Source organism: Manis pentadactyla, chromosome 14 (genome assembly GCF_030020395.1).
Source record: "Manis pentadactyla isolate mManPen7 chromosome 14, mManPen7.hap1, whole genome shotgun sequence".
Lineage (NCBI taxonomy): Eukaryota > Metazoa > Chordata > Mammalia > Pholidota > Manidae > Manis > Manis pentadactyla.
The window spans coordinates 72,328,061-72,472,239 of NC_080032.1; the positions used below are offsets into that span (position 1 = coordinate 72,328,061).

Consider the following 144,179-nt stretch of genomic DNA (forward strand, 5'->3'; position numbering starts at 1 on the left):
GACTTAACAGTGTGATTAATACCTTTGGCATTAAGTCTTTGCTGCATTAAAAAAATTTCCTTAAAATAGTTTTCTGGAAATTGACTGTTGAGTGGAAACACTTGAAGGTATAAAGTGACAGATACAGAAATGGTTCCAGGTACGCATAGCAGCAAACTCACAGGCAGGCTGTTTTCTAAGTTGAGACAATAACTGGGGAAAAATGAATTTCCTCTGGAAAGATAACTGAATGCAGAGATGATTTTCCACATAGGTCTTATGTTAATATGTGAGTATAGAGTCCTTTATATGTGAAAACAAAAATAAAGCAGAAGTCTGCAAGCCTGGATTTTAAATTATAAATGACATCATGGGTCCCTGAATGTAGTATTTTACAGAGAAAAGATATCTCAGAATGGGAGACAGAAGAAATTTACAGCTTGTCCAGGTGGGCAGGAGCTGTGAATTATAAGTAAAAAGTGACTAAGTTGCGGGGGTCAGGGCAAGCTACCTGTTGTTAAGTTGCTAACGGAAAGTTCATTAAGCAGTGTGTACAGAGGATCTGGGTCAAAAATCATAAAAAGGAAGAGCTAATGATGAAGCACCAGACAAATTCACAAAAAAGATCACATTTTTCCAGAGGTGAAATAGTTGGCATTGAGAGGTGGGATGGCCTGAACAACCCAGGAATGGCAGTTTCTTTGGTGAGAACAGAGGGTCACAGGAAGAACCTTGGGAAGAATTCTCTGGAGTGCTTTTATAGGGAGCTGAGCCTGGCTGCTGAGTGATAGGAAACCACTTCAAATCTGATAGGAAGATCTCTTCCCGGGTCAGGGAATACCAGAGTGCCCAACCCACCCACAAGTTGTGGAGAGTCAAGAGTCCTTCCCCACCGTCTGGGAACAGCCAAAACCAGAGGGAAACACCAGGGCAGGCCATGTTCCTTAGCCAGAAAGGGTCCCCTCTGGCTAAGAGCAGCAGAGAGAAGCATCTTGGTCAGCACACTAGGCGTTCACCTGAGCTCCGTTTCGTCTGCTTCCACGTTTTAGAAACAGAAGCAAAAAATACCCAGTGCTAGATCTCCATTCTCCTGGAACTAGAACGGGTCTCTTAGGGAAACCACTGTATGCTGCCTAGTGGAGCTGATCTTTCCTCCAGCCAGAAGGGCTGGCAGCAGACATGGCCTTGAGCAATTAGAATACTCAACCTACTGACCATAGTGAATGGTTTAAGGATGTGTCCAATACTCACATGAAGACAATCAAGGTCTGTGGGTTTTTTCCTAGCAGAAGACGTCACCAAAAACTCTCTCTGTTCCCTGGGATGGCTGTTAGCTTTTTTTTTTCTTTCTGTTTTTTGGAATGAGAATGGAGAGAGATAGAATCCAATTGTACTTCAATTCCCTGGATCCATTCATGCCTGACGCTTTATCCCTGATCTTTCCAGTCATGCTTAAACCAGACTGTACTGCTTCTATCAGCAATGACTGAAACGTATTGACTAATACAGATCATGTATTTCTTATGTGCCACAGAAGTGAGTTTGTTAAAAAGGCAGTATTTACAGGGAAGACTCTGTAGTGAAGGGTGGGAATAGCATATATTGTATTCTCTCTTGACCCATTAATCTCAAGTTTCTGAGAATCCCCATGAGAGAAAAACTTGCCCTAGAAAAGTTCAGCAACCTTGTGTAATGAAAACAAGATGAGATGGTCAAATACACTTATAGGTATTTATTAAGTTCACAAAATCAAAAAAATTTGACACTGAGTAAACAATGTTATTGATTTTTAAAGCAAGCTTTGTTATAATGGCTACCTTAATTTCTATATATTATTCTTTGCTTACTGGACATTTTTAGGTTTATTGCTCCTCTGCACTTCCAACAAGGTGGTTATAAATTTGGTTTGCTTTATTGCGTACTAAGAAGTATTAAGTCTAAGTCTCCTTCCAAATTGTCAACACTTTCTAGATTTTATGACTTTGAGTCATTGGTGCCTAAGTCTATGATCCCTCCAATGATGCAGAATAATCTGGATGTTTGAGATGGAAAAAGCTTCAGAAAACCTTCACACCTATTTCCGCATGTCTTCACCAACATCTGGGTTAAATAATTTTCCCTCTTCCCTTGAAACTTTAGCACAAATCACCACCCCCTCTAGGTAGGATTCAGCCTTGACATCTCCTCACAAGCTCTGAAAGGCCTGCTTCTTTTTTCTCTCCACAGGGTCAATCACAGAAGTTCCTATCCTTGCTCTAACAACACAGAAGTTGTTTAACACTTTAACTAGGCTATTGGGAGGAGCCGACTTCTTGGGAAGTTGCCTTAGAAGCTTCAAAAATTAATATATGTATTTCCTTCCCTCCATTCCTTAGATGGATTTATGCTCAATATAAGTGAGGACTTGCCCATTAAAGGAACCTCATAAATTGATGCAAGGCTATTTCAAGACAATATCTGTTCTGGATACAAAATAGCATGATTATGGAGACTTTGGTATTCATGTGCATGATGTTGGCCTGAGTTCTCTTTACCATTTTAGTTAATGTATTATTATAAAGTTAGAGGTGACAGGCTTCATTAGAAACTCAGTTTCATCCCATCTCCAGAAACTGTACAAATTACCCAAGTGCTCTTATAACTTCAAGACATAGGAGAAACCCAGCCCCTGCACAGTACTGTGATTCTCATGTCCCCTCATAGGGAAGCAGAAAATGGTAATAATTAAGATACTTCCCCACTCTATAAGATCCTTAAAAAAATTAATAGTTGGTAATATTTGGTATGTTTCTTGTGCTGTCTCTTTGGCCCTGCAGAAGAGGTTGTCATGCTTTGATGTCCACAATCATCATTTAGGGGGCTTGTTAAAATGCAGATTTCTGGGCTCTACTCTCATACATTCCAACTCAGTAGGTCTGGAGTGAATCCAGAATATAAACTTTAAACAAGCTTCCCAGGTGACTCTATTAAAAGTGTTCCATGGGCCATATTTTGAGACACGTTGCCATAGGGAATAGAATGCTCAGTCGTGTCAGGATAGCCCAGGGACTCCTACAGTTCCCCCAAGCTATGTAGAGATGGGCTATGATGCTCCCCTGTTAGTATGCCCTAATAGGTTTTGACCAAGATGGTCCCAGGAGAAAAGGCTATCTACTTATGGGTTCAGATTTTTACCCCATGATTTACCTTTAACTCATTAGCTTGGACATGATTTGCAGCACTGAAGTAGCATCTGGCTGGTTGGCAGTCCAGAGTGCAACATAGTCTTAGGCTAAACAGAATTCAGATACAGCACTATGGTTTGTGGGGTAGTGTAACTGGTGAGGAGACTTCCAATCTGCTCTAATTGCTCATGATGTCTTATGGTCCTGATCAGATCACTTATCAGCATCCTGCATTTGTCCAGCATAATTTCTGTTTGCCACGCTGAGTTATGATTTTTGACATATTGTTTCTAGACAAGCTGGTAGCTGGAGACAGGATGTTGACTCACTGTTAATTAATTTTAACTGGGAAGATAATCATAGCAGCATATGTCTTGTTTGGTTTATTTTTGTCATTGTCCCTAAGAAATCTGGATGCATAGCGCTTGCCTTCTTGTTGTCACCTGTCCTTTGATTGCACTTCTTTTCTCCCATAAAAGCTTTCTTTTAGTGCTCTGGTTGATTTTGGTGCATAATATTTACTATTAACTAGGAATTAAAGTAATAAAGCTAAGTTAGCAAACTAGAGACCTGCTTTATGCAGAGTCATTATGGATGTGAAATATCCCAATTTCCCACAGAAAAAGTTTGGTAAAGGTTGTGTAGATAATTAAATTTCAGTTTGCCTATGAAACATCTTAATTTTTCATATTGTGGTTTTTCCCCCCAAGGTGCAATAGAATGAGTTGACTAGAAAAATTAGCAGAGTAAATTTTAAAATTCAAGTTGCAAATAGTATCATTTGGCTTAGGGACAAAGGCTGAGCAGATAAATGGAAGCTGGATGCCCCTTCTCCTGAGAGAAATGGATAAAGACGAGCATATTACTAATTTGGCTATGGAAGCTGATTTTTTTAAATGTGTTTGCGCTGCTGACATAAGTATTTCATACAATGAAAGTATAGCAACATATAAGACTTGCTGTTTAATCTAAAAAATATACCCTGTTTTTAGCTTGGCACCAAAAATGAGCAGGTGACATTGCTTTATGCAGTAGATAAAGTCTGGAAAATGTGTTTGCAGATTGAATTTCTATTTAGGATATCATGTACTACATTTTCTGGAGGTGGACAATTTTTAAGGGGAATTCTATAGTGATTATTTTTAAGATAAAGCTAGCCATTCTTTTTGTAAATTCAATCCTAATGTTTCCATTTAGAAGAGTATAGTGTATCAGGGTCCAGGAGAACATAACCTAGCTATTAAAATACCTGTTTTTGAATCCCATTGCTATTTCAATACTTTGCTATACAATTGAGAGGATTGTATTAGGTGATTTCTAAGAACTCATTCACATCTAAAATCTCAGGATTCTAATTTCAATTTTTTAGTAACTGAATTTGTTCAAAATAATGGAGGATTAAGACTCACAGTTGTTAAAATACCCCAAAGCTACACCATCCAATGTAGTAATCACAAGCCACATGTGCTTACTGAGCTCTTAAAAGGTGGTTGGTCCAAACTGAGATGCACTGTTAAGTGAAAAGTATGTGTTGGATTTCAAAGGCTTTGTACAAAAATTGTGAAATATCACAAGAATTAATAATTTTTATATTGATTATATGTTGCAATGACATCTTAGGTATAGTGGGTTAAATAAAACACATTGACATTAATTCCATGTTTCTCTTTTTACTTTAAATGCAAATCATTTTAATTTAAATAATTTAAATTTAGGCCACTTATGATAATCTAATTTAAAATAGGAAATTTCAGCTTCAATATATGGCTTATATTATATTTTTGGGACAGCACTACTCTGAAGGAACAACACATTCTACACAGGAACCCTCCCCAAGATCAGAATCTTCATGCCTGATGGAACCTTGATGATGTAGGAGAGATTTTTTGAAGTTAATATGAAAACATTATTTCTTAAAAGTATATTTCACAGAACGCTAGACCTATGAGATACATCTCCATAGCTGAGTGAATTTAAGCAACACTGTGCTACTAATCTTCTCTCCCTGATTCACCATCTTCATTCGCATAGTGGAAGCTCAAAGAAGTCATGAATAAGGAAACTTGCTTTTCTTATGCTAATCTACAAATTCATTTCAAATAGAATCTTTTTCTTAAATGACAACTAGTAGTCTATAGGCTCAAGAAAGTTACTTTGTGAAATGCTAGTGGAGTAGGTAATTTCCAGGTCCGTTTTGTCTGTCCTGTGTTTATAGACAGTTTATGGGAGTTCATCTCATATAAGTTGTGCTTGCTTCTGTGTATGCATGCTTCTTTTCTAAAAAATATTTCATCTAATCTAAATTAATTTTTCACTTTTCTAGCCTATTTGAAATAATCATCAGTTAGATGTGTTTGTGTTGTCAGACTCCTTAAAAAATTCCTAATTTACCCCACTCCCCAAAGAAGATATATAATCAAGGGTTCAAGGGATGAGGGGGCACCAGGATGTGTGGGAGAGATACAGAAGAGAGGTGAGAGGACTCTGAAAAATATTTGTCCTTTTTGGTGTTCTGTGTAATGTATTCCTCACCAAGAAAAGTGCTATGTGGGTTATGGGTTAAACAGGCTCTTGTGGACTAGCTGGGGACACTAAATATGATTTATGACTTTGTTTTCCAAAGAAATTGCATTCATCATTCCAAAAAAGGTGATTTACAACCAAATGTTAGAAACATGAATTTTAAATAGGATACAACCAGGATATAGATTGACTCAGCAGCTCAGGGAATAGAAGCAATCAATATCCTGTGTTTGTTTCAATGTCCTACCTTGCTTTTTGCATTAAGTCCTTTGTTTCCTCAGTGAGAAGATGGAGAGAATGATTGAACAAAGGCTTTTATGACAATGTTACAAGATCTCATTAATCATAAAGGAACATCAAGAAGGCATCATCAAGCACTCTGCTAGGTTCCTAAACAGCGAGGTGAGGGTTTATTCTTGAAAGTACTCCTTCATAGCATAAACCAAATTATTTCTTCTCTCATACAGCACTTAAGGAGTAGACACACACACACATACACAACATGCTTTCCAAACTTGAAAAGCTCAAACTTTCATTCATGGTTCCTGAGGAAAAATAACATGGTCTTTGGATTCACAAGAGAACAGTATGAAAGTTTACTTGCAATGGTTTTCTATTGACCTGTTCTTCAGCTAGAGAGCCTATAGGAGAATGGAAAATTTCAATGAAACTATCATTTAGAAATAAAATATTGATACTACATTCAGAGTGCAAAAGACACAAATGAAAAATCTATTCTGAGATTGAGGCTCGGGGAGAAGTATGTTCCCGGACACAGGACGAATCTCTATGAAACTGATGAAACCAAAATAAGTCAAGGGAAAGGACAGATTGGAAGAAACCGTTTTTGTTTGCTCACAACTTGCTCGAATTCCCTAGCTAGGCCCAGCCTGTCCATCCCCTTCAGCCCGCAGCTCATTATCTGCCCTCCCTGCATGCTCTCTTACTTCCCATCCGACCCTTCCCAGAGGAGCTCCATTGGAGGGTCCTTGGTGACTGGCAGACGCCAGACCAATTACGTACTGGGAACGTAAGGGAGGAGAGAATGGCTGTTATCTCTCCACCCCTTGTCCTGGAGGCTGTGGGAAGCTGCAGTGGGTAAACACCCATTGATATGTAAATGACCTAAGGCCAGGTTGGAGATTCTGGAAATTCTGTAAGTTTACTCCAGAGAGATGTTAAATCTTTGTTTTAGATAGATTACAGGGAGGCTTTCTTTGACTTGCGCTCTTTGCTGAATTCCCAAAAATATGTCTCTTTTTCTTATCAGCATTTTGAGATATAATTTACTGCAATAGGTTAACCAATTTTAAATTTACAAATTGATGAGTTTTAGGAAATGTATACAGTCATATAACTACCACTGCATTTATAACACAGGTATTTCCATCACCTTAGAAAGAACATCTTGAGCTCTTCTGTGTTCTATTCCCATTTCTTACTTTCAGACTCTGGTGGCCATAGATCTATTTTTACTATTGTTTTATTTTTCTAGAATTTTATATAATTGAAATCTTGTCATATGTTGTCTTGTGTCTGGCTTCTTTTACTTATCATAATGTTTTGAGATTCCTGCAGTAGTCTTGTTTTATTTTTTAGTAGTATTTCATGGCATAGATACACAATAATTTATTTATTCATTCACCCATTGATTGAAAGTTGAATTGTAGCCAGTTTTTTAGTTATTATGAGTAAATCTACTATGTTAGCAGACAGGTCTTTATGTGAACATAGATTTTCATTTGTCTTCGAACATACTTAGGAATAGGACTGCTGAGTTGTATGTTAAGTGTATGTTTACCTTTAGAATTAATTGCCAGAGTGTTTTCCAAAATGACTGTATCATTTTGCATTCCTACTGGTAATGTGTGAAACTTCTAGGTTGCAGACATCCTTACCAACATGTGTGTTGTGTTCTTTGGTTTTAGCAATTTTACTGGGTGTGTACTTGTAATACATTATAGTTTATTTTACATTTTCTTAATGTCTAATGAGGTTGAGGATATTTTCATGTAATTATTTGCCATTTGTATATCTTCTTTGGTGAATTTTCCGTTCAAAACTTTTGCCCAATATATTTTAAGAAGGCTTTTTGGGTCTTATTATTGAGTTCTAAGAGTTCTTTATATATTCATTCTTGGTAAGACATGTTTTCTACTTGTTTTTCTCCCAGTTTGGCTTGCTATTGCATTTTCTTAAGGTCTTTTAAAATAATAAATTTTAGGTTCAGTTTTATTTGTGCTTTTTGTATTCTGTCTCAGAGATCCTTGCCAAAGGTCACAATAATTTTCTCCAATGTTTTCCTGTGGAAATTTCATAATTTTAGCTCTTATATTTAGGTCAATGATCCATTTAGAATTTGACTTTTAAATGTAATGTAATAGTTTTACAGATGCATATGCAATTGCTCCACCATCATTTGTTGAAAAGAATATTCTTTTCCAATTGAATTATCTTGGTATCTTTGTCAAAAATCAATCAACCATGTAATGTGGTTCTACATCTGGTCTTTTTATTCTGTTCCAGAATCTGTATGTCTATCCTTACACTAATAACATGCTATCTTGATTAGTGTAACTTAATATTTGCATTTAATATTAGGTAATATAAGTTCTTTAATACCTTTCAAAAAGTATTTTGACTATTTTGGGTTCTTTGCATTTCAATATCAGTTTTAGAATTAGCTTGTCGTCTTTACAGAATAGGCTGCTAGAATGTTTTGATTGGGATTTTCTTGAATCTGTAAATCAAATGAAGAGAACTAATATCTTAACAATATTGAGTCTCCCAAATCCTGGACATGACACGTTTCTCCATTTATTTACATCTTTAATTTCTTCAGTAATATTTTATAGTTTTTGGTTTACAAGTCTTATACATATTTTGTGACATTTATTTCTAAATACTTCATTTATTGATACCATTGTAAATGGATTTTAAAATAATTTTCCAGTTTTGTTTTGCTAGTGTATAGAAATGCAATTGATTTTTGGATACTCTTTGATATGCTCTAATCTTGCTAAACTCAGTGTTTTGGTTCTAATAGTTTGTTTTTATTTTGTAGATTTCTTAGGATTTTCTACACAAATGATCATGTCATCTGTAAATAAAAACGATTTACTTCTCCATTCCCTTACCTTATTATACCATCTAGAACATTCAATGTAATGTTGAATATTCATGATGAGTGCATACTTGCCTTATTCCCTCACTTGGGGGAAAGCTTTCAGTATTTCAAATTAAGTATGATATTGGCTTTACAAATTTTGAAAATAAGATTTTTCAGAATGAGAATGTTTCCATCTATTTTTAATTTGCTTAGAGATATTTTTGGTTTTTGGCTTTTTAAATCATGAAATGGTATTTTATAAAATTATTTTTTTAATTCATTTAGATTATTATAAGGTTGTTATATATCTTAATATGTTAAAGTTGTGAATTACATTAATTGATTTTTGAATGTTAAAGCAACCTTGCAATTATTGAATATAAATCTCTTTTGGCCCTGTTATATGTGTATATATTTATAGTTTTGATTCATTAAAATTTGGTAAGGACTGTTGTTTCTATATTCATGAGGGCTACTGGTCTGTAGTTTTTCTTGTAATGTCATTTTTCTTGTTTTTTTAATCAGAATAATACTAGCATCAGAATAATATGGACTTTTTCTTCTCTAATGTAAGTTATCACAATCAATTTTTCTTTAAGCATTGCTTTAGCTGTATCCCACAAATTTTGTTGTGTTTCCGTTTTTATTTTGCTCTAAATATTTTCTAACTTGTCATTTCATTTCTTCTTTGAACTATGGATTAGTTAGAAATGTGTTGTTTAATTTTCAAATATTTGAGTATTTCCCAATTATCTTTCTGTCAACAATTTTTACTTTACTTCTGTTACAGTCAGAGAACATTCTGTATAATGTAAATCCTTTTGTAAATTTACTAACACTTATATCGTGGCCCAACATACTCTAGTTTGACGAATGTTCTGTGTACACCTGACAAGAATGTGTGCTGTGCTTCTGTTCAGGGGAGTGTTCTTAAATATCAATGAAGTCAAGCAGATTGATAGTGTTGTTCACATCTGCATTCTTACTGGTTTTGTTTATTCATTCTATCAGTTACTGAGAGAGAAGATTGAGATATCCAATTATAATTACATATTTATCTATTTCTATTCATTTCTATCATTTTTTTCTGTATATATTTTGAAGCTGTATTATTACGTACATACACATTTAGAAGGGGTATGTACTCTTGAATTGACCCTTTTATCTTTATGAAAGGACTCTCTATTCCTGTTAATTCCCTTGCTCCAAAACCTACCGTATGTTAATCTTAGAATCTTAGAACTTAGATATTAATACACCTATTCACTCTTTTTTTTTGTTACTGTTTGCATGTTATGTATTTCAGATTGTTTTACTTTTAACCTATCTGTCTCTTTATTTTTAATGTGGGTTTCTTGTAGACAGCATGTAGGGGGCACTTGCTTTATCCAATCAGCAAAAATTTGTTTTTTAATTGTAATATGTAGACCATTTACATTTAACATAGTTACAGATATGATTAAGTTTAAATTTATCATCTTGCTTTTTGTTTTCTATTTATCACATTTTTTGGGTTCCTTTAATTCCATTCTTCTTTTCTTTTGGTTTGAGAATTTCTTATGATTTCATTTTATATAAACTAATGATTTATTAGCTCACTCTGTCTTAGTTTTTAGTGGTTGTTCTAAGATTTACAATATACTCATTCAATTTATCACTGCATAGCTTCAAGTAATATAATTAAAATTTATCATTCTTATCTTTGTGTTCCACTATACACGTGTTTCCATGCCCCCCACGTCTACCCTTGGATGATTTACAAATTTCCTCTGTATATCAATGCTTTTCAGAAATTTGATTTTGATTTTCCTTTTGTCTCCTTTGCTCTTTATTCCTTGAGGCTATTGAGTTTCTTGGCTCTGTGGGCTTATAATTTGGGAAAATTTCACCTATTTGTTCACATAGTTTTTTTCTGTCCCACGATCCCTCTCCTTTGTTTCTGGGAATGTAGTTATATGTGTTAGATTGTTTTTTGTCTCAGAGGTAGTTGATCCCATCTTCATTATTGTGTTTTTAATCTTTTTTCCTCTCTTTGATTCATTGTGGATTATTCCTAGCACTATGTCATCAAGTTCATTGGTCATTTCTTTAGCGTCTAATCTGATGTTAATCCTACTCAGTGACGTACTTTTTCAGTTATTATATTTCCCATCTACAGAAGTTACATTTGCGCCTTGTTTATATCTTCCATTTCTGACCTCATATGTTCATGTCTTTCTCTACCTTCTTGAGTATATTAAACATATTTATAATAGCTATTTTAGTTCCTTGTTTGTTAATGCTGTCATCAGTCATTTCTTTTTTGTTTCTATTGATTTTTTTTCTTCTATTTGTGGATCATATTTTCCTGTATTTTAGCATGCATGGTAATTTGCACCTAGATGCCTGACATTGTAATTTTTATCTTTTTTGGGTGCAGGATTTTGTTGTATTCCTCTGTATAGTGTGTTGGATATTCTTCTAGCACAAAATCAAGTTACCTGAACTCAAGTTAAAAATTTCAGACTTGCTTTTAAGCTTTGTTAAGGTAGATATTTAGCAGTCTGGTCTAGGACTAGTTTAGACTCACAACTAACAATATCCTTTTGATGTCCTGTGTATTGCCTGATGCCCTATATATTTCATACTGGCCAGTTGGAATGCAAACTATTCCAAGCCCTATGTATGCTTCCCCAAATTTTTGTCCTATTGCTTTTCAGTGTTTTGTCTCTAACTTTGAGTAATTTTTTTTTTCACCATGCAAAGATCCATATTCAGCCAAAGACTAAAGAGAATCCTTCTGAAGATCTCTAGAGCTTTTACTCTGTGAGGCTCACTTCCTTCTGGGCATTCTATCACATAGATTCTTATCAACTTGGCATCCCTAAACTCTGATTTATGTCTCCTCAATTCAGTAAGACTGCCAGGCTCTCTTTGGTTATGTACTGCTCCCTACAGCCTGTCCTTTGTCAGTGCACTGGCACAATTACAATTAGCTCATTTCTTTCCCTTCTTTCAGGGATCACAATACTGTGTTGCTTGTTGTCCAATGTCTGAAAACCATTGTTTCATATATTTTGTCTGGTTATTTCTAGTTGTTTAATATGCAAGGGTAAATCTTGTACCTGTTACTCCATCATGGCCAGATGAATGCTATGTTTTTAATACTGAAAATAAAACTCTATCCCTACTGAAGCCAAGTGAATCTTGCTTCATTGACATTCATGAAAATGAAACTCCGTTTCCAAACAACTAGTACTATTAACTTGTTAGGGAGTGGTGTCAGCAAGATGGCTGAGTAAGACCTCTTTGCATGAACCCTCCCCTTAACAGCAATAATAAATTTGGCATTATCCATGGACAAAAGTGCTTTTTCAAGAGCTCTGGGATCCAAGGAGGAGACTGTGAAACCACAGCACAGTCCAAAGCTCAGAAGGGAGGCTTATAACCAGCTAAAATAAAACTCCATTTGGTTTTGAGTCTGTCACCAGCACCATATGCCAAGGGATCCAGAAGGAGTCGTGTCCACCTGTGTATTGGGTAATAGACATAGAGATCTCAGTGCCAGCTGTGACCTGGAAGTGGCCTGTGACCTGGAAGTGGCTCCAGCCCTTCTTGGTGAGGTCTGAGAACCCCTGGAGGTAAGCACTCCAAACCTGGTCAGACTGTAGACTCTTAAAGGGCCCCATGACTGGGCTGTATCCCATTCTAGTCATGGACAGTCTTACTGGTACAGAGACCCTCCCATCTGCACCCCCAGAGATCCTGAGAGAGTCTTATACTAGCTATCAATTTTCTCCAGTTGTGTCGTAGTGAGCTGGCCTGCTGGCAAGGGACCAGGCAGGATCAATTCCAGTGTGTGCCACCAGGGATCCTGAAAGGGCCCTATAAGCAGCAATCTTTTCAATAAATATTGGAAAAAACTGGATGAAATTGGACCCCTATCTTACACCACTTACAAAAATTAACTTGAAATGGATTAAAAACTTAATTGTAAGACCTGAAACCACTCAACTCAGAAGAAAACAGGGAAATCTTCTTGACATTGATCTTGGCAATGAATCTTTGGATATGATACCCAAAGCACAAACAACAAAAGCAAAAATAAACAAGTGGGACTGTAGCAAACTAAAAAGCGCTCCATAGTAAGAGAAACAATTAACAGAATGAAGAGGCAACTTATGGAATAGTTTCACAGAAAGTATTTGCAAACCTTATATAAGATAAGGGGTTAATGTCTAAAACATATAAAGATTTCATACAACTCAACATTAAAACAAAACAAATAATTCAATTAAAAATAGGTTAAGGACTTGAATAGACATTTTCCCAAAGATGTACAGATGGCCAACATGTCCATGAAAAGATGCTCAACATCATATAATCATCAAGGAAATGCAGATGAAAGCCACAATGAGATCTCATCTTACACCTGGTAGAATGGCTATTACCAAAAATACAAGAGATAACCAGTGTTGGTGACAGTGTGGCAAAAAGAAACCCTAGGGCACTGCTGGTGCAGCCACTATGCAGGACACTATGGAGCTTCCTCAATAAATTGAAATAGAGTTACCATATGATCTGGCAATCCCTCTTCTGGGTGCATATCTGAAGGAAATGAAATCACTGTCTTGAAGAGGTACTGCACCCCCATGTTCGCTGCAGCATTATTTACAATAGCCAAGACAGGGAAATAACTGAAGTTCCCTTCGATAGATAAATGGATAAAGAAAATGTGCGATAGATACTCACACACAGAATTGAATACTATTTAGCCAAAAAAAGAGAAGAAATAGTGCCGTTTGTGACCACATGGATGGACCCTAGGGGGAAGGCATTAAGCTAACTGAAATAAGTCAGAGAGAGAAGAAAAATACTATATGATTTCACTCATACATGGAATCTTAATAAAGCCAAACTCATAGAGACAGATTGTTGAATGGGAATTACCAGGGACTGGGGGGTAGGGGAAATGGGCAGATGTTGGTCAGAGTGTCCAAACTTCCAGTTGTAAGATGAATAAGTTCTGGGGATTTAATATTCAGCATGGTGACTACAGCTAACAATACTGTATTATGTATTTGAAAGTTGCTAAGAGAGTAAATCTTAAATATTCTCACCACAAAAAAGAAAAGGTAATTATAGGATATATAAGGTGATGAATATGTCATGAAACTCACTGTGGTAATAACTTCACAACACATAAAGACATCAAAACATTGTGTTGTACACCTTAAGCTTACACAATGTTATATGTCAAATATATCTCAATAAAATTGGAAAAAAAACATGGGCACTGGGTTCCAAGCACAAACAGCAAATCTTCCTTCAAATTCCATTTTTAGACCAAACAATCATATGGTACCAGAGTATTGTTTTACCCAAACTGAAAATATGTACTCTGAATTTTGCTTACCCCAGTGAATGTCACTGTTTCAATCACAAAGAAGCCAGTTTACCCACTGTTACTATGTTACTATGGTAAGACAGCAAGGCCATAAACATAATCTACCTGAAAATAAGAGCAAGTATTCTCTGGAAAAAAAAAAAGGAAACCATGTTATAATAAAAGCTATGATAACATATTATCAGGCTCAGTTTTTAAAATACCAAGGTTCTAGAGCATGAATAGACAAACAGACCAATGAAACAGAACAGACACTCCAGAAAAAAATAAATATATATATGGAAATACAGAAATATATATATATGGAAATATAGAATTTGCTAAGTGTAGCATTTTAAATCTATGGAGAAAAGGCCTGTATGTCCCTTTTATTCCCTCAGAATCTCCCAATCAGTTATTAGCTCAGAACAATTGAATTCAACTTTCCTTTGATTAAATTTGGCCCAATGAACTGGCTATTTTCTTCTTATCCTTCAAGTGGTCATTGGCAGTTTTAAAAAGAAAGCTTGGCTGGTACTCCACTTAGAACCCAAAACGTTGTGTTTAGCTATGTGTATGTATTACATATGTTATTTGAAAGGAGGGTTCTGAATTAGGGGTTCCTTCCCTCCGTGCTGCGGCTTATGAGTGCAAACATAGTATTTTGAAATAAGCTCCTCTTATGAAAAACAACCACAAACAGCAAATGTGGGTAGTGAAGTGTGATGATAAAAACCCATCATTATTACTCAAGAACACACAGGTTTCCATCATTAAAATACTGTTTAAAAAAACAACTGCTTATAACCATCTGTGAAGAAGCCTGGGGCACGAGAGGAGTGACTAATTTATATCTGTGCCATCTCCTGTTCATCTGTAATTACCAGTTGGGACTTATGCCAGTGGTTCTATGAAGGTTTGAACAGGTCTGGATTTGTATGCATACGTCTAGGGAAGTTTCTGGTTGTGAATTTCACTTCCTTAGTGTTTGACCCAACTTGGCTCCCAGGTATTTTCCTGAGGAGCTTTCTCTTGATAGGAACTGGGTGAGTTTCACCCCCAAGTATATGAATGAGAGAATGAAAGTATCCAAACTTCCAGTTGTAAGATATAAGATTTTAGAAGAAGCCAACATTTAAAAATAATTCTACTCTGCTTTCATTTTCCATACCACATCTAAATAAATGGACATTACTGAAAATGAATCACAACCAAGAAGCGTACTTAGGCCTTCAATATGCAGTTAGCTAAATTTGCAGCTTTATGAGCTTTTGACATTTTTCCTTACTTTCAAACCCTTTATTCTTTTTCTGTCTTTCAATTCCTTCCCTCTGCTATCCATTCCCTCTTTGTCTTGAAGAATAATGTATGCAGTTCTCTACACTGCTTTTGATCACTATTCTCATCATCACCTTTGACAACTCCGTATTTTGGTTCCATGCTGTTCCTTTTCCCAGAATCCTTTTAGCATCTTCCTTTCCTAGAAACCTGGTGTATATAAGTCAAGGCTCAGCTCAGACACCATCAACTGGACAATATGTTCAACTTAGATATAAATATTTGTTAGTGAATGAACAAAAAGCATGAATGAAGCAAGTCTTCCCTAAATATTCTCCTTCCTGTGTCTTTATCCCCACAGATCAAGAACCAGAGCCTTATCTCAGTCTACTATTATATACTATAGTGGATAATAGTATGGGCTCTGGGGTGTGACTGTGTTTCTGGGTTCAAATCCTGGCTCTACCTATTAAATAGCTGTGTAAATTTGTTTTTCCTTGTGGCTCAATAGTTTCATCTTTACGATATGATCATAGTTCCATCTCTTACATAGGGTTATTTGAGGTTTGAGATAATACATACAGTACTGAAAATAGCACCTAAGAACTCTAACAATAGTAGCTATTATATGAAGAGTTTTTTTTAATATCAAATTCAGTGATTACGTTAACTCTGCAACTTGGTTGTCACCTCAAGTCTCTCCTAAAATTACAGACCTTCCATAGTACCACAAGAAAGACTGCCTGAATGTGACAGAGTGTGAAAAGTAATGCTTTTTATTATATTCACATAAAATAGTCAATTACACCAAGTTGTCCAAATGCATTGGTGAATTAAAGCCTTCAACTCTTACAAATTTTTATACATATATCTATGCATTTATAAATACACACATATGTAAAAGATATATATTTTCTTCTAAAATAAAGTGCCCAAATCTTGATATATGGGGGCATACTAGGAAAAAAGAATCATAAGTTTTACCAGTTATAGACTGTACTTTCACAATGTAAGAATCTATTTTATACAAATTTATTCAGGTACAGTGAACTCTAATCACCCATTCTTTTCCGAATTCTCCTAAGTGAATTAATTTTTCCAAAGTATTAGAAGTCATGTAGCCATCTAATGAATCAGAGGCTAATTTTTCTTACTGTGCCCAACACAGAGTCTTGGTTCTCTAACAGAAGCATCGTTCAGCTTCATCCTTTATTTTCCTGTTTTTTCGGACTATTGTTTTTCTACTAAGATGATTAGCAGAGCGAGAAATGAACCAGACATCTCTGATTCTAAATCTTCAAATATCATTTAATAAAGCCAGGTTTGGTGAAAGGATTCCTAATGTCTTTACATCATCCTGGGCTTGGTGAGAAGTGGCCCAGAGGGATCTGAGGGGTCCTGCTACCTCTGTTACAATGAAACCTTGTTGGAATCAGAGAAAAAGACAGGATACAATTGCCAGTAGGTCATTGAAAGAACCCACTCAAATCAAAATGGAACTGTACTCTAATGGAAAACTTTGTGCAAACGTGTGAATTTAAGAACAAAAAAAGGGATAAAGAAAAACTAGATGTTTTATGATAATTCAGAAAATCCTTGCTTCAAATGGTTTCTAGGGCTCCATTCCCTGCTCCCATATCTCTGCCACTCTCTCTGTGTTACTGTATTTTCTATTATCTTAGACTTTTAAGGTGATCATTTGTAGTCTTTAACAAGAAATGGAATTTTAAAATGCCTCTGAGGAGATCTCAACCTATTGAAGCAAGATGAAGATGCCTAAAATAGCTTACTGTGAACCCAGTCATTTCAGAATTGGTGATTACAATTTCAAACTGCAAGAGTGTATCTGATTCAAGCAGGAAAGGGAGAAATTGTCAGCACTGAAATTTCATAAAACACTGTATAACTTCTCAACATATGAGAGACAGGGAACAATGGGAAGCCCAGACATTTCCCAAAGTCAGAACACGGAACAGAGTATTTTATTTTGGGGAAAGAAAGGAGGAAAAGGACAAGAAATTGTTTCCAACTACCCGACCCATCTTTGCAGCACCTTGAAAAGAACAGAGCTGCCTAACTACTGATTTTGGTGAGCATCTTGTTAATGGCTTGCTTGACATGTGTGGTGGAGCTGCGTCGCCTCGTCTTGCCCTGGACCATCCTCCGGCGACGCACCTCTCGACACAGCTCGTAGAATATCTCGGTGATGTTCCCTTCTCCAGTGCAGGCAGAACACTCATAAAAAGCGCATGCCAATTCTGTGGCCAGCTTCTCCCCTTCTTCTGTACTAACCTGTCTGGAGTGGTCCAAGTCAGCTTTGTTTCCAACCAAGATGAGAGTCACATTCTTGGGCTTTTTTACCTCATCCAGGATGTTCTTAAGTGGCAGCACTTCCTCAAAACTTCCCCGGTCAGTAATGTCATAGACCAGCACAAAGCCTTCCCCCCATCGCATGTGTCCTTCCCTCTGAATGGTGTCTTCCTGTTGGCAAGGAAAACATGGCAGTCATGAGACCTGGAAGTAATTGTACTGTACTGATGCTGCTGATGCTAATGGTCATCCCTTAATTACTATTCCTTACATTTGATGTCATTATAATTTCAATTGTACCTTCTCAATCAGTTTGAAGAAGTATTACTGACTTATGGCAAGATACTTCATGAAACTATCATTTTTCTAACTGCACAGACCTTAACTTTCAGCTTATAATTTTTTCTTGCCCTATCACTAAATCTGTAATCACAAGAACTATAAAGAAATGATCATTTTAGTTAGCACATTGCCTCTGAGACTTTTCATCATGATTGAAGAACTGGCAAAGAGGTAATTGAAAAGTAGACCTTACTCTTTAGAGATGAGACATAGAGACACAACTTAGTGAAATGGTTTTGATTTTTTGTTCATTTTTAACTCTTCTGTCTTGAGATTTTAGACAATTAGCCATCAGGGGCAGAAAAAAAATTGTATATAGAGTCAAATTCAAAGCCAGGGGCTTTTTACCTTTTTTTTCTATTTCAACAACTCCCCAAAATTATGTAATCTGAGTAAAGATAGAAACTCATTTAAGTGATTTTCAAAGGGGAGGATCACTTGTTCTTAGGAAGGCAGCATGTGTGATCTGAAAATGCACTGCCTTCACAGGCTCAGGCATGTCCTTCCCTGCTTCCTCTCTCTAGAGTCAGCTCTGGGTGGAATGCAGAAAGGTGGTAGCGATGAGGAAGAAAAGTGTATAATTAGCACAAGATCATTTCTTGCACTAAAAGCTTTAATTCATAACACATCAGCATGTTAAAAATTCTCCAGCAAAGATACCTGTTTTAACTTTACTGGGGCATTTCAAAGCACTTTTCATCATGAAAACCTATTAATATTTTGCCATCACCAAAAATCATAGATGGGAAAGTCCATTCTAGATGAAAGCATGTGACTATTATGGCATTTTTGAACTCCCTTGAAGTGCTGGGTAGTTTATATGAGGATGCATATACAGGCTGTTAATATATAAATAAATAGGTGATTAAAGAAAAAAGTGTGTAGGCATCATTAGTTAATTGCAGGGAAGTATCTTAATTTTGCTCGTATTATGCACATCTCATTTTTATTTGATCCAGAAAACATTCGAGCTGAACTCCTTATTCACCTGACCAGCAGTATCTAGTATCTCCATGGTGACAACTTCATCATCAATGGTTGCTTGGTGTCGGTAGGTTGATTCTGAGGAAATAAGCAAAAAAAAGAAGGTAAAAACATAAAAGGTAAACAAGTGCATGACTTAATTTGATCCTTAAAATTACAAGTTAGCCACAGGAGAATGTCTGTGTTTATAGCAGAAGGGAATGTGCATCCTAGGAAGGGGAGGAAGGATGTGCAAGAATGTGCCATCTCTGTATTCTGAGAGCTCCTGGAAGCAACAGGTTCTAACAGGGAGCCACAGACTTTCAGGGTTTAGCATGGGAGAGGAGAGTCTCTGTGCCTGCTTGCTCATTTTATTCTCCCATGAGGCCAGTTTCCTGATGCTCTCTTCTAAAAGAGGCTTCTGCATCCTAAAATGAAAAAGTGATCCCCACAAAATGCGTCCAACTCTGATACTCCTAAAAATCCAGTTTCTAGATATTGCTGTTAAGATGGCATATAAGCAGGGGCTGCTCGTTCCTTTCCTGACCTCAACCCTGGAAATGTAATAGATATTCAGGGGAGGTGGACAGCAGCCCATGAAAAAAATGACCAGATAAAGCCATGAGAAACCCTGGGGACAGTAGAAGGTGGTTGGATCCTAGTTTTGGGGGGGTCATGAGGAAAATAGAGGGGGGCTGGGCAGCATGGAGGGGAGATGGAACACAGCCATCAAGATAGAAAAATGACAGCAGCTCAGTACCAGATGTAGGCTGATAGGTTAATACTAGGGTGGTCCTCTGGCTCTACTGGGGTGAGAAATTAACAGATGCAAGAGCTTTGGGTGGCTCTGATCATGCCCCTCACCACATGAAATGGAAACCAGAGGTTAAGTAAATACCAGTTGGTGCTGCTTTGTATAAAAACTAGAACAATTGAAATCAAGAACTCAACAAATGATTGACTGAGCTGATGAAGGTCAGGTTGAGGAATTCTCCCAGAAACTATCAGTAAATGATAAAAAGAAGGAGATTATGAAAGTAAAATATGAGAGGTATGGATAATAGAAATAGTCATATTATTATCTCTTATAAAATGAGTCTCAAAGAGAGGATAAAATGAAAATATTTGAGGTTGTAGCAGAATTTCTCAGGATGAGAGGCATTGAAAAACTTCAGATCAGAAGGAGCAGGACTCACAAGGGAAGAGACCCATATACAAACCTATTACAGTAAAATGTAAGGATAGGATGGAGAGAGAACATTTTAAAAGATATAGGAAAAAAAAGCTCATCACCTTCAAAAGGACACGACTCAGATTGACATTGGACTTCCCACCAGCAAAACTGAATTCAAGGTCCCAATGCAGGAAAACAAAGCAATGAAACCACACCAAAGCCACTGAGAATTACAGTTTTAGATGATACCAATATATCAGGGTGGAGGTGGGGAAGGGACCAGAGGCTGATGTACTTGAGTGTAAACATAGTATAAATAACATAAAGGCTTCATCCACGTGACATGGTGCATGGATGGAGCAGTAGGATTAACTTAATTATTTACATTTATACTACCCAAATTACTAGCCAGCCAGCCAACCAATTAAACCTAGAAGTTTCTCTCCCATAAGAAAAGATGTGTTTTCTTGTTCCCTATTATTTCTTTCATTTCTTCATCTCCTCAACTATTTCACAGTTCTATTTTGGCCACAGTTTTATGTTCCTTTGCTGTAAAATATAATCTTCTATACCCAAAACACAAGCTGCAGGAAAGAAACTTAACTCAGCAGCCTAACTAGCCTTCTCCCTGCTGTAAGCCCTGTGATATGATCATTGGCACACAGGTGTGGCACACTGCTGATGTATTTTCTGAAAAATGAAATTTAATAATGAGATTATGTTTGATGTATTTTAATATGTGTGTTTTATATTACTGTCATTCTCCTAGAATATGTAATACATATGTGGTGTGAATGATTCTCAATTCTAGAACATTCTATCCCCCTACTCTTTTATGTTAAATGGGAGGCTATAGTTTTGTATAATTTAATGCTCTAAAATACCATTTACAGCAACTACAAGTTTACTCATCTACAAATGTAGTCTCCATTATCTCTTTTTTCATCTTCAGTGGTCCAGCTTGAGGTGAAGCCCAGACAAGAGTGCACACATCCTATCCATGCCCTCTGTCCCTTGACCATTCTTAATGGCCTTTGTGCTCCCTGCCCTTTTAAAAGGACTGGCATCCACCCCAGAGCCTGGAAAACTCTCTTTGCTCCAAAAGTTGTTTGACAGACACAGACATTTTTCTCTGTTGCTTCCATGATGAATAGGATACGTATTTCAACCGCAGAAGGACACAGTAGGGGGGCAATAGAATACAATGAAAACTGTAGAAGTTGTGTGATTCTTTGGCTGTTAACTGAAACAAAAATGATGAAATGCAGGAAATGAGGGAATGTCTGCTACAGAGACAGCAGCAGGTAGCGACTGCGATTTCATCTAAGCTGAATACTGGTTTCATGCCATTTTGAGCATTTATTTTTTCTTTAAGCCTCTTCTCTCTCTCATTAGGAACCCAGGTCTATATGTAAAACAGTGGAAGGATTGCCTACAGAAATGTTTTACATCCACGTGCTAGCTTTTCCAAAGCTAATTCTAAACAGCTCTACTATTCATTCTAATACTTGAGACAAAATGTCTATGTGTTTGGAGAGTGAGCACATTTTCATTTTGTTCGTAGTAACAGAAAATGATAATTTGGAGTCTTTTTTTTGAAGGGTAGGGGGAAGATTGTTTAAGAGTCACTTCTGAATGAACTGAAATGTTGTAACTTTAAAATAAATATAGTTTCAAGATGGAATTAAACATATGAAAATTTATATCTGAATCTCACTGCATAGGAGAGATACATGATTTAAACATTTTCATAAACAGAAAGGAAACTGCATTCAGTATCATTTTCATAAACAGAAGCATATTTTGTATACTCTAAGAGAAAGTGATGCACAAAGAGATGTATATGGTTAATCCTTTCGTTAATTTAGTGTTTTTGCAAATTTCAACATATTAATATGGACATTTGGCCAGTACAGTAACAACAGCAGTCAGTATGTTGATTTATGTAGAGTGGAAATTGTACCGACTTGAGTTTTATTGCTGGTCTAAATTAGCCACATAATCAATTATCCCAATTAGCCACATAATCTCAGATAAATTTACTTCATTTGACTTGTTTCCTTATTTGTCAAACAATGATCTCAAAGTTCCTTGGTGTGAGAATATCAAATAGCTCTGTGAGTTGGTGAAGCGCCTCTGCTTTGTGTCCAGTTGAGAGAATTTGTTCCAGGTGTGTCTCTCTCTTTGTATGAGGCTTTCCAAGCAGAGGGAACTGTAACGCAGGCAGGAAGAACCAGTCACAAAATCAAAGTGCCTCTGGGTCCAGTATGTCTCCCCGTTCCTACCCTCACTTCTGTTCGAGCCTCGACTAACCAGATAAAGACACTGTAATCCCTTCAAACAGAGTAGGGTGTCTCCTCATAGTAGTGGCATGTGCTGAAATGCCATCTCTCTTCCTCTCCAAATGCTCCCAACACAAGTACACACACACACAGACACAGGTGCATGCACACGCATACGGACACACAACTGTATAGGATCTAAGCCTCTGTCTGGGTTCTCTGCGATAATCAGCATTCTCAGAGGGTAAGTAATATGACTCTCAGAGGTAGGAATTCAGTTCTTTTTTGGCATCTAATCAGAACATGGACCCTATTCTGCTAAAGCCAGAACATTAATGCTACAACCATAAGGGGGTTTTCCTAGTTAGATAGTTCAAGACTAAATCTTCAGCCTTCAGTGGTGGTTTTCAGATGCTATTCACAGACCAGCTCTGGCCACTGACAGATTTCACTGATCTGCAGTGAACTGAAAAAAATTTAAGGAATACTAAATCTATTCAATGTAAAGGATTGGGCTTTTTTTCTTAGATTATATCCTTCAAACCATGTGGATGTGAAAAATATTCCCTTCACTTAGGAGACACAAGTGCAAGTAGAATGTTAAGTTCTTCACTACCCCCTGCTCCTTGCTTGCATCCCAAACTGTAATTCCCATGATAGACCCTCTTCTGAAAAAAGCAACAACAAAAAACCCCCAAATCACTGAAATCTAAAAGTTTGGGAATCACTTGCTATGATAGTAGCAAACATTTTCTTCATAGAATTATTTCAGAGCAATAAATATTCCAATTTTGTTTTTAGATTGAATGGTGTTCATAGTCATGAACATCTCATGGAGCAATAATTCTGTTACAGGCTGAAAAAACTGCCCCATATTTCTGAGGAAGGCTCGGAATTTGGAATTTAAGACTTGATTTTCGCAAACAAGCCGCTTTGCTTTTGAATGTAGCTTTTACTTTTGGTAGTGGCTTTGAAAGACTGATGGTATGAAGTTAAACCCAGGAAATGGTGGTTCATCTTGAATCAAATGGATTGGGAAAGTCTCCAGGCTAGAACGTTATTGACTTCTAGAGTGTGTGTGCACACACACACACACCAATCCAGTCTCCAGCGTGAGCCAACAAAACCTTCATCTGGGAGTGAGTCATGTATCTGACACTTCTGAAGTCTGATCAGCGCTCTTGTTGCTTAGCAGCTGTAATCCTTTGTGAGCAGTACAGCACAAGGTCACTCAATAAAGTTTCATTATTCTTAGTGAAGGAAGGCTGCATTACAAATAACTAATGTAGGCAGACTTCTATTAATAGCTGTTTTTTAGAAGAAATAAAACAAAAGGAAAACGGTTCACCTAAAACTAATTAAAAATAGTAACATTAGTTACTGGAACATACTCAGAGAGAATTCAAAAATTTTAAGATACCTTTTTTACAAGCTTCACCTTTTGTTGAGATGTACTGGGATAGCTAAATAAAATTAGTGTTTTTCTACTGAACTCCCATAAATCATTAAGATTCTTAGGGACTATAGTCTTTGTAAAGCTTATATAAGTAATAAAAATAATAGGAGGATGAAGTATGTAGTTCCTTAGGTGGGACAAACAGATAATGAATGTTTTTTTTTTAAAAAAACAAGTGTATTTTTAGATGCAAATATATCATTTTAAGATTAGATTGTGGCTATATGAGAAGTAAAGATTAATAAATGTAGAGACATGCCATGCTCTTAGATTAAAAGATTGACTATAATAAAGATGTAAATCTTCTCAAAGTAATTTATGGTTTTAATGCAATTCCAATCAAAATCATGTTATGTTAGATTTTTTAAAAATTGACCTGAAAAAATGAACTGGAGACCGTAGCCAAGTTAATTTTGTAAACAAAGCAAGGAAGACTTTCTCTATGCGTATCAAAATGTCCTAAAGAGCATACTATTGTTGAAACAAGTATGGGTGTTGGATGTGAAAGACAAATGTAGAACTGATCCAATATATTAAAAAAGGTAACATTGGAAGTGGTGGGGAGATGATTTAATAAATAATGGGGAGGAAATTGGTCAACTATTTGGAAAAAATGTTGGGTCTTCACCAGTACTTCTCACTAAAATAAGTTCTAGATAGATGAAAAAGTTAAAAATTAAATGTCTTTAAAATCACTATCCCCTTCCTTGTGCTGTTTTCCTTCACAGTACTTATCACTCTCTGTCATACACTTTTTTGTGTATGTAAACATTTTCTTGACTTTAAAAAAAAATCCAGAAGGAGTCACATTTGTCAGACAATCAAAATGGAGTCGGGTGGGCATTGTTGAGACAGGGTCAGACACGTCCTCATTCCAAGGTGAACTTGAACTTTAAACTGTGCTAAACCACAATGTTTTAAGGACAACTGTAACCGAATTCCACTGTGACTGCAACCTTGTAGTTTTTCAAAATAGCAGCTGTAAACTGTAACCTTCTAGTTCTGAGATTTCCCCTTACCAATCTTCACTTAATAAGTACCCTCACCTCTTGCCAGTATAAATCATGACTTTTGACAAACAACCTATGTAATTTTTCTTAATCTTGTGTTTGCCTTTATAAGCCTCCTCCATTTGTAGTCTGGTGGAGCAGAATTCAAGTGCATCTTGAATCTGTGTCTCCTGGGCTGCAGTACTGTTTAACCTGACCAGGATCTGTGCTTCATTTCTGGGCTGACATTTATTACCTCCTCTCTTCAATAGACTGAGAGGAGGCTTCTCTTTTGATTTACCCCCAACACCTAAAATAAGCTGACACTTAGGAGACATTTAATACATATTTGTTGAATGAATAAGTAAAAACAATGAAAGGAGGCACAGAGGTAGAGAAAGCTCCCTTTTAAACTGAATGTACGTAACCTTGGACTAATAATCAAAGAACAAAACAAAACCCCCAGGAATAATCTTTGCCCATTTTACTATTCTTAGTAATCCCAGCTGAGCCTGCAGACCAAGCCTAGTAATGAAAGGACGGATATATTTTCCTCTTCCTCTGGAATTCAAAGTTGTGGTACTTCACAGCACCAACTGGGATACTGAAGCATAACAAACAAAAACTCGAAAGTCTAAAGTCAGAGTAAAATCTGAAGCTTAAATTAGAACCCATGGATTGTCAGTCAGTGTTGTTTTGAAGATGATAACTAAAAAGATTTCTAATAAGCTATCTGTTTGGGACTATTCAAAAGACACATGATAGATGCTTCATACATCAACATTATGGCTACTTCCAAGATCCACAGACATCAGTTTTTGCTCCTTCTTTTTTCTTTTTAACAAAGTTCACGTTCATTGGAGAGAAGAGGGCGAGATGCATAGTGTATTTTTATGTTTCCCCAAAATCAGTGTTGAGAAGTTTTATTTTACTGTTACACTCTTCTTAGTATGCCATTCTCTCCCACACCAAATCAGCCATGTCCACTGTATCCTCTTTCTCCCATAAGATGTTGTACCCCCTTCCTTCTTGACTCTGGTTTGACCTGATTTCTTCCATCTATGCATTAAAATCCTGTGTGGTTCTAAGAGACTGCATGAAACACATGTCTAGTTTCTTGAGGGCTTCTTGGCATGATTTGATAAAGCAGTTCCAAAATAGCTGCAAGGTGCTTAAAAAAATACTGCAACAGAAAATGTCATTCTCTCTTTGGGGTCATAAACTTCGGAGAAAAGAACAAAATTTGACCTACCAAGGGTGGGATCATATTCCCAGATGAACCGTTTGGTCAGAAATCTCACTACAAGAGCTGTGGAAACAAAGAGCAACATTTCAAACAAACTTGTTAATTTTCTTATATTTCTTATCCTTGTAAGGAAAGAGAAATGGCCCAGACAATTACATGTGGTTTACATTTCTTGGCATATAAACCCAATACATGTACTTATATATATTTTTAAATACTAGAAATATCATACTGGGACCTAAAAGCTGGTATAAACTTTCAGTGGTTTATTGTGCATTTATTAACAGTTTAGATTTGTTCCTTTAGTCACAGGGTTAAAAAGAAACCAAAACAGAAAACTACAATGTGCAAAAGCTAACATATACAATTTTTAGCAAAACAACGAATTTGGATATAAAGTGTCACAATACAGGCGCCTAAAGTTTGAATATTGATAATGATTGACAAAAGCAAGAGCAAAATATGATGATTTTTTACTGTAATGAAAAGATCAGTAGCTGGTGATTTGTATTATAGAAAACATTTAAAATTAAGGATTTTAATTAGTGATTGCTGATGCTAAAAAGGAACACTGATGAATAGTACAGTCGGAGGTGGGGTCTGGAACTGTGCTGAGCATTTTGCCTGCATGATCTTCTCAACCCTTACTTTACCCCTGTGAGGCAGGCACTGTGAGTTTTCTCATAGTTCAGATAAGGAAACTGAAGTCCTCAGAAGTTCATTTAACTGAGCACACCTGGCTAGTTGGCAGCCGAGTTGGGATTTGAATCCTGGAAGTCTGCTGCCAAAGCCTTTAATTTCTCCATTGTTCTAAAAAGAATTTAAAACCTAGACCCATCGGGATAATAATGGACTGGGAGATGAGTATGAGAAAGAGAAGTGCTGAAATAGTGGCTCTTCATCTTTAAAAAAAAAAGTTTTTTGGAAGTGGGTGTCACAGACACTGCACAAATGAAATGAAAGCTTTGGATCTTTTGGAAAGATGTAAAGATGCACAGCTTGAATATACTTTCAGAAGGCTCACAAGCCCTCTGAAGACCTTCAGTGGGCCTCCTGGGATCCCAGTGACCCAGCTGAAGAATCCATGTCTCACAGCCTACAGTTTAAGAATAACTATAATTAGTGTATTTTAATTTTTACTGAAATGCCCAGTATGTAGTAGCCTAAAGACACTCCTTGAAGAAATAAACTAGTCAGTTGAAAATTAGTCAGTCTGTCCTTTGTCTGTTGCCACTGTTAGAATCAGCAGAGGTCTACACCCTGTGCCACAGTGTCTTATATGACAGATGGCAGAGCAAACTGCAATGAGAACCTCGTAGAGCAGACCACAGACTTATGTGGCTTGGCTAGAGAACTGAAAGTAGCAATGTTCTTTCTAATCACAGAGTGTGAGACAAGATTTGAGCCAAAATATTTGCAGTGCCTAAAGTAGCAAGGCCACTGACCCTATAATACTTCCCACAGTGAGTATACTTGTGGTTTTTATGGCAATTTTCAGTCTGTCACTGTTCATTCTCTTGAGACTAAGTTTGTTTTTTGCATGTAAAAAGTAGTAAGGAATAGACAGATATTTTTCTGTTTTTAAATTAGCAGTGTTAGTAAACATAACTGACTGCAATATTCAAAGAGTTTCATCTTTTATTGGAATATGTAGTTAGAACTCCAAAGGCTATAACCTGAAAAATTCTCTTCTTTGGGCATTTTCGAGCAATGACCTATTGAAATTCACACAATTTTCATATAACTGAAGTCTTGTGTTCCTCAATCCCAAGACCATTTAAACTTTAATCATTTATCAAGTAAATCTTTCTAAAAAGTATTAGGCACTCCTTTCAAAACCAAGTATGCTGACATCATTGAATCATTTTTTAAATGTCCGGATCTTTCAAGAACCTTATAGTATGTACTATGTACTCTAAGGATATTATGTACCTGCTTATATGCATGTACAAGATCACTAATGCACGATTATACATAATATGTCCTATGTACTATAATAATATAATGTACCTGCTTATATGCATGTGCTATAACATTAATGCAGGATTATACATAGTATGTCCTATGTACTATAATAATATAATGTACTTGCTTATATGCATGGAATATGCATGGAATCAGTGCCATGTGCAATTACACAGTAACACTTTCATGAGCTGTAGGATGGTTGAAGCAAAACGTTCTAGAGTGCTTGGGCTTTTAGGTATTTTTAGTTTTTGAATATATATATCTGTACACACACATGTATAATTTTTTTTCCTCTTTCAAATACTATGGCTTTCTCTTTTTACTGCCATCCCTGACACTACCTCTAATAACACAGCTGAATGTCTACTTTGAGACTTTTATTATTCCAAAGACTGATAATCCATATTAACAAGCTTGTTATAATTTTGTCTAGTATTAGAGTAAATTATAGCTGGGACTAAGGTCTAAGGAAGCTGTTCTATGTCATGTAAACATGATTCTGATGCACCTTTGAGATACCGTGTTTGTTGCGGAGAAGTTGTCCCCGATTCCTGCTGGGTCATTGGCTCTGTTTCAGAGAGCCGCCTCCCAAAAGTGCAGTGTTGCTGGGCTGGATCAATGAGATTAATCTAAACATTTCTGATCCTCTTTTTCAAGAGACACACCTTATTTGGTGGTTATTTTTAACAACAGAATCATACATGTTTTAAAAAGTTCAGTCTATTTCAGAAGCAGTCAATAAATGTTAAAAGCCACTTTGAAATATTGACATTGTCATCTTTTCATTCTTTGATGATGTATTTTCATCTCTCTCTCACAGATTATTCATGGAAAAGGCAAATGCATTTTCTATATTTTTAAGGTTTGGATAATAGTCTAAAGAATGAATGTAATTTTACATCTGTGGAAGTGATAGCTGGTAAAGGCTCTAAAATTGTTATTTAAATTGTGTCTGAGGTACTTAGGTGACATTCACCATTTACTAATGTAATTACAAAGTGTCACCAGCATTACTCAGCCCCAAATCTTACCATAATTTTAATATAATTTTTGTATGTGATGTATTTTACCATGTCTCACCTCCCCCCACAGCCACACTCATCACCTGGTTTCACCCATTTATGATACAACAATCACCTTCTCAGTGGTGCCTCTACTCCAACTGGGCCCCCTGAACTCCCTTAAACTACTATCCTCCCAGCAGCCAATGATGTGTGAAAAATAAACCAGTTTGGGTCACATCTCTTCCCCCAATTCTCCCTGACCTCATCTCATTGAATAAGTATTTATTGAGTGCCTAGTCTGTGCCAGGTTCTGTTTTAGGTGTTTGGAATAATGCAGTAAAAAATTCAGACAAAGATCTTTGACTTTGCAGAACTAAAGTCTATTAGAAGGGAACAAATAAAAGATAAAAGTAACAACTAAATTATATCGTATGTTAGAGGTGGTAAGTGCTACAGGATAAAAGAAGGAGAGCAAGGTAGGGGGGACTCAGCATTGGGGGATGTGGTGTGAGAGTTGTTACTTAAGATAGGGCAACCAGGGCGATCCTCACTGAGAGGGCGGCATACAAAAGAGATGAGGGAAGATGTCTGGGTTCCAAGAAGAGGGAACAAGCAGTACAAAGGCCCCAAGGCAGCGATGTGTGCTTGATACGCTGAAGGAAGCATAAGGCAGCCAGCGTTCCTAAAGCAGGATGAGCAACAGTGCGTGTAGTAGGAGGTGAGGTCATTTCCGGCCACTCCCCTAGTCACGTGTTTCATAGATCCGAGGCCACTACTGCCACGGCTACTATTATTAGTATTACTGCTACCACCACTATTAATAATAAGAGTCATAATAAAAACAACTGAAATGATTATTTTATTATTATTACTACTATTAGTATTGTTTTACTTGATTCCTTCTCTAGAATGTATATTCCATGAGGATATGCAGTATTTTTTTTATTCCTCATAGTATTCTGTCTGGAACAGTGTTTGCAACACAGTAGACTAAAAAATGGAAGAGATGAATAGATGAAAAAGATATCAATCCATGTCCCAGTTCACTCTTCTTAACAGTTAAATAATAACCAGGCACTGAGAGAATTTGTAGAAAAATTAACCCAAGAAAATTCACAACAGAACCATGGCATTTTTCTATAACTTTCCCTTAAAAAGGTTGTATAAATAAATAATAGCCTCATGATGGCTATTTCATGATCCTTATACAAGTCATACTTCCATAGTTTATTAAAATGGTTACTATAATATTGATCTAGTTTTCTTTTGAATAGCCTGCCTCTCCATCCCAAGTATCCTGAGAGAAGGTTTTCTCTTGAGGTAAAATGTTGGTATTGATGATCTTTACCTCCACTAGGATTCCAATGTAAGGTCTTGTTTTTCCATAAGTGTTAGGATTTGACATACCTGATTGGCTTGCAGTTAAGTCTTCACATTCTGAAATATCTTATTTTCTTATTGCCTTGAAACCCATATCTTTCCACTAAATAAACCAAACATGTCTAATGGTTAATCTAAAGAAGAACGTTTTCCTCATTTTGCCTAATTTATAAACTGTTCAGATAATTCTTCATCATATGTGGTTTCTTACTGAACTTTGGCACTGAATTTCATGATTATCAATGAAAGTTGGTTTCTAACAAAATAGAAAATAAGGTAAGTAGAATTTAATCTTAGGAAACATTACTTAAAGTGACATCAGTGTAATAGTTCAATGGGATAATATTCCATTTATAAGCAAGAGCGAAAAGGCAAAATTTCTACATTAAAATCATTATGCTATTTCTAAAGATTAACAAGTCTAGGCTTGTTATTCAAAATAATTCCTGATGTCATTATTAAGAGGAAGCAGACATCAGAAATACCAGCTTTAATGACCAGAATAATATTTTTACATGAAAATTATCTGGATATGATCTGTACAATCCAGTTTTAGAAAGAAATGAACTTTTCAAGATAAATAAAAATTAACACACATCATATACTTGTACTCTAAAAGAATTTAAGAGATATACTCAAGAGAAATTCAGACAGAATTTTCAAATATTACTTTTAGGCTCATATTCTTTAAAAATCCTGTTATATCATTATTTTTCACTTACATAATTTATGAAATAACTTGATTAACAATACATATACTATAATTGTTTTGTAGATAATTAAGCATATATGACCTACTAAACATCGATGATGATTGTTGTTCCTTAGAGGTCTCTTAAACAAGTACCCCTAATATAAAAATCTAGTCTTTTCATCTGAAAGAACTTTCATCTTTTCTCTGATGTGTACTGAAGCTTTACTGAAGGCAGTTTCCAGTAACCTGTACTCTCTAATCTTCGGCATTTTCATCTACAATGTATGGATAGAAAGACCACCCTGTGGCTCAGAGTTGATCCCCTTGCTTCCCCTGGCTCTTCACATACCTTTGCAACCCAAATTTCAATCACTTCCAATTGCACGCCTCATAGCTTACATCAGTTCACTAAACTGATTATATTAGTTAATAATATCATGTACATTAATCTCTTAATGCCTCTAATCATGTTATCACTGCTGCCTTGAAAATCCCTGTCCAACTAATAAGATTCTAATCATTTGTCAAAATTTAGTTTAAGGATAACCTCCTTTGTAAAACCTTCCCTTTCTTTCTGTATCAGTTAGCTATTGCTGGGTAGCAAGTATATCCCAACACTCAATAGCATGCAAAAATAAGCATTTATTATAGGAAATTTATCATGTGCTTATGAAACTATATCTAATTTATTATTTTAGAAAAATCCAGCTGAAAGCATTTAAAATGGCCAGGTCACATTTTTTTTAGGATAGGAAAAGAATTTTTGCTTCAGTTAAGAGTACTTAAGAGCACATTATTCTTCACCTGCACATTATGAATAGCTTTTGAATTTTGCCTATAATCCTGGTAACACACCCAGTGAAAACCCTTGATTTCATAGATGCTCTAAGATGGTGCTTATTATTTCCTACTTCCATATCATGATGAAAACTTACTATGAATACATATTGATCAATATATATGGTTTTCATTATATAACCGGGAGGACCTTCATAAAAATATAGTTACTTCTAAATTGTAAGACCAGGTAACTTTGAAGTACTTTTTGATGGCCTTCCCCAAGAGTCTACTAAGAGCAGAACAATTATGTCACAAAGACTTTTAATTATCTGTGAAGACAAATATAACTTTTTTATAACAAAAGAAGGCCAATATGGCTAATATTAGCATAGTCGTGATATTTTTATAGACCACTATGAGTTACAAGTACATTTACCATTTGTTATTTGAATTATTATTCCCATTTTTACAACCAAATTTTTCAGTGTTTAATAGAAATGTAAAAGCTTAAAAAATAGGAAGACATTATAATAAACTTACACAGTATCCCAAATGTGAAACTTTCAAAATTATGACGCAGCTAGGAAATAAAAAAATCTCTTTCCCTCTCTTCTGTCCCTTTCTGCTTCATTACAGTACTTACAGTGTAATTACTTGGCCACCAAAAAAAAAAGAAAAGGAGACAATGTTGTATATTCCCAAGTGTATATGAGTGGCAAAATCAACACTGAAGTATTTCCAGTTTGAATTTTATCACTCTCAGTTAAAATGTCACAATAAATGAAGTATTTGAAACATAATGAAAGAAGAATGAGAGAGCTTAATGCTGCTTGGGAATCATTTTCTCACTTCACTAAGTGTAACATCAATTTAAACAGTATCATAATAAGGTATAATGGAAAAACGTTTAAAAATAATGCAGTCTTGCAGCATTGCTATCCACCTTCATTTATTGAGTGTGCACTATTAGGTCAGGTGCTATGCTATATCTTTACACCTGATCTTTACTCTTCATTGCCCTATAGCATGGAATATATATACATATACACATATATATACATATGCATATGTATAGTACATATGTGTGAACATATGCCTATGTATGTGTATGTTTGTACATCAGTGAAGAGTTGAAACTCAGACTATTTACCTTTCTTGCTGAAATTTGTGCCCACTGCTGTCTGACCCAAGGAACCACATTCTTGCAGTACATCAGCCTTACTTCTTTAGTGGAATCCCTTCTTTTCACAGAGGAAGAATTTGCCACCCAAGCACTTTAGAGTCTTGTTGGTGTACCCCTCTGTTACTAAGCTCTTCATTCCAAAAATTTGGTGAAGAAATTTTTTGTACTTTACACTTAGGATCCATTTTGAAGAAAACATGTTGTCTACTCACCCAACACTACTTGCATTACAGAATCAAAACCCTGGTGAAAATGAGGCTGTGAATGTCTCTAGACAAAAGTGACTTTCTGTTTTAAGCTTTCAAATGCCCATGGGCTTCTTTTAATACGTCAGTGGAGAGCACAGGCACTGATCCTTTCATTCTGTGATCCACACTGTACTAACACACACACACAGATGGGGTAACTGTCTTTGAGACAGAACTTTACTTTATCATCTTAAAGGAGTTACTTGTATGTTTCTTCAAGTTTCTTTCAGGGTCTGTCCTGATTATTTTAAGTATAATGCAGATCATTATTATTAGAAGTATTATTATTTTAAGTATAATAATCATTACTTATTTGGGGAATCTCTGTAAATGCTTCTAGGCTGATTTCTTTTTAAACTTTGCACCTTTGACAGTCACAAGCAGACAAGCCAGAATGGAACCAGATCAAAGAAAGGGGAAAAGAAAGATGTATTTACAACAGACGCAGATATGTTACTATTCACTCAACAGCATTTCTACCTGTGGTAATCAGTGAAGTGCCACCTGCTCTTTAAAGCCTTCCAGGGCCTCCCCAAGACATTGATCACTCCCTATGTGACATGACTGTCACTTGATTCTTCTCTCTTATAGAACACCTACAACTGCTGTATAAATATTCATTTATATTCCCATATGTCTTACCAACTGTGGATGATCTTAGGTTGGAGATGAAGACTTGCTCATTATCACCTCCAGCGGTTGGCATACAGCCTGAGACACCGTATTTGAGAAATGAATGAGGGAACAATTACATTTTCATAAATTATTTGGCTCCCATAAAATTATTGTATTCAGGTCTGCACTCAGGTGTGATTTTATTATTTGAAAAACATGTCCTTTAGAGTGGCACTTCCAAGGCATGTACATCACCCCTTCTCAGGTTCAATGCCCAGTTCAGATGGCTCTGCAAACCCGATGGTCAACCCACATTGCAAATCTCATTGACTGAAAAGGGCAGGACTCACCACACCTTGTCTTTTAGCCCAGAGGGAACCACTGGCCCTGACCTCATGTCACTTTTAGGCCCAAGTTTAACTCCAGTCTTTCAGTGGTCAAAAAGCTTCAGAAAAGTAAAAATGAGCATACTCACAAAAATAGAGGGAATTCCACCTAGATTTGTGGAGATAGTTTATTGCTTAATAAATTAATTTCATGGATCTAAGTATCCACTTACTAACCATATTGGCTGTTGGATTAAAGTGTATATACTCTTAGAAAATACCAGTAGGCAGGTTTTAGTTATGTTTTAAATAAAAACACTAATAGGACTTTTGGAATGCTAAATATCAAAAGAGGAGTTTGTACTGAATGCTGGCTACAAGCTTATTTATTTATTTATACCACTTATTTTTTTCTCAACAACACTCTTTAAAGTAGGAATTAATGTTCCCGTTTTACACATAAGAAACTTGAACTGAAAAGTAAATAAACTCATCTGTCACAGAGCGGTTAAATGACAGAACTGGGAATGAACCCAGGTTTTACCTTAAAACTCATGTTTTTTCAAATATTCAATGCTTACCACTATATTTTAATATTTCTATGGATATGATTTAATGCTGAATGGTTGAAATTGTTTTCCATGTGAGTATCTATCTTACAGAAAGGCATGCTTTGAAAAGTGCATTTTTTGTGCATGACTAGATTTCTACATCCTTAGTGGAGGGAATATCCATGACCAGTAACCATGGCAACACAGAAATACGCATTTCAAGAAGCAAAAAGGAAACTTTCACATAAATAAGATTTTTGTTTTTCTCTTGAAAAAGTCTTTAAGGATGCGGCAAAAAAGGAAACAATAATGACACAAACAGAAAGTAATCTGTGAGAAGCAACTGTTCCTTATGAGTTTCCTCAGACATTAACAAGTTCATTGTTTCAACAACAAAAAATAGAATGTCAGGAGCCATTTTAAGCAATGAGGAAGACAGCAAAGAAAATAAGATACAATTCCTATTCTTGAGAGTTGAGAGTTTGTTCCAGACAAACAAAAAGATACATGGGTAATTTAGAATATTATCTAATTTAAGTTCCATATGATGTCTGCGCAAAAGAAGGAAGGCCAGACTTTTGTGAGTCTGACTCACAGTGAGTCTGACTTTTGTGCCTCAGAGGAAGAAAAATGTGTTTTCTAGAAGAGGAAATGTAATAGAATAGAATAACATATAAATCCTATGATGCTTCTGTTCCATCTTAGAGACGGCAAACTGGGTTTACCTAAAATAAATGATGTTCCATTTCGCCTTCTTTACAACTTCAAATGGACTTCTATCGCTCTCCTGTCAAATCAAGCCTCCAAGTCAAACTTCCCTATTCCCCTAACCCCCACCCCTGCCCCCACCCTCCACCAGGTCCAACACTTCTGCTCCTTCATACCTTTTTCCTGGGTCTCACTTTAACCACCAACCTCCAAGTTCATGTTCTTCCTTTCAGAAGTCCTCTGTTTTTGAAGACTACTCTAGCCTCCTCCAAGAAACAGAACCACTGAACCTCAAATCAAGGCATGAATGCTGATCTCAGCACTGAGCCCTGCTCTAGTAAGGCCATGTGGGAGCCAGGACAGCTCTTTTGAAGTTTTGGCTTGGCAGATGTCCGTGATGGCTTGAGACCAAGAATATGCCAGCTTGGAATCTCAGAACCCCGAGTCAAAGGTGGCTCAAAGCCCTCTCTGAATAGAGAAGCTGGACTGAAAGTAGATGGAAATGGGCTGGACTAGAGATGAGATGTCAAAAAACCCTAGCAAATTGTATGATCTGGAATGTGAGACCTTAAGAAGAGGGGCTTGGAGCAATGATATGTGCACAGAAATTAGATTTCAGATAGATAGACTAAATCACTAAATCCAGTATTTAAATTCAGTAATACACTAAATGTCAATTTAATTATTTTCAAATGCTTGCCCATTTGGCCTTCTCATCAAATCTTTCTTTTCTCCGGACTTACATGAGTTTCACACACCATCATTTCATCAGTAAGTACTGAGTATGTATCAGGCACCAAGCATGACTAGGAGGATCTCTAAGCAAGATATTAAAATGACTTTATATTAGAGCTAAATTTTGAGCTGAGTCTTAGATAAGTTGAAGCTCTCTAATTTAGGAAGAACATTCCAAGCAGAGAGCATCACATTCAAAGGCCTAGACAGGGGAGTGCCTGGCTCAGTTATGGATAACTTGTAGCTCAGATTGAGTGGTGTGGAGGTGGAGTTATGCGGGTGGTAGGTTGTGAGGTTCTTCAGAACCCAGAATAGATGCTATTATGCCATCCTGGGGGCTTAGATATTACTCTAAATTCTATAGGCACACAGGGTTTATGATTAGGGGGATGGTCCAACTTGATCTGGTTCCCTATAGAAATTGTTCATTGATTAGATGTAGAGAGGGAGATGGTTTAGTCCTTGTGGAATAAAAGTATAGGGATGGTCTCATTCTCTGAGGCAGAATACAATGGGGAAAAGAGTTAACAGCAAGTGGAGCTGGGCTTGGAAATGCTGCACATGAGACATGAATGAAAATATCCAGGTAGCGTAGCACCATCCATCCTCTATCCTTTTATTCATCCACCCATCTAGGATAATTTATTGAATGGTCTCATGTCCCAGGTACTGCTTGACGTTGTCCCCCAGGCAGCTGACAATACAGCCTGATAGCAGAGGGACTGATCCCTGACACAGTGATACTTTCTAGTAAATGGTAAATGGCCATGGTTAAGATGTCCCTGTAGGTAGAAGCGATCAGCACAGAACTCTTATTTTCAGTCTCCTCTCACGGTGATCTTTCTCACTTCCTATGTTCTCTGCCCTCACCAACTCCTCAAAATTTCTAGCTGAATTAAAAAAGTTAGCAGCTCAAGCCAGGCAGCAGCAGTTTGTTCATGCAGCTGTAGTTAAGGGAGAGCCTCACTCCACCTCCCCGCCTGCTCTACTTCCTGTGAAGGTCAAAATGAATGAACATAAAAACTCTTAAACTCCATAAAAACATACAAACTGAGCAATTTAATGGAAATTTAAAATTAACGCAGTATAAAAGTGAATGCCATATCATGCCAAAAGTTAAAATGGTAAGTCATTAGTTCCAGATGGGGGTCTATGGATCGCTTTTAAATTACTGTGTTTGTTGAAGCCTAAACATTTTGACTTCTCCTGCATTCTGACAAAGATGATCACTTTGAGGAAGAATTACAGCATAAATGTCACTTCTCTGTGCAAAGGATTTCTTAAGGATAAAGGTAATCTCCAAGAATTATTAAGGAAACACTTTTGTCTCTGAAAACCTACACTGGGTCTAGCTTCACTGCATCCCAAGTACTGAACTGGTAAGGTAAAGAGTAATTTGATATTGACACCTGGGTTTTTGGAAGACAAACGAGAATGGGAAAAATGACAAAACCATGATTTATAATTCCTAATATATTCAATAGGGAGTAGAGATTGGGGAATGCCTATATAGAATGTAAAATCAAGAAAAATCTTTATTTTAAATTAAAAAATTAACGTGTGATTGAATAATAATAAATTCTTCTTGAATTTAAATTGAAAGTTGAAACAAGGGAAATTAGACTTGGATTATGGTAATCATCTGATCTGTTTTGTCTTGTTGTTTGTATCTTGATGGTTAATAAATCAAAAGCTATGGATTCTGTGCTTTTTACATAACTTGAATACCAGTTTTATGTAAATTGGAAATTATTATTCATTTTAATTGTGTGTGATCCTCAAGAAAGAAGTTACCAAATTTCCCAAATCAGAGTTTTTAATAATTTACAATTTACTATTGCTTTATTAAAAATAGTATTTCATACCAAGTCATCATATTTAGATAGTATTATTTGTATTTTATTATTTTTCTAAATTTTCAAGGGATTTGGATATAAAATTTCAATTTTTAACTTTCACTTTTTTTCTGGAAAAAGAAATTCATTTGGTGCTAACGTCTGAGTTCTTTCTTATGCTTTTATTACTAGAACATGTAAAAAATTGGCAATTGGAAAGATTTGGACTTTGTTGGTGCATATAAGTGATTCAGAGTGACTAAGTATCCCAGAGAAGCAGAGCAGTATTTTTGTATAATCCCCTTCCTTTATAAAGAACCAAGGCTCTTGCAAGATACTCTGCTCACACAGGCGCCCTGCTCCACACTCACTTTTCTTCCTGACTATATGGGCACATATAGATTTAATAGGCTGTAGCTATGATGCTAGTCTGGGGGGGTTACCTCTTGCAAGAGGATGTCTCCATCTGTAGTTCCATCACCACTCCTATGCTATAAGTCTCATTAAAAAAAATGTAAAACAAGAGCCTGGCAAAATTAGAGAGTATGTGAGGGAATTGTGGGAGATTGGACTAGAAAAGTACCCACATTATAAAGAGCTTGTATGCCAAGCTAAGAAATTTCTGATTATGCTTAAGATGATGAGAAGCCATTAAAGTATTATAAACTACAAAGATGATATGAAAATCTTTTTGTTTTATAAGGGTCACTGCTGTTTCAGTGTCAAGATGAACTGGGGGGATGCAGGCAAGACTAGAGACAGGGGAATTTAAATTAAAGAGCTATTCCAGTACTACAGAGGGGAAAAGAAATAAGACAGAATGGCTTCTCCTTCACTCCTATCCATTAATAAATGTTATCAAGTCATAATTGGAATTATTCAGTATGTGGCTTTGTCAGTCTGACTTCTTTCACTTAGTATGTGCATTTAAAGTTCTTCCATGTCAAGTCCTGACTTAAGAGTTTATTTCTGTTTATTGCTGAATATTCTATTGAATGGATATACCACAGTTTGTTTATCCAGTCACCAACTGAAGAACATCTTAGATTCTTCCAGTTTTTGGCAATTATATTTTCTCTATAAACATTCACACGAATGCATATCAGATTGGTTGGGTAAATATTTAAGGGCACAATTCCTGGATTATGGTAAGATTATATTTAGCTTCATAAGAAACTGAAAAACTGTTTTCTGAAGTGGCTGCACCATTTTGCATTCCTACCCATAATAAATGAGAGTCTCTGTTGCTCTGTATCCTTGCCAACATTTAGTACTGTCAATTTTATTTTGATTTTTTTACATTCTAATAGGTGTGTATTGTTACCTCATGATTGTTTTATTGTAATTCTCTAATGACAAATGATGGTGGAAATCTTTTCACATGATTATTTACCATTCATGTATCTTCTTTGGTGAGGCATCTGTTCAGATCTCTTGCCCATTTAAAAAAAATAAATTTCAATTTTTAGAACAATTTTAGGTATTCTTCCTACTCATCCCTACCTCCCTCATAACTCCTGGCAACCACTAATATTTTATTGTCTCCATAGTTTTGCATTTTTCCAGAATATCATATAATTGATATCAGATGGCATATAGTCTTCTTGGGTGGTGCTTCTCACTTAAGAATATGCACACAGGGTTCCATCATGTCTTTTCATGGCTTTATAGATCATTTCTTTTTAGTACTGAATAATATTCCATTGTCTGGAATATACCACGGTTAATTTATTCTTTCAGCTACTTAAGGACATCTTGGTTGCTTCCAAGTTTTGGCAGTTATGAGTACAGCTGCTATAAACATCCATGCATAGATTTTTGTATGGACATAAGTTTTCAACTCATTTGGGTAATTACCAAGGTGTATGACTTCTGGATTGTATTATAAGAGTATGTTTAGTTTTGTAGGAAACCATCAAACTGTCTTGCAAAGTGGGTGTATGATTTTGCATTTCTACAAGCAAGGAATGAGTGTTCTTATTGTTCTACATCCTTGCCAACATTTGGTATCATCAGTGCTTTGGTTTTGGCTGTTCTAATTGTTTGGCTATTGTAGTTGTTTTTATTCTCAATTCTGTAATGACATGAACGTGTAGCATCTTTTAATACTCCTACTTGGCATTTGTATATCTTCTTTGGTGAGGTATCTGTTCAGACCTTTTGTCCATTTTTAAGTTGGATTATTTGTTTTCTCATTTTTGAGTTTCAAGGGTTCTTTGTATATTCTAGATAGCAGTTTTTTATTAAAACATCTTTTGCAAGTATTTTCTTCAGCCTGTGGGTTGTCTTCTCATTCTCTGGACAGTGTCCTTCACAGAGTAGAAGTTTTTAATTTTGAAGAAGTTAAGTTTATCAATTATTTCTTTCATAGATCTTGCCTTTGGTGTTACATCTAAAAAGTCACTACCATACCCAAGGTTACCTGGATTTTCTCCTATGTTATCTTCTAGTTGTTTTATAATATCTTTTTTTTTATGTTTAGGTCTATGATCCATTTTGACTTAGTTTTTGTGAAAAGTATGAGGTCTGTATATAGACATTTTTTTGGCAAGTGGATGTCCAAGTTGTTTCAGTACCATTTGTTGAAAAGACTGTCTTTGCTGCATTGTGTTGCCTTTGCTCTTTTGTCAAAGATAGCTGACATTATTTGTTTGGGTCTCTTTCTGGTCTCCCTACTCTGTTGTACTGCTCTATTTGTCTGTTGTTTTACCAGTATCACACTATCTTGATTATTGTAGCTTATAATGAATCTTGAAGTCAGGTAGTGTTGGTCCTCCAATTTTGTTCTCTTTTAATATTGTATTGGCTATTCTGGGTCTTTTGCCTCTACATATAAATAATCAGTTCAGTGTGTCTATATCCATGAATTAACATCTTGGGATTTTGAATAGAATTGCTTTGAATATAGATCAAGTTGGAAAGAATTGTCATCTTTACAATATTGAGCATTCCTATTCATGAAAATGGAATTTATTTAGTTCTTTGATTTATCAGAGCTTTATAGTTTTCCTCATGTATATCTTATACAGATTTTGTTGGATTTATAGCTAAGTATTTCATTTTGGGGGTACAAATAAAAATGGTATTGTATTTTTAGTTTCAAATTACATTTGTTCACTGATGGTATATAGGAAAGCAACTGACTTTTGTGTACTATCCTTGTAAACATTCTATAATAATTTATTAGATCCAGGAGTTTTTTATCTATTCTTTGGATTTTATACACAGATGATGATGTCATTGTGAACAAATTTCTTTCTTTCCAATCTGTATACTTTTATTCTCTTTTCCTGTCTTATTGCATTAGCTACAGCATCTAGTACAATCTTGATGCATATATTGGTAATAGCAGGCAACTTACCAACTCTATTCTAGCTATCCCAAACCCATTTTCATAGAGTAGCCTAGAAAATCAGTCTGTGCCATGCAGGGAGTACATTTGGATACAGAAAGAATAGAGTAACCTCAAAGAGCCCTAATTTCAAATATGAAGAATTTGATTCAATGATATTCTTTAGTATATGCTGTATAAAGCTCTACTGGGGGCTGGAAATTAGATGGTATAGTAAAGTGGTAGGCCACATTGGTAGCTTTACCAAATACATTTATCCTTTATATATATCAGGCTTGTGCTTAAGCTTACTAAAGGATAATTATATAGTAACTAATGGTTCCTTCATAGAAAATCAAAGGACAAAGACAAAAAAACTATAGAAAATATAAATTAAGGATATTTTTTTCTGTGAGTTTTAGAGTTCAAGACAAATGCTCATGAATCTAATCTATTTCATTCATTCATGCAACAAGTCTTTGTTAGTAATTATGTGCACGACACTAAGCTGGTTGCTGAGTAATAGTACTGGCCCTGAGTTTATTCATTCATTCATTCAGTATTTATTGGGAAACTACAATGTGCCAGGTTCCTTTAGGACTTAGAAAGATAAACAGGCCAAAGTCTCACCCTTTATGGATTTTAAATTCCAGTACAGAAAGACAGATATCAATTAAAAACAGGTAAATAAATGTGTTGTATGATGATAAGTGCTATGAAGAAAAGTAAAGCACATAAAAAGGAAGAGATTTGTGGAGGGGTTGTAACTATTATAAAGTGAGGAATCAAGGAAGCCTTCACTTGATAAGATGTTCTCTTGGCAGAGACCGAAAGTACGTAATGGAGTGAGCCTTCTAAATACCTGGGGAAAGAATGATCCAAGCAGAAGGAAGAGCAAGTACAAAGGCCCTGAGGCAGAAATGTACTCATCTTATTTAAGCAAAAGGAGGCAGACATTGTGGCTGGATTAGAGAACAAAGGGAAGAGTGGGAGGAGAGGAACAAGTGAGGTGAAAGGTGGGGAAGAGGTCATGCAGAGCCCTTAGGTGGGTGTGAGCATGTAGATTGGAGGCAGGGAGATGCCAGACCACTATTATAAAGGAAGTGATGTGATCTGATTGCATTACAGATAATAGACTATCAGGGAGAGGGCAAGAGCAGAAGCAGTGAGAACGATTAGAAGGTTGTGATGACTGAGATGGCGGTAGTTTGGACCAGGAAGGAGCATGGAGGCCATAGGTAAGAATCAGTTTTGTTTTTGGACTGGCTATGGAGTACAGGAGGAAAAGAGGAATGGAGAGTGACTCTAAGGCTTATGGCCTAAGAAACTGGAAGGATGAAGTGCCATTTCCTGTGATGAGGCAAGATCTTCAGGGGTCGGTTTCTGAACAAGGTAAGTCTGTGATATCTTTAGACACCTGGTGGAGATGGTGAATGGCAATGGGATGTAAGAGTCCGGAGTGGAAGGCAGAAATCCAGGCTAGAGGTGCAGATTCGCAGACATGTCAGTATGAAGACGGTGTTTGAAGACATAAGATGGGATGGATGTTCACCTGAAGACAGTATAGATATAGGAGCATCCTGAGCTCTGGGGTACCTCTATCTCTTAGCAGTTGGGTTGACAAGGTAAAAGCCAGGGAAGGTGACTGGAAGATGAAGTACAAGGAAAACTTGGAGGGTTTATAATCTGGGAAGCTATGTAAAGAAAGTTTTTTCTTGTTGAGACGGAAATTAATGCACTATTGCAAATAAGTGAGAGAAGGATTGTAAATTGGATTTAGCTGTGTGAAATCATTGGTGATGGGGTGGTAGAGATGACAGCTTGATTGGAGTGTGCTTAAGAGAATGGAGAGGAGAGGAAATGGAGAAGTGAATCTAAGCGTCTAAGCTATTATCAAATGGCTCTGAGTCACATAACGATTCACAGTGATGTGCCCATTTTAAACATTTATCATTGATTATTTTGCTTGAAGATACCATTGTGAATCAAACAAATTTAATGATATTTTCAGTTACTATTTAGTAGTATATCAACTTTAAATGTGCAGTGCTATAGAAACAAGACTAGAAAAAAATGACAGAAAGTTGTACAATGAGATTGGAGGATAAAGTGCTGAACCACTTACTGGTGTTTTTTTTTAGCAGAAAATTTCTTGGATTTTTTTCCCATTCTCTTTTCCCCTTTAAATTAGACATTGACCTCCACTCCCCCAAGGGAAGGTAAGAAAGTCAGAGCACAGAAAGAAAGAGAAACCAGATATTCATTCCTGGATTTTAGCATTCCAGAGGACAAGATTTGGGCATTAACAATTTAGAGTCTAGCCAGAACCTCCTGTCTATCCTCAACCCCAAAACATCTCCATCCTCAGATGTCTGAGATAAACACTCTTTCGAGACTAGGAACAGAGAGAACAGTCAGAGAGAAAAGCAAGTGGAATTGTGAAGAAGAAAGGGGCAAAGGAATCCCTAGTTAGCCATAGGAAGTTTAGGACAAGGTTGTCCTCCACAACCTGTCTTGGCCCTGAGAACCCTCACCAAATCCCCACTGGCTAAGGAGGAACAGTAAGGGCAGCTCATGGGAGAGCCAGGCAGATGGGTCGCAAGCAGGGGCTCCGAGCCACTGTCCAGATAGCACACAGGGCACATCCAGAAGCTTGCTCCATGATTTGGAAAGTGCCACAGGTGTGCCATCATGAGCCAGTGAACATAAGCCTATCCCATAGTCTGATAAGGGGATTTCAACAGCACGTGTGCTCAAGTTCATAGGTGGATGGGAGCACAGAGGGCTGGTTGTGTCTGAAGACCAATGTTAGCAGACACCTGCAGGGACAAATGACAAAGAACTTCCAATGCCCCATGTAAGCCCACTTATCTTGTATCTTACACCAGAGACTAAAGAGGTCCTGCAAAGCCCTTTATTATACCATAAGGCCACTAAGAAAAATCTGAAGTTTCAGGGTGAAGTGACATAAAACTGACTACTTGAAGTTCATGTCAGAACACAGAAAAAGACTTGAGATTGAAATTAGGTTGTTTTAGAGAAATTTACACCAGCCACATGAGCCCACAAGTATACAGAAAATGTGTTTATAAGCTCTTTGGGAGAAATTGTGGTATAGGGAAATGCAACACACTGTACTTGGAATGATAAGAACTGGACTTGAATCCCAGCTCTGTTACTTTCCCTGAATTTTAAGCAAGGTATGTTCTCTGAGCTCTAGTGCCCTTTGTAAAATAAGGACAAGTAAATAAGCCTTACAAGACTGTTGTGGTTAAAAAATGCCCTACTATATATATAAAAGTGTTTTATAAACTCTAGATTTTCCAAGATAAAGGGTAAAGAAACTGATACCAGGTGCTGCAGTGTACCAGGCTCCTTGTATTACAATAAATATTATGTATTTTATATTTAATAGATGATATATAGTAACTTAGTATATGACATTATTTATATCACACTATACTATATTATATTGTGTTTATTATATTTTTGTATTCCTGACTTGTCTGGGTCAACTTATTTTTACTACTATTGTCTTGTCATAGTTTTTAATAATTCCTCTTTCATTCTTAAAAGTATTTTTGGTTTGGATGATAAGTTACATGGCCATCATATATATATATATATATATATACTTTCCATACAGTATCCTTGCTAGGTAAAGTGGGTATTTTTTATTTTCTTTTCATAGGTGAGGTACCTAAAGTTCAAATAGCATCAGTAATTGACCTAATGCTCTCCCAGCTAACTAACTATGCTGCTTTATCGGAAATCAAATCTAAGTCCACCGACTTGAAAGGTCAGGCTGTTCTATCTACTGTACCATCGGGTAAGGCACAATATTACTCTTTTGATTTGCATTAGAACTGTGTATGTAAATTGAAGCAATTCCTCTGAGGCACAGAGGAGGCACCCACTTAGACTGACAGCAAGCTGCAAATGCACTGAGTGGAGACTAATCCTCAAATTCCTGAGCAGGCAGCCTCCCAAGTCCTGTTTACTCTTAAAGATTTGGCCTTTAGTCGGATTGGCAAGTAGCACAAAAGCATTCAGATTAGCTTTAAGTAAATCAATTTAGAAATATTACATTATTTTTCTTTGGGTTTTAGTCAAGTATTTTTAAAGGAAAAATCTACATCTCCCTCAAATCTGCCTGTTTCTTGATATCCTAAAGGTTTTAATTTTGTCCAGCTTATAAATCTAATTTAGTGAAACCTCCAAAAAAGGGTGGGGAAAAGGTGTTTGGGGGGACTATGTTTGCTTCAGTTAAGCCTGGAATAAGGTTCACGCCAGATCTCATTTTAACAAAATGAATTCCCTGTCCCCTGGTAAACAGTTATAATTATACTGTTTATCCCTTGGATGAAAGTTATAATTATACTGGTGGCCAGAAAGGTTCTCTGGCTTTGGTTTACAGAATTATGTGACCTTAAGTTAAGATTATAAATCAAAAAGATTAAAATCTGGAAAATGAGTATTATTCCTATTGTAAATTTCATTTTACACCAAAAGCTTTTTGTAACATCCTTTAACTAAAACCATGTCTTTAACAAACCAAAATGGAGGAACAGTCTGTAGTTAATTCAGGCTGGAGTAATCTAAAAAAAGATGGAAGAAAAGTGGAGTCATTTTACAACTATAATTTTGCAGATACATTTATTTTTTCAAAATACTGAGGGCATAAATTTGCATCCTCTTATACAGATAAAAAAAATAAGGGAAACTGCAACTTAAAAAATCATACATATACATGTAGAACCTGGATCTGAGATTATGCCCACTGACCCACAATACCTTTATCAAAATGTTATGCAACATTTAGGAAGCTTCAACATCAAAAAACAGAATTATTAACTGAAGACAAGATCTGAATGCTTGAAGAAGGTAGACTGCAAGAAATTCATGTATTGCAATGCTGAACAAGAAAAGAGAGACCACGGAATTGTTTTCCACTTGGGAAAATGTATGTTTATACAATGCAGGCTAATCCTTCTACCATTTCTATAGGATCAAAATGGGTCTTAGGAATCAGAGAGCATGTCTATGAGTCTTGATGGGTAATAGTAATCTCTGCACATGAAACATGTGAAACATATATGCAAAGTACATCAGATTCCCTCAGAGTAACATGCAGGAATGTGTGTACCTGGGATCTCTAGTCACAGAGGGAGGAGTGTTTTCCAAGAAATTACTGCAGAAGTTCAAAGCAGACCCACAGCTCAGGGAGTGAGTGCAATATATTCTTACATAACGTAAGGTGAGAGAAGAAAGCGTGAGGGAATTTTCCTGAAGATGAGGCTACAAAGTGCAAGTTATAAGTGAATTGTCAATAATAAAGTCAAAGAAGACCCAGAAGGCTAGGTAGACTGGCTATCATGGGGACTCAGGGATTCCCCAAAGGCCCACTGGAAATGCTACTGGAATAAAACAAGAAGTGAACAAAGGATGTAGAAGAGGAAAAAAAAATGACCAAAAAAACGAACACTGAATGAAGGAGAATGCCAGTAACTGTCTGCTTTAGTGAGCCTCCTGTTTCTGGGAGACTGTGTGCCTGAGTCCTGCAAAAATCAAACTTAAAGACACTGGAAAAACGTTTCTATCCATGTCAGCCCAGGAACCTTTGTAAGGAATAATGTAAGTGTATTGTTTATTAAGGAATAAGCTTTACATGAGATGACTTGGTAAATCATCCCTTGATGCCAAAGGCAGAGGCACTGAGGGGCATGGAGTGGAATAGAGAAGTTCACTTTTATTAAAATTACCTATTCCAGAGGCACTTAGATTTTTTTAATACTCAAATATTCCAGCTCCAATACTAGTGTATCTATTTAGCATTGAAATTTTAGTTTTTATATGAACATCAATCCTTTGGACAATGGTTTCATTAAATTCATTGGCAGTCTTTGAACGATTAATGTTGCCTCTAACAGTGACTGAGAAAAACAGGGCTGTGTTTATGTTCATTTTGTTCATTCCTAAAATCAATAAAAATTTCTCCTATTTTTATTATTTTGTATCAGGCTTTCCTTATTTAAGCTGAATCCTGATAATTCATAGCATTTAAAATATATTAAAATGTATTATTACATTTAAGGCAAAAAATATGTATTCACATCTACCATGGATAAAGGAAATGCCATGCTACACACTGTCGGTCAGCGATGGGGATGACATGTGGAACCACAAGACGGAACTTACACACAGAACACAAGACAAGCCTTTGCAGTTCTGATGGGGAGACAGCTGTTCACTGAAAACAGTAGAACACGGCAGAATGTGACCCGTGTGACTTATAAGAGGGGAAGATCTCTACTGGTCTGTAGAATAGTATGGGGGATTTAACTCTAACAGAGGCAATTCCACTCTTAGTAATTTATCCCAAAAGATGTATTGGGAAAATTCAGAAAGATGTATGTACCTGGATGCTTCCTATGTCAGGATCTAGCCAATCTGTACTGAGCCATCTGCTTGATTGTGCCAACATGCCAATCACTCTGATACTCGATTTGGAGTTCATAGAAAAAGAATGCTTAAAAAGAAAGTGTCTATTTATGCATCCATCCTTCCACCCACCCACCCACCTATCTGTCCGTCCATCCACCCACCCACACATCCATCCATCCACCCACACATCCATCCATCCATCCATCCATCCATCCATCCATCCATCCATCCATCCATCCATCCATCCATCCATCCATCCATCCACGCATCCATCCATCCATCCATCCATCCATCCATCCATCCATCCATCCATCCATCCATCCATCCATCCACGCATCCATCCATCCATCCACCCATCCATCCATCCATCCATCCATCCATCCATCCATCCATCCATCCGTCCATCCATGCATCTACCTATCTAGGGCCAACCTACAGATTCTCACCATCGCCCTTTTGTGCCTGTAACAGATGTTACTAACTGATCATGGCACACTGTCCTCTGTGCTCTTATCATGGCCTTAGAATGCTCCTTTCTCCACATTGTGTTCCTGAAAGTTGCTACCAACTGCCTCAGGTGACACAAGATGAGTACCTTTTATAGGCACTCATCCTCCGACCATGTCCGTTGGGTCTGTGACAGTCTGTGGGGCCTGCAAGGAGCAATGAGGGAGGCAGAGCAGGTGCAGACAGGAGGTTTCTCACTTTTGCTTCTGCTACAGCAGCCCCTCTGGTTAACATTTTGCTCTTCAGAATAAGATTTCTTTAGGGCAATGGATTTGAAACTAGGAATTTGAAAACAATGAAGACTTTCTAACGTGGGCCCTTTCTGTCTTTATTCAATCTCCCTAATTGATAAGGACAAGATCCCTGATATTGAAAAGCTTAGTTGTGTGTGGACACACACACTCTGTGGATGACTATATAGTAACAACTATATAATACACCTCTGAGTACACAAGCAAGCAAACTATTCTGCTCATCAACTACTTGGTCATAAATAACAATTCTTGCTTAATTAAACTTTATCCTTTTAAATTTGAATTTCTTGATATTTCATTCATATTACAGCATTTATGTTAAAAATGAGTCATTTCTTTTATGTATGTAAACTTAAACTTATGTAGGAGCAAGTAATTATTAATTGATTTTATTTTTTAAATCTAAAAATTGCTTAGATCAAACTATGTCTTTTGTTCTAATGTGTTTTAAAGATAAAAAGTGGCTTCTAATTCTCTCACAGAGGTTAAAAGTTACCTCTCTACAGAGTGTAATTAGCTTAACTGTTTGGGAAAATTATATGGCATTAAGTACTCAAGCTAAAAATATGGTTGCCCTGTGACCCTGCAATTCTGCTCCTAGGTGTGCGTCCAATGGAAAGGCATACATATGCTCACTGAAAGTCATGTACGAGGATTACCACAGCAGCAATATTCACAACAGCCCCAATCTGGAAATCTGCCAAATGTCCAAGAGTAGAACTGATACACTGTGATATGTCAATCAACAGAACACTATAATGTAATGAAAATGAGTGAACAACTTGGATAAATCCTGCAAGCATAAAACTAAATGAGAGAATTCAGAAACAAAAAAGGGTTATAATGTAAACTTCTGGGTAGGTAAAGTTCAAAAACAGGCAAACCACCCATGTGTTGGGAATGAACTTAGTGGTTACCATTGAAGGCATTAGTGACTGGGTGCAGACACAAGGGGACTTTTGAGGGTCTGCTAAGATTGCAGTGCTCATTTCCTAGGTGCTTTTCATTTGTGAGGATTTGCACAGCTTTAAACTTATGATGTGCACGTTTTCTTTTTTGTGTGCATTTTTCTATATGCATCTTATACTCCAGTAAAAATTTAAAAAACAAACTAAAATTTAACCCAGCACATCCAAAAGAAGATGGTGAGCTCAGGCTTTATAGCCAGTCAGATCTGGGCTAGAATTTAGTCTCTCTGGGGTAACTTGCTATGTGACTGAGTCACTGAGATTCTCTGTTTCCTTTTCCTTACCTGATACAGGGATAAGACTATGTCACTCTCAGGATTGTTATGAGGGTTAAATGGCATAAGGAATATAAAGAGCATAGTATGTTGTCTAACATGTTATCATGAGATATTAGTAATAACAGCTAACATTTATGGAGTGCTTTTCACATTCCCAACTCTGTTCTGGAGACTTAATTTTCTCCAAATAACTCTGTGAGGCAGGATCTAGATTTGACAAAGGAAGAAACTATACCACAGACTTGAAATTACTCACCCAAGATCACACAGCTATTAGGGGGAAAAGCCAGAACTAAAAATGCAATCAGGCTACACACTTAGCACTGTATTATCTTGGGTAATAAGGACCTAATAAATGGTAGTTATTACTATTATAGGAACAAATCCCAGCAGAAATTTGGCAGGTTATTCAGAAGAACTGAATGTGGAATAAATTGCTGTTCTCCAGGAGGCAAATGGCAACTCGAGGATTAGGCTTTGAAGTTCTGTGCTAAATAAATGGCTGCTATTATTATTATGTAATTGCCATACCTAATTTGAGACAGGAAATAAAAGTACATAAATGCAATATTATCATTCTACTTTACAAGTTGAGAAACAGCTGTGTGGAAGGTTAATGACCTGCTCACCCTCAGTCCATTAGAGTCTATTCCCTTAGACTATATCCAGAGAAGCAGTCTGCCTTGATAGGCCATATCTAAAATCAGTCTTGGCTTTAGCAGAACTATGAATAATTTTCTTTCCTCTGTCTTTTCAACATTTGCTATAATGAGCACACTTTGTTGTGCTCCACCGTGGAAAACTAACTTTAAAAATAAAATGGAGTGCAAAACAAAACCCAATTTCTGTAAGGCAATAAGAACCACATGTCTTTTAAATGAGAAACACGCTCATTTCTCCTTTGTTTTTTGGAAACAGCGTGCCAGACACACAGTCCACAGCTTTGAACCATTTACATAAACACACCCAAGCCAAATGTTTGCATGCAACAGTTAAACTGCGCCCACAATGGCAACTGAATGGCTTCAAAGGGCAGTGGTAAAAACCGATACCCCCTTCAGCTGAATTCACTTCAGGTATTTTTGAAAAACCACACACTCGTGACATTCGTTGCAGATTGTAGCATCCCAAGTCACTTTGAAAGGAAACCCTGTTAATACTGAAGTTGGGGAGGAAAGCAGGAAGTGCATAGCGCAAGGTATACATCCTGCAGGTGAAATGGAATTTCAGGGATTGAGTGGCGCTAGAGAATTGTTGCCATCCACCAGAGGGCACTCCCAGAATGTACAAAACTTCCTCCAGAAAAGTTGAACATCCCTCCCCCCACAATTCTAAGCAGAGAAAGCGAATGTGAGTAGGCCAACAGAATCCCACTTTTATTCTGCTTGCTTTTCCTGCATAAATCAGGTAAGGTTTTTCCTTCTTATGAAGGGCTGGATGGACTATGGGTTACAACTACCTTCAGGAATTTTAAATTGCTGGAACCATCTGATTAGAAAAATGTTATTTTAGAGGAAATGTTGAGTGTTTCCCACATATTAAATCCTGAGCTTGTCACCATGATGCTATAAATTAATCACAAGGCTACTTTCCTGCCTGCAGGTTGGAGATAAATAAAGGGCTTCTGAGATAATTTCAAGGCACATGAAATAACCCAGGAATTATAAGATACAGAAGGTCAATGCTATTTTCTTTTGCACTGCTATTTGTTATTGTTCAATGATGGGAATATGGGCCACGGTGATTTTGGAAAGCCATTTGAGGATGCTGCAGAAGGGTATGTGATCAGAATAAGCGGAAAGGAAAGCAGAAATCAGTATTAGCAGCCACAGAAGTAGCAATTGCACTATTAAGGAACACTAACATCCTTCATTTAAGATTTCTGGCTATCTACTTTGTTTTGAAAAACTTTTAAATGCATGAATTCCTCTGCTTTAGAGACTCAGTGATATTTCTGTTGCACAGGCTGTGATAGGTGGGTTTTTCAAATTTTTTGAAACTGTCATCCTTAGTGGGTTTTTTCCCCTAAAAGAATAGACTCTTAAACAAGCCACCTCCTGGAGACTGAGGTCCTCACCTTGTCCTGTCAAATCCTGGACGTAATAGGGGTTTGGTCTAAGAACAGACAACATACGGCACCATCCCATTCATGCCACCAAAAATTCAAGTCCCGGAGCAATGTTCTAGGAGTGAAGTTCAACACTGATGACTGGAAAAGAGGAAACCAATCCAGCTGGAAGACCTCCCTGCTGTTTCACATGTCCTAGGAATAGGCATTTGCTATGAACAATTATATTTTTTAAAAGTTAATTTTCACATAGTATTTGAAATTTAATAAGACTTTTTTGATTGGAACCAGATCTAGCACACATTTTTAGATATTAAAGCATAACACAATTGCATTTGTTATTCCATTATAATAACTACATTATTATTTGGAAAAAAGAGGATTCTTCTGTCATGAAAACTTTTCTTCAGAAATAACACTGCTTTTTACTTATATTGAATTCGCCACTATGCCATGTCATGTTACTTAAGAAAACACTATTTTCTTATTAAAATAGTATATGTGGACAAGCATTTACTCACCACACATCAACATGACCTCCTTATAAGTCATCACTCCTAATATTTATGGTCTAAGAATGAAGTAGTTTGGCTGAGTCACATATTTAAACTTAGTCCAGAAATTAAGAAAAAAGTTACCACCACAATTTCTCTTAAGTAATGGAAAAATTGTGACTTGTTACACATTCATTTTCTGGGTGAGTGTTTTTCCAGAGCCATTCTACAGAGCCCTAGGGTCATTCATGGTTTCTTTAGGTTTTCTTGAAAGAAAGAGCAGGGGGAGTTACAATGAGTGCTTAGTTTTAAATCTGATTACAACTGTCTACGACTTGAAGAGAATACAGCTAAGCACTGAGAAGGTGACCATTCTGGATAATGAAAAATATGAACCAGTGTTACAGACTCTGAAAGTATGAAATGAATGAAACTGAATTAAATTGCCAAAATAACAGGGATTCCAACATAGACTTGGCTTACAAAAGTGATCCTTTACCCAGTCTTAAGGCATTTGCTTATCCAGCATAAAAGAGGGAAAGTCTACTCTTTATAAATGAAAGGGAAGCAATGAAATTCAGAAAGATGCCAACAAGGTCTTGGAGGAAATAATAGAGAACCATAGTTCTTGGAAAATATAGAAATAATGGAATGGCATTTATAATTTATAGGAAAAGAACATTCATGATGTGTTACTTTTGACATCCTAACATCTGAATAAGACATCTAAAATAAATTCACTGAGGGCCAATTATATGTCACATAAATTTTACAAATAGTTATAAATTATCTTTGGTGATTTTTCAAGACAGATATTGTTTTGATGAATTAATATTGACACTGAAGTCCTAAACCCCAGGACCTTTGAATGTGACCTTATTTGGAAACTGTGTCTTTGTAAGATAGTCGTCATGGTGAGGTCGATGGAGTGGGCATAATCTAATATGACTGTATCCTTACAAAAAGGGGAAATTTGGACTCAGAAATAGCATGTTCAGAGGGAAGACAATGTGAAGACACAGGGAGAAAGCCATCTGTAAGCCAAAGAAAGCTTGAGAACACCAGAAGCAAGGAGACAGGACTGGAACAGATTCTCCCTGCAGCCCTCAGAAGAATCAGCTATGCTACTGACACCTTGATATCCGACTTCCAGCCTCCAGAACTATCAGAGAATAAATTGTTGTTGTTTGAGCCACCCATTTGTGGTATTTTGCTATGGCAGCCCCTGGGAAACAAATACAGATATGTATTCTGAGCTGCTGTTTATACACTGACTTGCCATTTAGCCACTGAGTCTTCCCTGGCAGTCAACAGACCACAGAAGTTATGTCCAGATTGCCCTTCGGTTCAGCCACCTGATCTGGTTCTGGACCATCTCACACTGCCATCCACATATGGCGAGTTCCTTTTTAAATCTGCCAGACCAAAGCAATTAGGAGGACAAATCTGTTGTAAAAACTCACAAATTGCATCACAAAGTCAAACAAATTCTATTTTGACTTTTGCTCCTCGTGAAGGAAGCAGTGGCCCCAAAATTCAGACAAGAATTAAGGGTTAATTATATTTCATTTTCATGCAGGAAAACTTGACTAAATAGCTAGAGTAGTCTGATTAATAAGAATTTTGCAGATTTTTTTTTTTTAAGAAAACACTGGAATTACAAAAAGCAACTGTGGACATCCATTGTGGCTAAAGGACATAGCAAGCTCCCATTATGTGGCAGCTCATTGGTCCCCTACCCAACGGGGCAATCAGTGAAGGTTGTCTCACTCACATTCAGCAATCGTGTTTATAAACATTACCCCTGCGTATTATTTAGGTTAAGATGAAGTCCTAAAAAGTATTCGGCAAATCGAACTTTTACAATTACAATGTTGAAAATATATTCAGCTTCAGAATGGGCCCATCCTGATATGTGATGAAGGAGCTTTAGAGAAGTTAATTTAAATGAGATTATAATATCACATATTGTCTGTTGTTGAAATGTAAATTACATGCACTTAGGCATTTGGACACCGAATCCCTGCTGTCTTGATCCTTGCTCCACAAAGAGCCTTGGAAAAAAACCCTGAAAAGTATATGTATAAAATGATCAGTTATGATGAGACACTCTGCTAAGAGGTACTCAGACTGAAGAATGAAAAAGAAAGCAAAGCAATCTACATGAAAAATACAAAGCACGCAATTAAAAATAAAAGGGGGAAAAAGCAGACATACTATTAGAATATATACAGTAATCTAACACCACCAAGCATTTTCATCTTTCGTTTTCCAGTAAGGGTCTATGATACATTGTAACTATCAGAAAAATATGCACACACCTGGTGCCACCTGTGTAGGTGTGACCAGAATCTGCCTGTTGGAAACTAAAGGATTAAAAAAATGAAATTAGAGAAAATGACACATAAAAGGACAACTTCAGTTTCCAGCAAAGCAAATATATAGCTGCTTTGATAAACCCTGCAGCATAGTCCTCCTGGGCTCTGTTTTCACAGGAAAATGAGGGTGGAGAGAATCACAGAAGTCTTGGCTCCCATCCACCCCTGTGGCCTGCTAACACAGGCCCAACTCCCCAGAGCACTGGGGTCTCACTGGAGTTGCTGCCAGAGAGCTGTTTTCATTAAAACTGGGGAGGAAGGAGAATAAGCAGTGGGGTTGGGCAGAATAGCTGCCAACCTTCTGGGTCCTGGAAGGGGCTGGGGCTGGAGCAAAGGAAAAGGTTGCTTTCTGGCTTCTACTGGGAATCGCTGGTAGCACATGCACGGGAGTAACTAACAATTATCTTGTCTGGCATTCAGAGCCTTTCTCATTCCTGGGGTCACTGCAATGCCCCAGGGGACTCTCAAGCAGCCAGTTTTTATTCCCCATTAAGGCCATGATGGTGTTTATGCTACAGAACAGAATTCTTAACCATTTCTCATTCTGAAAGTTGGTTTCAGACTACACCAAAAAGTCACCTAGGTTGAAATACCACTATTAAAATATTTAAACATACTGCCATACTTTTACAAAAATATTTTAAAAAACAAATTTGTGATACAGCAATGACATGCTGCTTTGTTAACATTTTAAATAAGATCTAGTCGAGAGTTTAAGCGTTATTTAATAATTATCAAAATTTCAAGTTCATTATGAATGCAAATGACATTTTGAATTATCAGAAACAACTGATCTGATTGAAAATATCTGTGATGTCTATTGGTAATAAAGTTCAGAGGCATTGCTAACAACACTGTGGTTTGTATCAACACTTATGGTGCAGGTGGAAGACAGTGCTAAACATCACTTAAATGAAATTTAAAGGTAAAAATGAAGATGAAATGTATTCCCATTCAAGGTCATAGACTGTCTGAAATCTATCTGGGGAATGCTTGGTGGGTCTGGACCTCAAATTAAGAACTCTGCTACAGAGGTTTACCCGTCCTGACACTGCTTACCACAAATACCATATCAGTGTTTAAGAAATTTTACAACTACCCATTTCAACAAAGTGTTAATTTGATCTCCATCTCTCTGATGATTTAGATGTCACTTCAAAATCTTACAGTATGCCAAAAGGGAACATTGTATTAAATACTATTGGTCTTAGATTAGAGAAATGCTTGTTAATGAAATTTCTGGGTTCAGAGAACCTGTAATAGTTGTTAGTATTTTCTTTCTAGACCAGAATATGCAAAAAATTATGCAAGAGTGGCATTATTATTGTACCATGAGTCTTTGGGGGAGGGGAAGAAAATAGAGTGATTGATATATTAATAAATGAATGATCAATGTTAATAAAACAGAATAAAGCTTAGTGAGACTCTAAAGTCACACAGAATTTCAAACCTCACATTTAGCAAAGTCATTTTACTTCTCTAAACTTTAGTTATCTGACTTGCCAAATGGAGATAAAAATAGTGATATTAAGGGATTAAAGGAGATAATTAATGCATGATAAAATGCCAAACTAGTGCCTGGCATAAAGTATCCTTTCCTTATCATGAGAGGAGCACATGAGGACAGGCTGCCCTCTGGCAGACATTGCTCAACCTGCCTTCTCAGCTTCTTTTGGACCCTTTCTAGATTCTCCCCTTTAGTGGATGGGCTCTGTTTTTCTTTCTGGACTCTATGTGTCTTTGGTTCAAGAAGGCAGGAGAAAATAGAAGAGGCCACTTAGATTGCATATAAGGCAGATGCTCAGAGCTTACCAGAATAGCTTAAAACTATCTGCAGTTAGCAGATAAGAGCGTAGGTCTGCTATCAGCTCTCAAATATTTTGCAATTTGGGGAAATATTTTACAACCCAGCCACCCCCAGTTTTACTTTGCCAAAATGTCAAGAGGGACGTGCAAGAAGCTTGAGAACCAGCAAATAATTTTTCATATGAATTCCCACCAGTTGGGGCTGACTTGAAGGATATATGATTAATGACCATGTTGGGAAACAACTGTATTCCTGTTTCATGAAAATATGGTGATAAAACTGGTCGTCTGCTTCTTGTCCTTAATGTGGTTGGGCTAAACTCACCAGGAGTGTCCCATTTTTACTCTCTTTGGTTTCCTACCTTATATGTAAAGATGCAAAAAATAAAAGCAAGACAAAACAAAACAAAATAGAAATATAACTCCAAAATATGCGAAGACATAAAGATGACTAACGACTAGGAATGAAGGTTTTGGCTGCTTATTTCAGGAAGCTGGGCTTTTCTTTCTTATCCCAGTGAAATGCAAACGAGTGCATCTGCTGATGGGGAAATTTTGCTTTCCAATATTCTGTGTCACTTTTTTGGAATGTGTTTTCCAACTTAGAAGATATGAAAATAGAATAAATAACTTTCATATACTGTTTATCAAGATCCACTCATTATTCACACTTTGCCCCATTTGTTTTATCTCTCTGTCTTCCTTTCTCTCTCTAGATAAAGATATATTCACCTTTTTCTGTACTATTAGAAAGTTGGAGATATTGTACATCCTTACTTCTAAATATTTCACCATGTACTTCTTTTAATAATAAAGATACTTTTAATATAACAATGTAATTATCCATAGCAGAAATTTTAATGTTGGCACAATATTATCTAATCCACCGTTCATATTCAAATGTCTTTAATTGTCCACACAATGGCTGTTAGAGGTACTTTTCTTTCCCAGTCCAGGATCTAACCCAGAGCAAACATTGCTTTTAGTTGTCATATATTTTTACTCTTTTAAATTGGAGTATTCCCTCAGTCTTTAAAAAAAAAGTGTCAAGCCTTTGACATTTTTTAAGAGCAGAAGGCATCTTGAAGAATGTACAGTTTTTGAAGAGGCACAGGTGAAAATGTCCCTCAGTCGGATCTAATACTTCCTCAGTTAGGTTGAGTTCATGCATTTGGGGTAGAAAGGTCGCAGAAGTGATACAGTGCCCTTCTGAGTAAATCGTATCAGAAGGCACCAATTGTTGGTTTAGGCCATCACTGGGGATGTGAACTTTATTCACTGGATTCAGGTGGCATTTTTCCGGTTTCTCCTTTGTAAAGTTGCTAATTTTTTTTCTGTTTGTAATTACTCAATAATTTGTGGGCGATATTCAGACTATGGAAAAATCCTGATCCACATCAAACTTTCACCACTAGTGTCAGCACCCACTGGTGACCCCTGCCCGAATCAGTTAGTGCTATAAGTACTACAATGGTTCCCAAATGGTAGTTTTCTAAATCTGTCATTCTTTCTACATTTATTAGTTGGTATTGTACTACTGTAAGTCATTGTTTATGTCAACATGGACTCATATATTCTTATTTCATTCAATGAATTGTAATCCATTACTATCATTATTTTGTCTCAGAATTGGCCAGTGAGAGGCCTTGCAAGCTGATCCCGGTGTCCTTTTGAGGAGACCCCATCATTTGCTGAGTGTGACTGTGGTAGGATTTTACTCTTTTACATAATATGCTGCCTTGCTAGCACAGAAATAAATCTTCAGTTCTTACATAAAGATGATTCATTTTACTTTTACAGGAAGGAGAATAATGATTAATGATTGATTTAACTATATATATATCTATATATAGATATATATATAGATATATATACAGATATATATTTTTTAAATTTGTATTTGGCTATTTGGGATTTTTAGTTTTCTTTATGTTGGTTATTAAGTTCAGACACTTTTTAATATTTATTGATAGAAGAAGAAATCAGGCCAAACCCAAAACAATCAACAAAAGATTTTAGCAAAATTTATCTTCCTGAGAATGGAAAGAGAGACACAGTGGATCTTGGCCTCAGAAAATGTGGAAAATTTTGATATACTGTAGTTCATAGAAGAAGGAAAGAGCATTAGCAATTACCTTAAATTTCAGAAAATGGACAGAGAGGAAAATGGCCATAGCTACCTCACGTATGTGACAAATTTTTCTTTGTATAAAACTGCAGAAATGTTTCACTCTAGTAGCTGCTACACTTTCTCTGTAGTTGAGCAGCTTTTATTTGTGGAATTCTATACACATAGTAGCACATTTATGTCATTTTCATTCCAAATCCTTTTCTTGATACTGTACTAAAAATAAGTAGTAGATTGTGTTGATTTTGCCAGTTCTCAGTATGAAGTATGGTGACCCTTGATGGGCAGCACAGTCTCCCTGTCTGGCCCCGGCCACTTCCTGAACTAGAATGCAGCACACAAGGATTGACGCAGATGCAAGGGACATACAAATGCCACTGAAATGTGGCTCCTTAAGCCCACATTTTTGGAATCTTTTGTAAAGTCTTCATCAATCAGGAAAACCTAAAAGAATCATACAGTAGAAGGTATGCCAAATTTGGAGTGTGACCTTCAATATATTATTTAACCTTTTAATAGCAATTTCATCACCTCTAAAAGAGATAATAATAGCACTTCCCTTACAATATTTGATTATTGTAATAATCAAAACAGAACCTCTACAATAAAATAATTTGATGTGACTAGAGTCATATTGATTATGATCACACTTTTCCCAAAGACATTTGAAGACATCCCATCCAGGGTTGGACATTAAGAATCCATTTTTTCCCCACCACATGGAGGGTAGCATAGCAGAGATGGAAATTTTAAAACTCAGTTGGAAAAATACATCTTGGGGTGCTCAACAAGCATTAAAGCCTTAGGAAATAATGCTTCTTCACTGAGCAATAATTCAAAGGCATCACTGAATCTTTAGGTCTAACAGGTATGAATAAAACATGCCACTGCATCACACAGCAGAGCCTCCATGTATGGACTACCCCAAGGATAGCCTCAGAGTTCATGAAAATGTATTTGTTGGAGCCCATTTTTCTTTCCTTTCAGAACTCTCCCATCTCAGGCATAAGCTAGTTTCTGAAAGCCCCTTGTAGAGTGCACAGATCTGCTCTCCATGTGTCCTGGACTTTTCTTCCACCTTCTTCCCATTTATATTTTGCTTGTTTGGAAGCTAACAGGATTTCCCTCTCTCAGTGTGAATGGCTGGTATTATGAAATACTTCTCCTAGAAGTAGATGCATTTTAGGAAGAAATTTCAGAGAGTCATTTATTCAGTCAACATTTATCAAGCACCTATTCTGCAGCAGCTGCTCTGTGAGGAGTTTGGACCCTGAACATGCACAAGAGACCACAGAGTCTCTGCTTTCATGTAGTTACAGTCTAGTGGTAATGACAGATAATTAAACAATGGATGATATCAATAACAACCATAATAAACCATCTTATTGAGTACTTTCGTAATTGCCAGGCATATTTCTAAGTACTTTACATGAAAGTCCTCCCCCAAAACATGGACATATATACTGTAATTATTCCCATTTCACAATTAAAAAAATTAAGTCTTGTGAAGCTGACGTAACTTTCACGTAGTCACTACCTGGCAGAGCAGAGTATTTGTACTCTGGTAAGGAAAGTAGAGGGCACCGTAGAAACATATGACCCCACACCGGAGGTAGAAATGGAAAGCTTTCCTGATATATTATTGCCTAAACTAAGACATGAAAAATGAGATATTGCCTTAATCAAAATGAGTCTCTTATGAGGCTTTCAGAGTCCTAACCCATGACAATGGTAAGGGAATGAAGAAGAAGGTTTGCAGGCAGAAGAATCCAAATCTCAGTGTTGAAATGGCTGCCTACTCTGGTTATCCCCAAAGTGGATCAAGACCCACACACAGTCCTGGCAGGGCCCTGCCACCAGGAGAAAGCCTGGGGTGGGTCAATCTGAATAAGGAAAAAAAAAAAACCCCAGGGGATCAAATCTTCCAATATACCAAAATAATCCTCCAGTGAAGAGTGAGAGAGCTTGAGTATATGAATATTAACTGCATGAACTGAAAATGCAGAATCAGAAGCTCATTAGCCTTTCCTCCCACTCAGAGAACCAGCTGCTCAGGCACTGTCTCTGGGGCAAAATGATAATTAGTTGTGCACTGCACATCACTAAGGGGGTGAGGTGATGGGAGTATTGGAGCAAAGAAAGGGTTTTCTTTCTCTGCTCATGAGGTTCTCTTTTGTCTCAACAGAGCAGCAAAAAACAACAACAAAAAAAGACAACCACATTTACTGTGCAGTTATAACTTTATATTCCTGGGATCCTAGAGATTATCTAGTCCAACTCCCTTATTTTGCAAACTGAAAATGGACCCAGAAAGAAAAGTCTTGCTTCTGGTCACACAGCTAATTAGTGGCACAGAAGAATGGAACCCAGACATTCTTACAACATATTGCCAGATTTTAGAATCCTATAATATGCATTTGTATTGTGAACAATTCCAATTCCAACCATTAACACTAGCTGTATAAAAAAATATTCATGTTAAGCCTAAATTTTTTGCTAAAAATCTTGACAAACTTTATTGAAGCAATACAAGTATTGTTTGCTTTGGAACCCCTGGCTGTGCTAATGAGGATCCCTAGCCTCATGGTGACATGGTATTTCTGGTTCTGGTTGAAATATGACAGATGTAGGTGGAGATCATGAGCAGTTTCCTTTTGCTGTGAGAGGCAACAATGCTGGAAACGCTACACAAATCTGAGCAGACACGACTGCCTGATGACCTGACAGTCAGAAATGGAAAAGAAATATACTAGGAAAAATGCACGACTCAGGGGGGAGGGAAGAAAAAATAATGAGAATTAACATTTATAATTTCATTTTGTGACTCACAGAGCCATTTTTTCCCCTAGATTGTATTTCAAACAGGGCCAATTAATTTTAAGATGAACATACAGATTTGAGACAAACAAGGACAATGACCCAAAAGAATGAAAACTTAGTAGAACATAGATCTGGAATAGGGGAAAGGAAAGAATTTAATAGATGGTTTCTGATACAATTCCAGGTCTGCTCACAGGGAGTGCATTCTAGGGTCTAGCCAGGAAAACAACCACTCTAGGTCTTTCAAACAGAGGGCATTTAATAGAGGGAAATTGTAATCCAAAATGATGGAAAAACTGAGAAGTCAACTAGGAAATAGGAAGGCCACCGCAGAACGCTATGACCATGTCTAGAGTTGAAAGGACAGCAGGAGCAAGTGGGTCACCATGACCTCACATCTGGAGCTTTCCAGAAGGAGCTGGAGTCAGTGGAAACTCTAGAGGAAAGGTAGTTATTTCTGGAGACACAAAAGAAGTGGAGAGAGAAAGAGGGAGACATGCTGTGGTTTTCCCTCCTTCCTACCCTTCAGTTTTCTGCCCCTGCCTTACATTGGCAAACATACTAGGCAGGCAAAGGACGGGGGCATGGAGCCTAAGAAATGTAGTTCCCTTTGAAGCAGAGAAGGTCAGGGAAAAGGGGGACATGAGTCTGAAGTTACCCAGATGGTTGCTCAGAACACAGTTAATGAGGTCTGATCCCAACAGACCCCATTCCGTTGAACTCCAAGCCAATCCTGATAGAAGCAAGTTTCCCACAAGGACCTCTGTGACTGTAGGATCTGGACCTGCCCACCCTCCACTCTAGGGCTTCTGAAGTAGTTTCCAAACTCATTTTCTATTTGCCAAACTTCAGCGTTTCTTTAAACAACCAGTGTTTGGGCCATCATAAAGTTCACCGCAAGAGTCTGCTCTGAACTTGGGTTTTTTTGAAACCCTGATAGGCTGAGCAACTCTTATTAATTCCCTCTTCCAAGGAACATGAGCAAGGACTGAACCATCAAATTTGGACCAGAATACTGATCCAAAATGGATTGATCATCAGCTATTTGGTGCAGCCACCAAAGGATGTCCTTCTTCACCACCACTGAGTCCCCAGGCTCTGAGTCCCCACCCATCAGACTGGACTTCCTGGATAAGGGCAACAGCATGACCTCCCATGTGGCAAGCAGTGGCTGGAAAGGCTTTAAATGACAGCCCTACCCAAAAGGAGACTGGCTGCTTTGCAGGCAGCACAACTGCTCTGTGGTTCACTGCCCTCAGATTGCCTCTAGTTGACTAAGCACTCAAATTGAGTTTTTCCTCCATATCTTTCCTTTGGTAATTTGCCACCCATTAGCAACGTTAATTAGTACAAAATAGTCAAAGGTGTATGAGAGTAATACAGAACCAAACCTATTTTGGAAACTTGACCTTTCTGTCCCTAGAAAGAACCCACAAGGGTGCTAATGAAGTTTTCCATTGAAGTGCTCTCTTCACACTGAAAATTTAAATGTAAGAGCAGGTTGTAAATAATCCTCCTGGCACTGAGGGTTGTACTCTCACCTCAAGGATTCATACTGCTTGTCTAGAGCAGAATCCTAGCTAAATGAAGAGGTGGAGGAATGAAGTGTGCCCAAACCCCAGTGAATTCTGAAGACACAGTCAGCTGCTCGACCATTTGCTTCCTCCCTATAGCCCTGAAGCTGAGGGGAGGGCTCCTTGCCTCCCTGCTGAGTCCTGGTGGCCTTAGTCACAGCAGGGTGGCGGCCCCTAGAAGATTACAAATTACGGACTTCTGCCTCTGCACGTAGACTGTCACAGTATAACTAAGGAGACAAGATTGGAACCCCATATACCAACCACTTTTCCAGCCAACAATCTTTTAACTTCTGCCAAAGCTTTTTTTCACTAAAAGTTGCTTGGGCTCCAAAAATAACATCTGTTGCTCAGAGTAACATTTTCAAACAACATAATAAACTGTACTTCCAGAAAATATACACTCTGTGCTTCCCTAAAAGACCTTGCCGACTGGATGATGTGGGATCCTGGGTTGCCCCATTTCATGCCTGCCTGTTCTTGGGCAAATACTGTCATGGGTAGTGGCAAGGGTTACCAAGCACAAGTTACTTCCATGTGCAGCAAGCAGTGACTGGAGAGGCTCCAAATGACAGCCCTACCCAGATGTGCTGGACAGGCTTTCATGAGCAGAATGTATTTTTTTCAACTGGGGTCATGGTGCCCTAGGGGGGGTAGTAGAGCGATCCAAGAAGGTTAAAAAATAGTAACAACAACAATACTGGGCTCTCAGCACAGCACATTATTAGAGTCTCTGAAAGTTAATTCTGCTTCCTGGGATCACCTAACCCCCTAACTTCAACCCCCTGGATTACCCTGCAATTTGCTAATCTGAGAACTTGTCCTCTCCATTCCCCCCTCTCAGTCTTTTAGAGATAGAAAGATAAAGGGACGGATGGGCTTTTCTGATCATCTCCGAGGTGAGGGTCACTAGGTAAAAGAAAACTGGGGGAGGTTCTGTAGGTGGTGTATAATCCTCATTAGTACTGGGGATAATTCCAAACACCCACATCTGTATGCACAGGGTGTGAAGAAGACCCGAGCTCCATGAAAAGCCATCATTTCTAATTAGGGCAAGAATTCCAAAGACATTTATTTTGTCATCAACTCCGTGAAAGCCTGAGAGATGGCCCTGCCATCTGCCTGGGCCAGGACGTGTGGTGGAGCAACGGAGGAAAGTGGCAGCTGGGGCGAGGGGATCAAGGACACACAGCCGGCGATACAGAGTCTCATACAGTCTGAAAGATACTGAAAAGGAATATCCACTCTCATGGGCTTGCCAGGAGGATGTCTACAAATAAAAAATCATATTCATACAAATGCACCCAACTTAATCTACTTGATCCTATGAAGGTATGGTGCCAGGAGGACAGGAAAATGTGAACGTCAGTCCAAACCCTCCCATTTATCTTTGGGGCTCCAGACAAGTCATTCAGCCTCTCTGAGCTTCAGTTTTCTTGTCGTGATGATGACAATACCCACATTCTCTAATACATGGGTTATTTGAAATTGCACTGACATGAAATTATAAAAGATACAATACTTTGCAATTATTATTATTCAGAATATTGTCATTAACCACTATGGCGCCTGACGAAGGGCTGGACTTGATGGCTTTTAAGAACCCTCCTGACCCTAAGGTCCTATTATCCTCTGTGCACATGCTCTCCCTCATCACCCAAGGTCGAAACATCAGTAAAAATACAATGTCTCACAAGTAAGGCAAGTCTTACTAAGGAGACAATGCATAAGCAAGCCTTGGATTGCCCCTCTGCCATCTGAAGAGAGTAAGTTTCATACGTAGTGTAGGGCACGTGTAAAGATTCCTGAGGGTTAGCCTGACTCGGCTTTCCCAATTGGGCCTGCCGGAGGCTGAGGCACACCAGAATTTCTCAGAGAGTAGACCCAGCCTAGATTGAATATGAGGGTTGCCTTGAGAGGAGGCCAGCCTCTAGATTGGCCATCCCTGTTTGTTCCATAGTGAAATTCAAGGGGATTTAGGTTCTGCATCGGAAGAACCCCATTCTACCCCCACATCAGTGCCTGACTCTTCTGTAGAAGTTGTTTTCAAAGCTCAGAATAACCTGGAAGGTTTATAACAGAGATTCCTGGGTCCGAACTCTAGTTTATGATTCATTAGGTCTGGGATGAGGCCTGAGAACTTGCATTTCCAAGATGATGCTGGTGCTCAGAGGAGCCCACATTGAGAATCACTATGCTAGAGGAGCCATGGAATATGCTGGTATCTACGATCACCCTGCCTCAAACACAAGTGGTATTGTGAGCTGAATCTGATGGATTCTGGAATACAAAAAAAGGTGCTTCTGAGTAATGGGTATCAACTTTAAAAATAGATAATCTTGTTATATAAATTACATCAAAATAAATATTATTTTTATGTGTAAACTTCTCTATTTAACATTATCATTTCCATCATTGAACAAAATCATCTGATATCTTTTCAAAATTTGTTTGTTTAATCATTTCCCCCCCTCTGACTATAAAAGTGAATCAAGTTTTAATTGGTTCTTTGCCCAAATTAAGGCAAAAGGCTTTTAGATTGGTAACACAGATACATCATTTGTCCTTTGAAAGTTGACTATAATTTAGAAACTGTACCCCGAGAGGAGGAAGGTCAATTTATACTTCAGTTTTTCCCTTCATTGTACCCACAAGTTTGGCTTCTGATTGCTTCTCATCTAATTCACCAGTTAAGTTCTTAGCCTTTTTGTTGTGACCCTCAGAGCTCCAAGGCTCTGCTTTAATAATACATTCATCACAACAAAACATACAATTCCCTGCTTTCCGAAAGAGATTACATTTCCTGGGATGTATGTGCTGTTTCCGTCATCACTGTTGGTGACGGGGATGTGTGCCTGCCAGCTTCCATCAGCCCCGCAAACTGGAAGCGGAGGGTAAGCACTGCCCAGCCTCTGCCTCACGCAGTCTGCCCACCTTGTTAGCACCGAGCAGCCCGGCTGCGAAAGCATTCTGTTCTGAGCCTCCCTCCAGCTTTAGTGCTCACTGGTTCCAGAAACTCACGGATGCCCTTGACTCCCCAGATTTTTCCAGCTGTAAAATAGGGTCCATAATCTGTGCCTGGATTCCTTCAGAGGGCTGTTTGGATGGTCAAAATAAGAACGTGATAACATGAGAGCGCTTTGGAAATGTAAGCCTTAAAAATGGCAAGGTTCCCTTTCTTCTTGGTGTCAGGTTATGGGCACAGGGTATTCGCAGTGATGGATTGTTAGTTCACCCTGGTCTGTGTTCACCGGCTGTGCTCCTGCTCCCAGGGAGCAGTTTCTCAAGAGCGTGCTGCTGTGTCCTCCTTGGAGACTGATGGGAGAGAGCGACGGCTCCCCACGCACGCACCAGCACCACCACCACCACCACGCTAACCGTAGTGCAGGGGAAAAAGTCACGTCCAAATACGGGATCTCTCCTAACCTTTCAAACCCTCTGCAGTTAACACTACTTCTCCCAATTTACAGATGAGGAAACAAAGATGCAGATTCTTAATGTCTTCCCAAGTACATAGTAAGAGGCAGAACCCAGCCCTCTCAAAGAGTCCACAGTCTTTACATCTTGAAGATGTTTCCCCTCTGGAAAGCCATACTTAGATAAATAGACAGGTATGTAGGTAGGTAGGTAGGTAGGTAGGTAGTTAGATAGATAGATAGATAGATAGATAGATAGATAGATAGATAGATAGACAGACAGACAGACAGACAGACAGACAGACAGACAGATAGATAGATAGATAGATAGACAGACAGATACATAGATAGACAGATGGATGATGGATGGACAAACAGCCAGCCAACCAAAGAGTATGTTCTGTTGATACGCTAAGGTATTTTTTCTTTATATGAGAATAATATAATTTTTAATGACTTTTGGGGAAAAAAAAGTTTGATGTAATTTACAAATTCAAAGGGATTCCAAGGCAGGGAAATAAAACAAGAGAATGGGAGTTCCCTCTGGTTTGCTAGTGAAATGAGCCATAAACCCAAACTTAAATCTATAAGGTCTGAAGTGGTAAGGTTTAAATGGTTTCAGCTCATGACAGGTTCTACACGAGGCAACCTATAAACACAGATCTGTAGCATTCCTTCTAGCTATAAAAGGCTCCCTCCAAATGTGTATAGAATTTCATTTTTATGTGTTCCTAGCTGGGCATTCATGTGACACCAATTCCTGGCCCATACTAGAGTTCCTCTTTTAATAATTAACCCACACTCTTATAGAAAGCAGGAGGTGGCCACATTAACAGAAGCCAGACATCCCATAAGGAGGGCACATATCAACACATTAACCACTTAAAAATGTGTTTTGTGTGTGTGTGTGTGTATCAGGCATCGACAATGCAGAAATTCTGAGGAGAACAAATGTTAAGACCTAGCTTGCAAAGCGTTCTGCATTTTCAATTGTTGTAAACCCCACCAAGTTTAGAGAAATACATACATAAACCTGACACTCATTACTGAATTCAATGACCCTGATGATAATAAGACTTAGGACCATGTAACCTAAAGATACAATTTTATTTAAACAAACTTAATCCTATTAATTATTTAAAAATAAATATTAAAAGTGTGAACCTCAGTGTAAACTATGAACTTGGGTGACAACATGTCACTTTAGGTTCACTGATCGCAACAAACGCATCACTCTGGTGTGGGAGGCAGACGTTGGGGGAGGCAGCAGTGGGGGCAGGAATTTTATGGGAACTCGCTGTACTTTCTGCTCAGTTTAGCTGTGAGCCTAACACTGCTCTAAAAAATAAAGTCTGTTAAAAAAAGAAATATTCGTCATTTTTTTAAAGGCACACTTCCTGCTGTTGTATCTTCAGGATCCCTGTTATCAAGTGCATTTAACAAATATACAAGGGCCAGTGGCTTCTAATCTCTGAGGACAGTATGTTGGTCTGGAAGCTAGACTCTGGTTTAACTTTCAGTCACAGACCTTTGTTCTCAATTAACATGTCTTTTAGAACATCTGATGAACAGCCACATTCTAAAGAAGGCTGCAGAATTCTGCTGCGTGAAGGCATTCTGTGGGTCAGAATGACCCTTACAGAGCTCACTAAAGATACCACAGCTTTCCATATTCTGTCTCCTAACTACTTTAGCTCCCCAAAGAGAAAATGACCCTAAACCACCACTTTTTAAAAATCTAAACCACTCCCCTAACAACCAGGGGAAGTAGAAATTACCTTTCTCTTTTACTCCTACTGAGAGCATACAGCTGTGCAGGCAATGTAAGAAAGCTTTAGAAAATCTCAGCTCTAATGTGTAGGCTATTATTCTCTTAGATTTACCACAGTAACTTCAATTGATGCATTTATTGGGTTTATCACTGCAGCAACATGAATGGCAGGTGTCTCTGGTTAGAAGGCTCTTTGCCAGGAGATGCCCCTGTCCTGCTTTGGGGTGCCCACATCCTCTTGCTGAGGAAGCTGCAATCAGAGCTGGGACTGTGGAGCTGGGGTTGGCCTTCTTGCTACCTAAGTTGATTAATACCACTAGTTCTTACTCTGTCTTGTGGTCTCCCAATTTCTCCCCACCTATGAAGACCTTGAATTCATGGTACTTATGAAATATAGTAGACAATGAGCAGATATATTAATTGAAAGCCTAGTGGAATAAATGAATGAATGAATGACAGGTGAGTTCAGAAACTAAATAATTTGAATGATTTACAGAGTTAATGTAAGAACCTGGCCTGTGGATGGAAATTAGACTGAGAAAGATCCTGAATGACTAGAAGAGAACCAGAACAGAAGCAGAGGCACTGAAGGTTTCTCAGTAGGGCAGGAACACAAGCAAAACACACTCTAGGAAGAATGTGGTCAGGAGTGATAAATCAAAATGAATATCTAACAGACATACCTAGACAATTATTCTCTCTTTTTATTTTATATTGTTCCTAAGTTATTTTGAAATGAGTTCAAGGTTAATCTGAAAAGGCTTTAAAATTTCAATGGAATTAAGGTAGTCTCCTTGAGCTTATATAAAAAAAATATTTTATAAATGATGTATTTCCATGGAAAAGAACATTAACATACGCTAAGGGTGCAACCTACCTAAAATAACACAGGTTATTGGTTAAACAGTATAACGATAAAAATTAGTGCTAACAATGAAATTATGATTCGTCCACTAGTTCAAGAATTTTAACATGTAGAAGACCTATTACTTTTTGTTTATTCTTTTGGAAACTATGTAATAGCTTTTTAAAAATGGATTTATTAAAGACATAATTAACATCCATAAAATTCATCCACCTAAAGTGTACAATTTAATGTTTTTTAGTGTATTCAAAGATGTACAAATATCAACACAATATCATTTTAGAAAGTTTTAATCACCCAAAAAGGAACCCCATGCCTATTAGCAGTCACTGTCCATCCCACCCCACACATCCCCAGCCCTAGGCAACCATTAATCTTTCTGTATCTAAATATTTGTCTATTGTGGAAATTTCATATAAATGGTATCATATGATACGTGATCTTCATGACTGGCTTCTTTCACTTAACATGTTTCTAAGCATCATCCAAGTTATAGGATGTATGAGCACTCATCCCATTTTATTGTTGAAAGGATTTCATTATATGAACATACCATTTTATTTATCCACTCATCAGTTTATAGACATTTGGGGGCTATTGTGAATAATGCTGCTGTAAATATCCATGTACAAGATTTTGTGTAGCTATAGCTTTTCTTTCTATTGGGTATATATCTGGCAAAATCATTTGGTTATATAGTAACCCTATGTTTAACATTTTGAGGAAGTGCCAACTGTTTTTCCATTTTTCATTCCTATCAGCTTTGTTTGGGAGTTCCAATTTTCACCCACATCCTTGCCAACATTTATTATTGTCTGTGTATTCAATTATAGTCATCCTAAGTGGGTGCAATGTGATGTCTTATGGTTTTGATTTGCATTTCCCTAATGGCTAATGATGCTGAGCATCTCTTCATGTGCTTATTGTTCATTGTATATCTCTGTGGAGAAATGTCTATTCATATCATTTGTCCATATTTAAAAAGTGATTTATAATTGACATATATTTTACTAGTTTCATGTGTACAACATAGTGATTCAATATTTTTATATGTTATATTACACAATATATATTACACTACATCACCTAAATAAGTCTAGTTGCCATCTCTCACTACATGAAATCATTATAATATTATGACATATTCCTTGTACAGTACTTTATATTTCTGGTGACCTATTTATTTCGTAATTGGAAGTTTATACCTCTTAATCCCCTTCACCATTTTTGCTCATTCCCCCAACTACTTCCTACTCTGGAAACCATCATATTGTTCTCTGTATTGATGAGTCCATTTCTGTTCTATTTGTTCATTTAGTTTGCTTTCTAGATTTCACATATAAGTGAAGTCATATGATATTTGTGTTTTTCTGACTTTTTTTACTAAGCATAATACCCTCTAGGTCCATCCAGGTTGTTGTGAATGGCAAGATTTCTTTTTTTTCGTTTATGGTTGAGTAATATTCTATTGTGGAATGGAATGGCTAGTTTTCCATGACATCTTCTTTATCCATTTATCTAATGATTGATGGACACTTAGGTTCCTTCTATATCTAGGCCATTGTAAATAATGCTGTAATGACACACCCTTAGGTGTGTATATCTTTTCAAATTATAATTTTCATTTCTTTTGGATGAATACCCAGAAGTGGAATTGATGGATTGTATGGTAATTCTATTTTTAATTTTTTGAGAAACCTCCATACTGCTTTCCATAGTTTCCCACCAGTTTACATTCCCACCAATAGTGCCTAAGGTTCCCTTTCCTTTCCTTTTTAAATTGGGTTATTCATCTTTTTATCATTTACTGTAAAGTCTCTTTATAAATTGTGGATACAAGTCCCTTAGCAGATATTTGATGTGAGTGTTCTTTCTCCTATTCTGTGAGTTGTTCTTTCACTTTCTTGATAATGCCCTTTGAAACACAAGTTTTTAATTCTGAGGAAGTCCAATCTACCTATTTTTGTCTTTTGTCACGTGTGTTTACATGTTGTATCTAACAAACTATGGCTTAAACCAAAGTCAGAAATACTTAGTACTACTTTTTCTTCTAAAAGTTGGTAGCTTTTGATCTTATATTTAGATCTATGTTCTATTTTCAGTTGGAGTCTATAAATGGTGTGAGGTACAAGTCCTTTGAGATGCTTTGGTTTCGTGGAGAGTTGAGTGCCAGCTTCATTTCTTACTAACTAACTGTGCGACTTTATGTAAGTTACTTATTATATTTGAGACTCAATATCCTTCTCTGCAAAAGATGGATAATGAAGCCTGCGGGAGGACTGAATTACAAACATAATTAAATGATTGCACTGAAAGGAAAGTTTGACTCCTACAAACCTCCAAGACATTCATCCAGGACATTTGCCGGGCAGCATTCTCCAGGTTTCCCATTGGCATGGAGATTCCATAAAGGGACCATCTCATTAGCGATGTGAAAAAATATTCTTCCCTGAAGAGGCACTCCCTGGTAGTATATAACAATTTTCTTCTCTGGAGTTACAGCTATGCTAAAAATCACCTATAACTCTTTTATTTCAGTTATAGGAAGTGAGTGCCTACAGTAAATGTTTCTTCATTAATACTAAGATTTTGTGTAGAAAGGATACCTTCTTTCTCTAGCTTATATTTTGCCTAAAATACAGCTGCTTCCTTGTGGCCCAGTTAAATGAAGATTTTGGACATGAGAAATCCATAGAAGTAAAAGAAAGAAAGGAAGGGAAGGGAGAGGACAAGAGAGAATGAGTGTCTGCACGGGGTGGTAGGTGTGTGTGTGTACAGTGGGGTGGAGTGAGGGTGGCTGCTTCATAGCTGTCTTTGCACCAAGTTAAACACCTCTCTTGTCCTATAATTAATGCAACTGCTTCTAAAGAGGGCGGGAACTTCCTGCTTACATAATCAGCCATAACTTTTGCAATTTCACATGCACTTTGAAACAAAAGGGTCTCAAAAGCCAGTGAAATTTGGAGAAAGGCTGAAAGCAGGGCTCTGCACTATTTTTATCTATCTAAATTGAACTGTAGAACTGCATTAAGGTCCCTGCCATCAATCATGTTCAAGTTGGGGATGAGAGTTCTGTGTATGCTCCAAAGCAATCTCCCACCCCACACTGCTGCAATTAAATATATAGATCTTCTGAATTTCCACCAAAAATGTATAATGTATCTGGCCTGTTCCCCTGAAAGCATTATTTTTCATATTTAGGTTGCATCTTTCCTAACAACAACAAAAACTTGTTAGGCAACATTTGCTTGCTGCCAAGTAATATCCAAGAATATCAAGACATTAAGAGACATGTGAGAAAATGCCTACTGGTTTTCTAATCCCAATTGCCATCCTTGAAAGACCCAACAGAGTGATTCACTGCTTTTTATGGGGAATATTACCAATCAACAGAAGAGCAAAATGAGACATGGAGGGATACAGTGTGGGCAGCTCCTGTTATGCTTTATGGCGGCTCCCAAGCAGAAGCTTCAAAAGATCGTGTCTGGACTTTGCATGACATGCTGGGAAGAGTACACAAATCAGCAGGGCCCGGGGCCGGGGCCGGTCTCCAAAGTTATAATGAAAAACAGGTGGGTCGACTTTAGTAGTTCTGAGAAGGAGAAAGAAGGGACATGAAATTTATGCATGTGAACTGATTTTGGGGGGTTTCCAGTGGAAGAAAATGAAAGAAACAAAGATAGGATAACAGTATTCCTTAGTTAGGAACTGGACTTTTTCTAAACTGGAAAGTCAAGAAATATGATGTACTGTTGTCCTTTCAAACAGAGCGGACTCGTATTCCACAAGCAATCAGCACCTTGGAATTTTACTGCAAAGGGCTGACACAGGAAATAGAGAAAGTTGTGAATCATAAAATCAAAATAAAGGTGTAGCCCCATTTCCAGTATGAAATGAACTGAGAGGCACATCCATTGTAGGTCCCAGGAGCCACTTAGTCCGCCTGAGGCCCTCTGCAAACCTTCCCTTCTTGTCCTGCAGTAAGAGGTGGGAGAGCTGGGCCCTGAGCAGAAAGGCCCAAGCTGCTGGCTGTGACTCTGGCATAAGGAGGAGGCCTGCCTCTCTGCACAGGCCTGACAGCCAAGCTTCCTGCAAGCAGTAGCTCTGAAGACTGAGGCCAAGAATGTTCAATGCAAACCCCACGCCCTTGAGTTAAATCCAATAAACCGTGCACAGCACCCTCTAACCAGAGGCACAGGCTTTGAGACTGAAGTTGCACAGGCAAAAGCCAGCAGGCACTCCGGGGAGCCCTGCTACCTGCTAGGAACGAGGTGATTCTGAGCCACCATCATCCCATGCACCGCTGACAGGGAAATGTCTGAGATGAATCTGTTGGCCTCACTCACAGGATGAAGCCTTGCTCCGACTCGGTGGGGATGTACCTTCCCCCTCTGAAGTGGTAAGGGAAGAATGGAGGGGCTCTCAACCCTGTGAGTGAAAAGAAGAATTTTCCAGTATTCTTTATCCGAACTGGGGAATACGACCACACAGCCAGGTTGATTCTAGTTTCACAGTCGCTGAGCTATAAAGATATTTCATATATTTTCAGTCTCAATTCTTCTAACATGTACAAATGATTAGTAGTGACAATTCTATTGCATCCAGACATTCATTTTTTTCCACTTTTTTTTTTACTTGGGACACATCCATTAGCCAGGAACAAAGAAAACACAGACCTCAATAGTTTTAAAAATTTGGTTTTGGTTCATCTTCTGCATCTGAACTCTGGTTTCATTTAGAACTAGAACATACACAGCAGTTTATACAAAGCCTTCAACCCTGCCAGGACAGTGGAGGCCCTAAGCAAGTCCTGTAATGACTGAGTCACATGGATTTGACCCAGGAACCCAACAGCCAGCAAGCTAGTCTTCTTCACCTTGAAAAATCTTAATCATTCAAACAGTATGTGAAATATTAAGCTACAACACTTTTATGAAATTCCACATCCAAATCAAAAGCTGGCAAGGGATTTGTTTAGGTATATAATTTCTAACCTAGGAAGAGTCTTTTCGCTGATGTTATGTAAAGTTTTTTGCCTACAGCATGTTTACTTTACAATCTATCATTCTGAGATGTCAAAAAAAATTAGAATGCTGGGAGCATATTTTCTTCTCTTTAAATAACTGGCCTTCATATGTGACTTTGAAAAATCGTTGTATCCTAGTTTCTCATAAATCCATAAAGAGTACAGCTTTTCCACAGGCCCATCAGTACTCTGGAAAGCAAAGGCTTATCCTGATTAACCCTAAACTCACACATTTCAGGGTTAGCCTGCCTTGAACCCAGCTGGAAATAATGCCCAGTTTTATCAAAACTATGTCTCTCTTCATATTTGATGAAGGAGGAGCCTGAAAGCAAACACTTAATATCTCTGTTCCCCCACCAACTTTGTGGAAGAAGCCAAGTCATTTTTCTAAAAGTTAAATGTGTGAGGTGAATTTTGGGGAACCCACTCCACACTCCTGTCACTCTACAGCTTCTGCAACCAGCAGACACATGTCAAACCCAATGACGTTCTTGAGTCAGAGTGTGATGGCGGCCACAAATTGGAGGAGAAAGGAAATGGGGACTCATTTACCACCTTTTAGTCCACTTCTCATCCACACGAGGAGTCTCCAAAGGGAAACAGGAAGCAAAAACTCAAACTTTTGTTTCTATTTTAATTTCATCTTATAAAAATGTATACATTTGGTATTTTTTAAATGTGATTAATATGTTAGAACAGTAGTGACACTTAATCCAAATGGATCTATTCCAAACAATGGGAAAGAAGTTCCTTTGCATACAGGACTACTTTTATAGGGAAGAACATCTTATTTATTTTCAAATGGATTTTGTTTGCTTTTCTAAACTGGCTTACTCCATTGAAAAAACGGAATATGACCTCTAGAAATTTTTTTCTAATGAAACTACAATAAACCATAATGTCTGAAAATTTTTAATAGAGTAAACCTTTTTCCCCATACATGTTTACATGCTCATATGGCCTAATGTACCAGGAATGTGCAGATCTTTATTATAAGCTGTGACCCTGGCAACAGTGTGTTTGACCTGATGAATTTAATAGCATCCAGTGACAGAGAGTGTGTCCTAAAAGCAGTCAGAAGAGCATTAAAATGCATGTCACCAAGTCAGTTGGGGGTGACTGTGATTTTCCTGTACTTCTTATTGCTCGAGGGTCAAGCTTCAGTTCTTTTAGAATACAAACTGAAGTACTTATAAAATCTTTCTTAAGTGGCATGTTTTAAAATGCCACAAGAAAAGAGTGGGGGGCAGGCATTCTGTTTTACATGTAATTATATTTTCCCTTAACCTACTGTAACACTCTAATGGAAAATGACAGAAAAACAGCTCCAGTAACCTGTCAAACAAAGACAAACCACAGTTCAAATAACCTCTGTGTGATCCCCTAACATTGACTTCATTCCTAAGCAGACGCGGTCTCAGGGAAAGGTATATGCCCACAATTGCTTTTTCTGATGGCTATATTTATATAATATTCATTCCCCCCAAAAAACACTTAGATCTTATGCTGATTGCCACAATTGCCAGAAGACACATAAATGGAATGCAAACTCTATGATGTTTCAACCAGAATACAAAAAATAAAATATTTAGTTTATTTGCTCCTGAATATTACAAGTATTAATTAACAATCCAGACCTCAAACCCATTTCCTAAGAGAAAACAGGGTGCACTGGGATGAAATTCTGTGCATGTTTAAAAACGTGTCTCTTTCAGTTTTCTCACAATGAAAGGCAAAGTCTATGAGAATCGAGATTCCTCTATGGGTCTGATAATTTTCCCTGTCGATAATCCAGCCCTGGGGGATTCAACTGGAGGCTGAGCCCCTACATAGCAGTTCATACCACAGTAGCTGCTGGATAAAGTAAGTTATAAGGTACTGTTTCCAGATAGGTTGCTAAAATTCCAGAAATTGAGTTAAACAAAGGGATTTAATCTTGGTGTCTTGATTCTGGGTTTAAAGGGCACAAGACCTACCAACTCATCTCTGTTGAGAACTCTTGTTCATGGACACTGAGATTTGTTGAATGACTTACAGGAACTCTAAACGATGTGTAATTTCTATTTACAACTCTATATAATAATGTTAGCTGTTGCCGTTTTATTGGAGACAAAACTTGAAGTTTAAGTACCTGTAGTCCGAGACCATGGAACTCAGACACAAGCACAGGGCACAGTCATCCATTGCTCTCTCCTGTGCTCCACACTATGCTGCCTTTACCTCTAATAAATGAACAACTTCAGTAGAATGCCTGCTCCAAGTACTGTGGAGAACACACACCCTGGGTGCACAGCAGTGAGTCAGTCTTGGGTAAACCCCTCCATTCACCCCCTTTGTTGAGTGTGGAACCTGTGATGGGCTTCTAACCATAGAATTTGAAAAGGTGAGAATGGGATGTCACTCCCATGATTAGGTTATGTCACATATGACTTGAATGACAGAGATTTCCTTGTCGGCTTTGAAGAAGTATGATGCCATGTGGGAAAAGGTCACGGGACAAGGAATTATGGGTACTTCTGGAGCTGAGAGAGGCCCCCAGCTGGCAGTCAGCGAGAAAATGAAATCTGTCAAAATCCTAAATGAGCTTGGAGGCAGATTTTCCCCTAGTCAAGCCTCCAGATGAGAATGCACTCAGCTGATACATTGACTGAGACCCTTAGCAGAGAGCCCAATGAAAATGAGTCCAGATTTGTGGCCCGGGAAAACTGAGAGATAATAAACAGCTTGTGCTAAGTCAATGAATTTGTAGTAATTTGTTACGCGGCGATAGAAAATAATACAAATATCATCTACCTACACGACAGATGGATTTTAGGCATGCAAGGTATAAGGTACTACATTAAACACTTGCAAAGATTAGAGTTAAATGGCTTTTTCTATGGTAATGTGCTTCTGAACAATGAGAGGTCAGTCTGCTTAATGATACTCATCTGTGCCAATGTATAAGGACCATCCTTTCCACTCTTTCAAGGAATGCTAATGAAAGATGAGTTTTTAAATGTGTCTCTATAGGGCATGCAAGTGTTTCAGAAGCAATCAGTAGTGTATTGGCATTGAAGGTTTCACCATGAATCCACAGGCTCTGAAGTTTGTTCGGAGGTCAGTACTCTTTGATTGTCAAGGTAGTAAGACAAGTCAGAGCTAAAAATGGCCCGTCTCCTCATCTCTTCTCTTCCTTCACCTCCCAAACTCAAATGTGTAATAAACATTTTCTTGCTTGCTTTTCGGAGTGAAGGTTATCTTGATCCTCACGAATTTTCCCTTTACCATATGATGCTGTGTAATCCTGCACAGACACCAATAATTGAGTCCAGGGCAACAGTTTTGGGGATTGTGTAGCAGCTGTTATGTGCTAAATGGCCAGTGTCTACATGGGAAAATCATCTGTCTGCTTTGGTAAGGATGACAAGATACCTGATCAATCAATTGGCAGCGACAGAGGCCCTGTCACTCTGTTTCCCTCCCTGAAACATCCATTTTCTGCCACAATAGTTTTAGAGTTGTCTTACCTCTCTGATAATGTAATATATTAGCTTGACAGCAAGATGAGCATAGAAAGAATAGTAATAACAAAGGCTCGTTCCCTGAAGCTACAAATTAGTTGTATCTGCCTATTTTGAAGACTTGGAGGGCTGATTAATTCAGTATTTGGAAAACACTGCTATTTGCTCTCATTCTCTGCTATGATGAGGGAGTTGCATAATGAGTGAAAGGTTTAGTTATAGAACTAGAAGGCAGATTTTGAGCCTGTAGTCTAGGCAAGGAACTAAGCTAGCATGTATGAGGGGCAAGGCTCTCAACTTTGGTTTCTCATGAAATCACCAGGGGAACTTTAAAAAATGATGATGCCTCAGTCTAGGAGATGGCCTAAGATTTAAAAAAAAAAAACCCCAGGTAATTCTAATATGCCCACAGGCAGAGAGTTAGTGGATAAGGGAAGAAACATGGGTATGGAATTAAATTTGGAGCCCTCAATAAACAATCAAAACACTTTTCCTTGAGCGGCTAATTGTATTTGGCCATCCTCTTTGCATCTTCCAAGCTGCTTTTCTCTGACAAGCAGGCAGTCTCCACCTTTGGGGGGCTAGTTCTCAGTGTCATCTTCTCCCTTCAGAATCCTGAAGATGTCCTGGGCAACTCCACCCTTTTTTGTGAAAAGGATATCAAAGAGCTCACCTGTTCATTCATCCAAAAAATATTACTGAACACCTGTTTCAGGCATTTTGTTAGGCACTGGGATACAAAACAAAAGGGTTTAATTCCTGCTCTTTAAAACTAGAAACTAGCAGGAAGATAGACACGACTTTAAACCATTAGCATACTTTTTACACTTTTCAAAGTAGGTGCAGAGTACAGGAGAAAAGTTACCAAAGGAGTCCTTCAGTCTGATTAGTAAGTTGAAGAATGCTTCACAGGTAGAAACTGTGCTAAACCTTGAAGGATAAATGTCACTTTGCCAAGTAAACAAAGGGAGTAGCTTCCCTTGGTTAGAATGAAAAACATACAAAACAGTGGAGGGATAGAAGAGTATTGGGAGTTCTGGACTTCATGCTGTGAGTCTGTGGGAGGAGAGGGTGCATGGAACAGAAGTGACCTGTGGACAGTCTCATACTAAACAACACCTTCAACATTTACTGGGTTCCTGGGAAGTGCCAAACATCGCACACTTTGCAAGTGTTCTCTTACTTAAATCAGGGCATGCATATGCACTAGGTATAATTATTTCCATTCACAAATGAGAGAATCCAGGCCCAGAGAGGTCAAGAGTATTGGTCCGGGTTTGCAAGCACAGGGCCAATTCTCACTTAGTCTGACTCCAGAGCTCACACATTAGCAGCTCTACAGTACTGCCTCCCTTTAGGGAGAACAATAGCTAAGCAGGTGCCAGATTTACAGCTGTGGAGCACCTTGGCCTCCCATGGAAACTCTTAGCCATTTCTTCACTGGAGTTATTATTCAATACTCTTTCCCCATAACAATTCCCTCTTACATGGGTCTTGGGCACGGTCCAGACATCAAGATTTTTAAAAACTCCCCCACGTAATTCTAAGGTGCATGCAAAAGTCTGACAATCAACAGACAGGGAACACAAAAATGGGTAAGGAAGCTCCTTAGGGAACTTGCAGATGGATTCGGGGACCATGTGCTCATAGAACTCCTGACCCCACTATGTCCCCTGAGATGCCACCAACCTCCACCAGGAGAAGATACTTCCTCTCATGGTCAAAAACCTCTCCAATCTGTGTGAAAGCAGTGGCATCATTTCTGAGCGATGATAGGGTATCTTTGGGGAAAATTCTGAGGTTGGATTCCCAGGGGGATTATAACAATTTTTAAATATGTTCCTGCTGCTGCAGCAGGGTGTGGTCCTTGTGACCACGGTCAAGAAATCACCTAGCAGGATGATGACATCAAGCAGTGACATTTTTTTTTCCTGTTAAGCTTTTATAGCAAAATTCATATTGTTTGGATGTTTACTGGACTGAAAAGAATTAAAAAGCAATGCACATTTAATTCTAAAGTTTTAAAATTTCTTCCAAATAGGAAGAGGTGAGGAGAAAAAGAAAAAAATAGTTGATACCAATCTGATATAACATTTATCTGGCTTTGAGTCAAAAAAATGAAGAAGAGGAAAAGGAAGAGGAGAAAAACAGAGGAGAAGGAAGGAGAGGAGGAAGTGGCAACTGCTTCATTTGGAAGAAACAAAAATGAGGAAAGATTCAGAGGCTACTTCTTCTCAACCATATGGGATAAGTGACAAAGAACAGGCTCTGCTGTTAATGAAAATAAGCTGCCAAAGTACAGGACCGTGCAGCAAATAACAGAGCATTTAATTATACAGTGCCAGTCACAGCGCTGGGGATTTCCCGGAGATGAATGGAGCAGCTGGGAAGAGTCGGTGGCCCTGGGGACAGCCAAAATGACCCCAGGCAACGAGTAATACCCAGGAAAAGCTTCCTGTGCGCTTGGGCCATTAAGCAGAAAATGGAGAGCTTGAGTGCTTGGTTTGTTCCCTTCTTTCTCTTCTTATTAACAAAAAAATTAACACGGGGGCTAGTTTGCTCTAAGTTTCCTACAGAGGTAATTAGACTGTCTAGGTCATCTGCCACTGGTCAAGGCCCTTAGCTATGGATAAAAGTTTCTACTACCCCAGGCTAAACAGGGAATTATGACCAAGATAATTTTTGAGGAGGTGGGAAGGGGGAAAAATAGACGTCATAAAAATCAAGCTTTCAAGTCAACTAGTAGGATTAAGGCGTTAAGTGTGAATCCTAAGTAGAAGACATTACTCTCTTTTTGAAGACCAACACTTACAACATGCCTGAGAGTCTGTTGCAAATGTATTCTAATAAATGCAGTATTTAGCACAAGCAAATGCTAAACATTAATATATTAATACAAAATTTAAGTATGATTTGACTGGCAACCAGAAAGTTCTTTATGTCTGGGGTCTTAGGTCTGTTACTAACTTGCTCATACTTCAGTGACCAGCTATAACTATAATAGCAAAATTAAATACCCTAAGAGCTTTCTTTGAGTTACGTTAGGAGAATTACATCCAAGTAAGACTTTATTATAATTTTATGGGACTACATATTGCTTCCCTCTGCATTATCAGGAAATAAACAAATACCAAAGACACTAGAACCTAGAAAATTTCTTCCCAAGGGAGTAAATAAGAATAGAGGACACAGGCTGGCTACAGAGTTCCAGAGCTAGAATGTGTTCCTTGACAGGCAGAAGTCTTCTGTTGAGGATGAAGATTACATGTCCAGAAAGATGGATTACTAACTTGCCCAAGGTCACAAGGCTAGTTAGTGGCAAAGTCAAGACCATAACTTCTGTCTCCCATCCCTACCCAAATCCAATGTTCATGTATTTCTGCAAGTGTTTTCTTTTTCTCATGCGGTCAGCTTTACTGCTCCCTTGGTGAAGAGATCTTTATCTTTCACGCTCTAACAGAAAAGGCTTTCAACAAAGGGTAAGAAAGCACACACTGCTCAAAGGTCCAAGCTTGGGCAACTGCTGTCACTTGTAGAAGGTCACAGTGTCTCTACACATGTATTAAGGGAGTTATACAAACACATATACAACAATTTCTAATCTGTTAGCATTCTTCTTTGATCAGCAAGCATGAAGAAATGCCTAGAAAGGAGGGAATATAAAGTATATAAATCAAAAGGGAATCGGTTTTGGGATCAGTTCTTGTTCCAGCACTTATTCCTACCCTGAGTATGTCATTGATCTTCTCTGAGTTTTGGCTTTATTAAGATATGGAAATGTAATTCATACATAGTTAGTGTGAAGATAAAAAATGAGACAACATTTAAATTGTATTTGCCATATAATGGGTGCTCAATAATAAGATTTCTCTTCTGTAAATGGATTTTCCAGCCAAACTTACAATTCTTAAAAACAAATACATGTTCCACTTGAGAGAAGAGGCAATCTATTATTCCATCCACAGCTTTCCATTCTCCACTGGCAGGAGTCAAGGGAACCCCCTGGCCCCCATGTGTTCTCAGAATAGGAAAGAGATCCCTTGCTCTCTTGACATCAGTCACCAGAAGAAACCAAGTTATCCTATATTGTCCCTCTTCCCAGGAAGTCAAATAGGACTTCCTGTGCTGTTGGCATGTTCTATACCTGCACGGTCTACCTGGGTTATTGAGATAGCCTTCTCTGTTCCTATCCTTGTTTTCGGTCTCTCCTCCCCAAAGGTACACCATATTGTATTCTTAGCATAGAAGTTGTAGTAGTACTATGAAAATGTAAGCCATATCATGTCATACCTCTACTTAAAATATTCCAATGGCCCTTTATCTCATTCCAGTAAGAGTCTTTACAGTGACCCATAAGAAGCTATTTGGTTTCACTACCCCCAAGAATCCCTCTGACCTCTTTCCCCTTCTCCACTCCTCTCCACAAAACTGGCCTTCCTCCCTGGTGTCCTCGCAGACACAAGACCTTTGTACTTATGTTCTCTTTTCCTGGAATGCTCTTTATTCAGATAACCACATGACCCACTCCCTCACTTTCTTCAGATCTTGGCTTAAATGAAGTCTTCTCATTGAAATCTTCTCTGACCACTTTGTTAAAAACTGCAGCCCTCAACACTATTTTATGCAGTTATCATCTGACATACATGTATGGTGAATGTCTGTTTTCTTATTGTATCTCTTCCCCTTTAGAATGTGAATTCCATTTTTTAAATTATTTTATTCATTGCCTAAAACAGTGCTATCACATAGTAAGTGGTAAATAAGCACTGGTTGAATAAATGATTCCATAGCTAAAGTTTTAAGAAGAAGTGGCTTCTGGGAGAGGAATTTGCACTACGTTCACTAAAAGTGAGGGCTAAGAAGTGGAGAGCTTGGTGAATCCCATTCTCACAGCCTCCAAGTTATCACCCACTTCAGCAAGGATACAAACCAGGGAGCTTGACATTAAGAAACCTGTATGATTTCTTAGACTCTGTGTACCCCAAATATGCGATTTTCATAATAACCTATCCATTTCCTAGTATGAATTTAGTGTTCTTTTTCTTATTAACAGTAAGACAGGGAGAAGGAATTGAGGGTACACTATACAGAGTTCAGTTTAGGGATGAGATTAAGGAGGGATCAAAGAACTCTAAGAATTACAGCAGATGATGACAATTTAAATAAAGCCTGGAAGCACCTTAAGTCCACAGTGTCTATGGTAAGGAACACAGGAGAGCGTGGGAAGTCAGCTTCGGTGTACAGTGGGTCCTCAGAGTTCAAACAGTAGGAAGATATTTGGGGAACCCCAATACTTGAAAGCAAATGTCTTTGGTGATGGGTTATGTACACATCATAGTTCTAGAGTTGTCCAAAGGTGGTAAGATGTTCCTTGATTCATAAGTTAACCCAGTCATGTTACTTGTGCTAAAAGAAGTTTTGATATTTGGAACATCTGGATTTAATAGCTGAAAACATAAGGATAGATAAAAATGAGAAGAAAAATCCGTGGCTTAAGACTCTGATAATGAACAGAGCTAAAGATAGGAGATAAGAATGAGAAAACAAAGGCATCTGGAGCAAGTATATTCATTTTCTGTTGATGAATAACAAATTGCCACAAATGTAGTGGCTCAAAATACCCTTGGTTATCTCATAGGTTAGTGGGTCACAAGTGTCAGCAGGCTGCCACCAAGTGTCAGTTGGGATTGCAGTCACAGCAGAGGCTTGACTTGGGAAAGATCCATTTCCAAGACTCTTCAGGTTGTTGGTAAATTCAATTCATCACAGTTGTAGGACCGAGATTCATTTTTTTGCTGGCTGTCAGCCAGGGGCCACTCAGCTCCTACAGATGACCTGTAATGTAGCCTCTCATAATGTGGCACCTTACTTCTTCAAAGCTAGCAAAGGGATCTTTCCCATTTCATCAGCTAAGGCAGAGTGTTATAGTTAATTTAATAACAGAAGTGGCATCCCATCACCCTTGCTTTTCTATTGGTTAGAAGCAAGTTATAGTTCCTGCCTCAACTCAAGGGGAGGGGACATGACTCCCTGGAGGCCCTCCTAGTGTGTCTGTCACACCTACACAAGCAACATCACAGATCTCCAGACAATCATATTTGAGTCACAGGTTACTGTCAGACATGATAGCATGATCTCTGTGTAGACTTAAAAATGATATACAGATTCTAGATTGAACATTCTAAATAGTAAATCCTCCCTGTCCCTCACCACCCTCATACAATCAATCATTAACTGATGTTGATTATACCTTCCTGAAATCTCTCAAATCTGTCTACTTTTCTTTAAAATGCTTGCCATTGTGTCAAGGTGACTGTCATCCCCTGCTGGAACTGCTGGAACTGCCTCCTGATTGGTCTCCCTGTCTCTCTGCCTCTGCCCCATTTCCCTTTATAATCTGTTCTTCTCAGGGAAGCCAGAGTAGTTTTTCTAAAATATAAATTCAATAACATTACTTGCTGATTAGAGCTCTTTACTAGATGGCCTCACATTTAGGTTAAGTCACAAACCTCTAAACATGACCTAGTTTTTGCGTACCTTTCAAGCTCCCCTTAAAATCCATGCCATGATCCAGCCAAGTTAACTGTTTCTTTGTTTCTTCAAAATGTTGTATTTTCTCTTGCCTCCACTCTTACTGTGCTGTGTCTTCTGCCTGAAATGTGCCTTTCCCCCTCCCCAAACAATCCTAACTTGGCTAATCCATACTGATCTTCAGCCTGTAATCTCTGATCCCCCAAGCCTCAGTTAGGTGTGGCTTCTGTATTTTGCCATCAGGCTATGTACTTCCTTCTTCGCGGCACTCATTGCTTTGTCAGGATTTATCTGGCTTATTAGCTGCTAAATCCCTGAGACTAACACAGTGATTCAACCTAGTGGCTGCTGAGTAGCTGCTGAATGGACAAATACCAAGTTTTATTGTAAACAGCGATCTTGCCACTGTCCCAGACACCTTACACTCATTTATCTTTCAGTGCTGAAGAGTATAGAGAGATAACTAAATACCACCTATGCAACAGCTTTTCTTTGGAGATAATTTGGTTTACAAAAGAGTTGCAAAAAGAGTGCAGAGAGTTCTATCGACTACCCACATTCATGTAGTTAGTATCTTACATAACCACAGTGATCAAAACTAGGCAACTAACATGGGTACAATACTGTTAACTGAATACAGATCTGGTTTGGGTTTCACCAGGTTTTCCAAGAATGTCCTTTTCTCTCTCCCAGGATACAATTCAGGGTCCCATGTTGTATGTGGCTGTTGTGTCCCCTTCATGTCCTCCAATCTGGGACAGTTCCTCAGTCTTTTCTTGTCTTTCTCAATCTTGACACTATTTTGTGTAACGTCCTCAGTTTGGGGCTTATCTAATGTCACTCCGCGATTAGATGGAGGTTATGCATCATTGGAAAGAACGCCACTGAGGAGATGTGTTCTTCTCAGTGCATCTTATCACCATGGAAATGCGCCTTCTTCCTAATGATGCTGACCTTTAGTACTTGGTTAAGGTGTCATCTGCTGGCTTTCTTCCCTGGAAAGTTACTATTTTCTCTTTATAATGAATAAATGCTTATTTTAGGGGAGATACATTGAGATTATATGAACATCTTGTTTCTGCTTAAACTTTCACTCACTAAATCCATTGATGGCTGCTGGCAGCAGTTATTACTGTGGTGTTCTAATGTTCTATTTCTCTCGTTCGTCCTAAACTTATTAATTGCAATTATTTTATAAGGACAATTTGTCATTTCTTCCCCTTTTATTTATTCAGTTATTTGTTCATATCAGTATGCATTCAAGGATACCCATTTTTCCCCTTGGGATATCATTACTACTTACTGGGTTTATGTTCATATTTATTTTGCTCAAAGTGTTCCAACTCTGGCAGTCGGGGGCCCTTTCTGCATGGTAGGTGTGTTGTTATCCCCTCTCACTTTTCAGCATTTTTCCCTTTCTGGCACTGCAAGATGCTCCAGGTTCATCTTTCATGGCCCGCCCCAGCCCTGGAGCCACTTCTCCAAGGAATTCTGGTTCGTCTCGTTAGAGAATTATACCTGCCTCTCTGAACACCATGACAGCCTTAACCCCACACCAATTCCCATGCTCCCCACTTCTGAAAATCCTCTCTTCTGTTTCCCTCAAAGATAAACAAAACGGCAGCTTTAGAAACTTATATGCATCTGTGACGTAATGGTGGACATACGGCAATACAGTATGGCAGAAACTTAGAGCTGGGAGACAGTCCTGGTCCTCTGGCATTTTGACTCTGGGTCTGGTTTGGATAGAAAAGAAATCGTAAGTAAGAGAAATTATAAATATCATTGCAAATGAGAGAAATCTGCCTATGAATACTTAGCTATTATTTCCCCTGCATGCGTTCTCATGTTCCAAAATTTCAATGGTAGGCAAACGATTCAGGTTATTATTATACTATAAAAGGAGTGACTCAGTGAAAAGAGGCTTGCTTCTTTTCATTCTGCCCTTTCCCACCCCTCCCCATGAAAGGATTTGAATCTGAGATTTCACTTTGCCAGCAGGAAAAAAAGTACCTTTACCAGAACAATCAAAACAGTGACTCACAAACTCTGTGCAAGGACTTGAGATTTTGCTTTTGAGAAACTTGGGGGGATTATGCTAAATCATATGCTGAGGGAGAGGGTGTGCAGCTGGGGGACGTCTAAACTTGCATGACACATATTCACAGGACCCAGGCTGGACTCACTAACAAATACTGACTTCTTTCAACAGCACATTCCAGGCCTGCTGTTCAGGGAACAAGGGCAAAAGACATATAAGTATGATCACAAATGATCATTCAGAAGTCACTGGAAACTGATCTCTTGAAGCATTCTTTTCCTGCTTTCTCACATGTTGTCTGCTGCTTCCAGTTCTCAAAATATATATGTTCTCCTTTTGGAACCTATGCTTTTGGAAATAGGTTTTATTAGACTGATTTCATAAAGAAAAAAAAGCTCAAGACTGATCTCTTGAAAAAGGTTGGTGTTCAGTGAAATCTGTACTAGGCATGCTTTTCTCTTTTACTAGAATTCCATGATCTCAGATTCACACACTGTGTATACAGTCTTGGTGCTGTTTAAACGCCTGGAGCCCATCTCTTCCAGGAACGCTTAACATGATGCCCAGTTCAAACTGGTCAAGGAGGGACTTCTATTCTGCTTTATCGGGAAAAGCAATTCTGTTGACAACAGCAGGGTCTCCAGCCTTGACCATTCTTCACTCTCTGGTTGCTGCTGTGGGATACTGGGTTGATTGTCTGACCACAGAGAATTTGTTGAAATTCACAGAGAAAATCTTACTGGTGGTGTTAGATTCTCCAGGTACAATATCCACAACCATCTCAAAATCCACTACCTCTGCAAGACCAATTTTAGGGTTGCCAGATAGCCTGTGGTTAAGTTACGCCAAGGATTCAGCCCTTTCTTTTCATTGAAAGTTGAGAAAGTTTTTGTTCGGTTTTTTAAAAAAGTCTGCGTATATTATCTCCCAGCACACACTTTGTAGAAAGGTTTGTATTACCCAGAAAGTTAGTTTATTAAATTAATACTTGCAGTGTGACTTGAGCCAAGCCCTTCTGAACATCGTTATAGTCATGGCTAATGAACAAATAACTGCTGAAATGGAAAAATTCTAACTAGCCACCTAGAGATGGTGGCAAAATTGAAGAGATTCCCACAGTGCCTTGAGGGTGCTGCTCTGGGTAAGGTCAGATATGGCTGAGGGTGAGCCTAGGTGGCAGGAAGAGGAAAAGATGCAATCTTTACAGGGCTACCTCACCTTCCCTGCTCACCCTGCACACAAGTGGCATTGCCTCAAAGGCTGAGTGTGCCTCATTAACAGAGAGAGGTCATTATTAATCCCTCAGTCTCTTCTGCCCACTCATTTTCTTCCTGCTAAGTAGGTGGCCTTCTCCCTGCCCCACAAATGATTGTGTATCCTGGTTCTGCAGGTACCCATGGAAAATCTCCTCTTACCTTGTTAATGCACAGAAACTTGGCTGTGTGTGTGTATGTTTAACCTGTTGGTTTAGTTAATTACTCACATCCATCAGCATTTATTTGTCTCAAGTTGAACTGAGGTCAAAAGAAAATCAGGAAGGTATGAGGAAATCAGTGTCAGCTGCCATATGGCACTAAAATAAGGAAACAGATACCTAGAAGTTGCATCACTGATGATAACGACAATGTTAATGCATCCTCCTCCTCCCCAGAGGCTCACAGCTCCAGTTCCTATCCTGTGCTCGTGCTCCCCAAATCATGGTTTAAATTGGATGCATGAACATCTTATGGTGAAGAGTTACTCAGTTGGATGATTTTCTGTTCTGTGTATCTTGAGATATTTACAAGCTGAATGGACAACCATGTGGACGGGACATAGCATCTCCCCATAATGGTCCATGGGCTGCAGCCATGCTCCAACCAAAGCGGCTATCAAAGATGAATCTGTGTAACCTTTGACTACCTAAGGAATATGATCCAGTGACCTTTCTCCTCCTTTCAGGACATTTGAAATCTGGGAAAGAGATGGCCGTTCCTCCACAAGTTTACATAAATGAGCCCTCTCTAAGTCAATGATTTATAGAGCAGGATTCATATAAAGTCAAATGACAAAGCAGCCCAGGTGTAGAGAGATAATGTGGGAATGAACACACCGTCCATCCCAGGGAAATGGTGTGGATACAGAGTTTTATTTATTTATGGAAAAAAGAACATTTCATTCTACCCAGGCACAGCTTTTCTGGCTGAAGAAATAGATTTGGCTTCCTGGACAGAGATAATCAACATTATCAGCTTGTACAAGGCTGGCATAAACATGCTAGGAAATGACACCTTGCCTTAATCTTCCTTTGCCCAGAGGAAGTGTTTCTCAGACATGCAATCTCAAGCTTGGACTTCATATTAGCAACTGTGCTTATGTTTAAAGTCCAGATGTACAGGACAGTCAGGTATCCTATGCTTTCAAGCTTGTGGACCTTGCACCAAAAAATATACTAAGGGTCAACACAAGTAAGCACATGAGTGAAGGGGAAGCATGTGATGACAGGTAAGCAATTAGTTTACCCTAAAATCAGAACGCATACCACCTCTCTTGGAGAAGAAATAATTTTAAAAGTCCTTTAAAAGTGGTGATTCCCAATTACTGTCAATGATGCATTCCGAGAAAGGCATTTTGTATATAATTTTACCAGAGAGCAAAGCCTATTCTTATACCTTCATAGCCCACTTTATATTTTTTAAATACTGTGTAATACTTCTTAGTTGCTGCCAGTGAAACAAAATCCCAGGTGAGAATGAGAAGAGAAACAAGAGAGGCCAGGAGTGAGGGACAAAGGTTCTAATCATAAAATAACCAAACCTCCTCACTGTTGGCATCTCAATGGACCACAGGCCTGGTCAGTCACAGAGAAAGGACTTCAATCTCCTGTAATAACAATAGCTGACATTGACTGATATTGACTAGTTGTCAGACACTGACTGTTCTGTATTACCCCACTTAATAAATACTGTTCAGGTATTACCCCACCTAATATTAAAATGACAGCAGGGCAGTCTTTTGTTCTCCACATAGTTATTGAGCACCCAAATGTGCCACTGGTCCAAACACACAAAAATGTCTGTATTTTGTAACTTTCATTCTGGTGCAGCCAGGATATGACTCCAAAAAGTCTGGCTACTGGGCTGTCAAATTATTATTAAGACATATCATAATGTTCAGTCTCTTTCTGAAGACTGTTCTCAGAAATCACAAGTAGTTAAATGTGACACAATAGGAAGATAGTTACACTCGGTGACATACTACCGGTTTGCCAAGATTGAGCTATTCTTGGTTGGAATAGTATGAACACAGCCTGAAACTGGGACAGCTAGCATTTGGACTCAGTACACCTGGGTTAAAGTTCTGGCTCTGAACTTGAACTTGAATTTATTATGTATATGCTTTGGGCATGTTGTTAAATCTTGCCGATCCTCAGTTTCCTCATCCGAAAAATACAGATCATAAAAAGACCTAGTTCATTGTGTTGTGGTGAGCTATTCAATGAGGTCTTATAAATAAAAATTCTTTGTATAGTGCCTGGTGTTATATAAAGTAAACCGTTTTTATTATTTGCTATTTATGGGCCATCACACCTAGAAAGTAGAATATGAGAAGCCAATTTAAGTCATCTTGGGAACGTGAGCCCTGCCCCTTATAAACTCCTGATTAAACAGATTGAGGCAGAACAGAGGTTTGTCCGCACTGTGCATGTGCATGGGGATGGGCAGTGCAGGGAGAAAGAAGGACCGGTTGCCCTGCATTAAGCAGGAGCGCCATTTAGCCGAACTCAGATGCTGAGCAACCTGTATCAAGAAGACTGGTGTTTTATCCTGTGTCCGCAGCTTTGCTTCCGTTTAGGCCTCTGCCCTCAGACTGGCCAGGTGGTCTAGGAACCACAGAGACCAAAGATGCAGAAGGATCACAAATTGCTTTGTCCACAAGGACGTCACCTGGTGTCTCCACATCTGCTGCCTCAGATCTCTTCACTTTACAACCTCTGGCTCTTTCTTTCTTTGCTCTCCATTTTCCTATCGTCTCTCTGGGTGAGGATGCTTGCATTGATAAATCCCTGTGGTTTGACCTACTGTGAATAGCTTCCTCTGCTATGTGTGCAGTTCTCAAAGATACCTCCCTCCCTCACCAGGAAGGGTGCAGGACTCAAGTCCACTCAGGCCGTGCCCCACTCACTGGGATACCCTAAACTTGGAAACTGACAAACCATGATTTTTCAGGAGTTTGGTTTTCCCCTTCCCCTTGATCTCCCTTAAGACTGATATGGACTCCTTTCCTGAGTTTTTAGAGGACATTTTGAACTTTAGGGTGAGGGGGCACATCTATGCACAGACTCAGAGACTTTATTCTGTGTAGACCTTACTGATTCTCAGCAGTCTCTTACTGTATGAAGTCAAAGCTCCTAGGAGCTACACTCAATTTTCATGCATAAGAATCCAAATCAGCACCCATTTAGTGCCCTACAACAGCATGAATTTGCCATCTTACACGCCCGTAAGTTAGAAGTCTGACACAGTCATCAGGACCTGTCTGGAGGCGCTAGAAGAGAATGTATTTCCCATCCTTCTCTAGCTTTCAGAATCCACCTGTATTTTTTGACTAATGGTCCCCTTTCTCCATCCTCAAAGCCAGCGCCACTACACCTCTGTGACCATTCCTTCTCAGTCACACCCTCCGCCGGCCTCAGCCTCTGACCTCAGCCTGGAAAGTTTCTTCAGTTTTAGGGAATTGTGGCTGAGGTTGGTCTTATCTGCACAATCTGGGATAACCTCTTCATCTCAAGGTTCATAATCTCCATCACATCTGCAAAGTCCCTTTGCCATGTAAGGTAACATATTCACAGGTTCCTGAGATTAGGGCATGGACCTCTTTGGGGGTCATTACTCTGTCCATCACATTCCTCTCACTGGTCCGTAAAGGGAGTTCCGCATGCAAATGTATCCATGCCATCCTGGGATCCTCAATATTCTTAACCCATTCTAGCACCTACTCAAAGTCCCAAGTCTCATGTCATAACTCATTAGCTCAAGTCCCACATCTCATTATCTACCCACATAAATCAGGTACAGGGGAATTCTGGGTGGGAACATAAGGTGGCCTTTTTGCAAAGCAAATGTTTTGAAACAACTTAGTTCTTGTTTCTATAGTTTATGCATTTTTAAAAGTTTCCATTTGGTGATTGCATTCTGAGGCCTTTTTACTGAAAAAAGTATAAGTGGCCTGGTTTGGTTTGGTTTGACTTCTGCATGCCCCCCAAGCCTGCTGTGTGCCATCTCAATCTTTCCATTTGTGATGGCAACTTTCCACTCCTGGGAAAAGGTAGTCAATGTTTTCCTAGACAAGTTTTTACCGCAAATGGAGGAAGAAGCTAAACATGAGAGGAAGCTAAGCCCATTATTAGTATCTCCAAAATTTCCATGTTTAAAATCTAGAAAACACTATTATTCATAGATGATTTAGGTTCTGTTTTTCTGGAATAGTACTCTTGGCCAATATATACATGCATACACATACACACACACATACACACATGCACATATGCACACATACAAATATTCATCAAATAGCTGTACAGATTTGAAAATTATCTAATTTAATCAAATGTCTAGTCCAGTATCTTTTTAATGTGGGTCTTGACAAATTCAGGTTTGTTTCTACCTTTATCTATTCATTTTATTAATAGGAACTTGATATTTCTTGATAATTTTTTTCTTTTTGTTTGCATTTGTTCCTCAGCCAAATGAAATACTTTCATTGCAATAAAATTACTCTATAGTAAATTTTGGATCATTTAAACCAGCACATTAGAAATAAACATAACAATAGTTTGATGGATATTTGAACTCAGCACAAAGTGCCCAGGACTTCAGTAAACTCAGCTAAGCAGACAGACAAAGGTATTTGGTAGACTACAATGAATGTTCTGTAGGTGGCCAACTAAGATTGAAAAGTGTTCCCTTACTTACCTTGCATAAAGATAATTTTAAAATCTTGTTTCATGATACCGTAAATAAACCACATTTACAAAAGTTTGTTTTTTCATGATGGTGGGTTTAAGGAATTTCTTAATTTATACTAAACAAACCTCCTTTTTACTGAATCTGAAACAATGATCTGAGAAACCTATATACAGTTTCCATTTTGCCACCAATTATTCATCCAAAATAGCATCACCATAATCTAACCAGTTATGAGATCAAAAAACAATCAGTAACAATAAATGATAGTGGTCCCTTGCATTTACAAAAAGCTTCCTAGTCTAATGATATTTACTGACCTAGAAGTCTCCAGCAATAATTAATCATGAATTATTCATAGCAGTTAAAGATCTCTAGTTATCTGATGGGATCCAGTCCTACCCAATCTGCCCTCATAAAATGTTTGAAGCCTTCTGGCATTTTGCCCTGTATAGGGGCCTGATTCTTCTAGCTATTTGGTTCACAAGAACATCTTGTATTCCAGTGAAGAAAAAAACACCGCCTATTGTGATAAATAATGAAGAAAATCTCTGCAATCCAATATTTTTAACACATGCCATCATTTACAATTTTTCACTTGACTATATATTTTCCTTAATGTTGACATGTTAGGACTTTCACGTGTTTAAAAAGCTTCTGAGTTTTGCTTTTGGGGCCCTTCCAGGTCAAATAATTAATGTATCCTCCCTTTCCACTGAGGATATTTAACACACTTCACATTTTTCACATATTAAATGTTAAGCTCTTCCATCCTTCTTGCCATTTCCAGTCTCCTCCCCTAATACCTCCTTCAAATACTGTTGGGCCTCAAAAGCCAAATAAGAGATTTTAGCATGAAATCATAGGCAGAATTTGGAATAGAAACATTATTTTGAAAACCCAGTTGAATAAAAATGTAATATAAGACTGTATGAGATCTCACAGTGTGTTCTGGCTTCTCATTTTTCCCCAGTAATGGATCAAGTGAAATGAAGTACTCCTCATAGATGCAATTAATGCAAACGAATGCCCCAAAGTGACAAGGAAGACAAGACAAGCGGGGGTGGGGGTGGGGAGAAAACATTTATTGAGCACCTAGACTTGTGTGTGGCATTTTGTTAGAATTTTCAGAGTATTGCGGACAACAAGGCAGGCAAACAGCCCGGGTCTGAACCCCGGCTCTGCAGAAATTCTGTCACTACCTGTCTGACTCTGGGCAAGTGACTTACTTCTCCTCTGGACCTCAAGCTCCTTGTCTGTAAAGAAGGGAGATAATAAGGCGAAGTTCATAGAGTAGTTGAGATTATTATATGGGTTCCTCTAGGTGACATGTCCCGTAACAGTGCCGGCTTATAGTCCATGCAGTATTAGCAAATTATTCTGATTGCCAATTACTATTATATCTCATGTGGTTTTGGTGCACAACAGCCCTACTATCAGATGGCTATTATCATCTGCATTTTACTGTAGACGAAATGGGGCTCCCCAACGTTAAGCTGACCATGTGCACAGTTAATAAATGGCCTTTTGGACTCCAGACCCACTTCTCCCACCGAAAGGAAGTGAGGATTGGTAAGTCAGCTCTCAGAAGCTCTAATAGGCTCATTCCTGGGTCTGAGTCAGCAAGATCCTAAAAGCTCTTCTCTTTTCCTGATATCACTTAGCTCCTATCCCTTTCTTTTATCACTTTGTTGTGCTTTTCCCCCTCTAATTCCAACATTCATGAGATATGTGACATGATATGGAGAAAACATTATTTTGAAAGATAAGAAATAAAAGGAAAGTTGTTCCATTCCTCACTGTGAAAGTCCCACTGAATTTACAGTATGATAGTCTCCCTGCCTCCCTCAAGGCCTTCTCAAGTATTTCCCACCAATTTTTCTTACTCTCATCCACTCCTGTAGCAAGTCATGCCCTGAACTAAACTGCTAGAACACTGTCTTGTGTATATCTTAAAGTGTTCAATTGCACATTTCTCAATATATACATTTCTGATAATAAGCTGCCTATTGATTTCATTTTTTGAAAACTCCTGCAAAACTGTACCCTTCCTTGAAGGCCCTCCTTCTATGTTCTTCCCAAGTTGTCTTTTCAAATGAGCTCAGACTAGAATTGAGTAAAAAACCAGTAATTCTAAGATCTGTGGCTTAGTTGTATCCTGCATCCTACAATTAACATTGTGTCCATGTCAGTTTCCTGGTTTTGACAATGCATTAAGATTCTTCTATAAGGTGCATCTTTAGGGGAAGCTAGGTGAAGGGTACACAAGAACTCTCCATGCTGTTTCTGCAATTCTGAAAATTTTCTTTAAATATGTCAAGATAAAAATGTGTAAAAAGTCAGTCATTCTGCTCAAACACAAACTACCACTAACTGTGAGAGTCAGACGTGCCCAATAAAACACTTAAATCCCTGAAGACAAAGACAATCACAGAGTTCTTTGGACTTACCCCACAAATGTTATTTTATTGGGCATATGGGAGGAGGATGGAGAGTGTAGAAGAGCTGGGGACATAGGAGGAATTTCATAAATATATGTAAATTAATACATAAGAGGCATAAGAAATCATGGGTTAAGTTTGGGGACTCAAGGATTTAAATGTATGGTTACTGCGCTTCTGATTTTACCTCTTTTGGAATACTGCTAGAAAAAGAGAATCAAGATATAAAATATTTGAATGGAAAAATAGTCCCAGGCATTGGAACAGATAACCATTACTCATACTACCATGTGTGGCTGAGTCTTCCTTTAAAACATCTAACTCAACATGTGTTGCCAAATGACTAGGAAGCTGGCTCGGCTGTTAAGTTCAGTTGTAATTTATGGGGTTCTTAATGCAAAAAGAAGTCAGATACTTTTCAGGCAAGTAAATATTCATACTTTTTTATTCTTTTTTATTTTTGCCTTCACTACTTAAATTACTGCCCAATGGCATAAAACAAGAGAACTCTTAAAAATATTTTTTAAATCAGGAAATGCATCATTGAGAAAAAGATGTTATCTTTGTACCCCAAACAGTGGAAACTTATGAACTTTTTCAGTCCTGCAGTTCTGTCTACACAACGTTTGCATAAGTTTTATAAAGGCTACTGTCAAAGAGCAATTTAAAATCATTTTTTCCAAATGTGGGGGAAAAACAACTGTTACTTTAATTTGGTTCTACATTAGCCTTAACCTAACTGGATGAAACAGGGTGTTAACAAGCTCAAGCTTATGGGTTCAATTCCTATGTGGTCAATTTAGCTTCTCTCAGTGGAAAAGTTGGTACCATGGTCTTAGAATATATGTTTAATTCCCATACCCTTAATGCCACAGTTTAGCACAACCCACCCTTACTGTTAGCACAACCCACCCTTACTGTTATTGCCAAACAGCTCAAAGTACCGTCTTAAAATCAAAGCTCAGACTTTCACAGCTCTTGAGCCCTACCCTTTCTTTTTAAACAACAACTTACCCTACTATCCTGTGAATGAAAAATTCTTGTCTTGAGGAACCACAGAAAAGCCTCATATTTGCTCCACCCCAGAGAGTGTTATCTGGCTCACGTAGGCTACTCCCATTACACTGTTAGCTTCATGAGGGCAGAACGCAAGTCTGTTCCACTTGCCACTGTATTACCAGGACTCATGACAGTGCCTGGCACTCGGTGTTTTATTACATGCAGTTCTCAAAAAGCTGTATGCTTTTTCAAGATGGAAAACACATTCATTTCAAATGGAAATTGAATACTTAGCCAACATAGCACAGTGGCTCCCAAAAGTGGTCCCCAGATAGCAGCATCCTTCTAAGATCCTGTTATAAGTAGAAATTCTCTGGCCCTTCTACAGACCTAGTGAATCGGAATCTCTGGGAATGGGGTCCTGAAATATATATTGCAAGCCCCTGATGTGATTCCAAAGCATGCTCAAGATTGATACGTACTGGTATAACCTAATGAAGAAAAAGCCTTTCCCAAACCCAGCTCTTATTTGCAGCAGCAGTTATGAAGCACATAAATTCATCCATTTGAGAATAAAAGTACACATTCTTTTCTTGGATGAGTCTCTGAAAAATGACTTTCTGTATAGGATACTTGGGAAAATAAATGTTGATCACTGTTACACACTTTTCTATAGCAATGTACCTTGAGTCCTAAGATAAGAATGTGAAATAGAAACAAGAAACTTTAAATAAAACACTAAACAAGGGATTATAGCTCCATGGCTACCTATTAGATTACCTTTTTTATGGCAAATCTAAACAGAAGTTATTTAATGACCCTGGAAGTAATGTGATAGGGTGATAATGTCCCCACACCAAGTACCAAAGACCTTTGTTTTTCTTTATTAGCTATAAATTATCCAATAAACTCACTGGGATTCTAAATAATACCAACTGGAAAATTCTATGATGTAGTAAAAACATCAAGGGCCTGTAATGCTCCCAACCAACGTACTTCTAATGACATAAAGTGGGGAAGGATGATGTATGTGCTGGATCCAAAAGACTCTTGACAGGCCAGAGGGAGAGATCAAATCTAACAAAACAGTACTTAGAGGATGATAATAAACCTCTACTCCTGAGTCAAACATATGCACACTCAGGTGTAGGTTTGGGAAGACTCGATTCAGCAACGGCATTATGAAAAAAAAACAAAAAGAAAGACTTTATTTGCAGTAGTCTCCCCAGAAGCCAGCACTGTACCCACCATCTCCTGGAAGGCTACGGTGATGGGAGGATATCCTAGCAGAAGCAGAGTGTCTAGCACGACGCCACAGCTGTGCTCCGATGTGGTCTGGCTGTCCCACATCTGAAATGTCTGTATTCATTTCCAGACCCCATACTTTATGGAGTGTGTGGGGAGAAAGAGAGAATGATGCTGTGAGTGGAAACCATGGTCTCCGCAGGGTGATAAAGTAACCGTGAGCAACTAAAGCATGAAAGAAGAAACTCAGGCGAGGGTCGAGGCATGCCAGCGAGCTTCAAATATGTTAAGGGCTGTCATAAGGAAGAGGGATTTAAACTGCTCTGTGCAACACTCAAGGGGGAAACGTGAAGTCAGTAAGTGGAAGCTAGTAACCTCCCTCTGGTTCCAAAGAAGGTTAAGTAAGGAACAGGAAGAGCTGTGATAGTTTTACATGCCAGTTTGGCTGGGCTATAGAACCCAGTTGCTTAATCAAAAAACATTAGTGGAGGGGCTGCTGTGGAAGTACTTTGCAGATGCGGGTAACATCTACAAGCAGTTGACCCTAAGTAAAGGAGATTAGGCTTAATAATGTGGGTGGGCCTCATCCAATTACTGGAAGGTTGTTCGTGCCAAAACAGGCTTCCCAGAGTAAAAGAAATTCTGCCTCAAGATTGCGACATTAAGTTTCCAGGCTGCCAGCTTACTCTACAGATTTTAGTCTTGACAGCATAAACAAACAAACAAACAAACAAACCAATGGTGTCTGTGTGCGTGTGTGTGTGTGTGTGTCTGTGTGTGTGTGTGTGTGTGCGCGCGCGTGTCCCTATTGGTTCTGTTTCTGTGCAGGACTGTGGCTGATTCAGTTGTCCAAGGATGGAATGGGCTCCTTCCAGTCATCCTGAGTTCCTACCACTGGACAGAGCCAAGTGCAGGCAAGAAAGCCATTTCGGTTATAATGAGACCATTTAAAATACACATCTCCTGATAAGGCTTTAAAGTATGTATAGACCACAGGGCCTAATTCTATTCATTTCACTGAAGGCCCAGTCTGCATCCAATACCATTTGAGACCTTGGGGATATAATGATGAGCAGAAACAGCTCCTGCTCTGCCTTTTCGGAACATACATGAATCTTGTATTTTGTGCAAGCTATTTTAGAACAAAAAGTTAGTGCTCAACAGATACTTGTTAAATGAATAAAAAACATATTTTAAAGTTTTAGAGAAACATGGTACACCTACGTTACTTGAGAAATCTTTCAAAAATATGTCCATGTTTTAAAGTTTTACCTTTTTATAAGGGTAAGATTTGGTTATGAAAAAGATGCCATAACATGCTAAGCTTTTTCTCCAGTAAGGAGTAAGTCTAAATTATTTTCCAAAACTCTCCCCCATCTTGATCCTAATGATCCTCAAAAAAAACCTGACCCAATATCTATTCATTTCACATATTTGAAAGGGCAAATTCCTATAGCATAAAGACTATTACCTCTGGATGTCTGTAATGTTATGAACTCGGTGGAGGAAAGCTAAGTCAACTGCTGGATGAAGCGTGTTCATCTGGCCTCCAGCAATGGACAGCCAGAGAAATCGCCATACTGCTTTTCCAAACAGAAATGTTAAGGAACACAGGGGAAGAACCACACAGATTTTAATAACAAGAACACCGTGGTTATTAAGACCACATTTGTATCACACTTGTAATTTTTCCAAGTAACTTCAAAGCCAATCTTGCATCACATAAATAAATAAGTGAAAAAGCAAACAAATGCATCAGTTGACAAATAAATAAAAAGAGACATGGATTGGAAGAACTGAAGTTTCAACCCCAGTCCTTTCAGTTAGTACACTTGGGCACTTTTTATTATTACTAGATCCTGTTCAGGGGATCTAATGCAATATATTCTCTTTCTGTATCAGTGAGAAACTTAGTCCATAGCAGAAGATGATTCATTGGTTTTCTTACACATGATCCAAGACTGTAAGAAATGGAATACTGCATTACAGAGGCACTTTCTTAAGCATATACGTGGCTACATACCTTGGCTGTATTGACTGGCAAGACACCCAGAGGTCCCAGGAGCATTTGCTATGCATTGGTTATTTACTGATGACTGGAAATTTCTTATAAAACAAAACTCATCAGGTCTTACAAGGTTCTTACTATAAAATCCTAGTGATCATCTCCTTCCTAATGTAAGGTGTTTGAAAAGATGTGAAAAAGAATGAGACCACATAAAATAAAGACATTCAGCAGAAAAGGTGCTAGAGGCTTGCATAGAGTCATAAACTGGGATTTTAGGCTTGGCCATGGCACCAAAAAGTGGGTGATCTAGAGGAGGGTCTCTCTCACCCATATATATGTATAGGAGCTTTATATATTTGCTTATTTCATGCTGGAATTACCTATTTCAGACTGACTTCTCTTTACAATATCACTACTTTCATTTTTAATGGGATGGAAGAAATTATGGCTGTTTTTCCAAAACCACATCAATTTCAAAGGCAGCTGTCACAACAGAGATGCATTTGCACTGGAATTTTGGCTTCAAGGCCAGTGCCACCTTGAAAATTTGGCTGATTTCCCCAAACCCATAAGTTGGAGAAATACCAGGAATAAAAAGAGGAACTACAAGGAAGATTTACAATTTTCTTCACTCCCTTCCCTCAAAGTTAGTCCTTGTCAGTTACCAAGAAAACAAGATCAATATGGAACCTACTGACAACTGATAATTAACTACAGGAAACTATTTTAATGAATAAATTAACTACCCAGTAAAAATAAAAGATAACTAAATTCCATAATGTATTCCAACAGAAAAAAAGCAGAGACAGAGGTATGTCCATTTTGCGTCAAAACACAATTCTTGATTGTGTTTTGTTTTCCAGTATTGTTTCCTTCTTAATTACATTTTTCTTAAAAAAAACCTTAGGATTTGTCATTGCCAACCTACCATATGTTTACCCACCAATGAACAAGTGATTTTGATGATTTTAATTTTTTTCTCTCCTTTTCCTTTTCTAAGCCTTCATAAGCACCACTCCTCATCTCTGCCTTTCTTCCAGGGATTCCAACAAAGGTCAGCATGACTTACGCCTTTTGCACAAAGGTCTCCTTTGATACATATCCATAGGTATATACCTGCAACTTGAAAATGTCCTTTTATTTCTCTTGGAATGGAAGAAACAAATGAAAATCAACTCATCTAGGCTATCTGCCTCTTTTTGCTACCCTATCTTTGCTGGTAAAGGAAGGTATAAATGCTTGAAAGGAACAGCTAACCGTATCACCATGTTCTATGACAACAGACCTGCTATTTTCCTAGCACTGTCCAAACTTGTCTCAATGTCACCTTCCTCCCTTTGACTGAATCCTGTATTCCTCAAACCACAGACTATACAAGGAACCAATGGTCTTAACTTCTGGTAATTCTTCAATCTTCACACACACACACACACACACACACACACACACACCCTTGTTTCTAACATCTATAAAAGTTCTGTACCCCTGGAAACACAATCTGTCCCTCATCTTACCTGGATAAATTTTTAAAGAAAATTTATCATTTACCATTTAGATGATACAATCTTTACCATTAAGATTATACAATCTTAGAACAAGAAATGACCAAGAACTTGAAGAGCTGACCGGAATCCTAAGTAGGTAAAAAGTGAAGTCCAGTACCATCATCAGCTCTCCCATTTTGGGGTGGCAAAGCCAAGGCCCTCACCTCTTCTTGTGCTCCTCAAACTGGACCTGCAGCTAACATGTTCCTGAAGCCACAGATCACCTTGCTGTATTTCCCCAAAGAGTCCAGTTTAGTCTCTGGTTTGGGAGGGGAATTATTTTTATATTCAAACAAACATAATTATATTATAGATTAATATTACATTTTCCAGATATTCTATCTAATGAATAAAGCATATGAAATTATTACCTGATTGTAATGAGATGCTTACATACCCCAAGCCCCCTTGATCTTTTCTCTTCTTCTCTTAGAAGTACTTTGAAAACAAATGTTCAAGGACATCATACTGCATCACTAAGTCTGAATGACGGGAATGAACTGGTAGAGCTATCCAGGTAGAGAAAAAGTTCTAAACACAATGGTTAGTTCCAGGGCATAAAGAAACTGGCCTGCCAAAGATGCTATTGATATTGCTGCTTTTAATGTATATGAGATCTCATAAACATACCCCAGCTGTAACATACACGTTACATGTTAAAGCAGTATTTGGTACTTATTGGAAAGTCACATTTAAAGTCAGAAAAGCTTTTCAAAACTTTTTATAATTGAGAGAGACAGAAAGCAAGCAAATAAGAACACAATAAAGAAGGAAAAATACCCACTTCTCTTAGGGCCAAGGGAAAATATATCACAAACTTGTTTGTGGTGCTTGGCACCTAATTTATATCCCAGCAATCTGAATCTATGAACCTAAGCCTTCGCGGATGAGTGCATCAATTGGCTTTTGAATTAGAGGATAGAATTACTCAATTAACTCTGAGACTAGCCCCTTCAGGAAATACATTCAGCGATGGCACACAATATTTCAGTTCTAAAATGTGAATGTCAACTGTGAAACTAAATTTAAAATTTCAGTTGTTTTTCTCTCAGCTCCTCCCACACTTACTACAAATTTAAATAATACAAATTCAGGAAGCTTTTAAAGAAGTGTGATGTACATTCTAGGTTTTAAAGCAGTCTTAGTGCTTTAATTACTTGGAGCCTGTCAAATTATAGGCTGACACACACAATGAAGGAAATCTATGTTCTACCTGCCATGTTATTAGCGCTTTTTCCTTAGCCAGTAAAAGTAAATATTTATGCTGCTGGGGCAAGAGAAGATGGAATGGACTGAGAAATCACAGCCCTACACTTTGCAGCATCCCCAGGGGCTCAGCACACTGAGCCAGCAAGTTCCCTAAGTTGCCAGCAAGCTCACCTGAGGACAGATTGCAAGGTAAAATTAGACAGAAAGAAGACAAATGCTTCCAATACAAAAGACCATGTAAATACCACTATATGGGGCTATAGATGCACGCACGCCCTCACATGTTTTATCAGAGCTTCTTAGTATTTAACACATTATTAAATTTTTGCCTGTGCTGACATTTCTATGGTCCACCTGTCAACCAAAAAGTTCTGGTTAATGTTCAATTCTGTTTTAAACATGGAGGGTTTATCTATTAGCTGCATTCAGGAAGCCATCTACCACATACCAGAAGCACTTTCAATTTTTAGGGTGTTAATTTATTGATGACACTAACATATTTCTGGCTGTTTTTCCAAGATTTCCAAGATATAAGCCATGAGAAGTATTGTTATGATCATCAGAAGTCAAGCTGTAATTGACATTACGCAGACTTTGGACTCAAGAGAAAGTGTGTGTGTGTGTGTGTGTGTGTGTGTGCACGTGTGTATAGTGACACAGAATTTCTGTCTTATAAACCTTTTAACTTTCACTGAAAACCAAAATACCCACTTGAATGTAAATGTATCTTTGATTATGTTGTCACTAGAGAACTTACAATTTAAAATGAGCAGACCTAAAAAACTGTAATATTATAAGCTAATGCTTGAGCACTTACTATATGTCAGGAGCTGCTCTACAAAACAGGCATGTGATAAATCATTTAATCCTAATAACTCTTCGAGATAGGCACTACAATAAACTATTATAGAGTTGAGGAAAATTGAGAAGTTAAGTAATTTGCCAAAGTTGCCAAGTTCCCACAGCTAAAAAAGTGCAGAATTAGGAGTCAAACTTAACAGTGCAACTCCACAGTTCATGCCCTCAAATGAACAAGATGGTCTTATTTACCCTGAGTTCCAATTAAATATTGAGTTTGGAGAAAAGTAAAAGGGACAGGTAAGACCTGAGGCCTCTGAAGCACTTCACACAGAGCCACGTCAAATCAGAGACACTCAGATTCTAACATTCCAAGATCTCAAGCTAGCTCTCCTGGGAATGTGTCCCCAGCTGGGCGTCTGGAGAGAAACAGATTGTTTGAGCCCCTGGGAAGATCATGACCATTTGGGGGAGGCATTTTAGCAAGTGAGGAACTGAAGTTACATTCCAGCAGGTATAATTTCTTACAGACTTAAAAACAAGAAGTTACATATAGGACGGTACAGTCTGTAGAACCAGAGGATGGACATGTGGTGCAATGGCTAGGCAGAGGCATCATATCCATATGAATAAGAGTTGGAATAAAAATAAATTCAGGATTGCCACAGTCCAGTTTCTGATAGATATGAAAATAGAGCTGATAGATATGAAGCCTTCTTGATTGTTTCCATTGTACTGCGGGAAAATGTCTCTGAATTGTCTCCCATGCGTAAGTCAGACTGGTACTACTTTTTAAATGCGAGGTGTGGTTACAAGGTCTCAGGAAGACAGGCTAGTGTTGAAATAGGGAAACACTGTCTGGGTGTGGATGACAGACAAAAAGGCAGTTGTTTAAAGATGTGTCGTCCCTCACTGTCATTTCCACCTACATGAAAATAAACACAAATGGTAGAGTGTACGTAAGGTGGATAGAGAAACCTGTCCATATTAGATTCATTCAAAATCACAGGATTTTAGAGTCAGGGAGGACCTCAGTGAAGAAGTTCATCTTCTGCTTTTTCTGTAGAATAAAACCAAGGGCAGCAGAATTGGAATCCCTGTGCAGGTTCAGCTTTGGACGTGAGGAATCACCCTTAGGAAAGCGTGTGGGGTGACGAGACTAAAGAATGGCATGTGGACCTCTGGGAGCCCCGAGAGCAGCCCATGGAGGCAGCTGGTCAGGCAGGGGCAATGGAGAGAGAGCAGGAAAGCCAAGAGGTGTGATACCGTGGGAGCCTGGCAAGGAAGAATTTTAGTAAAGAAAGAATGGTTGTGGAGAACAGTAGGAAGCAAGGAAGAATTTTAGTAAAGAAAGAATGGTTGTGGAGAACAGTAGGAAGAGTTCTAAGAAGACCAGAACTGGACATGTTCACTGGACTTGTTGGTTATTGATGGGTTTTATTGAAAAGCAGTTTCAGTAGCACGATTACGATGGAAGACAGCCGTGTTTTTAGCAAGGAATGGGAGGTGAGAAAAAGTCAAGACAGAAAGGCCAGAGCCCACATTCAGTAAGCTTGGAAGAAGAAAAAGATGGTGCAGTGGACAAAGAAATGCCTTGGGGAAAATGGCTGGTAGAGAATTAGAGGAATAATTGGAACAATAATTAAAACCTTTTGGGGAAAGACAAAAGAAACTGGAGTCGAAGCTCAGCTGACGGCTCAGCCCTGACGGGAGGGTGAACGCAACCTGCTCTGAGATAGAAGTGGGGGAAGGAGGGATGGGCATCCAGCTAAGTAGCTCTCTCAACTGAAGTTTTATTTTTATACTTAACTTTTCAAACCATGCGGAGGTAATTTTGATAAATGATTTAAAGTTAAACAATCCCCTTTCTTTACTGCCTATAGTAGGTTTTGAACGAATGAATTATAAGCAGCCAACCCCGGGCCTAGACCCGCATCACGAAGGACACCGACATGCTAGTGTTGGCAGCACTGGCCTTCCCACGCACCCCCTCCCTGCGTCCCTCAATCAGTGGAACAGTTTCCTCATTCTCCAGATCCTTCTCCCGCTACAGAAATTAGGTTCTCACGCCACCAGGAAACACTGGGGAGATTAATGGGGAGGAGCTTCACTGTCTCCAATCTTGTGAAGGCTGGCGGTTTCTCAGCCTTGACAACTATCTGTTTTCTTTGTTTAGTTTCTGCCAGAGGCAAGAGCAAGCAGCAAGAAGAAGGAAAGAGTGACAGCAGAAAAGAGTACTCTTGAGAAATTAAAAGAGAGAGAGAGAGAGAGAGAGATGTTGAATAGGGACAATTTCCTATGGAAATTAACCAGAGAGCAGGTTAGGAAAGAGAGCTGGTCACAGAATTAAAAGCTGTTCAAGTGTGTTTGTTTAAGGTTATGAGGATCACCTGTTGTGCTGGATGAGCCGAATGGGTTTCCCTCTCCAACACCTTCCTAGTGGGTATCTGTTTGAGTCCTTTGCTGAGAATCAAAAGCTCTGGGTGCAAAGTCAACTGTGGTTCTTTCTTCCCATAAGAGATCAAGGCAACATATTCTGCAAAGCCATGGTGCTTTTTATTACCATCTATGTTCTCATTCTTCAATTATAAAATCTGAGATACATTTTTCAGATTGGGGGGGATACATTTTCACTTCTGCCACTTCACCCTTAAAGGTTTGCAAGCCTTTTCTCAGGTAGGGAATAAACTTTTAAAAGCCTCTGAATTACTACTGTGAGCCACAGTTTGATCATTTAAATTCACCCCAGAGACACTGGCCATCGCTGTCTTGCTAGACTGAGGTCATGTGCTCTACATTTTCACCAGTCTGCCCCAGTTTTAGAAGTGTTGGGCATTAATGAAATTCTGTCATGTCAAAAAAATTCTGTAATGTGAAGATATATTTGTTCAACAAGCACTTATTAAGGATCCAGCACATGCTTGACACTGGGCTGGTTGCTGCAAATATCAAGATGAATGAGTATAAAATTGGCTCCTCAGGAAAAAGCAAATGTATTTTTTGAATTTCCATGTTATGATTTCTTTGGAGGTGTGTTTAATATCCCTCCTCAGAATACCAAGACCTATGATATAGCCATTGCCTTGCGTGTTATTAGCAGAGCTGCTGTATTATAAACAAGCAAGAGTTCATAAAACTTGGTTATGCAAAATGAAAGCTCTAGATAAAGAGAAAGAGACTTCATCTAAAAGAGCAACACAGGAGAATATGAGACATGCCAACCACCTTACCATCCAGTTCCAGGAGGCAGTAACAAAGACACACACACGTACATGTGCACATTACAATAACAATCACACCAAAACACTTACCTGACTTGCCCACACCTGCTCTCCCAAATATCGCCAGTTTGACTTCGGTACTTTTAGCCATGCCGGGTATTGGTAGAAAATTCACTGTCATTCAAACCAGAGAGCTGAGAAAATTTTTTTGGTTCTAGCCTTCAGATTCACTGTATCATTGTAAATCTGCAAACCTTAAACAAAAGAGATTTAGGAACTCATAAATGACTGGAGAAAGGAGCTAACATTAATGAAGCATCTCCTAGAACCAGCCATTACTCATTTTATCAACATTTTGATCTTCACCACAGTCCTGTAAGAGGGCTATAGTAATTTAGTAATTTACTGTAAACTACTCAATTAATAAATGATAGAGACATGACTGGAATTTAGATCTGTCTGGTTCTAAAACATACGCATTTCCACACACAAAAGCATTTCCTAAAGTACTTCCTCAAAGAATTGCATTATGAAGGCATTGTTTATTGTCAGTAATTGATAGCAGATACAGATTGGAGTACGTGAATACATGTGTTTACCATGTGTCTGCAAATATCTGATATACAAACATGCCTGATAAGAGTCCCATTTGGAACTCTTCATTAACCCTTTGGGCTGAATACATAATCCACGTTTATATTAGTCAATCCCACTGAATTATGACTGAATTTGCATTTCAATGCTACATGTTATCTCAGTTCACACTAGATCCCATGATTAGGCCATGTGACAGATATGCATGCTCTATTGTTGGCATGTAACATCTAGTTTACAACTTCATATTCTTCTGGGCACAATGCCTTGGTACACAAAAGATAAATGCCATGACTTGATTTCTGGATCCTCCCCTATGATTACCTCAAGTAAATTAGTTTATGGTATCAAAATGACATCATATGCAATGTAAGCACATTTTATATAGCTGGATGCATTAAGAATGACACCTAGGTTCTTAGTACCATGGAAACATAAAGTTGCAAAGAGCCTTAAGGGCAACCTAAGACATCTTTGGCCATAGCAGGGATCCTTCTGGAAAATCAGTCAGCCAATCCCTTAAAAGGGAATTTAAGTCAACTTTTTCTTTTCTTTCACTCAGAACCCTTCAAGGAGCATCGCAGCTATTAAGGTCCTTGGCCCCATATTAGGCTTCTACTTTTCAAGACAATGAGGTTCAGCCCCTTGCCTTGTTCTTAATGGGATATGTGATCTTGTTTATGACTTTGTGACCCTCACCTTCCCTCTTCACCATATGCAGTTCTCTCCGCTGGCTCTTGCCATTTTACTCGCTCGAAAAATGTGGCATCCACTGCGTTCCCTCTATGAGATGCGACCTGACAAACCTATCTAGCAAAGGTTCACTGAGATTTTCCCAATTAGCTGGGCCCCAAGGTTGTATTGTAACACAGTCACTCATACGAAGGCTCACATCTTTCACATGAATTGCAGACTCCTCCATTCTGGACTTGTACAGTCAATGTTTTAAACCTAACTACACAAAACTTCACTTTTAATCACATCAGTCTTTATTTCATCCACTGTTCCAGTCTGTTAAGTTATTTATGAAACATGCATCTGTTATCTAAACCTGTTAACTGTTCCTGCCAGTGTTTTATCGTCTACAAATTTTCAGAAAGAACTCCTCAAGAGAAAGAAAAATGTAACAATTCTTCTGAAAATGTCTTTCTACAAAGACATTAATAGGTAATTGTTTTCTTCATTATGCACCTAAGCCATCAACCTGTACCTAACAAATTTTGCATTTGCTGAATTCCAAAGTGCCAGAGCTTCCTCTGGAGGATGAAAAGGTCAACATTAACATTAGCAATTGTTTACTTCATCCCTAACAATGAAAAAACTTAGTGATCATTTATAGTACCAAAATCAGAAGCTTCAACATCTGCAGTTTGTTCAGTCACATACTTTTGGCTAAAGATAAAAGGATTTCTTGTCATTTTACATGCATTCATTAAGAAAAGATCTCTGTTTAAGGCTCATTGCTTCATCACAGAAGCCTCACAGAAGTATAATAGATTGAGATACACTAACTATATAATTCTAAGTAAAAATGGCAAGTATTTCTCTGAAACATAGAATATGCAAATGTCTGGAACTTGTATAAACAATTTAGTTATTTCATGCAAAACTGTTCATTCCCATGCACATAAAATCCAAGTAATTAATATCTTATTTATGCTTCATGAAAATAGCCATCAAATATAATTTGTAATAAACATTTGTTGAGTCAGATATTTCAGTAACTCCCAAATGGCCTCAGAGGCATAGGAATTTCACATAAAAATATTGTGTGGGTTAATTTTTGCATTTACAATCTAATAAAGACACAGCTGGTTATTGTCAATCTTATGTTTAGAAAAATCATTTACAGGAGGACACAAAAATGACATTTATCCTTCAACATTTTGTTTCTCACATGTAAATATGAAAAGTTGCATTTGACAAAGATAAATATGTAAATGTTTTAGTAAGTGACCTGTTGCCAAGTATCTGATGTTCAGAATAATACATAATCCGAGACCTTCCATAACATGGATCTAAGAAAATATTTATTTTAATGTTGCTGTGCAGAAACATTCTGGTTGGGCCTAGAAGCTGCCATTCACTTTTTACATGGATAGTGCTTTATTAGAACAAATACTTCTGAGTCCCTATTATTCCTCCAGCTAAAAAAATCACACCCAGATATTTAAGAGAAAAAGGGGCAGTGAGTTTTACCCCCTAAACTTAAAGGAACTCTAAGAAAGCTTTCAAAGAAGAAGAAAGGAAGAAGCTAGCCTCCAAATACTGTGTTGTTATGAATGCTGTCACTGATACCTTCCACATTTATACCAATGCAAATAGAAGCGGCTTCCTTCCAGGAGCTTAACAATCTATTAGACCTATGACATTTAGATCACTAATAACCTGATTTTTAAAATTTCTTTAAAGAAATGTTTTGTTCATAATAGATCACTCCCAAAACTATTACACTTGCCAAGGTACACGCTTTTACTTCCTCTTGTGGGGGTGGGGAGGTGGGGGGGAAAGCAAGCATCTTTGTAAGGGAGTAGTTTTTCTAACTTTTGTATTTATGGTCTCACCAAAATAAAGTGCAGCTGCTTAAGGCAGCAAAGAATCTAGTCTAGTCGTGGGAATGAAATTCTCTTTGGGCTGCCCCTTCTCTAGCTCCGAAAGCAAGTTTTTCTAGTTCTATTACCAGGAATGATCCCTCATCTTAACACAGTGCAGCACGCACAGCAACGAGGATAACTGTACAAGACCCCTGGTTATAGCGATGCTCGGAAGGCAGTAGGTACCCTGGAATGGCAAACAAGCCCACTGTGGGCTTCAGGTCACTTGCTCTCAACCTAGGGAGCAAACTCAACCCAAGTCCAAAGGGCATTCTCCGTCTCAGCTCAGACCCAGGGCGCCCGCTGTAAGCTCTTGGCTCCGGCGCCCGCATCTCCTTCTCAGCGAACCCCAAAGTCGGCCCGGGGGGTACCCAGCGACCTGCAGGACTGAGCCAGGGGCCGAGCGTTCGGGCGCTCGGAAGGGTCTGCAGGAAGTCGTCCCGAAAGAGCCACCTGGGCATGTGCGTGACACTCACCTGTTCACACTCTCCAGGCCCGGGAGAGCCGCGGTCCCTTGCAAGTTCGGAACCGATGCCCTGGACCCGCGCAGCCCTCCCACGGCGTGCAGCCCAGCCGCGGGTTGCGTTTCCGAGTCGCTGGGCTGCGAGCGCGCGTGGAGCGGCGGCAGCAGCGGCCAGGGCGGACGGACCGGCCGGGGTGCCTGGTTCCCTCGCCCCGACTAGCGGCCGCGGGACTGCGGCAGGACGCGAGCGCAGCCGGCCGGGGCCGCCAGGTGCTGCAGTGCGGCGCTCGGGCGCCCCCTCCCGGGCCGGCGAAGCCTCTGCTGGGGGCGCCTCCCCGCCCCCGGAGCAAGAAATCCGCGCCTGCTCCCCGCCGCCCCCAGCGCCGGCTTCCCTTTCCCTCGCTCGGTCCCGACCTCTGGCTTCCCGCAGGGCTCTTTCCTTGGTTAAAAGGGTGCGTATGAAAGTATCACTACGTGCTGTGTCCTATTCCCTACTCCAAACGATCCTAACAATGTCCCTTAGAGGGACGTTTAATTATCCCCACGATGCCCAAGTATAAAATGAAAAACAGGCTAAGTAACTTCTCCAGGGCTAGTACACGATTGCAGTGAAGGCCAGGTCGGATTGGAAGCTGAGCGATGCTAAGAGAAACATAGCTGGATTCAACTGGAGTTCATATGTTTATTTGAGAAAGTTCCAAATGCTTCACATTCTTCTTGCAAAGATGAGCATTTGTAACATTTGAAGTCACACTCATATCATCTTCAAAACCTAACAAAGGAGATTACCGTTCGTGCTGTTAGACCTGCTATCACACCGTTCATCTCCTTTATATTTCCTTCCTCCCCCAAGGTAAGTGCTCCTATTATGATTACTAGCTTTTCGCAAATGAGGAGGTGTTTCAGAAAGGTTAAATGAATTTCCTAAAGACTATGAAAAGTCTGATCAGGGGAGCAGGAAACATCTAGGCTTTTTTTTTTTCTTGGAAGTCTGGGCGTTCTTACCAAGATACTGGGTAGTCTCTGGAACACCACTGCACTATAGGGCAGAGAGGGGCCTAGGGCTAAGCAAACGACCTGCAGTGTGTCCTTGATGGAGGAGATGTCACCATGGAGGCGTTCCCAGGGCCGGTGCTGACCCAGAGAGCCTCTGCATCCATTAGTGATGGCCAGACTGAGTGGAGGAGCTGGATCTGTGGCAGATGAGAAGTGGGAATTGAATAGCAGTGCAGGAGCTGTCCTGCTAATTCTTGGAGAAAGTTCAAATATTGGATCCTCTATGACTTTTCTGAACTCTAATCTATCTCTCCCCCAACACACACCTAGAAGAGTTGACCTGATTGTGTGATATCGTGGCATTTGCATTGTACTCGTTTTTATTTCTCAGTCTTCACTATGAAACCTTGAACTTCCTGTATACAGGGATTTGTCATATTGTATCTCTGTATTCCCAGCCTCTACTATGGCACTTGGCATAGCGGATATTCAAAAAACAAGTTGTTGAATGAATGAAGAGAAAGAACAAGTTGTGACAAGATATTTGATTTTTTTTACATGCTGAATTTGGATAAAATAACGAGTGAGAAATGGACTATATGGGTCTGAAGTTCAGGAAAGAGGTCTGGGAAAGGCATCTCAGTGACTCAGCATGCAGGTAGTCTTTGAGGTTTGGGATGTGCAAAGATTGTCCAGGTAGACTATATAGAATTTTATGAAATCCAATTACATGGAATTTTGTGGCATTAAGGTATTCAGGTCTCACCTGACATCTTCTTCCCCTATCAAAGCCTATTCCATGGAAGGAATCAAAAAAAAAATCTATGAAATAATGTGTACTTACATCTCCTACTTATAAAGATATTGAGTTGAAATTCTAATTGGAATTTGGCCACCCTAATTTAACTGGAGTTATTGAAGAAGGCCCAAGCCAGGCCCTGTTGAAATAGTTTTTGGGATCTTGTCTATGGAGCTTGTTTCTCTCCATTTCCCTACTTAGCCCCTATAGGCCAGCACTCCTCTCTCAACTGGGGGAACATTTGCATACACACCTGAGTTCCTGATGTGCTATACAAGACAGATGAAGTAGCTGTATTGGAGCCCGACACCCACTGTATTTTGTCTCTAGTACGTATCCTATGTTCTATTAAATGGGAATGTTTCCTTTGTCTCAAGGGCAGCAAAAAGGAGCCACTTGCCCTTATACTGCCTGCTTCATAGATCAGTAAGAAGGATGGAGGACACTGCATTCCAGGATGCACCGTATTTGCCTGTTGGGCAGAAATTCTCTGGGGGAGAAGGCTAGTCATACTGCAGTCCCTTAGCCCAGCTTCAGGCTGGAGCTAAAACTTCTAACATAAAACTAGTAGATGAATTGCCAGTATAACCCCAAAGCACATTAAAAACTAGAAGGGTGCATCTCTTGTGTGTATATGTGTAGTTGCTAAAATCATGTTCATTGTAAAAAGTTCAAGTAATTGAAAAAATACAAAGTATAAAATTACCCCCCAAATTATACTACCTAGAAATAACCATTATAACCATAAGAAGACCATCATTCTAGATATGGTAGAACATAGGTGAGTTGATAGATATGTTAAATGGCACATAGATATTCTAAGTGTGATGATACTATTGTAATAAGTAAATAAATTGTTCTTAATTTTAAAATACACTTAAATTGAGCAAAAAATAAAGAAATTAAAATAAACCTTAAAAAATGGCTGGTTTAGATGCTTAGTGACCCACAGGATATTTTATCTTAAAAGTCCTTTAAAGTTACATTTCTTACCTAAACTCAGATCTGAATTCATTCTGCTCAACTATATATCTGTTTATATTTATATATCTATTTATATATCTATATGGTTTAAATCTTACTATATATTTGTTTTAGTCAATATCATTGACTTTTTACTATTTAATACTTCTATATTCTTTTATCATCAAGATTTTTTTTGTGTTTGTTCAGTAATTCTCATTTTCAAAGTGGTCTAAACTTAGTTCTATATTTAAATGGGATAAATGTATTTAATTAATTATTTTACTATAAGTTTTCTATTACCGATTCTTTATTGCAGTTAATCCCTTCATTTCTTCATTAAGTAATGTATTTGAGGTCCTTTAGGGGCTGTATGCTATAACTGAGAATCTCCATCTCTACTTTTCTTTGCTGTTTCTAATTCATTTTGTCATTGACCTACTTTTGCTTACTATGATCCTTTCCTCCTTTTTTCTCTGCATAACATATCTTTGGATTTATTATAATGTTTATTTTTTAAATCAGATTTCATATTTTCTGTGCTGCATAATAAATGAATTCTACTTGGCTCTGTTCCTACCTTATCTGAGACCTTTGTTTGCTTTCTCTGAGCAATGGTTTGAAGACTAAACATTCCACTCTGCCTACCGTGCTGAAATGAGAAGATAAAGCAGAGAAATGAGGTCATCTGAGTCTCCGGGCAGCCTCTGTTAAAGGTCACACACTCTGCTTTTCTTCTGAGGTTTTTATTAAAGACCCTGTACCAGGATTTAGCGCAGGCAGAGTCAGAAAACATTCCACAGAAAAGATAACCCTCAGGTTTGAGATGGCCTCCCCCATTTTTGGAGCCCCCTACTCTCTGTCCTAAGCCATTTCCATTATAACTACTCTCTTGGTCCCCTCTTCCTGTCAGAAAAGGGTTAAGGATAGTTGCTCAGAACATTTTGCTCCAAATTTGGAAGTATTCATTATTGGTGAAAAGTACTACTCATGCTTTGATGACTCACCAATACTACTTCTGAAAGGCAAAGATATCTATATTGTGGTCTTTTATTTCCTTAGAAGATTTATTTTGAAGTTTTTTAGCAAGCGATCATACCTCTGTCCTTGTTTTCTTGCTGCTGCTGATCATTTTTTGACTCAAGGTGGGAGGTATTTTGTTATTGTCATTGTTTATTTAGTTGGGTATTAGGCGAGGCAAGTCTGATTTGGGCCATGGCTGGACTTCCCCTAGTATAAAAGCTAACTTTTAAAATATTCAAAATAGTTGTTTGGAAGGATGGAGAACAACCAGGTCAGGTCAGCAACTCCTGACAGAGGAAATGTGTTTGTGTTCAGCCCTGCATTCACCCGAGTGTTCTCCTTGAAGGCATTTAAGAGCCCTGGTCCATGAAAACAGAACCCAGACAACAGTAAAGGTCAGAGTTCAGGACTACTGGTGCAGCCAGGTTCAGAATGTTAAAGTGTCACAGATGGTAGCCACAGAGACGGGAAACCCAGGAATACTCTCATAGAAATGCCCCTGGGATCTTGGCCATTTCTTGGGCTGCTCAGTGTCTGTTGAATCTGTGGGAGACCTAGTAAAATAGCAGCTGCCGGGGGTCTGAAAGCTAGGTGGACATGTCAGAGATCTCAGAATCCTCAGAAAGACACTGGAGTTGAACCAAGTCAGAGTTCTGAGAGCTTTGTGAACATCCTGGACATTTGACTAAGACCTCTGAAAGACCATATGCTAAGAGTGAGGAATAAAGGCAATTATCTAGGGGTAACAGTATATCTGAAGTACACCTCTTCCCTTCAACAACTAAAATGAGGCCTTGATAGGGATAAGTCAGTGTAACTCCAGGGAGAAAATTACCTTTGAAACCAAAATCAGTCAAAGGGAGAAATAAAGTGGGAGAAACCCGCTTATTGCTTATAAGTAGTCATCCACTTCTGCTCGCTCATGTCTCTCATTACCTGGCTGCAAAAACGGACCCCACCCAACCTCTCAGGTCCAGATATTCCCTTGCTCCCCCATGTAATCACCTTTTGATATGTAGATGGACTACTTTTCTCCACCCCTTGGAAACACCTACTGATATGGAGATGCACTAAGGCCAGGCAAGAGATTCTGGAAATACTGCAATTTTACCCACAGTCAATCCACCTATAAATTAACTGCCAAAGCAAAACTCAACACTGTGGGAACAATAACAATCCAGAGCATCTATAATTATCATCTATAATGTCGTGTACTGTATTAGTTTGTTTGGATTGCCATAATAAAATAGCAAAGACTGGGTAACTTAGACAACAGAAATGTATTTCTCACAGTCTGTAACCTGGGATTCCAAAATCAAATCTCCAGCAAAATAGACTTCATTCCGAGGCCTTTTGTCTTGGTTTGTAGGTGGCTGTCAGTCCACTGTGTGCTCACATGACCTCTTCTTTGTGCCCACAGAGATAAGGAGAGCTCTTTTATATCTTTCTTATAAAGACACTATTCCTATCAAATCAGTGCCCCAACCTTATGACCTCATACAACCTTAACTATTTCTGTTAAGATCCTTTCTGTTTGCAAACAATTACGAAGGGAATTAAGGCTTCAACACATGAATTATGAAGGGATATAAACATTCAATTCATAGCACATACTATAGAAATTGCTATATAGGCAAGAAGCATGAAAAAAATTGCCAATAATAAAGAGATAAAAATCATTAAAAGTAACCAATAGATGACCTACACATTGGAGTAAGTAGACTAGGACTCAGATATCTAAGATTACTGTGCTAAAGCCAATAGAGGAAATTACAAATAAAAATATAAAGCATTGATCACATTTTCATTCATTTGTGTATTCCAACAGAGAAATAGAACCTATGAGAACAATCAAAAAACCTTTAGAACTATACAATAGAATACTTGAAGAATTCACTTGTTGGGTTAACAGAAGACAGGATTAGTAAATTCAAAGATGTCCAAAAAGAACCACAGCAGAAAAAAAGAAAAAGAATAGAAAGACCTAAACAGAGCATGAGAAATGTACAATAAGGTTAAAGAGTTTAACATACATGTAATTGGAGTTCTAGAAAGAAGAAAGAAAGAATGAGATACAAGCAATAGATGAATCAATAATAGCTGAAAATTTTGAATACAAAAGATAGAAATCCTCCAATTCAAGAAGCTCCATGAGTCCCAAGCAATAAATAAATAAAAACCACACTGAGCTGTATCACAGCCAGTTTACTGTTACTGAAAATCAAGGTAGAGAAAATATTAAGAACTTCCAGGAAAACAAAAATGATACATTATTTTTACAGAAAAAAAACAGCAATGAGTAGTAATCTCTCAATATGAACTAATGAAGACATAAGACAATGGAATGACTTCTTTAAAGTGCCAAACTAGAATTCTGTACTTGCTGAAATAAATCATCCTCAGACAAACAAAATTTGAGAGTTTATTGCCAGCAGAACAATGGAGAAAAATAAATGATTCCAGGTGGAAGTAAGAACATTCAAGTAGTAATTAGCAACTACAGAAAGAGCCAAAATATGTAAAAATAAATGGCTATCACCCAATAAAAGCCACAAGCATTAAGATGTCTTGTGAGAATAAAATAATATCTAGAGGCAAAATATATGACAATAGCAAGCAGGTGAGAGAATATTAAGGAAGTTAGGCTTCTATAAAATTTCTTCCATCATTTGGAATATGGAAAAATTACTAATTTAAAATCAACTAATAATTTAAGAATGCATTGTGCAATTTCTAGGAAAACACTAAAAGAATTCAGAAGTCTATTAATGGAGAAGATAAAGTGAAATAAATGTACTTCATTAGTATAAAAGAAGTCAGAAAAGGACTAAAGGAACAAATAGATGGTACAAATCAACAGCTAATAATAAAAGAGTAGACTCAAATCCAACGCAGTAATTATATTAAATGTAAGTGTATTATATGCTCCAATTAAAGGATAAGGTTTGTCAGAATGCATTAAATTATGTGACTATATATGTGTGTGTATATATATGTATATACACACACACACACACACACACACACACACACACACATATATATATATATACACTTTTACAAAAAATACACCTTAAATATAAAGACACGGATAGATGTGAGAGTTAAAAAAGTGGAAAAAATATGCCATGCAAACATTAATCAAAGGGAAAGGGCAATTCAGCAACTGAGCTTCATTCCTGCTATTACATATATGAAAGTCAGCCCAAAGTCCATGACCTTAATCTCTAGGCTCTACTGCTTTCATAATACAACTGAGTTCATCTCTCTTAGTAAGATTTCCTTTCCTTGACCAAGGTTGATTCCCTCCATTCTTCTTTCTCACACACAGTTCTCCTGCTGGTGTTATTAGGAGCATGGCAATAAGATAATTTGGAATAAGCATGTGTAGAGAAAAGTAAGCTATGGTGATGATCTGTGTATCTTTTGCATAGGAGTATCACTCTGAATCCCTCTCCCTGCCATGGTGGACAAGTTGTTATCATTATATACCCCTCTATTAGAAAAGAGAGAAGACAGGGGATGCCTATATTTGACTACAAAAGCAAGTTTCTAATTGAGCAGATTTTTGAACCATAATCCCTGAACAAAATTTAGTTTTTAGGAAACCATCTCTGTTTAAATGATTTTCCAGATCACTGGAGATTAAACTGTCCTAGTAGAATTGGAATTCTTATTGAATTCTTATTGCTTTTGCCTTTATTGATTTCTGAGTGGGCAGTAGTGAGAGAGACTGAGACGTGGCTGGGTGGAGGTTGGGGAGAGAGGGAGATGGTGGAAAGAGGGAGAAATGGTGGAGAGAGAGAGAGAGAGCCTATCTGTTCATAGTGAATGCAATTTATAGCTGCTATAAGCTGTGTGCAAAGAAATTAATAAATTCAAAGGGAATAATAAATGATTTTATTTGAAGTAAATAATGCTCAGATGATATTAGATGCTCTTTACCTAATAAACTGGCAGGAAATTAGAAACATATTTGCAGAGTTCTGACAATGTGTGAGACCAGAAATAACATATTAATAATAAAAATTGGCCTACCACAGAGTCAATGTGAAAATCTAAATTTACTTTTATAGGAAAGAATAAGTGGTTTTCCACTTTCTAACTGCCTTAATGATACATGAAAACAATTTTGAACTGGGTATTTTTTAAAACTCACAAAGTAGGATGAAATAATCAGACACATGATCTGTGGTTAAGACACCATATGCAGCAGGGTCATTCTCTTAGCTGTTCTACCTCCTATATAGAATTGAAAGAACAAACTATTCTTAAATGAAGTGGTATTTTTATAAAACCAGTTGATATTTATGGCCATGGACTGGAATGAGAAAATAGTGAAGTAGGAAAACAGTGAAGTAGTGCTGGGTGAGTAGGCGTCAAAGGCTCATGAATATTTCACCAGCTACTAGAAATTCTAACGTTTAACAGCAGTCACCAACTGATTCAGATAAGCAGTGAACTCAGGGAAAACTGTAGAAGATAGAAATATTACAATTTTATTCACCACTTATCCATAGCTTTTAGCACAGTGCCTGGCACTGAGCTAGAAGTGAGTTTGTTTGAATGATTCAAACTGATAGAATAAAAGAAAGTGTATGTATAATCCATAGATGATTCAGCATAAAAGGAGTTCACTTAATTTCTGGTTTAGTATTTCATCTTGTTACCTGTCCCTGGCTATCTCCAAAATTCTAACTAAATGGACAAGAGAAGACATTAATAAAGATGAAACCTCACACCAACACCAAAACGTAAAGCCAGCACTTAAATAAAACCAACCCTTTCAAGAGTTTAGGATATATTCTTCCACATTTTTTAATGTATTTAAACATAAAGACATACTCCCACAAACAAGCATTGTGTGGATTATAATCTAAAAGTTATTTGTTTGCTCATTTTGTTTTAGAGATCTTTTCCTGTCATTATCTATGTGTGTGTCTCACGGATTTCTACTGTGGCATGGTATTAAGGAACTATGTACCAAATACAATTTATTCATTTTACTATCTGGAGAATACATTGTAAAGAAACACTATCCATCATCTTTCAAAAATGCAAGGAATCCATATATAATGACATAAAAATATTTCTAACACCAAACAAGGTAAAGTATGTAAAATATGTTATCATTTATCTAAAAAAGAAACCCAACCAATATAATTTCTTTGTGGATAGACACACATATACATGGCTAAATATATACACATTCATATATGAAGGATATAAAGCAAATAAAAGAAAGCAGTTACCTCTTAGGAGGTATCTAGGGTGGGTGTTGGTAAGTAAAGGGGGTGTAGGCTTATCTGTAATGCTTTAGTTTTATTTAGCTTATCTTATAGTGAATTATATGTATTATATTACATAGACAATAAAAATGACATTTTTCTTTAAAAAATAAAGAAAGTGTCAACTATAAAGTTAATACATATATTCTGGAAATGGTAGAAAAGCTTGTCAAGGAATATTGCTCCAACTGCAGCAAAATTATCAGCACAGATATGAATAAATGGTTGGATTCTATAGAGTTATATCTCTCACATGAATGCTGCCAAGATGCCCATACACTTATCACTGGTGGTTGTGAACAATACTGTAGCCAGCTTGCTCATGAAGGGTGATGATGGAAAGATATTAAAGTAAATGCTGTCATTCATGTCACACTCTGGGCCTGGGAACAGGCGCCATGCTGCTGTCAGCCCTGCTGGTCTGTGTCAAATTAGTGCTACCACACCGATGAATGCACAAAGGGCTCACTTCTATAGAAGCCTGATTCCAGTACAGTTGCCTGAAGGTACCCTTTTCTACATTTCACACAATTCCAGTAGTTACCTGAAGGTATGCTTTTTTACATTTCACACAGAGGTTGCCTTTACTCCTTTTATCCTTTAGCTAGGTAGTAATATCAGGCCATGGTATTGCTAGAGCTTCTTGAAAAGCAAACACCAAAATTTACAATTTGCCTTTTAATATGCACCAAGCTCAGTTTCATTGGTGGGTAAAACAAGAAAACAAATGAATAGCTATTTCTAGGTGTTTCCCAAAAAACGTCATATGAAAGCAATTGTCTTTTCATCTGAGTCACTTAAAGATCTGTAATTAAAGTGAAATTTTAACTAATAAAAGAACTGAGAATGCTTCAGTTCTGACACAAAGAAGTGACTGAACTGTGAATGGAACAAGAATAACCTGAGATTGGCAGAAGGATGTCCATAAAATCTGGGTTAATGTAAGAAAATAAATCTGGAACCAAGGAGCAGAGAACTGGTTCTCCTGAGCCAAGCTGCCCCCAAAGATTTTACTGGTTCTCTGACAGAAATACGTTGGAAAGTCATGTCAAAAGACTAATGTGCCATATGTGCACATTTATGTAATTATTCCTGAGTTCTTAAAACAGTCATTCTTTGATTATATATTTTTCTGTTTGTCTTAAAGTCTCAAGTTCTAGTTCTAGACTGGATAGACCCTCCACCTAATCATTTTGTTAAGATTCTGCACCTCCAGTAAGCAGACCTCTTATCAAAACCGTTCTTTGAAAAAATCTTAATCATTTAAAAAAACATTAGTACTGTTGTGAATCATATAGGCTGATGAATACATAGCAAGAGAGGACAAAATAGATATCTATAGAGGCTTTCAAGCATTGTAATCCCGGCTGGTAAAGGAAAAGGGGAATGAATACCTGAAGAGAAGTTCTTCTGTTAGAACATGGATCTATTCTTACAGCACGATATGAAAAGCTGTGGAAACGTTTGCCTAATATTAATCAATTTGCCAGCGAACCATAACCAGAGAACCTTGGCAAGGACTGGGGTTACACAGACCTGGAAGGACAAGCCGACGTGGAAACACATAGATGTTAAAGCCTAGGGAGCTGTCAAGTGAAAGAGGCTCAGAGAGGCAGGTTTTATATGAAAGTCAAAATATAGCAGCAAGAATCTGAGACCTGGACACAAACAGAAGCAGAAGCTGGTAGGAGCTGAACAAGTACGTATATCTGTTTGACAATTGTTTATGTAGGAATTCCAACCTCTTTTCACTGCCTACCAGATTCCCAAGCCCTCAGCTACAGTATCACTACTCTCTCAGCTATAGTATCACGAGTCCATGTTCTCCAGTAGAAAGCCAACAACACCAAGGTCCATTTGTCCTCCTCCCTCACTTTCTCTCTCTATTAAATGTACCTGTCTGATGTCCTTTTCCCTTAGATTCTGGCTGAGTGACAAAAGCAGTTTGACAAATTAATTCCTGCCACATGTTAACTGGGGCACCAGCATCACGGAGAAGATCCAAATCAGCGTATGTTGAAATTGCCACTTAATAGCTGTGTGTCTGAGCTGTAAGTTGTTATGCCTGTAAAAAGCGGACAATAATCTTTGTTAAAGTTCTTGTGAGGATGGCGTTAGGTAAGTTATGACATGAGGTTCTGGATGGTTCTGGAAGACAGCATTCAATTATTTTTTTGGAGGGAGAGAAGGTAAAGTTAACATTTAAAGTTGCCAATAGTTTTCTGTTAATAGAGGTGGAGGCATCAGTAGGGAAGATTTGTTCTAGGTCTTTCTGATTATGTAGATAGAAGCCAAGGCATTGTTTGTTTTAGGGAAAGAATACAAGGGAGGAGTTTGTTTATTTGTTCCTTTGTTGTGAGTTTGTTTGTGGTGGTTTGTTAAGAGTCTGAGGTTTGGTCACTGTCCTTAGGGAACATAAAGGCTCCCCCTTTTCAGATCTCTTTGCATCCATGAGTTTTAAACAGAGGTAAACAGGACCTACAAGGCAGAAGGGCATAGTAAACTAGATCTCATGCCTTTTGAAGTTCAAAGGTATTGAGCCTGACTGATGGATTGGGGTGACCTGACAGAGGCTACCAGCTCCAGAGGCAAGTAAGGGACATCAGGTTATTGAGAGGAAATTCCTTATTTCCATAAGGAATGGGAATGTCTGGATTGGCTGCCTGAACTCAAAACCAGGACCTTAGTTGTGAGGTGGGGTGTACCAGGGCATGGTGCACGCTAAATTCTGATAGAACGGGAACTGGGTAAGAATTGAAATCTCAAGTGATGAGATCGGGCTTCCCAACCTTGGGAAGCTGGAAGCAGGTAGGCAAAGGAGTGGCATGAGGTCAGGACTGATAGAGGTGGCTGTACGATATCCAATATTTTTAACATAAACTGGAAGTCATTTCTTGTCATCTAGCTCTTTATCAACCCAAGGGGAAGTTGGGAATATTTCCCAAACTGGATTCTTCTAGGAAAGAGAACAGAGCAGGAGTCTCAGTTTACTCTGATAATTTATATATGATTTTAAGCATTGGTGTCAGGGACTTGGTGCCTGCAATAGAAGCTGAACACCACTATTATGTTTATAAAAGTAAAAAGACGGGATCAACGAGGTTGGGGTATGTAACTCTGGGGAAAATCGCAGGGCAAAATACCTTGGAAACCGAAATCAGTCAAAGGGAGAGATAAAGTTTAAGAAGCCTGTTTATTTCTTACAAGCAGTCTTCCCATCTCTCTCCTGACCAGGCTGCAGCAGAAGAGTGTTCCACCCAACCTCTCTGGTCCAGATAAACCCTTGCACACCCATGTAATTACCTAGTGATATGTAGATGACTAATTCTCTCCAATCCTTGGAAACACCTATTGATATGCAGATGCACTAAAGCCAGGCTAGAGATTCTGGAAATACTGCCCTTTTACCCATAAGGTGTTATCAAAGGAACTCCAGATACCTGTTTAGGAAGATACCTTATGGGGCGGCATTACCTATTGGGTTTATAGTAACCATAGTCTGGCTTTCAGACCTCAGTTCTCAGAATTGACTGAGCTCATCCTACTCTCATTGCTCAATCTTAATAAGAGATTGAAGTATATATGTCAGGGATGATTAAATTTTACTGTGCACATCAATTTCTTGTGACCAGAAAGTTTGTGTTCCTCATTCAGATCACACTCTTTCTTGTATATCTGGAAAGTAAAATAATATTCACTTTCACTTTAAATAATATAAAATTGTCACAAAGGAACATTTCATCTGGAATTGGCCATTCATTAAAAAGAATGAAGAATTGTTACTTCATTCTTTTTCATTTTTAAGGTTTTTTTAAGTATAACTTTCTTATTAATTTGAAAAATATGTATCTGCTGTACATAGGCAATGGGAGGGATCTCTCTGTATACCCCAAATCCATATGCACCCAGAAAAGAGGACCCAGCTTCTCTTTTCCTCTTCCTTACTCTCTTTTGTTCTCTTTCTGGAAGGGATACAATGAATCTGATTAGGCAGTTTCATCCTAAATTCAATCAAATTCCACACCCAGGTTGGAGTTAAAATACTTTTCCAAACCCTTCTATCATCCAATTACAGAAAATCTGTCAGTTTCTTCCCATATCCATTGTTTTCCTAGTGCAGATTTCAGTTTTAACTCCCCAAGGAAAAGTTACTGATTTCCCTATTCCCACATTTTCCATGGGACACCTCGGTGCTGTTTGCATACACAGCAGCTTTGCAGTCACTGCACGACATCAAGACTGGGATCCCAAGTGTAGAACTGTTCCCCTTCTGTCGCATATTTCACAAAGCATAACTCTCTTAAGGGGAGGCAATATTAACATGGGATTATTAATTTTAGAAAACGTCTGCACGTATTAAATAATTACTCCATCTACAGACAGTATCAAGTGGTGTGTCTTACAGATGAGCTCAGACGTCAGAGGGCCCCTCCCACCCCCTGTGCTGGAGTCGTTCGTGGGTGCTGCTGGTTCCAGAGCCAGTTTGCTGTCCAGAGCCTGGTACTGCCTCCAGCTGTCACGTGACTTCGTTCAGGGGGCTCCAGCTTTCCAAAAATGCTCTTGAGCATTTGGCTGTCATCTTTCCCCATTACCTAGAAGCATTCCATAAGGAATGACCTTTAGTCTTCGGAAACACTAGGGTGTTTCTTTTCCATAGAGCTTTCAGAGCCAGGCTTTTCACCAACATGAAATATTCCAGCAACCTTGGTGGGATAAGAAGAGTCTGAGATTTGGGTGCTTTCTGGATGGCATTGCCCGTGACTGATCTAAACCTTCACTTTATAGTGAAGTGGCCTTCCCTTCAGAGCTACTTACTAAGTTAGGAAGTATCCCCAGGCCTCCCCTGGGTGGATAAAACCATCACTTGCTGCCTTACAAGATTTTGCTTTTAGTATGCTGTGACAACATACTTAGGTTACTTTTGGCTCAGGGAATAGTTTATTTGTGGGATTAGTGGCAAGGATTTGTTAACAGCAAGAACAGAACATGGAGCTATTTCATTTTGAGTTTTGATCCCTGCATTAGATAAACTCCATAAAGTTTTCAACAGTTGTTTCTTTCTACATTTTGATATAAAACAGCAGGCTTAAAATCTGAAACACAAATGAAGTATTAGATTAAAATACTACCTGTTTCTTTTAGCTATGGACATTCTGTTGCTCCATGAGCAAGAAAAACCATAGGATAGATTAACTGGTTCACAATAAATTAGAAGCACTTGAATTAATATGTGCACCCTCACTGGGAGGCAGATAAACATTATTCTCATTTTAAAGATAAAGAAAGGAGTAAATGACTTACTTTTTGTGCCCAGCAAGTCAGGGTATCAAGCCAGGAGATGAGGTCCTATAAAGTTATCACTGAGACATTATTTTTATTAAATGCAATAGGCTTCTAGGTGATTAATATGCTCAAACTGTAACAACTAGATTATCAACTTCATATTGCCAGTATTGGTAAAAGTAATAATCTCTAACATTCTGATAGCCCTTTTATGACATTCTAATTTTTTTGCTCTACCATTAGCTTCATTTTAATGATAAGGATATGTGGCCTAAGAGTATCTTACCTTAATTTACAAACTTAGCAATTACTGGATACTACTTACTTTTATTTTCTTAAATATGGAGTATGGACTGAGTTTTGTAAAATGTATATTTGGCCATTTAATCTTCTAAATCTAACTTATCTGTGTCACTTATTTATTTAACAAACATTGAGGACCGAATATACCCAAGACAGTGTCCTGAAGTCTAAGGGTACTTCAGGGAATAATTCAGACAAGGTTCATCTCCTCTAGATTTTATAGTATGTTGGGGGAAAACAATTCTTAAACAAGTTTTGATTCTCGGAAACATTTCTGAGGTGTTTTCTTCACATTTGCACCCTAGCTCTGTTGTCAGGAAACCCAAGCCAGGGAGGTGTCCCTACAAACTAGGTAATGCCTTGAGCCGGGAGAGGGTTCCTGACTCAATCAAGAAAGGATTCACGAGCAGGTTGAACAGTTACAAGCAAAAAGCATTTCAATAACATGGAAGCACACACTCAAAGAGGGAGTGTGGACATGCTCAAGCGGTGAGCGGCAGTGGGGAGGGGTGGGTAGTCTTACAGCTGGAGTTTATGCAGCGGTGGTATATTCATCAGGTCTTCTCAGAACAGGGAGTGGATTTGGGGGAAACAGGGTGACACCTTTTCTGGTCTGTCTCCAAAGTGTCATGATGCTGGGAGGAGTGATTTTTAGCAGGCTAATGAGCATGTAACAAGTTTTGTGGTGACTTTAGGTTCAAACTGTCCTCTATTGGAACCAGCTGGTTTAGACTGGTTGGTAACCATGTCCTTTTGATGTTGTCCTGGTTTAGCCATCCTTTCAACCAGTACTTTTCCCACCTCAGTCAGTCACAACTGTAATGGGCATCCTTCCACTTGCCTTCTGTGTTCTACAACATACTGGTAGAACCAGATACACTGGACATTAGTTGGGGGGTAATTTCTCTGAAAACAAACAAAGAAACAAAAAAGACTCCTCAATTACACATAAAAAAGGCTGGTGGTGTTCAGGACACAGGGGTTGAGATCAAGTATTACAGAGGTTCAGTGCAGTAGGCAGCCTCTGAGGCTGAATTCCCATGCAGAGGCCTAGGCAGGTGAACGTGAGGTACAACACACAGGTGGAATTTTCCAAAGCAGGGGAGGGAGGAGGAGTAGGTTGGTGGGACCTAAGTCAGCCTATGCAGGGGTGGAGTCCAGAATATATATTCAGTAAAAGAGGTGGGGGTGGCCAAGACAGGGTCAGGAGAAAAGCCATAGTGGGTCTTTAAAGGACACCTGTGGCCCCCAAGGTGAGCTGGATGGCAGATGCTGCCTGTAGTGGGGTAGCTCAAAGCTTCCCTTGAGAGCATTCTCTGGGCTATTAATTCTAGTCCGATAGAGGAGAGTATTTCCTAACAGGGTTTATTTATCTCCTGAATGCAACTAGTTGGCAAATGCAAAAACCTTTTATAATCCAATGGAATTGGAAGAGGGAGGGGTGGATCTTATTCTTCTCCGCAGAAAAATCCCTTTCTGGGCTTTCTTTTGTTGGGTAAATGTTTTAATAATATGTTTGGAAAGGAACTGAGACTCTCAAAAGGCAAGTTGAATAACTGGATTGTTGATAGATCTTTTAAGGAGTTGGGGGGGGGGCGCAAAATGGGTAAAGGTGGTCAAAGATACTTTAATCATTTCCAGTTAGAAAATAAGTAAGTCCTGAGGATGTAATGTACAGTGTGGTGACAGTATTATTAATAATACTGTAATTGCATATTTGAAAGTTACTAAGAGAGTAGATCTTAAAAGTTCTCACCATAAGAAAAATAATCGTAACTATGTGTGGAGGTTGATGCTAACTAGACTTACTGCGGTGATCATTTTGCAATATATACAAATATCAAATTATTATGTTGTGCACCTCAAACGAATATAATGTTATATGTCAATTATATCTCAATCACAAAAATGAAGGTGGGTCCAGCTACTACTCTGAGTGGTTCTTTAAGTTAGATCATTTAAATTTGGGGTGGAATCTGAATTTGTTGGGACAAGAGAAAAGAATTTAGACATTTAGGGGAAAAATAGCAAAAAAGATACCTAGTGGCTGATAAAAGAGTTACTTTTAGAGGAAAAAAAGAAACCTAATGGAGATTATTATTTGCTATGAGATGTACAAGTAAATTTGCTCTTTTATTTCCCCAATTTAAATCTTCACTTCTCCTTCATGTATCTGTGAAGTGCATTTGACTTTGGAGCCACTATCAAGTACTGAGTCCTCATTAAAGTTGGTACAGGAAAAACTACAGGTTTTCCATATGGAGAGCCATATGTTCATTACAATATGAGTAATAGTTGCCACTTAGAACTACTATGCCTTGATGCTTTCCTTATGTTATATTGTTGAATTTATCCTTTACTCCGATTATATGATTTGGTGTATAGTTATGGTTTTAGTTACGTTGGCCTTGAATTGACACATAGTACTCGTAACCTCTCATCTTCCATTGGCAAACTTAGTCACCGTGGTAACACTAGATGTAAAGGGAGCTGCAAAATGCAGTCTCCAGCTGGACAGTCTCTTCCCAGAATAGGTCTCTACTTTGAAAGAGGAGCACACACTTCACAGACAGCCATCCTGGCCGTTTCATCCAGGTAGATAGCATCCCCATCGTATAGATGAGAAAAGTGAGTACCTTCCTCAATTCCACCCAACTAGAAGTGAAAGAGCTTGCTCCACATCGGATATTTCTGTAGATGCTTAGTGCATATGCTTTAATTTAAGTTTAAGGCAAAGATTTTGTAAGTGAAATAAGTTTGACAAAATAAAGTTAAGCCAGCAGCCCCAGTTACCAGAATTAAAAGATAGCAGAAGCCATTAAGAAGAATACCTCTTTCTGTACTGATAAGGAATGAACTCCAAGATATGTTGTTACCTGCAGAATAAAGAGCAAGAAGAAGAAAGTATGATACAATCTGTATATTTTAAATCTTTCTTTATACACGCATGTATACTAATGCATACATAGTCTTTTTCTGGAAGGAAGACACATAAGCCACTAGTCCAGTGATTTATTCTGGGGAGGGGGACTGAGGGCTTGAAGAGATACTTACCTTTCCTTATATACCCATTTGCACCTTTTATTAATGCTTTATTACACCCATGCCATTATTTGTGAAAAATTTAAAATTTGAGTAAAACTACAAAAAGTATCAGAAGATAGCATAGCCCTTTTGAGAATTGCTGCTTTCTCTCCAGATTGGAGAGAACTCCTTAGTGATGACCTTTCCCCCACACTTTCTGGTGGCCTACGTGTCATTCCTGATTCCCTTTGACTTGAAACCACAACGACTTCTGGCAGCCTTAGGGGACATTGCCCCAGCCAGTGAACAACTGTTTGACATGCTTCTGCTTCCCATTTCCCAGCAACTGAACCATCTAAATGGACGAAGCACCAGCCAACTGCCCCTCAAATTTACCACTTGTGCCTCATTTATGTTCCCGAGACTGAAAGTCTAGCCAGCCTTTCTGGATGACTGGTCACAGTGCTGCACACATGTAGAAAATCTGTGAAAATACATCGAGATGTACGACTGGCAGAGGAGTACTTTCAGAACAAAGGATAATGAAGTTTCAGAGGTGAATTTCTACAATTAAGGATTTTAAAGGAAACAGGAATCATTTTTTTCCATTCATGTTTATTGGAACAAATTATTAGTGATTTTCATGCCAGCCAGAATCTCGTTAGGACAGGCTTTACTGCGGCCAGAACTGATTTTCACAAACACGAAAGCAGGTGCAAACAACTTAAAAGTAACCTTGAATGGAAATAATTACTACTTTTTATGATCAGGAAAACATGTCTTTGTGCCAGAAAGCCCCTTCCCTATTTGGCAAAGTCCTAACTCCTGCTGCTCATAAAAAGAGAGTTGATCCATTCGTTGAAATTTCTAGATTCCAATGTTTAAAGTTGTTTACTAGAGTTTAGAAAATGCTACATAGGATCATTCAGTCTAAGACAGCATCACAGACAATAATTGTCACTTTGGTGATGTATAAAATATTGTTAAAGTTACTTTTTCTTACTTTTGAGGGTTTCTCTGTTACGAGGGGGAGAATGCAATATAAACAAATGTAGAAATTAATCTTTAATCCTAACAGCTAAGTCTCCTTTACAAATTACATACACAGCAGTTGTCTCCATTAGAAGTTAAAATAATTTGAATTACAACATCAGGACAAAATTTATAACTGAATTTTTTAGAACATAGGCTCTATTCAGATGTTATACTGCATTCTTTAATCAGAACATGATGCGCTGCTGGGAATACGGATGGAGAAATATTAATTGGCTTTCCATATAGTCTCAAATTTTTCATGCTGTTTGGGGTATGGTACATATTACATACATTCTTTAGTTTGTTTATATATTTACTCATGCCAGATAGACATTTTTAAGATAATTCACTTTAAATGAATTTGGATGGTTAAAAGAAAAGCTAGTACACAATTCACAAAAGATAGTCTGTTTTCAGTCTAGAAATGGCTATTTTAGCTCAAATATCAACTTTTTAAGTGAAATAAAAGAGCTAGCAATTATTATTGAGTACTTAGAAATGAGAGTGAAAATCAATTCCAGATGCTTTACTAATAGCCTTTTTGTTTGGTGGCTTGTTTTCTTTGTTTTTTTTTTGTTTTTTTTCATTTTTGCTTTTTTTGTTGAATTCTTGCCCCACAAAACCTTAAAACTCAAATGTGATCTTGGGTGTTTTCCATTTGCTAGACTCTGTTACCAATCAATTGAACTGAAAGCAACTTATTTCTATTTAAAAGCTCATTTCATGATATTCTGGTTCACCAATGCTTTTAATCTCATTACAAATGACAGTATATCCCAACGTTAACTAATGGACTTCTGTCTGTCAAGGAACAACAGCAAAAGCAAACTTCATCTCTGGTAGAGAAGATCTATTTGTATAACACTTTGCCTTCTACTCTTCAAACTCCTCTGGTGCCATCTTCTATATTTCCCTCATCTCTGCCTTCATCCCTTCGTAAACTCCTTTGCAAATTCCACCTCTACCATACCTCTGAATACTGGAGCCCTTGGAAGCTGTTAAGTGCGTCCCCCTTTTTTCCTCTCTCTTCCTAAATTTTCTCTGGCAGTCCTACAGTTTACACGCTATCTCTGTGTACGTGATGCCTACACTCACATAACATAGGAGAGCTGCGACATTTCTAGTGCCTGGGACAGGAGGCCCCAAAGGCTGAGAGCGATACAATACTGTGCGAGGACCCCACCCTCTAGAGAGGAGGCTAGTCACGTGGGGAGGTCATGCGTCTAAAAGGCAACTGGGAGGTCGCAGCAGCCAGAAGTACAGGTTTCCTTGGAGGAAACTGTCAATGTACCATTCATGTCCCCCACGTTCTCCACCCAGCCAGGATGGAGGGGGGAATGCCCCTGTCATATTTTTTTTTTCCAAGTAAGTTTAGTTAATATCCACCATCTCATATAGAAAAAATGAAAGGAAGGAAGGAAGGAAGGAATGAAGGAATGAAAGAGAAGGAAAGAAGGAAGGAAAGGTTTTTTTCCTTGTGATAAGAACTCTTAGAATCTACTCTTTAAACTTTCAAATATACCATATGGCAGTGTTAACTATAGTCATTATGTTGTACATTATATCCTTAGTACTTATTTGTCTTATAACTGGAAATTTGTACCTTTTTGACCACCTTCATCCATCCCTCTCATCTCAAATCATGTGACTAAGGATCTGTGAGAAACATTCAGAGTTTAGCAAACAAGTTCTGAAACACACAACGCCTAATACCAGACTCCCTCCCAGGACATGTAAAAAGCTCAAGACAGAGAAAAGAAAGTTGTGGTGGGGTGAGCTGCAAGGTCACACACTCAGAACAAAGATGTACATTTTCCAGGCTTTAAATGTGGATGTCATGAGCTGTCTTGAAGCAGGTCCTTGTCAGGAAGACTTCCTGCCTGGCATGACGTGCCTTCTGCAGAAGCTGTTCACTTTTGCCCTACTCAGAAGGTACCAATGACACATTTCAATCATACCAGCTATTTCTCCTCTGTCCCCTGAGCCCTTTGGAATCCTGCAGAGACCCAGAGCAATCATAAGCTGCTGGCAGAGCTGAGGTTATACCCCCTGTGGGGCTCAGAGTTCACATCTGGGACAGCTGGGGCAGAGCAGAGATTTCAAATTGGATGAGTATCTGGAACTTCAACAGTTTGGAAAGTATAATGGGTTTTTATGTTGCCTGATACTGATCTGAGAAAACATGAGATTTCCCCATTCAGGGGGCGGGAAAGAAAAATTCAGCAGAAAGGAGTTAAAAAGATGGATTAGGGAAAATACAAAGCTGCTTTGCACTTTCAACCTACTGGGTACAAACCCTTCGGAATAATGGTTGCACTTTCGTTATAACCAGAGGTAAAGCTCTCTGAGGTCTGCAATTAAATATCCAGCTGAATACTGAACACTCTATGTAGGTGCTTTGCAGGCATCTCTAAACTCAGCAGGACCAAAATTTCGGAGCAGCCCCTCTCAACGCCGACCTGACTCTTCCTCCAGCCTTTCCTACCTCCTTACAAGTCTCTGTCATCCACCCACTCTCCCAAGCCAGGAAAACAGGAGGGATCCCTCCCTCCTTCCATCATCCAGCTAATATTTTAGCAAGTCCTGTTGATTCTATCTGCAAAATGCGTAACAAATCCATCCTTACCCACCCACAGCTACTGTTATAACTCTTGTCTAGGGTACAATCATCTTGCTCCAGACCACACAAAGATATATGCCATGTCTTTCTCAGTCTTTCCACATAGCAGCCACAGTGATTAATTCCATAACCATTTTATTAAGGTGTCTCAACAAAAAGCAGTGCTTTCTTTTGCCAATAGGTGCTGAGCCAGTTTCTCTCTAAGTGGCATTTTCCCAGGCAACAGCTCAGCCTGATTCCCTAAGTTTTCAGTCACTTTTGACCAGTTGGTCTCCATTAGCCTCTGAGACTCAGACCTGTTTATTTGAACATTTTATCCTGATTCCCAGTCCAGCTGTTCTCCCCACCGCGTCAGGCCACATGGCACTCAGAGTTCACGTGGCTCCAAGCGGAGAGGCTCTTGCACTTCTTGACTATTTACCTCTCTGGATCTGGAGGATGGAGAAGAGACTAGGGTGGCAGGATTCTCTCCCTTGTAACTGCGTCTGCAAGGCCACAGACATCTTCTTGTTTGCTTGGTAACTGCTATTCTAGCTCATTGTGATCTGCAGAGGACAGGTGGATGCCCTCTCCTGGGCCTTGGTCGTCCCTTGGAACATTCAGCCCCATCTTCCTGCTGCCACCCTGCCACAGCAGCCTGTGCTGTATCCTTATGGCACTTATCCTTATGGAATCTTCCACATGATGCTGCTGACAAGTTGGCAGCTCCATCCTGTCTCTAAAACCTCTAGCATATCTACAGGGAGATGTGAGAGGCAAGTTCCTCCCATCTCAGAACCTGGGAATCTATTGGGGTTGGAAGCCCATAATATGCACTGCCTAGAATGCTTCATATCCTACCTTAGCAGCCCAGGGCCGGCCAAACACTGGCTAAGCTCCCATCTAACCAAGTCCTAATTGTTGGGCTGTCCTTGCATCTGCTTCACCTCCCCTAATAAACTCCAAGGCTTGTCCAGGAAGGAGGACAAAACAAAAATGGAGGTTATGTAATAACCTCATCCAAGAATCTCAGAAATCAGTTCTTAGTTCTTCCTAGAAGAGCATTCCTGCATCAGTTTATGTAAACGAGTACGTTGCCAACTGAAGCCAGTTAGTTATGTTTCTATCATTTACAAACCAGAAAACAGTGAAGATTTCTATGTACAAAGCACAGGGACTTACATAAATGCAAACGGAGTGAAGGACCAAGTGCAAGAGCGAATTCAGCAGGAGCATTTCCTGTTCTAATATGCGGCTTTCTGGTTATTGTTTGTCTGCTCGCTTTGTTCTGTTTTATTTTAAATTGTGCGTGACTAGTACAGTGCTACTCAAGGCACGGCCTATGACAGAAAAAAGTACAGACACTGAGAGTAAGCACGTGGAATTGAGAGCGATTTGACATTGCCATGACATCCAGGCACATGATCAGTGAATTCATCTTGCTGAAAAAGGAAGAGGCCAGTTTGGGTGTTTTCTTTATATTTCATTTTCCTAGTAATTCATTCTTACTGTTTTTTTCAAAAATAGTAATCTATGGTGGAGTGGGAAAGAGAGAGAGAAAAAGGAAAAAAGCAAGCAAGCAAGCAAGCCGCCTCTTCATCACAATTAGTTTAAGAATTACTGCTCTGGTGTATGTTATATATTCTCTGCAACCTGCCTGAAATTCCATATATAAAGTACAGAAGATAAAGTCAGCACATAAACACTCAACTCCACAACTCTGATTCTCTTCGCTGATAATTTGCCCTCCCTCCCACTGACGTTCTTTCCCACCCCATCCAACTATACGCACCTACTCTTTCCCCACCTACCTGACCAATTTTCTCATCACCATACTGCCATCCACAGCTTTCTTCGGTTATTTTGCTTGAAATGCTGTTTAAACTAAAACATATATTGTAGTTCCTAAATGAAAATGTTTAGGTGGCCCACAAAAGCTCATGACCCTCAATAATTTTTTTATGTCCTAGTGTGCCTAAATTTCTTTACAGTTTATCATAAAATTGCATTCCTAACTTTTCAGATTGAAGATTTCAGAGGTTATATAAGCCCTCTTTCTTTAAAAAATTGTTCAGGAAGCTTAGTGAGTCAGTTTGCATTAGGAAAACCAAGACTGAGACAAGCAAGCAATGTAATGTTTATGTAATGATGTTGTTACATATTTTTCTAAATGCAATCTTTTGGAAACTCTCTTTCTAATTAAAAAATAAACATGAGCAAATTAAAATCAGATAGGTTTATCTCAGTGCGCTTATAGTGGCTCAATACCTACCAAGAAGAAAGTGCTTTGTAAAGGATCAGCTGAAGGACTGACTGCCTTTCCCCTCGGTCACATTTGTTTTATTGTCAGTGTCAGAGCCTGGTGTTACTTTGCTCCTCCACATGGAAAAAATACGCCAATTTATCCCTGTACAAGATGGTAAGACTAAATCTTTGGGGCCTTATATTTGGGTTTCCCATGTGCTCGGTTAAAGATTTGCTTAAAACAAAAGCATAGAAAATATCAACTGTATGTGGAATTCTACAAGTCAGCTTTTTTTTTTTACATTTTAATATTTAATGTTCAGATATATATTTCAGTAAAACTATGAATACTGAATTATTTAATACGGTTGAAAGATTCTAGAAATGAGAAGAGGGCAAATAGCTCAACAGGGAGGATGAGAACAAGGAGAGACCATGAGTTTTGGGGGGGAATGTGTGTGTGAGTGTGTGTGAGTGGGGGGGATGTATGTGTGTGGAATGTGGGGGTGAATGTGGGGGGGTGTATGTGTGTGAGTGTGTGGCGGTGAATGTATATGTGAGTGTAGGAGGAAAAAGAGGAGGAACACAAGCAGGTGGAGGATGAGGAAGGCTACGGAGAACGACAGCTCACGGCATTTTTTTCCCCCAAAAGATGGAGAGGTTAAAACATTCTTTATCTCCTCGTCCTCTGATTTTATAACGCTCTCCATTTTCTCCACTTCCCCCTGCTCCTCACCATTTGTGGCCCGAGTAGGTGTTGCTAAAGGGAGGAATGCACGCTGGCTCCACTCTCTCCCTGCTGGGCATTGGTGCCCCAGGATTTCAGTAACACCCGACTCACAGCGACCTTCCCGCCCCTCACCGTCACCCCGGAATCTGCCTTTGCTTCTCCCCAGGCCCCACAACCTCAAAAGAAACACGTCAAGAAGGTGCTTAAAAGAGTTATATAGTGAAGGTTTTGGTGAGGATAAACAGAAATACACAGCCCTTGAGCCAAATATTACCACCACGGAGGACCCAGAACTAGCTATGGGGCTCCCTCTCATCTCACAACCCCTCCAGGCATTTCCGGGGCCACTCCTGTCGGATCAGACTCTTGCTGCCTCTGCAGCTGCACGAGGCCAATCAGTCTTGGGATTTATGAAAGTCTAGCCTCATCAAAGAGATTATTATATGCTTCCAGAACACGGAGGGGAGTAGAAGTACCTTTGTAGGGACAGAAAGAGGGTGCGGGTGAGAGGGTGAGCTCAGCATCATGCCAGTGTGGAGCACAGCAGGCCAGAGGAACGGGATTCTGGCAATGGCCTGGGTCTCTCTGCCCTTGAGTTTCAGCACTGGCAGAGACCAGGTGGCGTAGTCCATGAAGGAGCACAAGGTTCTGGACTTCAGAGGACCATGAGGGCTTATACACACTCGGCATCTGAGTGGGGACTGTGTGGATCCCATCCTGGAAGCACCTTCTCAAATATTCACTTTGCATAAAACCCCAGGATCTTTGCATGCTCCTGGATGGTTCAGGGCTTATTAAGAGAAACTGGTGGCATAGGAATTTAGAACTGGATTTAAATTAATTTCAAAAAAAGAAGAAATGTGACATTTCTTGCACACAAAACTCATGCCCACTCTGTTAGTATTATGAATATAAAAAGATATGCCTAACAGAAGAAATACATAATCATATGATATACATTTATGTATATACGATGATATCATCATAAACATTATGTTTGTGGATTGCATGTAGAAATTAGGAACTCTTCCGAGCGAACATCTATCCCCCATCTAAGTGCCACAAATGTCACTCAGGATCAGGAATTCTTCCTGAGCTTGTGTTCTTGCAGAATTTTAATACTTGTGCTCCTGATTCTCCAACTAGGTAGGAACTGCTGAGAGTTACTTACTTTCGGCTCTCTCACCTGCTTCACAGTGCAGTTCCATCTGAGATATCTGCTACCATGATTCCCTGAGGTAGACTATAAGCCTATGCCACATCGTGAGATCCAAATTCTTCCCAGCTCAGCAACCGTGAACCTACAGCATTGTAGCAGGCCCTCAACATGCAGTCTTTCTAACTTTTATTCCCCTTATTTAGTAGCATGTGTGGGGTGGGTAGGTGTGTCTGTCTCTGTGATTGGAGGATAATTCCACTTATTTTTCTACAGCATTATCATGTATTGTTTTTCAATAAGTTTTCCTGTGTTACTGACCCCCTCCTTCCAGAACTATTTTGCTTCCTCTCTCCATGCTGGAGTATACCAACACAAAACCTTCATCAGCAGTTGCACGTGGTAGTCTGAGAAACTTTGAATGCCTTGTTCATAATGGAAGAGCTTAAATGCATATTTATATATATCTCTGGCAAAATGCCCTTTTCGTATCTGATGGCCATTAATTTGGACATAACTAGTAGTTTTCTCTGTAAAAATAAATTGCCTGGGTCTGAGGAAGAATACTATGTGTTTGAATAATTTCCTTTGCCTGCTGTAAACATTAAATTAAATTTGTATGCTAATTATGGCAATAATGGCCCTTTAAATGATCCTATATTACAAACATCAACTGAAATGAGGTCCCCAGTTGTCACTGAGAAAATCGAAAGGATCTTATTTTGAGGAGTAAATATGTGATTATAGTAATTATATGCGATTTGTGATTTTATTCTTCAACAAAAGAAAACATGCTGGGATTTACAACTTTCCTCTGAGGATCAATCAACGAATTCACACGTATTGAACACCCACAGGGTTCCTGGAGCAAAACAAGCAAAATTGCTTCATCAACCTGCAAAACGTCAGCTAGTGGACTGAGATGAACAAGGAACCCAGTGGAGCATGGCCCCAAGCACAGCCATTAAGTGGACAAAGTTTATTTTCACCAGAGATAGTATCTGCATTGTACATTCTAGAACAGTTTGGGCTAGATGTAAGGACTGGATTCTGTTCCCAGCTCTGTCCCCTGCCAGCTCCATCATATCCAAGATACTTTACCTTGCTGAGTTTTAATTGCCTAGTAATAAAACAGGAAACCATTGTCCTGCCTTATGGGGAGTCTTCAAAGAAACAAGAAGTGGAAAGTTAGTTTGAAAACTATTAAGCACTCTGCAACCATAAAATATTATTTCTCTGCTTCAATTTCTTCCCCAAGACTTACCCAAGAGGTTGTTTGTTCTCATGATCTCTTAATTCCTCTCTTCCTTTTTCTTCTAAATTCTCTCTCCAGTGACCTCACATTGCTAAATCAAACCAATGGCTAAATCTCAATTTTCAGCTTAAAGCTATCAACAGTATCTGACACAATTCACAGATTAGTTCATCTTCCTTGGTACACTCTCTTTGTTTGGGTTCCTGGACATATATTTTTGCTTTTCTCCATAAATCACCGGCCATATTTTCTCTGGTGTACCTCCTCTTCTCCCTAATTTTTATCCTTAGAATACCTAAAGGCTCACATTTTTAGACCTTTTTTTCTTCTCTATACCTGTTCTCTTCTCTCTACACCCATCTAGTGACATGACTCTGAATGGTATCTCTCTTCTGATATCCACAGCAGTCCACACTTCCCTTGCAAACCCTACTTCTAATTATAGCTCTACTGGGATATCTTATAACATTTCTAATATACATTTATTAAATGTTTTATAAATTATAATAAATATTTTTAGTAAAAATGGGCACAACACTTAAATCCTCATCTTCTTCCCTACCATGATCTTCTCTCTCTTAGTTAATGACAATTTCATCTTTCCATTTGCACTGGACAAAATTCCAGCCTCAAGTCCTGTCTTTATCTATGCGCCATACCAGTTCCTCTGTCCCATACCCCACAGCAAATCCTATTGGCACTGCCTTCAACATCTATCAATGTCTGTTTTGGGAAATGGTATTGCAAGCTGTAAGAATAATGCCTGGCAAAAAATAAGCAGACAATGAATTTTTAAATGAATGAATACATAAATGAATATTATTATTATTGAGACTGTATGTAATCAGCTCTAATAATTTCCCATTCTAGGAAAAAAGCATTTTAAGGAAAGAGAAATTATTCCTATCGTAGATGTTTTTACACTGATTGGAAAGTAGATTTTGTTATTAGTGTCTATACTTATTCATTAAGCTGAATTCAACCAGCATATCAGTTTGGAATAATTGGAGGACTCAGACAGAAGAGGGAATTCATACACATTTTACCTCTTTTCCGTGGCCGTCTGCCAGGTGCTCATGAGGAAGATTAGGGAAAGAGAAGAAGTTGGAGGGAGCTCCCTTCCTTGGAGGTGCAGGCATGCAGGGGGTGATTAGTTGCTTCTGGGCTCAGGCACAAATCTTCACCCACTTCCCTGGAATCTTCTCTCCTATGAAGCAAAAAAATTAAAGCCTCTGGGGCAGGTAAAAAACCCTTTCATCCCTGGCACAGAAAGAGATCGTTTGCATTCTTATGAAATTGCTTTAATATTGTTCTGTTTAAATAAGGCCAAAGCTATATTTCTAGGAATCCTTTATGCCAATTTCCTTTTCAAGAAAATTTTTCCATGGATAATTTTTTTAAATTGTGATTTTATTATTTATTTATTCTATTTTGGTCTTGAAAGCAGCAAGATTTCAGTTTTGTTCAGAATTTCAGCAACTCCGGTAGTAGGTTCCACATACCATCATGACGGTCATTTCTAATATACAGCAGAGAAATGGATGCTGTAAGAGAGTGAAATAAAACTGCTAGAAACTTTAAAAAAAAATCATAACATCAGAGGTGAATAATTCCTTTGTGTAGTAGTCTATCAATAAACTTGATAGATAGATAGTTTTGGCAGAAGTGTCACATGCAAGGAAGACAAATGCACACCCAGAGTAAATGTCTATTGCAATAAGAGCAACATCCTGTCTCTTCCATGACAGAAGTGTTTTAATGCAACTAACCCTCCACCAGCAGCTGGCTTATCACCCTGGGGGATTGAACCATACTGGTATATGATCAGTTGCTGGCAGATTGGGCACTCAGTGGTAGCTGATGCTAGCTTACCCTTGGTGAATGGAAGCTCATGTTGCTGAACCCATACAAGACCTCCATCCCTGCCACCATGACACCTTTTTCATAAGCTCACTGGGTGACACCAGGGGTGGCTGGGGAAAGAGGCAGACTGGTAGCAACAGAACAGATCACCCTGTCTACTTGATTATTAGAATCCTGCTCTATTGAGATCACTCTTTGATGAATATTCACACGGGACACAAATGTCTTCATGTTTTTTGCCCATGTAGAGGTCAATCCAAAAACATTTCCCCAAATTTCTTTGTTACCAATTTTCTAATCATCCTCCTTCTAACTCCCTGACCATCCAGTGAGCCATTGGCCACAGCCCATAAATTGGTATATAACTGTACATCTGGACATTTTTCCTTCCAAAGCAAACCACCAGGTGCACTGCGCAAAGTTCTGCCCCTGGGAAGACTTCTTTGCCACCGTCTTTCAGGGATGTCCCCAAGAGGGGTTCTCTGCAGCTCTCCACCTTTGGAGGACACCTGTATATGGTGCAGAACCATCTGTAAACCAGGCCTCAGTCTTCTCTTCCCATGTCAGCTGGTTGCAGGGAACTCGCAGTGAGGCCATAAGGGCAGGCTGGAAACAGAAGGCACTATAGCAGGAGTAGGGGGTCAAAGGAATTTGGGCCAAATAATACCCAGTTCATGAGGGACAGTTCAGATTACAATCAAAATCAAAACTCAATCAGATTAAAAAATGTATTTGGGGAGGCAAAGGATCTAGAATAGTTTTCTTTCTTAATTTTGAAAAGGAATATTTTTGAAGAATCCCTACTAACTGATTTCAAGGCTTAACATAAACTTGCACTAATCAGGACAGTGTGCTATTATTTAAAGGATGATGAATGAATAAATGTAACAGAATAGAGAGCCCAGAAATATACCTACACATATATGTTCAACTGATTTTCAACAGAAGTGTCAGGGCAAGTTGACAATGTTGCAGAATCAACTGAAAATCCAAATGCACAAATACCAACTATGATCCATATCTCACCTGATACACAAAAACTATCATGAAAGTGTCATAGATTGAAATATAACACTTGAAAATATAAAATTTCTAGAAATAAACAGAAAATTTTTGTAACCTTGGACTAGGCAATGTTTTCTTAGAACACAAAACTACCAAACATTTAAAAAATTTGAAAATAAACTTCATTAAAATAAAAATCTTCTCATCTCTGATAGACACTGTCAGTAAAATAAAAGCCACATAGTGGCAGAAAATATTTTCAAACACCTGACAAAGGACTTTTATGTAGAATATATAAAGAATACTTGCAGCTCAATAATAGGAAACAATCTTCCCCCCAAATAAGCAAAAGCTTGCGACAGATTCTTCATCAAAGAAGATCTAGATACAGCAAGCACATGCAAAGATGGTCATTAGTCATTAGAGAAATGAAAAGTAAAGCCCAATGAAACATTTTTTAATCTCCACCAGAATTGCCTATTAAATGATGCATAATACCTCGTGCTGACAGAATTATGGAGCAACTGAAGCTCTCATATAATCCTGAGGTTGAGTGCACATTTTTATAACCACATTGGAAAGCTATTTAGTGTTACTTACTAATGCTAAATTCACATATATCTCATGACCCCACAGTTATATTCCTGGCTACATACTGACAAAACTGAATGGTTTTATTAACCAAACACATGAACAAGAATGTCCAGAAAAATATTTATTCATAATAGTCAAGCTGAAATTACAATAGAGTTAAAAGTATCAAATTCTTAGGAATAAGTAAAGATGTATAAAATCTCTATGGAGCAAATCATAGTTTTATTTAGAAACATTAAAAAGACTGAAATAAAAACGAAGATATGCCAGGTTTGTGGTCAAAATATTTTATAGGTATCAATGTTGTAATTCTATTCTATTGCATTTAATTCTATTCTAAATTTTATATGATTCTAACATTTATGTAAATATGTGAAGAGCCAAAGAAAGGAAAAACATTCTGGAAGAAGAAAAAGGTTGGGCAAAAAAAATATCCACTACCAGAAACCATGATTTATTTGAAGCAATGATATTTAAGATGGTGTTCTTTTAGCACAGAGATAGTCAATGCAGACCACTAGAACAGATCAGAAGTTCTTACACAGGCCCACCTATATATGGAGATGGCATATGGTGGTAACAATATGATATGTCAATGGGGAATTGGCAAGCTTTTCAAGAAATAGAGCTAGGACATTTATCTGACCCCCTAAAAGTATTCAAAGAACGTTTCCATGCAGATAAAGAATATAAAAGTGAAAGTGACTCAACAAATTTTTAGGAGACAATATAAGAAAATGCCTTTACAAAGTCAGGGTAAGATATTTTTTGAGCAATATACAAAAGTCAATATAAAGGAAAGACTGTAAATTCAACCACATTCAAATAAAAAATCTCTCATCCATAAAAAAATAATTCTAACAAAGGTTAAAAGGTAATCCATAGAAAATGAAATTAAGTTCACAGCACATATTTTGAACAACAATCTTTTAAAACACACACAAATCCTGCAAATCCACAATAATTAGAAGACCCCCCCCAAAAAAAAATGGACAAAAGAGATTCCAATGTATTCTTTACAAAAGGCAAAATCCGAGGGGCCTATTATGGATTGAATGTGTCTGCCCAAAATTCCCTCCAGTACCTCAGAAAATGACTTTATTTGGAAATAAAGTTGTTGCATATGCAATTAGTTAAGATAATGCCGTACTGGAGTAAGGTGGGTAATTTGGATACAGACATGTGTCCACATTAAGGAAATGGAGTGACTCATCTACAAACCAAAAAGTGCCTAAGATTTACCAGCAAACTACCAGAAAAGAAAAGGGTCATGAAACAAATTTTCCCTCAGAGCCCTCAGAAGGAACCAACCCTGGTAATTCTTGGTCTGAGACTTCTAACCTCCCGGTCTATGAGACAATAAATCTCTTTTTAAGCCATCCAGTTTGTGGAGCTTTGTTACAATAGCCCTGAAAATGAATATGTAGTCAATAAACCTAGGAAAATGTGTCACACTAGTAATTAGGGAAATTAAAATAACAAGGATATATTTCTTTATACCAACTAGTCTGGCAATAATACAACAGTACCAATTAATGCTGAGAATGTGAAGCTATAGGAACATATACAATACTGCCGACAGCCACTTCCAAAACAGTTTGAAACAAAAACTTGTTACCATCTAGTGAAATTGAATGTGTACATAGCCCCCTAATCCAGCAATTACATTCTCAGGTATATACTGTAGTGGTTAATCAGTGTATATAATGATTGCTATGCACCAGAATACACACACAAAAATGAGTACTAAGGGGCAGAGTGAGAAACAAGCTACATATAGATATAGCTAGCTAAGTAAATAAACAGAACAGAGTATATTCACACAATGGGACACCTTGCAGCAGTGAAGAGAAATAAGCTAAATCTATGTACAACAATATGGATGACCATCCTGAACAAAATTTTTTCAGTCTGAGAAGTATGGTTACTACATGTTTGCTTCATAATTATTTATCAAACTGAATAGACACAGGATATGTTTTTCTCTAATTCAATTTACAATAACAAATTTAAATTCTTTCCATTTGGAGGGAGTTCCATCCAATGGCTTGAGTATGTTAGGCAGAAACGAATCAGTTGGCCACCCCGAATTGCACAGCCTCTGAGAGGGTTGTATTTTTACAATGACAATAGCAACAATGAGATTCTGCCTAAAAAGAGGGAAAACAGTGTTTGGTGTGGAGTTAGCAGTGTCTGCTGCACATGAGCTATTCATCGTTTAAACTATTTGCATGCAGCTACAGCTTTTAGAATTTTGTATAATTTTTCGTACAATGTGCATTAATGAAGCCAACTCTTCCATCCGGTGGTCAACCAAAAAAGGAGATCTATCCTAAAATGTAAGGTAGAAATTTGCCATTTTGAACTTACTGAGAATCAATGTTAGTAGTTAGCTTTCATTTCTAAAGGATTTTTCTGGAGAAAATGTGCATAGTTTAGAACTAATCCGAGATGAGACAGATGTACACTACCCCCATTTGTGGATTTAGTTTTTCCCCAACTTGGCATCATGCTCTGGAGGATGGAAGTCCCTAAAGCATTTCCTGCTTTTGCTGAAATCCTGAGGACATTTTTTAGACTTTTTAGCATTTGTCACTAGATTTTCATCCCTTTCCCACTCTTTTTCTAAATTACAGGGGCTTTTGGTAATCTGCCTTCCATGGGCTGTCCAAGCCAGCACTTACCCACAATCTTCTCCCTAGAATTACTCTCTCTAAGGGTGGCCCCATGGGAGTGAAGAGAGGCATAAATGGAAGTATACTGAGTAGGAATCCTTGGAAAACAGTTGCTTTCTTGATACAAAGGGACTTTCTTCTTGTATGGAGTGTGTGCAGCAGCGGTGCACCTTCCACCACAAGCAAGTAAGAGGACTAAAGAAAGCAAACCTCCCATAGATTTTGGAGCAGGAACTTGGCCCAACCCTTGTCCCCGCTATCACCACTGCTGCATTAGGCAGGATTGCCTACCTTGGCTTCCTGACATCACATGCTGTTAACTGCAGAGGCTACCTCTGTAAGACAAAGTATTCATCAGAACCCCAAAATGATTTCTCACTCTTATACAGAGAGATAAACAGAAGCCATTTGTTGTAGAGCCCCTTCAAGAATCCCATGGCATATTTGTCACTAACGGTCCTTTGAAGTTTGACTTAGTATCACTAATATACCTAAATCAAAGATGATAACTTTATAAGCATTTTGAAATAAACTCCTAGTCAACTATAAAACCCTAATTAAGTCTCATATTTTTTTAAAAGTAAGTGAAAAGTATAAGTAAACAAAAATGGGCAATGAAGAAGCTTTCTAGTGCCCAAGAAATAACACTAGATAGAGAGCAGGTGTTTCTAAAATTCACTGCTGATTTTTTTCTTACCTTGAAGAAGTTTCTTAACATGTTAGTATCAGTTATCTCATCTGTTAAGTTATTTAATAAAACCTTCCTTGCAAGATTGTTTTATACACGGAAAACAGCAATTCCAATCCCAATAAATAGTAGCTATCACTGAAGTCCATAAAATACAGTTATTGTCTCAGGTCACTAGTTTTGTGATCTTGAGGCCATTGATTCTTCTTCTATAAAGTAAGTGGATTGGAAAAATGACTCCCTACTTTCTATGATCATGTAAGACCAAGGCTGCTCCTCTGATGAACTTTCACTACATACAGGGCAACTGCGAGAAAGAATGAACCCTGGGTCCTACTCTAAGCTCGGCCTTGTCCAGCTATTTGACCTTTGGCAAGTCCATGGAGGAACCCCAGAATTCCTTCCATATACAGCTATGGAGTTGAGGGAATGTGACCTTTGACAGTGTCTCCTACTTTCGGTGTCTGACAAAATTCTATGAAACGTTTGGTCATGGTGGCCAAATAGACAACATAAAAGTGAGAGCAGAAATGATTGACAGTTAGAGATCCTTTGCTCGACACCATATGCCATGATCCAGTGCTGAGGCCTGAGGTCTGGTGCAATTTTGATGAAAGCCTTGGACCTGCATGTCTGACTCCAGTGCCTAGTGCTGGAGACTCTATTTGAGACAAAGGCACTTCCTTTGCTCTAAGACAAAGAAGTTCCAGGTCGGTGTCAATGGAACGCCTGTAACGTGGGGGTATGGGGCACAGAACTCAAGTGTAAGGGGTGTGATCCCAGTCTGAAGGAGAGGGAATTCCATCAGCACTTACTTGGCCTCAGTGAGAATATCATGATCATTTCAGAAAAGGATTATAAACCAAGGACCTACAAATCTCCTTGGAATTTAAGGGACTTGTTACTTGAGACAAAGACAGTGGATTGTAATCATATGAATATAAGTATCTGGCTACCTTCAGAGGAAAAGAGAATTTCAGAAAGCTGCTGCGCACATGATAGTCAAACATGTAACCATGCAAAAGAGCCCAGAGCAACACCACTGCTTAGTACAGTTAGTGGGGAATCATTCTGATGCTGTGTGTGGTCTGAGCCTCAAGTCAGTTGAAGGGCCTAAAAGAATTTGATGGACTGTGTTCTAAGTCTGATTTATTTGATTTACAAATTCAGTGCTTAGCACGATGT

At 38.4% G+C, this 144,179-nt stretch overlaps 1 protein-coding gene across 2 annotated transcripts; it reads right to left on the minus strand.

Moving 5' to 3' along the window:
* Positions 1-16,178: 16,178 nt before the first annotated feature.
* Positions 16,179-109,685, minus strand: RERG (RAS like estrogen regulated growth inhibitor). 2 transcript variants are annotated; one of them, XM_036909037.2, is made up of 5 exons: positions 109,485-109,683; positions 105,911-106,074; positions 26,187-26,243; positions 19,059-19,132; positions 16,179-17,899 (listed from the first exon to the last, which is right to left on the minus strand). In XM_036909037.2, exons 2-5 carry the CDS (start codon positions 105,999-106,001, stop codon positions 17,492-17,494), a joined length of 630 nt encoding a protein of 209 aa, XP_036764932.1. In that variant the 5' UTR covers positions 106,002-106,074; positions 109,485-109,683; the 3' UTR covers positions 16,179-17,491. The 2 variants fall into 2 exon arrangements, with proteins under 2 accessions (XP_036764932.1, XP_036764941.1); XM_036909046.2 differs by lacking the exon at positions 26,187-26,243 and having other exon boundaries at positions 109,485-109,685.
* Between the last annotated feature and the right edge of the window lie 34,494 nt (positions 109,686-144,179).

What these genes read in the sequence shown, in the direction of transcription:
- RERG (XM_036909037.2), bottom strand. Translation starts at nt 106,001, where the DNA reads ATGACAGTGAATTTTCTACCAATACCCGGCATGGCTAAAAGTACCGAA. An exon ending in GGAATATGATCCCACCCTTG is followed by an intron (nt 19,133 to 26,186) that starts GTAGGTCAAATT and finishes TTATTTCCTCAG; the next exon opens with AATCAACCTACCGACACCAA. An exon ending in TACTAGATACTGCTGGTCAG is followed by an intron (nt 17,900 to 19,058) that starts GTGAATAAGGAG and finishes CCTTGCCAACAG; the next exon opens with GAAGACACCATTCAGAGGGA.